The 142,613-nt window shown below is 46.0% G+C and overlaps 10 protein-coding genes and 2 pseudogenes across 15 annotated transcripts; 7 read left to right on the forward strand and 5 right to left on the reverse strand.

The window, feature by feature from the left end:
- Positions 1-4,590: 4,590 nt before the first annotated feature.
- Positions 4,591-7,922, reverse strand: LOC136485843 (uncharacterized). Its single transcript, XM_066482665.1, has 3 exons — positions 5,749-7,922; positions 5,490-5,657; positions 4,591-5,447 (listed from the first exon to the last, which is right to left on the reverse strand). The coding sequence occupies exons 1-3, from the start codon at positions 7,354-7,356 to the stop codon at positions 4,728-4,730; spliced, it is 2,496 nt and encodes an 831-aa protein (XP_066338762.1). The 5' UTR covers positions 7,357-7,922; the 3' UTR covers positions 4,591-4,727.
- Positions 7,923-8,125: 203 nt separating this feature from the next.
- On the forward strand, positions 8,126-8,890 carry LOC136489798 (protein DMP3-like). The gene has a single exon (XM_066486341.1). It carries the CDS (start codon positions 8,126-8,128, stop codon positions 8,888-8,890), a length of 765 nt encoding a protein of 254 aa, XP_066342438.1.
- Positions 8,891-17,550: 8,660 nt separating this feature from the next.
- Positions 17,551-26,604, forward strand: LOC136489799 (uncharacterized; annotated as a pseudogene).
- On the reverse strand, positions 21,005-24,884 carry LOC136487272 (uncharacterized). Its single transcript, XM_066484415.1, has 4 exons — positions 22,688-24,884; positions 22,429-22,596; positions 21,753-22,386; positions 21,005-21,459 (listed from the first exon to the last, which is right to left on the reverse strand). Exons 1-4 carry the CDS (start codon positions 24,293-24,295, stop codon positions 21,005-21,007), a joined length of 2,865 nt encoding a protein of 954 aa, XP_066340512.1. The 5' UTR covers positions 24,296-24,884.
- A 9,280-nt stretch (positions 26,605-35,884) lies between the features above and the next one.
- On the forward strand, positions 35,885-37,185 carry LOC136485844 (uncharacterized). Its single transcript, XM_066482666.1, has 2 exons — positions 35,885-36,711; positions 36,856-37,185. The coding sequence occupies exons 1-2, from the start codon at positions 35,984-35,986 to the stop codon at positions 37,094-37,096; spliced, it is 969 nt and encodes a 322-aa protein (XP_066338763.1). The 5' UTR covers positions 35,885-35,983; the 3' UTR covers positions 37,097-37,185.
- Positions 37,186-42,091: 4,906 nt separating this feature from the next.
- On the reverse strand, positions 42,092-105,079 carry LOC136485849 (protein PYRICULARIA ORYZAE RESISTANCE 21-like). Of its 5 annotated transcripts, none has more exons than XR_010766578.1 (4): positions 104,767-105,079; positions 104,161-104,239; positions 97,839-98,467; positions 42,092-42,187 (listed from the first exon to the last, which is right to left on the reverse strand). XR_010766578.1 is itself a non-coding variant. In XM_066482672.1 (4 exons), exons 2-4 carry the CDS (start codon positions 104,779-104,781, stop codon positions 98,016-98,018), a joined length of 546 nt encoding a protein of 181 aa, XP_066338769.1. In that variant the 5' UTR covers positions 104,782-104,825; positions 104,903-105,079; the 3' UTR covers positions 97,726-98,015. The 5 variants fall into 5 exon arrangements, 4 of the variants coding, with proteins under 4 accessions (XP_066338769.1, XP_066338768.1, XP_066338770.1 ...); XM_066482672.1 differs by lacking the exon at positions 42,092-42,187 and having other exon boundaries at positions 97,726-98,467; positions 104,767-104,825; positions 104,903-105,079; XM_066482671.1 differs by lacking the exon at positions 42,092-42,187 and having other exon boundaries at positions 97,726-98,467.
- Positions 52,642-53,661, forward strand: LOC136489800 (uncharacterized). Its single transcript, XM_066486342.1, has one exon. The coding sequence runs from the start codon at positions 52,642-52,644 to the stop codon at positions 53,659-53,661; it is 1,020 nt and encodes a 339-aa protein (XP_066342439.1).
- On the forward strand, positions 62,629-64,129 carry LOC136485846 (cytosolic sulfotransferase 5-like). The gene is made up of 2 exons (XM_066482667.1): positions 62,629-62,730; positions 62,820-64,129. Exons 1-2 carry the CDS (start codon positions 62,674-62,676, stop codon positions 64,041-64,043), a joined length of 1,281 nt encoding a protein of 426 aa, XP_066338764.1. The 5' UTR covers positions 62,629-62,673; the 3' UTR covers positions 64,044-64,129.
- LOC136485847 (uncharacterized) lies at positions 67,508-68,834 on the forward strand. Of its 2 annotated transcripts, none has more exons than XM_066482668.1 (4): positions 67,508-67,611; positions 67,688-68,077; positions 68,165-68,362; positions 68,557-68,834. In XM_066482668.1, the coding sequence occupies exons 1-4, from the start codon at positions 67,546-67,548 to the stop codon at positions 68,659-68,661; spliced, it is 759 nt and encodes a 252-aa protein (XP_066338765.1). In that variant the 5' UTR covers positions 67,508-67,545; the 3' UTR covers positions 68,662-68,834. The 2 variants fall into 2 exon arrangements, with proteins under 2 accessions (XP_066338765.1, XP_066338766.1); XM_066482669.1 differs by having other exon boundaries at positions 68,165-68,335.
- Positions 70,753-73,646, reverse strand: LOC136485848 (uncharacterized). Its single transcript, XM_066482670.1, has 4 exons — positions 73,351-73,646; positions 72,896-73,239; positions 72,639-72,819; positions 70,753-71,364 (listed from the first exon to the last, which is right to left on the reverse strand). Exons 1-4 carry the CDS (start codon positions 73,503-73,505, stop codon positions 70,989-70,991), a joined length of 1,056 nt encoding a protein of 351 aa, XP_066338767.1. The 5' UTR covers positions 73,506-73,646; the 3' UTR covers positions 70,753-70,988.
- A 24,170-nt stretch (positions 105,080-129,249) lies between the features above and the next one.
- LOC136485851 (protein PYRICULARIA ORYZAE RESISTANCE 21-like) lies at positions 129,250-131,058 on the reverse strand. The gene is made up of 4 exons (XM_066482675.1): positions 130,852-131,058; positions 130,707-130,765; positions 130,104-130,182; positions 129,250-129,974 (listed from the first exon to the last, which is right to left on the reverse strand). The coding sequence occupies exons 2-4, from the start codon at positions 130,719-130,721 to the stop codon at positions 129,505-129,507; spliced, it is 564 nt and encodes a 187-aa protein (XP_066338772.1). The 5' UTR covers positions 130,722-130,765; positions 130,852-131,058; the 3' UTR covers positions 129,250-129,504.
- Positions 131,059-137,008: 5,950 nt separating this feature from the next.
- LOC136489802 (uncharacterized) lies at positions 137,009-138,021 on the forward strand (annotated as a pseudogene).
- The last annotated feature ends 4,592 nt before the right edge of the window (positions 138,022-142,613 follow it).

Consider the following 142,613-nt stretch of genomic DNA (forward strand, 5'->3'; position numbering starts at 1 on the left):
TAAGATTTGATTTTGAGCACTAGTAGCATATTGTACGAAACTATACACAAAATATTAACATCTGGTTGGGACACAATGATGGGTGCAAGAGCATCCCATTATTGAACATATAAGGGGGAATATATAAGAGACACAAAGTTTCCTATGTTTTTTTGTGTGAGCAACAAACGTGTGGGCTAAAAGGGCGAGCATCTCTGTGAGTATACATTAGAATTGTATGAGTGCATGAATATTGTGTGTTTATATCTTCTCTTCTGTCCTCCTGTGTATCAGAAAAAATTGTTTTCCACTCAAGATGTTAATGACGTATATGTCTCTATTTGAATCATCACACTTTCTAGTTTCCATCGTTTTATGTGTGTGTTAGAGAGATGAAACACAGAAATTCCATTTTTCATCCCAAACAGTAGAGGCTAGAGTTGAGATGGAAATTTGCGATGATGCTCCAAGAAAATACTTTATTTCTACAAGGTCCAAATCTGACAATTCCTAGGTGCACCCACTACTGGCTATCCGTATAGACATTGTGACCTCAGGTCATGCTTGGCTGGAACACCTCCTGTGTGCAGCCTGGAGCCCGAGCTCCTCAGAGATGTGACCCAACAGCAGCTTGTGCGCCACAATCATGGCACGGGCCTCAACAGTGACGCGGGGCTTCCCAAAGCTCACGCTCGAGGAGTTTGCAGCGCTGGTGCTGCCGCCCATCACTGAGCAATCATCTGTGGATTGAAACCGGTTTCAAACCCTAGTTTTAGGCTGTGGATTGGTCTTGTTTGGATTTAAGAACAATGTACGTAGTTTGGTGTGGACTAGTTTAGGAGGGAGAATGAGTTTTTTTTTATTGAGATTGGAGGGAGAATGAGTGGGGTGGCCTGGATTGGGGATTTGAAGGTGGACGTGATTCGTTTGGATTGGTTATGGTCTGGATCACGGACCATTAGCAGGTTTACAATTGAGCCTGTGTGTTGACATTAGATAGGGATCTCAATCACACACCACCAAGGGCTAGCATGCCCTAGGTTGCAATCAACCTATCACACGCAGCAAGCAACTCAAAGAATGACTAAACTGATCTAGCGAATGGTTAGGCTGATCTAAAGCCTGTCCTTCGCCGCAAAAGCCTGGGAACACCTCCCGGTAGGACCTGTCAGGGAGTACCATGGCTAGGTTTATTCTAGGACCAGCAAGGCCGCCTAGAACGCCAATGAATCTCGCGGAGAGATGCAGCGAACAACAGGAGGGTTGGAAAAAGGTGAAAAACAGGGTAATAGATGTAAAAAGATGATTTAGTGTTGGATCCTTCAATCGACCGTGACCTGATATATATATATATATATACATATATATATATATATATATATATATATATATATATATATATATAGATATATATATATATATATATATATATATATATATATATATATATATATATATATATATATATATATATATATATATAGGGGTGGTCTTATTTCATTGGGGAACAAGTCCAAAACGTAATCCTCAAGTTTCCTATGCAAAAACGCAGAGAGAGAGAGAGAGAGAGGGGGGGTTGGGTTGGGCTGAGAGAGTGATTTGGGCCCCTACATGATCTTCATGTGGAACTTAGTATTATGTTTACATTTAACTTAATTTACTGGTAGGAGTGTGTAACACATAATATATGGAGTAATATATGGATATTGAATTATCTTTCCTAATTGCGCTTACATTGGTATTTACATGTAGATTTGAGAGTTTTTTTGTTTACTTTTTATAATGGTTCACATGGATAATATTTTATTTCATTATGATAATGGTATATATGAGAATTAGGTGTTACTATTTTGCATTATGTTTCATATGGTAGAGGTGAGTACTGTAGAGTCAGAGTTACAAAAGAAACATTTCTTCGTGAACACAAAAGAAATATTTCTTCATAGTTACTAGTACAAAAGAAACGATCAATATCCTCAGTGAGTATTAATTCCAAGCCGGCTGCTTGCAATAAGCATATAACCTTTTACTAGGACGTTGCACACGCAAATGCAGTATGCTGCTACCTGGACCACATGAAGAATACGAATTGCGTCGCTCTGAGTCGACGACGAATACGCTCTCTGCAAATGCTTGAAATTCACCTATAAACAGCAGTCATGCACGCCGAACGACGAAGCATTCATGGGTGTAGGTGCATGCATGTGGCTCTCGCTTGCTAACCTCCTGTGTTACTCACCTCACACCACGAAATCATCCAGTAACAATAAGTAGTACGTGCACAGATCGAAATATCCAATGTCGAACAACAATGTTGCACCTGGAGCCGGACAGACGGCGGTGAGTGACGAGAAACCAAAGGTGGCTGGCGGCAGGGCACTGGCATCCTCGGCGAACGTGCTGCGGCTGCTGCCGACGGCCGCGGTGCTGGGGTTCCAGACGCTGGCCACGACCTTCAGCATCCAGGATGGCAAAAGTTTAAATTTCCACGAGACCTGCAAGAACCAGCTGTATCTGTTTCCTTCGTCGCTAGTCAATCTATCATGCTTCATAGCCGGAAATTCACAGCACACGGCCACAATTGGCTGAGGGCCAAGAAGCTGTCTAGCAACCCACCATTGACTGCTACTGTCAACTGGGTCTTCCAAGTGGGTTGGAATGGTTCACCACAACTGCACGAGCGGGCACAGCGACACTACAAATAGGCACTGGATATATGTGCTAGTTGCTGCACCACGCCCACGCCGTCCATTGCAACAAAACAGCACCACATTATAGCACAAGCTTTTAGAGTGCCTCAAATATTTTAAAAGCAAAGTAGATCTGAATTAGAATACTCGTGTGGTTCCCTCAAAAAAAATCTAAACTAGAATATGCCAAATCATATGCACATCAAGTCATAGAATAACTATGTCCCATGTGTTTGTTGATCTGATTAACTTAACTTTTCTTTTTACAAAAGAAAGGTGTTTTAGCTCATCTAATGTTCGGTTTATATTAAGAAAGACAATAAACGGTAAAGAAGAAATTGTGACAAATAAAAATAAAGAAAAGTGCAATATACTGGCACAATTTTTTCTGCCCCACTAGATTCACAGACATATCCAATGTGTCTCATCAATAATCACCCTCGATCTGTTGTGAACTGGATGACAAACAAAGAGCCAAATTGGATTTAGATGAACTCTAGTCACAAGCTAAAGAATGGACCCATGGAACCACTTGTTCTATTTTTGGCAACCCATTCATGGGGTTCTGCAAAATCATGCCCATGTTTTGGTGCCTTCCAATCTCTCAATTTGTGACTTTATGTCTCAAACTATTAGAGAGGTTATTGTAGTGCTGCACTTCTTTTCACAACCTAAGATACTTTCTATCAGGCTTCGAATTAATGGAGGCGGCAAACCAAAGTTCTTTTGGGTTCTAAAAATAACATGCTTCCTACTGTAGTGTTCTTATTGTCGCACTGTCCAGCTTTCCGAACATCTATTTTGTATGATAGAATCAATTCTACATTTTTGTATCATACATATTTTGCTTCCTTATTAATTTCCATGCCTTTCATCCCTTTGGCATTTGGTATTTCCCTTCACAATTTTGTTGGAATGTATGAGCACAAGACCATTTGTATGTCGTAGATTAGGCACGTGATTTAAATCGACAACCAATTAATTCATATGGTCTGCCTTGAACCAAGCATGGGCATAAGAAGTAGAAATAGTTCGAACCAAAATGGAACAAATGGGAAATAAAAAAATTATCAAGATTTAGTTCAAATAAAAAAAAACTTGAAATCAACCATCATTTCTCCATTTCTTAAGAAGTCAAATGCACATCGATACAAAGTTGGACGTGGTAGCACACTGTTGAAGGTAGAGCCAGCAGAGAAGCAGCACAAGTAGCATAGCAGTGTTGGTCAAGGGTATGTGGGGCGTTATGTTGATGCCCACGGGGTGGGAACAGAGGATAGGTTGATAGGGATAGGGCAAAATAAAGCTTGTTGCACGACATTGGCGCGTGCCATGCAGAAAGTGGGGACTAGTTGGATTTTGGGCTAAGATGGGCCAAGAGACTAGCTAGTTCCAGCCATGCACGGCGAACGACGACGAACCATTCAACGGTACAGGTGTGCATGTGCATGCAGCTAGCTAGCTAACCTCAGAACACGAAATCATCCAGTCCAGCAGTAAAAAACAAACAAAGCACGTCCATGGAGCAAATATCCAACAATGTCGAGCAATAAGCAGGTTGCACCGGTACAGACGCCGGGGAAAGCCGAGGAACCAAAGGTGGCCGGCGGGCGGCGGCAGGGCACTGGCAACATCGGCGAACGTGCTGCGACTGCTGCTGACGGGCTCGGTGCTGGCGTTCCAGACGCTGGCCACGAGCTTCACCAAACAGGGCGACTGCATGCCTACGATCCAACTGGTGGCTCACCCTCGGGCTCGTCACGTTCCTCACCGCACCTGCATCTTCTCCTCCTTCACGTCGGACACCGTGAAGGACAAGGTCGGCGGCAAGGTCTACCACGGCGTAGCGCTGCCGGGAGGCCTCCACAAGTCCACCTCTTCAACCTGCCGAGAAAGCAGCAGGGCCGTCCCGGGAAAATTAGAGGCCCTGTACGATACTAAGAAATGAGGCCTATTAGCCTAGAAAAAAAAACTAAATATACGATATTATAAAGCATGCAGTATGTTGCAATAAAATATATATCAAGATTCAAGAATGATACCTATATTACATAATCTTTACTTGAATAACATCATTCTTTTAGTGTTCTTTGAAATGAAGTCTTCAATAATATGCTCATAATCAATCTTCTCCAACAGTTCACCTTCAAGTGCTATTATAGCCAAATCATTAAGTCTTTCTTGTGTCATTGTAGAACGCAAATAAGTCTTCAATAGCTTTAACTTAGAAAAGCTTCGCTCTGCTGATGCAACAGTCACAGGAATAGTCAACAAAACTCTATATGCAATAGTTGCATTAGGAAAACAACCATGCTCCTTTAAAAACCGCAAAATTTCAACAGGCCCCATTCTTTCTTCTGGAATGAAGTCTTGTAGAAACTTCAGCTCCATATATAGTTCTTTGGCATCAATATCAGATTTTTCATCCTTTTTAAGGACAGCCTCAAGATTATCACAAGAAGACTTCAAGCTTTGGTTATCCAACGACCGCAATGTTTCCGAAGTAAATAAGAAACCAAAATTTTTTTGGTATTCTTTGTACTGCTCAAATCTTGTTTCCAGAGAGACAATAGCTTGATCAATAAGAGTGTTAAAATACTCTATTCTAAATAACTCCTCTGGAGACATTGTGGCAATATTTGTGTCTTCTGGGTTCTCATCGTGATGCCTCTTTCTTGTAATTTTTCTTTTTTTAGTGAATGTAGTACCAATATCCATCTCAAGTGCAATTTCTTTGGCCGACTCCAAAGCTTGTAAGAAACCAGTTTCCCTATAGCCCTCGAAGAAAGAAATAAGCCCTTTCACTTTCTTGATAGCAACATCAATAAGCATATCCTTTTCTTGCATTTGTTTGCTTACCAAATTAGCAGCATACAGTACCTCATACCAAATAGCAACTGCCACTATAAAGTCATATTGTCCAAGTTCATTATTTGCCAAACCTTTAGCCTCACTACTCTTTGCTGGATCGTTATCAATATCAGATACCTAAATTAAAAGAAGGAAAACATTTTTAATATATGAGATAACCAACAAAAGTACATTATTAAATCAGTACCAATATGAAAATGTTGGATACCTGAAGTAGAGCCTCCCGAATGTCTGCACACTGAAACCTGATAGCTTTAACACTATCAATGCGACTCTCCCATCGTGTAGCTGAAACTGACTTGAGAGTCAGTCCAGTTATGTTTTCTTTTAGTATCTGCCATTTTTTTGTAGAGTTAGCAAATGCTGTGTAGATACGTTGGATGATTCCAAAAAAATCTTTAGCTCTGCCACAAGTCTTAGTAGCCATATCACAAAGTGTTAAATTAAGGCTATGACAACCACAAGCTGAATAAAAAGCTCTAGGATTTACATCCAAAAGCTTCCTTTGTACACCTTGATGTTTTCCTTTCATATTTGAACCATTATCATAGCCTTGTCCTCTCACATTATCTATGTCAAGATCAAGAATCTTTAGCTCATTCTCTAGCACATCAAAAAGTGCTTGTCCAGTCGTGTCATTTACATCTAAGAATCCTAGAAAGGATTCTTCAACATGACCTGATGTTGAGTCCACATATCTTATAATTAAAGACATTTGTTCTTGGTGACTTACATCAGGGGTACAATCAAGTATGACAGAGAAATACTTTGCACTCTTTATCTTCTTAATAATTTCAGACTTAATAGCAGAAGCAAGTAAGTGTATCAACTCATTCTGAATCCTAGGACCAAGATAATGAACGTGAGTTTCATCATTTGTAATCCGGCGGACATGCTCTTGAATAACAGGATCAAATTCAGCCAACATCTTTACTAAGCCCAAAAAATTCCCATTGCTATCATCATATAGTTTGCTGTTACTTCCACGAAATGCAAGATTATGCTTGGCAAGAAATTTTACTATGCCAACAATTCTAAATAAAACCTTCCTCCAATGGTCCTTTTCTTTCTCAAGTTGTCGTTGAGCAGCTTTGTCAATAGTTTGATCAGTTTGCAATCTGTTACGCAACTCATACCAAGCTGTCATGCTCAAAACATGATCTGCACTTGTCTCGTGCTCTTTGAGTCTCTGCCCAAGATGTATCCAGTCATTATAACCCTCATTTGCCAACTGACCTTTTCGATGACCTTTTGTAAATAATTTACAGCTGAAGCAAAAAACTCTATCAAGTTCCTTAGAATAAACAAGCCAATCCCTGTCACAGCTTTCTCCATTTGACAGAATTCTATCATAGAATAGTGAAGAAAATCTTCTAGATAACATGTCCTTAGGACCCTTCTGAATTGATAGGTCTCTTTTAGGGCCCTTTTGTGCTAAAATGTCAACTTGTCTACTATCAAGTGAATCCCAGTATCTTGGATCAAATATATCAGGCTGAAAAGAATCACTAGCATTTGAAGAAGGATTCAAGTCTTCACTGTCTATCTGAGTATTTGTGTTGTCAGCTTCCTCAACTTCAACATTATTTTCTGGAGGATCTATAGGATCATTATCAATATTATTGTCAATCGCCTGCCCCTCCTCAAGCAGGGCCCCTGCCTCAAGTGTTGGATTATCAGACGACACTTGTGACTGTTTTGTAACAAATCTATCCATAGCTCCTTGCTGAGATTGGACTAATTCCTCTATTCTTTGTTTCTTCTTACGCTTTTGAAAACCTGATTCAAATTTTCTAGAACGATTTGTAGAAGACATGGCTTCAATCTTTGAATGCTATTCCAGTAGGTGTCTAGATCAAAAGATAAAAAAAAACAAAATTTAGAGATCGATCAACTACTTATTATTGTTCGCGGCTACCAGTGAATGAATTGAAAAATAAATATGAATGATTTATATTACCTTCAGGGCCTTAGCGCCTCGCTCTCGCTGTTGCGGTTGCAGCTAGATCGTCACGGCTCACGCCCTGTCACTCGCGAAACGCTGCCGGCGGCCGGTACGGCGTCAGGCGATGGCGGCGACACGAGACGAGACGTCGAGAGGTAGTACGTGAGACCTAAGATTTGCGATCTGATTCAGTTGGGGAATTGGGATCGGCAACATTGCCAACTGAACAGCGGCCGGGCAACAAGCCATTGTTTATTGGGCTTTGGTCAATTGTTGTACACGTCGCTTTGCTAATGGGCCAAAGGCCAAAGCTACTGCTGTACGTTCTTATTTACCAAGCAATACATATATACGTATATATACTCTATATATATTTGGAGGCCCCTGAAAAGTGGAGGCCCTGTACCGTCGCACACGTTGCACGTGCCAAGGGACGGCCCTGAAAGCAGCAGATGAGGTTCGCGGCGGAGCTGAAGCAGCGCGGCCTCGATCAAGACCGTGGACTGGGTCCACGCCTTCTTCACCGCAGTTGTCTTCCTCACCATCGCCGGTGCCCGGTAGCGACGTGGGGCTCCAGAACTGCTTCTTCCTGCGAGCCACCGAGGACACCAAGCAGCTGCTCAGGAACCTGCCGCTGGGGATGGCGGTCCTGTCCAGCTTCGTCTTCATGATCTTCCCCACCAAACGAAGGGGCATCGGCTTCAACAACACAGACTACAGTAGTGCCGCTGGTTCCGATAAAGCATCGTCGTCGTCGTCGTCACAGAGCTCCGACAAGGACGATGAGAGCTCCAGCGGTCAGATCCAGCTCTCGGCGAACCTCTTGCTGCTGCTGCCGGCGGGTACAGTGCTGGCATTCCAGGCACTGGCGGCGATCTTCACCAACCAGGGTAGCTGCCACCCTTCCAACTGGTGGCTAGCCTTGGGGCTCGTCACCTTCCTCACCGCCACCTGCATCTTCTTCGCCTTAACGGACAGCATCACCGATGCCAAAGGCAACGTGTACCATGGCGTGGCCCTGCCGGGGCGCCTCTACATCTTCAACGCGACGAGGCAAGAACGGGCAGAGACGGCAGGGGGGATCAAGAAGCGACGCCTAAAGGCAGTTGACTGGGTCCACGGCCTCTTCATGGCGGTCGCGTTCGTCACCATCGCCGGCAGCGACGTGGGGCTCCAGAACTGGTTTTTCCCACGCGCCGACGAAGACACCAAACAGCTGCTCAAGAAGTTGCCGCTGGGGATGGCAATCTTGTCCAGCTTCATCTTCATGATCTTTCCCCCCTCGAGAAAAGGCATTGGCTTTGATAACAGTGACTACAATATTATTGAGGGTGGTGGGGATGGGGACGGCGAAGCCCAACGATCTAGAAGCATTCTTCCTGAAACGTGGAAGCCTTCTTCCTGAAACTCTAACGTGGATTGCCACCGTCGATTCCTTGCAGACAGAATATCTATTTGTAATCAATATGTTTGTACCATTTTGCAGTACGTTCAATTTTGTGCAACCTTTTTGTGGGTTTAATTCATCACATTTTAATTAAGTTTTTTTATATATATTTTCGTGTTGTGCCCTTCAGGCCAGCATAGACATGAAATTAATGTTGTATTTTATTGTGCTCAGATTAAATGCAGGGTGCAATAGAGACTTAGTTGATAAATGGCGGGTTGATTGTGGTTGACGGATGGACTTGTAACGGTCATGATTATGGCTGAGGTTACTAGTATCTCCTGTGGTTATGGCTGCAGTTACTGGTAAGTAACTAATGGCGCCTTCATGACGTCCAGGTTCCTCCTCTACTCTTTGCCTTCCATCTCCTCAACTCTCTCAATAAGAGGCCTATATAGACCACACAAAGTTCTTGTTACTTTCTGAGCTCACCCACATGGACAGCTCCCTGTGTCTGTGGCGAACGGCTCTAGGTTTGCAAGAAAAGGCCACTTTTCAAGGGACAGATCATCTTGATATTGTTTTGTTTAAAGGAGGTGCCCATAATAGGTTTAATTTGTGCTCTCACATGGTTTTTTTTACCTGTTTGCAAGTTTTTTATGCTTTTTTTCTTGTTCTTGTGGTCTAGACATAGATCTAAATGGTGCGAAGAGAGAGGAAAGAGTAGATGTGTGTGTGAGTGGTATTATCCTGGTTCATCCATCTAATGGCCAGCTGTGAATATACCAGAATACTCCCCGTAATATGATATGCCAATAGGTCACATAGTGCCAATGGATCATATGGTGCATAAGAGAGACTTAGCCAACTAATCACAAATTCCAGGTTGGCCCAACACATGATCCGTCGCCTTGTCACATAGTCAACCCATGGAGCATATAGTGCACCATAGAGATTTGGCTAACTCATCAGAAAGTCTAGCTGGGCCTACCGAACGATCCACCGCGTAGTCACATTGTCCACGCATGCAACTTATGGTGCACTCCAGAAACCATGCGAACAAGTCACTAAGTCAAGTTGGACTTTCACTGGATGATCTGTCTAGATCACACGGTCCTCACCAGATCATACGGTGCATGAGTCACTAATTCAATCTTGGCCCCACCGGATCATATGCTGCACACTTGGTGACTGGGGCCAAGTCACTTATGTATGGGAGAAAATATCATCAGGGGCAACTGAGGACATTGTGGCCCGTACCTCTACTCCCTATTGGAAGAGGCTCGGATCCGATCTTATTCTCACAAGCAGCGACACATATCTTCATCTCCGGGTCCCCAGGTGAGCGCTTCTTCTCTTCCCTCTAGCTCACCATCCGTCTCTCAAATCTGCGGCCCCCTAGCGAAGGCAAGGACGTGGTGGGGCATCTCCGACGGACGGCGTGCGTGGCGGAAGCGTGGCGGCGGGCAGATTGAGGCCTGGAGCAAATTGAGGCTCGAAGCAGCCCAAATCGGATGCCTAGGCAGACAACCCTTTTTTTTTTCTTCTTGATTAAGATAGGTGGGCATAAAGGACTGCCTTTGGAAACGTAATTATCATACGCGTTGAAGCGGAAGCAGGAGAGTTGCTTGCCTCTGTCTTATTAGATCGACTCGGAAAATTGGTTCTCTAGTAGTGAGTGCTTCTGGAAAGTTACACCACATGACACATATTGTTAATGTGTAATCAGAACATAAATTACATTTTTCATTTTGAATTCCCATGCATTTCTGGATGGTTAAGCAATATGTTGTTGCGCTATCTCTGCAGTTTGCCCAACGGGTTGCGTGGTGATTCGCGTCACAGTCTGCATGGAATTGTATTGGCGTGCCTCTTTTGTTCTATATTTGGCCAAATTTTAGATTTTAGGAGACCATATAAGATTCAAATAATTCTAAGCAAGGACAAAAACATAGAGCATGATTTTAGAAAAAGTATAAAACTGGTTATTTTTGTGTTATAAAAAAATTCTATGAATTTTCCAACATTAATTCAGATTTTAGTATGTTTAGATGCATATTTATTTCCCTGGAAATATTTGGATAACTTTTTGTAAATTTATTTCTACTTTTATTTGATATAGTCTAATTTCCCTAAACTATCCTGGAAGTACGATTTACCACCCATATTGTTGATGTTGCGCCATGTTGGAGAGGACTGGTGTGGCATCACGTCAACTAAAGCCACTTTCAGACCCACTTAGAGATGTAAATTGGATGGTTTTCAAAATTGGGTAAGTCTAAAACTCTGGTGTTCAGATTGCAGGAGGCAAATCAGAATCGCAATAGTAAATGTAGGTTTGATGGATTTTTAGTTTGATTGTATCTAAGTTGTAACATTCACATGGGCCGCCTAGTAATTCAAATGGGCCTTTGTTTTTGGCTCCGGACTGGGCTCATGTCGTGCCGTGCTGGAATGATGCATAATGACACACGGGTGTTGGTGACTATATGTGGGCAATCTGGTACGCAAGAACGAAGACGATCTATGAAAATATTTTCCAGAGCCCACTTTCCACACATAGTTTCATCAACAAATATATTGCTGAACTCTTCCAGCAGCAAAGCCGACTGCAGTAAAGGCACAAGTTCAGAGTCAATGGCCACAGTGGTTGCCGCCACAGGCAGGTTGCATGAAGGTGAATGTAGATGCAGCTATTTCTAAGAATCTGAGAAGGGCATCAGTGGCGGCAATAGCCCGGGCTTAGGCCGGTATTTTTCTGGGAACTTCGGGAGTGGTTCTTGATGGAATTACTGAACTAGAAATTGTCGAGGTGATGGCTTGCAGAGAAGGACTTGCTTTGGCGTGCTGCTAATCTAATGTTAACTTCAGTACAATTGGCATCGGATTGTGCCAATGCTATCAGAAGCTTGGAAGGAAGAAATATGGGTCCGCATGGCCAAATTGTGAAAGAGATTCAGATCAGGGCTCATGATTTTCTTTTGGTTGATTTTGTCCATGAGAATAGGAAATCAAATGTTGATGCTCACACTCTAGCTAGGAGTTTGATTTCTTTTGATACAGGCAGACATGTCTGGTTTTTAAACCGTCTTTTGGCATTTGTAATTCTGTTAAGTGCATCAATAAAGAGTGTGGTGATTTCTCAAAAAAAAATCTATCTACTACAAAAATGTGGATAGCAAGAGAGTCCATCAGCTATTCATCACACACGCCAAGTTTCATTTTATCAGCAAAAGTATTTGTTGGACTAGTGCATTTTGATCGAGCACGCATATATTGATAGAGGGCGCTGCCCCCATTTTCAATAAAACAGCACCAAATTATACCTCAAGCATAGAGGTAAAATATGAAGTAACATCTTGAATTCAAAGCAACCCTTAAATTCTCATTTAAAGTTTCATATGAAAGATAATTTAGAGCAACTCCTATACTTTCATTTAAATTACCAACCTGACTACCTCTTTACATTTTACAAATTGCAGAAATTGATATGCAAGGTTCTTGGAACCTATGTGACCAATAGCTCGGGTTCATCAAAGCGGAACCTATGTGACCAATAGCTCGGGTTCATCAAAGCGGTATGTGACCAATAGCTCGGGTTCATCACAGCGGAACCTATGTGACATTTAGTTTTTGACAAACAGATTTTCGTCACTAATGTTCTTTTTGACGAATATTGCTTCTACAGTGACTAAGGTTGTTTGTCATGTATGTTCACATCTCTACTAGTGACTGCACACATGGCCACCGTCCACATGATAGCATCGAAGCTCCACGAGCAGGGCTAACAGCCGAGTCTGAACTCTTGGATTTTCAAATCTGCTCACATACAGAACAGGTCAACTGCATTGCCACATGCAAAACCAGTAGGATCAGGCATTCTTCTATGAATGGTAACAAAAGGCATGTACCTTGGCTTTTTCGATGGAGGTGGTGGTCTTCACGTAGAGCTGCACTAGAGCTGAGGGGGACTGAATGGGAATTTGAGGAAGAGATGTTGGAGGGCAATGGGCATGAACGACATTGGAGAGTTGCAGTCAAGACACGGCTAGAGCTGCACACTTGCACCTCTTGTCGGGTTCGTTAGGGCAGCTACCACAAGGTGAGATAGGAAGGAGAATATTGAAAAAGTAAGCTTTCTAGAGTGGGGTTTTCACTTTTATACCATGGGAGATATCAGTGAGCTTTTTTAGACCTTATATTTAAGGCTGAAATTATTTGTGCGGTTTGGTTTTATCTGGGATTCTAACATCCCCACAAATGATACGGCAATGTGCCGAGGTACTTTTCGTGAGCTACTCCACACTATATCCGAGTTCAATCCACGCGATTAGCAAGTCAGCAGTAAGTACTCACCTTGCTGCTACCATACGCGACATGTGGTTTATACGGGGTTACTCCAACTTACTATACAAGAATTAATATACAATCAAGAGTTAAGGTTGGGATTTGCATTTGAAAAGAAAGGGAATGTTTCTTGAGCTCACTCAAAGGATGGGGATGGAGATGATGATCTTCATTTTCTTCTTGAACGGATGATTTTGGCCTTTGCTTGGACCACTTCTTCTTTTTTCTTTTCCTTCTCCTCTTTCTCTCTCTAGTTATTGCATTCTCCACCTTGAAGTGAGAGGGAGGGGGATGAGAGTGATGAGATGAAATGGAGAGTGATGTGATCTAGGTGCCTTGAAATCTCCATCTTGTACTGACATGTGGGGCCTAGGGTGGAGAGAGAAGGATAGCTCATCTAAATGGATTCTTGTCGGGCCACTACTTTAGGGTCCACTATGCATCACGTATTAGTCCCTGCATCAGTAGCTCGTATACACTGATCGAACAAGGTTTATATCAAAAACTATACTTTTATTAATAACGGGAAAAACATCGTACAAATTAAAGTTTGTATTTACATAACTTGGGCCTTTGGCCTTACTACATACATCAGAGTTCTAACACAATGGTCCTACATCATTATGTCTCCATTTCTACAGGCAACTTGTAGTGCGGAGGTAAACCTTATCCTTAGGCTCATTCCTATATCTTAATTCAGGTAGTCCTAGTGTAGCTTCCTTGTGTAGTCGTACGACTCCTTCCTCGTGTATACTCCTGTTGTCCTATCCTTGCATAGCTTCGATAGCTCCATCCTCGTATGTGCTCCTGCAGCTTCACTCCTGACAACAAAGAATGGAGTGGGTTGAGTACATAAAGTACTCAGTATGCCCTAACTTTGGGGTAAGGGTGAGATGGATGGCGGAGGCTGTGTGGAGGTGGTTTATTGTGGTTGAAGTGGTTTATGGTGGTGGAGGTGTATCTCTATCTCTACCCCTATAATACACCACTTCAAATTATCCTATAGCCACCGAACAAATCCCACCTCTATAGTCACGACCTAAACTACGTCCACCCCACAAAACACACACAGAAAAAGATGACATTAAAAATATGAGCACTAAATTAACTCTCATTCATTCTCTCTCCTTAACCACATCCGATGGCCGATATTCTTTGGATCGCCCACCCCCGATCTCCCCACTTCACCGCTCCACCCCACCAACGCGTCTGCACCCTCGCGCGTCCGCGGCAGAGATCGCGGCCGTCGGAGTGTGGAAGACGCTTGGAATGCAGTGCCGGGAAAGCCCTCGACACGGACGCCCGGTGCACGGAGCCGGGCGTATAGGGCCAGGAACGATGCCGTGGGTTTAAGAAGAGGCGCCGGTTGTACCAAGAACTTCGTCTCCCAGGCGGGGAGGATCTGCGCCCGTCGATCATGCTGCCGGTGTCCTTGGGCGCGTCCTTCACCTCCGGATAAAGCGGGGGCGGCTCCTGGTTCGTCCCCTTTCTCTTGCCTTTGGCCACGATCTCTCTATTGTATTGTATCTGTGCTATCTCAAGCGGCTGTGCACCGAGCTTGCTGCGATGGTGTCAGAGATGTTCGTTCATCCGATGCCTGGTGATAGGCAGGAGGCCATGAGGTTATGAGCCACATCTATGAAGACGACGAGCAAACAAAATTCAAATTTGTTGGTGAGATAGGTCTTCGTCGGTTAATTTCTGTTTGCACAAATGAATTGGTCTCATGATTTCGGATATGGATGCTTGGGAAATTCTAATCTAATTTTTTGTAGATGGTTTTACTGTGGATGATCTGAATATGTGTGAATGCCTCTTTCAGAATGTCTCTTCTGCCTCCAGTACGTTTTGTACCTACCATTCAGAAAATAATACCAGATTTTGGAAGTTCATACATATCTCAGCTTTAGTGATCTATTTTTTTATTGCCATTTATTTACTTATATTGATAAATGTGCCTTACATATTCTGCCTCAGTGGGTACTAGCCCTACTAAAATACGTGATTGCTTCTGTAAGTATTATTTTTGTTGATTCTTCTAAAGTAATCATGTCCTCATCCACAAGGTAGCATGTAAATTACAGTAAGCTACGAAAAGATAATGGTAGGCTCTCTAGCTACAAGTTAGACTCTTGCTTCAGTTTATATCTATATATGACATATCTGAGTTCAGTTTTAGTATTTGATTATACATTTTCCTTTTCTAAATTTCAGTTCGCTTAGCGAGCAGAGTGCTGTCTCTTTGCAAAGACAGGCTGAAAAGGTAGATGACCATCACTACCGGTCTACTGTAGATAAACATCTTATTGTCAAATCCCTTGGTATTCTTGCATTGGAGTATATATGACCAGAATGCAATAAAATCATGGCCATAATGACATAATGATCTGAAAGTGCTTGAACAGAAATTTTTTGCGAATTGGTTAGGCATGACTGAAGTTTTGTCGATGCTGCAGTCTCTGTCATGTTTAGCTAGAACCTCTCTGCAGCATGATTTGGTTGACTTAATTTACATGGCTTATGTATTTAGTAATCATTTAGTTCCCCTTTAATTTTGATCCCAAGTTTGACCACTCGTCTTATTCAAAAAATTTAATCCCAAATTATAAGACGCCTGAACCCTAAACCTCGCTGAACGGGTACGACGCGGCGGTGCACCTAACGGAGGAGACATTCTGCAGCATCGGCATCATCTCCGTCTTCGGCTGGGCGTACATTATGGCCCTCATCTTCAGCATCCAGGTACTTGCTTGCTGAGGAAACTAACACACGTGCAATGCATTGCAGTCAGCTGTCGATTCCTCTCACAAATGTCATCCCATGTCAGATTAATTGATTAAGAAAAAAAATTATTCTATAATATTTGAAACTGCATAGAGAAGGTAGCAATGCGGATGTGGTAGCTGGATAGAGATAGCAATGCAACGTCCTAATATTTGCATCTTTCAGATTCCTACTAATCTACATGAATTCTACTATGGTTAATTAAAAACAAAAAAAATGCCATGTCAAACCAGAAAGCAGATCACAGTACTTTAGATGACATAACAAACAACAACACAGGTACGAGCGCTTCATGGGCTGTGGTGGAGTTACTTTCATATTTTTATAACCTTCTTAGTTTCAGTTCAACCACCTGTGGATGAGGATGAGCGGAAGAGGGAAGAGAGGAATAGAAAACAACGAGAATACCGAGCAAGGATAAAGGCTAACGAAACTGATGAGCAGAGAAAAGAGAGGAATAAAAGGGGTCGGGAACAACGAGTGTTGAAGAGGACAAAGTCATCGACGCATACTATAGGGCCTGATCATGGTATTGCTTATTTTTTTAAATAATGCTTCCTTTGTTTTTTTCAATGTTGATCTTACTCCTTGATTGATGATAGGTCAACAAGCACCATAAGGAGTGTGTTCAGGTATTCTCCAAGCATCAGATGCTGAGGACAAGGAAAATGTGTGCCCGGAAAACAACACAGATTGGCTACATAAAAATTATAATTATGTCCGTACAAGACAACCGACCTCTCATACTTCTTGTGTGCCCAACAGCCTGACAAGCCACAATCTGTTCAATGCAACGGCAACTCCAGGTGCCATATTTGTATTTTTTCATTTTTGCAATCCATGTTGCAACTTTGACAATGACAATTTTTTCCACCCAATGGTGATCAGTTACCAGCTCAAATAGGCAAAGGGCCCTCGCAAAACGAGAGAGGTACAATAATATGAATGAACACGACAAGGAAAACATGTTGCAGAGATATAGGGACTACAAGAAAAAGATGAGGACACAGTCAGCCGGTGACTTGGCAAAGGAAACATTGCATACAATACAAAATGATATAGAATATGATGGTGCCTTGTTCGAGCCTATAAACAATCAATCTGATGAAGGTGTGTTCATTTTCTTTTTTTTCCAACAAAAAACCACATTTATTTTATTTTATTTTGATAACACACTCAGTCAATGTGTTCTATACCTAACTGTTGGACCAAACATCATGCAGAGGACCATCTGGAGGCACCTCGTGCTTTGGATATTGATGATCTTCTTGATGACCAAGAGACCATGCAGTACATTGGTGAAGGTAAATTTATTTTGTGTGGCGCTTTCGAGTAAATTAATTTTGGTGAAGGTAAAATTTATTAATGTTGTGTAATGATGGCCAATGCTTGCTTTCATAGCAGATGGTGCCTTCGAGTCCTATCGTGTCAGTGTTAATGGTGTTGATCTGAATAACAATGAAGATCCTTATGATTATGTCTACCAAAAATTGCCTGATAGGCACCATGTTCTGAGAAAGGTGCCTAACTGCTTGTACTGTGGAGCAATGAGATTTCAATATGAATCACCTGGATTTTGTTGTAGAAAAGGAAAGATAAAAGTACATGTTCCACAAGTGCTTGATGAATTAAAAAGGTTATTCACAAGTCAGGTAGATAATGATGTACAATATTTCAGGCAAAATATTCGGTACTTCAACTCTCATTTCTCTTTCACGAGCCTTGGAGTAACCTTGGATCGACGAGTTGCCACCGCGGCAGGGACTGGTATATATACATTTCGTGTGCATGGGGCCGTCTACCATTGCCTAGACCATTTGGTCCCAGGTTCTAAAGGGGCTCGCCACTTGCAACTCTACTTTTATGATACTGAGGATGATAGTTTGGCGCACAGAAAGAAGAGATCACCTGACCTAGATACCAATCTTATCAGAACTGTGCTGCGAATAATGGAAGGCAACCCATATGTACAAACCTTTAACAGAGTTGGAGTTATTCCGAATCTTGATGACTATGTAATTGAACTCAATACTAATGTCACACCAGACCAACGAAGGTACGCATGTTCAGGAATATGTTTATGTATTACAAGATATTATTATTCTACTACAAATAAATTTGATTTATTTGTACTACTAAATATATGTTCCTTTGCTAAAAACAAGGTACAATGCACCCACGGTGTCACAGGTCGCAGCTATCTGGTTAGATGGCAATGATCCCCAAAGATGTTTTGATAGGAGTGTGCTTGTGTATGCCAAAGGGGATCGCCCGCGCTATATCAAAGCATATCATGGATGTTATGATCCATTGGCATATCCGTTATTTAAACCTAAGGGAGAAACTGGCTGGAATAAATTTATGCCGTACAATGATATAGTGACTGATAAGGAAGGACACATCTCGGTTCATCCAACAGAAGCAGCAAATCCAACAGGTACCGAACATGATTTAATTTCCAATGCCTTAATAAAACGCATGAGTACATACTAATATATAATTTTTATTAAGCGTGTGTCATAGGGTTAGAAGTAGAGATTAGAGAAGGGATCATGTGCAGCTTTTGTGTGGTGATTATCAATGGCGTGGCGTGTAAAGAGGCTTTTGTAGATGATGAACAGGAAACAGGGGAACAAATGAGAGAAAGCACGTTTGACAATTGACATTGGTTGTTTTCATGTGCGGCTCCAAGATAAATCCGTTGTGTTAGCACGAGCATTATACTAGTATATATTAGAAGTAGAGTTATATATAAAATGGGAGTTTGGGTCCTAGAATAGTATTAATCCTTCTCGCCGGTTCCCGGAGTTTGTAGGTTGTAACTTACCAGATTAGCATAGTTTCATTACACACAAAATAATCTAATTATTTGAGACCTCGTCCCAGCAATTGCCCATTCCGAGGACATGGCTATTAGAATAGAATCAATACGCTATGCAAAGGTTGTACAGATTTCCCCACATGATAGACACAGTCCGACACCATCGTCATGGCTTAGACAGGCGTAATGAGTTCTCGTATCCGGATGGAATGACCTCAGGTGTCCATACAACACTACCACGGTCTACTCAGGGGTTGGAAAAAACACAAAGTCTAGATGACCACACAACATCCAATTCAAGGTCCGCATGATCACACAGCATCCAATTGAATAATATAAACAGTGCTCGCACACGTTACAACAATAATTTTACATGGAAGACCACATAACAACCATGCTGACCAGACCACGAAAGATCACCCAGCATCCGTGTCCTCTCCTAATAGTCCGTTGCCACTCCAACCTCCTAGTAGTAGTTGTACTTGTATCTAACGGGGTGTGAGACCAAGTCTGCCCATACAGACATGTGGTTGTACAAAGTTCTGGCTACGCGAGATGGCAAATGAACCGGTCCTTATATGACCGAAGCGAGTATCTCCTAACAAGAATCCTCACTAGGCGAACCTGCCAAGGTAATCCACACCACGTGAAATACCCCCTCTCGTTCCCGTCAAAAATAAGTTTTAGTTTACCAAATCAATTAACAACATGGTTCATGTCCTTAGCTCATCCATACCATAAATATCATAATATATCATAAATGTTCATAATACTCATTCACATAAAGATATTAGCATGAATAGTATAAATTGTGTTTATTACACAATTAATGGGAGTGGAAAGTGGTAGGTTTCATGGTGGAGGTGGGAATCATGGTGGTGGTGGAAAGGGGAGTGGTTTAGGGATGGTAAAATATATGGAGAGGAAGGGTAGGTGGGTGTTAGGACTTGCCTCCGCTCGCTAACGATTATATCTTTATTCCAGGGTCTTGATTCCTGTGCTTCTTACTCTTCTGTCTCTGGGTAACTGTGCTTCCGGGTTCCATCAGGTTCTCTCCACATCTTCTATCCTACGCTATCTAGCGTTGGCAAGCAAGGAAAACACCAAGCAAGGAAGGCAAAACACGCATAATCATTCAAAGAAAGAAAACGGTCCTATAGATGGTTTGGTTGTTATCTGGTTGAAGGGTTTACTTCTAAGATTATCACTGTTATGTCAATTTCAAGTAAGGTTGAATGGAAGGAGATCCATCCAACAAGGTGTGGCTTCTACGGGTTTGGTTGGGATGGTGGGGTTATCTGGCGAAAATCGAGACCACATTATTATTTCTCACTACTATGTGAACCTGAAAGAGAAAGCCTGACTAAGTCATCATAAGTGACTTGACTGACTTCTATAGATCCATAAAAGGGTATCTGGTGGAGTTGGCTAGGTGGGTTCATGTATAAAGGGTACCTTTACATGAGGATGGGGTTAGGTGGTTAGGTATGCGTATATGCTGACAGATACGGAATAGGATGTAGGCTAAGTAGAGGTGTAGGGATAGGATAGTGTGGGTGGTGGCTAAGGTTAGCGGCACATACGTGCATGCATATGTACATGCCTAGGGTTAATTAGGATGGAAAGGTGGGATGTAAAGGTTAGCCATACATAGGCGCATGTATCCATGTGTATGTGCCCATATATACACTAGGTAGGTCTGTGTATGTATGTAACACATTATTTTATGTGAGAGATGTGTGTGGGTATATTCGAGTATTCATGTACGTGTCATGGTGTATGCACACATGCGAATATACGGTGATGGATACCACTCCACGGGTTAGTGTTAATATAAATAAAAGAGAAGGAAAAACAAACAAACTAGAGATTAAATGGGCACCAAAGATTATGAAAAAGGATATGAGTGTGTAGAGCCTGATTTTAGGAGATTTTTGGTGGAAGAATCAAGGGATTTGGATTTAGGAAGGATGAGATATGAATTATCAAGGATTTGTTTAGAAAAAAGAGGCATGGAAAGGATTTGAAAAAGATTTCTGGAATTTAGGATGATGGAAATGAAGTGGGAGAAGTTTGGGTAGGTTCTAGCATGACTCTAGTAATTTTAGAAATTTTCTGGAAATTTTTCTAGGAGAGGAAAAGTCTTACTTTGATCTCATGTGTACGATTCCCGTGTACGCTTAGCAATTTCCTTCCGGTTTAAAGGCTATCGCGTGGGCCAGAACCAGTGGGCTCGGCCTGCTGTACTGAGCTACGGACCGGCTCATGCACTGTGCTGTAGACTGCGCTCCCTCCGTTGGGTTCATGTGGACCGGGTCCACGGAAAGAAAAGAGAGAGGGAGCGAGAGCAGAGCGAGGGGGAAGGAGCAGAGCAGAGAGAGAAAGAGATGCGCCGGCAGAGGGAGCGTGGCTCGGCGAGCGGTCCGCAGCGGCCCAGGGGCGGCTCGGTTCTTGCCGGGGAGGAGGCGCGTGGCGCGCGGCTGCGCTGCTAGCCAACTCTTGAGTGGCGCGGCGGCCTTGGGCGCCGGCGAAGTGGGCCCCGGTGTGGGCCGGCAGAGCGGCGGAGGGCGCAGAGAGAGGATGGTGGCGGTGACGGCCTTGGCTCCGGCGACGGCGTTGGAGGTGGCCGGGGTCACTGGCGGAACCAGGGGGCAGCAAAGCGTCATAACATTGTGCGGCCCCTCAGGGCCGTCCCGGGAAAATTAGAGGCCCTGTACGATACTAAGAAATGAGGCCTATTAGCCTAGAAAAAAAAACTAAATATACGATATTATAAAGCATGCAGTATGTTGCAATAAAATATATATCAAGATTCAAGAATGATACCTATATTACATAATCTTTACTTGAATAACATCATTCTTTTAGTGTTCTTTGAAATGAAGTCTTCAATAATATGCTCATAATCAATCTTCTCCAACAGTTCACCTTCAAGTGCTATTATAGCCAAATCATTAAGTCTTTCTTGTGTCATTGTAGAACGCAAATAAGTCTTCAATAGCTTTAACTTAGAAAAGCTTCGCTCTGTTGATGCAACAGTCACAGGAATAGTCAACAAAACTCTATATGCAATAGTTGCATTAGGAAAACAACCATGCTCCTTTAAAAACCGCAAAATTTCAACAGGCCCCATTCTTTCTTCTGGAATGAAGTCTTGTAGAAACTTCAGCTCCATATATAGTTCTTTGGCATCAATATCAGATTTTTCATCCTTTTTAAGGACAGCCTCAAGATTATCACAAGAAGACTTCAAGCTTTGGTTATCCAACGACCGCAATGTTTCCGAAGTAAATAAGAAACCAAAATTTTTTTGGTATTCTTTGTACTGCTCAAATCTTGTTTCCAGAGAGACAATAGCTTGATCAATAAGAGTGTTAAAATACTCTATTCTAAATAACTCCTCTGGAGACATTGTGGCAATATTTGTGTCTTCTGGGTTCTCATCGTGATGCCTCTTTCTTGTAATTTTTCTTTTTTTAGTGAATGTAGTACCAATATCCATCTCAAGTGCAATTTCTTTGGCCGACTCCAAAGCTTGTAAGAAACCAGTTTCCCTATAGCCCTCGAAGAAAGAAATAAGCCCTTTCACTTTCTTGATAGCAACATCAATAAGCATATCCTTTTCTTGCATTTGTTTGCTTACCAAATTAGCAGCATACAGTACCTCATACCAAATAGCAACTGCCACTATAAAGTCATATTGTCCAAGTTCATTATTTGCCAAACCTTTAGCCTCACTACTCTTTGCTGGATCGTTATCAATATCAGATACCTAAATTAAAAGAAGGAAAACATTTTTAATATATGAGATAACCAACAAAAGTACATTATTAAATCAGTACCAATATGAAAATGTTGGATACCTGAAGTAGAGCCTCCCGAATGTCTGCACACTGAAACCTGATAGCTTTAACACTATCAATGCGACTCTCCCATCGTGTAGCTGAAACTGACTTGAGAGTCAGTCCAGTTATGTTTTCTTTTAGTATCTGCCATTTTTTTGTAGAGTTAGCAAATGCTGTGTAGATACGTTGGATGATTCCAAAAAAATCTTTAGCTCTGCCACAAGTCTTAGTAGCCATATCACAAAGTGTTAAATTAAGGCTATGACAACCACAAGCTGAATAAAAAGCTCTAGGATTTACATCCAAAAGCTTCCTTTGTACACCTTGATGTTTTCCTTTCATATTTGAACCATTATCATAGCCTTGTCCTCTCACATTATCTATGTCAAGATCAAGAATCTTTAGCTCATTCTCTAGCACATCAAAAAGTGCTTGTCCAGTCGTGTCATTTACATCTAAGAATCCTAGAAAGGATTCTTCAACATGACCTGATGTTGAGTCCACATATCTTATAATTAAAGACATTTGTTCTTGGTGACTTACATCAGGGGTACAATCAAGTATGACAGAGAAATACTTTGCACTCTTTATCTTCTTAATAATTTCAGACTTAATAGCAGAAGCAAGTAAGTGTATCAACTCATTCTGAATCCTAGGACCAAGATAATGAACGTGAGTTTCATCATTTGTAATCCGGCGGACATGCTCTTGAATAACAGGATCAAATTCAGCCAACATCTCTACTAAGCCCAAAAAATTCCCATTGCTATCATCATATAGTTTGCTGTTACTTCCACGAAATGCAAGATTATGCTTGGCAAGAAATTTTACTATGCCAACAATTCTAAATAAAACCTTCCTCCAATGGTCCTTTTCTTTCTCAAGTTGTCGTTGAGCAGCTTTGTCAATAGTTTGATCAGTTTGCAATCTGTTACGCAACTCATACCAAGCTGTCATGCTCAAAACATGATCTGCACTTGTCTCGTGCTCTTTGAGTCTCTGCCCAAGATGTATCCAGTCATTATAACCCTCATTTGCCAACTGACCTTTTCGATGACCTTTTGTAAATAATTTACAGCTGAAGCAAAAAACTCTATCAAGTTCCTTAGAATAAACAAGCCAATCCCTGTCACAGCTTTCTCCATTTGACAGAATTCTATCATAGAATAGTGAAGAAAATCTTCTAGATAACATGTCCTTAGGACCCTTCTGAATTGATAGGTCTCTTTTAGGGCCCTTTTGTGCTAAAATGTCAACTTGTCTACTATCAAGTGAATCCCAGTATCTTGGATCAAATATATCAGGCTGAAAAGAATCACTAGCATTTGAAGAAGGATTCAAGTCTTCACTGTCTATCTGAGTATTTGTGTTGTCAGCTTCCTCAACTTCAACATTATTTTCTGGAGGATCTATAGGATCATTATCAATATTATTGTCAATCGCCTGCCCCTCCTCAAGCAGGGCCCCTGCCTCAAGTGTTGGATTATCAGACGACACTTGTGACTGTTTTGTAACAAATCTATCCATAGCTCCTTGCTGAGATTGGACTAATTCCTCTATTCTTTGTTTCTTCTTACGCTTTTGAAAACCTGATTCAAATTTTCTAGAACGATTTGTAGAAGACATGGCTTCAATCTTTGAATGCTATTCCAGTAGGTGTCTAGATCAAAAGATAAAAAAAACAAAATTTAGAGATCGATCAACTACTTATTATTGTTCGCGGCTACCAGTGAATGAATTGAAAAATAAATATGAATGATTTATATTACCTTCAGGGCCTTAGCGCCTCGCTCTCGCTGTTGCGGTTGCAGCTAGATCGTCACGGCTCACGCCCTGTCACTCGCGAAACGCTGCCGGCGGCCGGTACGGCGTCAGGCGATGGCGGCGACACGAGACGAGACGTCGAGAGGTAGTACGTGAGACCTAAGATTTGCGATCTGATTCAGTTGGGGAATTGGGATCGGCAACATTGCCAACTGAACAGCGGCCGGGCAACAAGCCATTGTTTATTGGGCTTTGGTCAATTGTTGTACACGTCGCTTTGCTAATGGGCCAAAGGCCAAAGCTACTGCTGTACGTTCTTATTTACCAAGCAATACATATATACGTATATATACTCTATATATATTTGGAGGCCCCTGAAAAGTGGAGGCCCTGTACCGTCGCACACGTTGCACGTGCCAAGGGACGGCCCTGGGCCCCTTAATCAAAAATTCTGGTTCCGCCGCTTCTCAGGTCGCGGGCGAGATGGGCTCGGTGTCCTCCCTTCATCCCAACAGAGAACCAGATCAAGGAGAAGAAGAGGAGGAAGCAGAAGCAGAGGGCAAGCAGAGAGGGGCGTGGAGCGGGGAGGCGCTCGGCGGTGGTGGCTGCCGAGGCGGAGCCTCGGCGGCTTCGGCGTAGGGCGGCGCCGCGGCGGCGGTCCTAGCACGAGGCAGCGCCAAATGAGGAGCGTGGAGGTCCCGGCGGCCAGCGGGACGGCGACCTTGGCGGTCCGCTTGGCTGCACGGGTTCTCGTGCTTTCCAAGCTAGGCATCCAGAGAGCTTGAGCTCGATGACGTGCTCAGCCATGGCAGCCTCACCGGCCTTTTATAGGTGATGAGGTAAGGCGATGGAGCCCAGTAAGGCGGTGGCTATGGCAAAATATCTCGGCGACCGTTGGTGATGTTTGCCGGCAGAGAGGGCGAGCTGCAGTCCACGCGTCCATGGCAGCACTCGAGCTGTTGACGGATTTTTGCGGAGAGGATAAGAACGACGCTGGAGCCGTGCGAACTGGGCCGGAATTGGCATTGGGCCTGATTTTAGGAGATTTTTTGTGGAAGAATCAAGTGATTTGGATTTAGGAAGGAGGAGATATGAATTATCAAGGATTTATTTAGAAAAAGAGGCATGGAAAGGATTTGAAAAATATTTTTGGAATTTAGGATGATGGAAATGAAGTGGGAGAAGTTTGGGTAGGTTCTAGTGTGACTCTAGTAATTTTAGAAATTTTCTGGAAATTTTTCTAGAAGAGGAAAAGGCTTACTTTAATCTCATGTGTACGATTCCCGTGTACGCCTAGCAATTTCCTTCCGGCTTAAAGGCTGTCGCGTGGGCCAGGACCGGTGGGCTCGGCCTGCTGTACTGAGCTACGGACCGGCTCCTGCATTGTGCTGTGGACTGCGCTCCCTCCTTTGGGTTCATGTGGACCGGGTGCACGGAAAGAAAAGAGAGAGGGGAATGTGGATTGCTGTGGCTGCCGTGTGGGTCCCGAAAGATGGTGTGGCCTTCTCCCATTGGTTGGAGCGACCTGGCCAGGGGCTCGGCATTGGATGCCTCGGCTGCTTCCGCTACTTTTCATTCGCACGGCGAGAGAGAAAAAAAGAGAGAGCGAGAGAGGGAGCGAGAGCAGAGCGAGGGGGAAGGAGCAGAGCAGAGAGAGAAAGAGATGCGCCGGCGGAGGGAGCGTGGCTCGGCGAGCGGTCCGCAGCGGCCCAGGGGCAGCTCGGTTCTTGCCGGGGAGGAGGCGCGCGGCGCGCGGCTGCGCTGCTAGCCAACTCTGAGTGGCGCGGCGGCCTTGGGCGGCGGCGAAGTTTGGAGGCCCCTTAATCAAAAATTCTGGTTCCGCCACTTCGGAGGTCGCGGGCGAGATGGGCTCGGTGTCCTCCCTTCATCCCAAAAGAGAACCAGATCAAGGAGAAGAAGAGAGAGAATGGAGCAGAAGCAGAGGGCAAGCAGAGAGGGGCGTGGAGCGGGGAGGCGCTCGGCGGTGGTGGCTGCCGAGGCGGAGCCTCTGCGGCTTCGGCGTAGGGCGGCGCCGCGGCGGCGGTCCTAGCACGAGGCAGCGCCAAATGAGGAGCGAGGAGGTCCCGGCGGCCAGCGGGACGGCGACCTTGGCGGTCCGCTTGGCTGCACGGGTTCTCGTGCTTTCCAAGCCAGGCATCCAGAGAACTTAGCTCGGTGACGTGCTCAGCCATGGCAGCCTCACCGGCCTTTTATAGGTGATGAGGTAAGGCGATGGAGCACAGTAAGGCGCTGGCTATGGCAAAATATCTCGGCGACCGTTGGTGATGTTTGCCGGCAGAGAGGGCGAGCTGCAGTCCACGCGTCCATGGCAGTACTCGAGCTGTTGACGGATTTTTGCGGAGAGGATAAGAACGACGCTGGAGCCGTGCGAACTGGGCCGGAATTGGCATTGGGCTGAGCCCATCCGGGACGGTGGAGGGAGCAGTAGGCTACGTGCTCGGTGAACAGGAGATGAGAAAGAATTTGAGAAGAGAAAAATTATTTCTTTGTTGAAAGAATTTGGAACAGTGGTATTTAGAGATTTTAGAAATTCAAGAGAAAAATATTTTGGTGCTGCGATTAAATTCTAAAACCACAAGAACTAAAAATGCAGATGGTGAAGTTTAAATGCAAGGTTTTGAATATAAACATTTTCTGAAACGGTTTTGCGGAAAAATAGGTTAACCAAGTTTTAATTTGTTGTAAAATTTAAAAAGTATCAATTTTTTAGTGAATTTTATCATGATGGAAAACACAGGGTGTTACAATTCTGCTGCATCAGTGTTTTGGCGGACAGTCCGTCATGACACCGGACAGCTCTAGAAAACATGAATTTTTGGAAATTTGGATTTAAGATAAAGAGATGGAATTTGGGGTTCTAGTGCATCTCACAAAGGTTGTTGGAACAACTTGAGGGTCAGAGATCACCTTGATGAAGGTAATTTTGAGGATTGACCTAGGTCGAACGATCGGGTTGACTAGAGTTTACTTGGTTTGACTGGGGGGGTGTTGTGGAGTCTATTAGCTAGACTTTGGGGTCCTTGTCCATCGAGAGTAGAGATCTAAGGGCTTTCGTTAGGTTGACGAGATCGTCCATCGCAGGAGGAGGACCAAAAGAGTTTTGTCCTTTTGCGCCAAGGTTGATGGAGACTCATTATCTGAATGTGTTGTGGTGTGTAGCATGAGTTAGGTCTTAGCCCGAGGGACATGTTGGTTACAGTTCCGAGCTTCAAGGGGTGTTTTTGAATAGCTTCGTAGGAACAACTGTTGGGTCATGACACAATAAGAAGTACCACTCTTACTAAATCTCTTTAGCTTAAGCTACTTTAGTGGGAGTTAGAGTTGAGTCAGCTTGCTTGGATTCTAGATGTAGACTTCAGGAGTCTAGTATAAATCTTGTATCTTTCCTTTTGTAAAACTTATCGAGTATTCAATATATTACTTTGTCTTTACTTAAGTACTTCGTTCAAGTATTACTTACTTTGTGTAGTAGTGTTGATCTCTATTTTAGACCATAGTACTATAATATAAGCCTTGTTTAGCATAATTGGTTATTCCATAGCATGGGTTCTTCAACCCTTAGTGGATTCTCTAGTCTGATTGTCGTGCAGGTTTAGAGTAGTATCAAACAGTGTAAGCGTGGTGCTTATACTGTCGGGTACCATTGCTACAAAAATGATAATCATGCTTGAGAAAAAACAATGTTTGGTGTAGAGCTCCAGCAATTTTATTTCCACAAGCCAATTGTTTCTCAAATGATCGGTCAAACGACGACATTACACGGAGGCAACACCATTATTAGGCCCACAACTACTGCCACTATGGGTCAGCATGAGAGGCAGAAGCATTTAGCGGGGAAGCCACGACACGTGCCACGAATAAATTGGTTGCGATCCTGGCGTCGGCAAAGACCTGAGCAAATTTCATTCCAAACGCAAACCCCATGATAGTAAGTACTCCAATGATAGCATGGTGGTAGTGGGCCATCACCGAAATTGGTTCCGTGAATAGGTGCTGTCTCTGTGAGAAGACGCACATGCATGCGAACGTTAGCCAAAGCAAGAGACAAAGATGACTGGTTCAGTAATAGCTTATGACTCCTTATGCGTGTGCACTTACCATGGCCCGTGACGACGATGAGAAGGAGGATAATGACGACCCCTACATAGAGGCTCCTCCTTGAAGTCTCCATTACTTGACTTTGTTTTGTGTATAGATGAAGAACAAGCAGATGGCGGATGAGTGAAAGAACAGGGGCTCCCATCATGGCAATATATAGCACATGTGGATGGGGAAAAATAAAGTGCTACCCCAAAATCTTACATGAACTATGGCACCGGTAACACCTCTGTTTTTGTGGAAACAGCCCCCGGTTTTATGGAAGACTAACAATTATATATAGTCAAATAGACCTTCTTTTGTGGAAGAAACTTCCTCATTTAAGGACTGCCAAGTAAGTATTGTTCACTGCTTAGAATGAAGATGTCGAATTAATGTTTTCCATTTGTTTGTTCACCTTCCAATTTAAAAGCAATTCTGTATGTTCTTCCGGTTTCCATCGTCATATGGTTTGACTGTGTGAATCATTTACACATAAGGCCTTGTTTGGATGTAATCGGATTCGCATCAATCCACATGTATTGGGATGGATTGGAGTGTAACTTGAACTAAATTCCACCCCAATCCACCCAACACATATGGATTGAGGTGAATACAATAACATCCAAACAAGGCTGAAGGTGGCAATTTGCTAGTGTGGCATCTCTGAAAGTTTCATCTTTTGCTATGTCGACAACTTGGATTTCCAATAACCTAGAGAAGAGATAGAAGGAACTTGTCTTCAGTGAGATATTGCAGCATTAAAAGTCCATACATATGGACGCGGTCTTTTTTCGAACTTACTGGAGTTGTGCTTACCTAGTAGAAGTAAATTAGGATTCCTGTGCACACTCAGTGATCTCCCGGCCCGCTAGCTAAGCCGTTTACGCTCATGCCATCCATTTATGCTTGCATATATTTGTTTCCTTCTGATTTTCCTGAATTGGAAAGCCTACGTCACTGACCTAATTCATCGTTTCTATTTAGGCGATTAGGCAAGGTAATAAGATAGAATAGTTTCAATTTTTGTTTGATTGTGTTGTCTTTTTTTTTCAGTGAACTTGTACTGGGCCATGTTGTCACTTTTGCTAGTGATTACTGTGGTCGTTTGTTCTTAAATTGTGTTGTCTTGTTTTTTTTAGCTAAACTTGTACTGGGCCATGTTGTCAGTTTTGCTGGTGATTACTCTGGTTGTTTGTTGTTAAGTGCTTGGTTACTTCTGCCTCTACTTTTTGTCGTGCACTAAACTAATGGATCGCTCGTGCAGAAAAAATAATTTCGTCTCCAAATTTATACACATGATGAATGGTGCTCGAGGAATTAATGCTGGTCAGCGAATGTACGCCATGTTCATCCATGACTCTCCATCACCATTTCACTGCTTGGGAGACGGCTCTCTGTTTCCTGGTGGTTATACTCAAGTGCCACCCGATTTGTACATTTATGGAGCTAGTGGGAAAAGTAAATGCGAGTCCCATTGGCATTGGGTCCATACGTAAAGGCATGTACAACAACGCATCTCTTCACTCCATCTTTGTGATGTATTTTTTGCAAGAAACCTCCCGCCGATGCCATGAGACGGAAGCCTATGGGGAAGGCTTGTGGCCCGAGACGGAGACGTTGGCTCTAGCAGCGTTGTACAGAATCGCCTTCCTGACTCGAAGCCTTGCGGATCCCGTGTGCGCGGGATTCTGGTTTGGACGCGCGCCGGAGGGAAGTCTCGCGCCAAAGTCATTCCCCATCTTCATAATATTTCCACGTTGTTTGCCGACGCCTGCGACACCACCTTGGACCGGTACCTCGCTATAAGAGAATAAAATACCGACAAGAATAGCTTGTCAGGAAACCAATGGGCAAATTCACTTCTCTGTCACGCTATTTGTCTCAGTATTTGCCCATTGGGAGGTCCAAGAAATCATTTCCCTGTTGGTTTTGTTTGTTGTGTTGTCCGTTTATGAGTAAATATTTGTATACCTTACAATATAGGAAAAAATCAGTCCAAATAATATTTAATTCGATACAACCTTAATAGGATATTGTTATATTAGTATCATCGATATTAATTTATGTTGTGGATGTTATGGTCACCATAAAATAAATTATAGAATTGAAATTTTATAGAATGGTATAATATAAAAGATAATAGATATGTAACGTTTTCGTCCTTGCTTCCTATTAACATTGACAATTTTTTTTCTCCTGTTGCAACGCACGGGCAATTTTGCTAGTTTTAGATAAAGGAACTCAATCTGGCATCATCCCTTGGAACTAACGGATCGAATCAAACCACTTGTTACAGAAGATTAAACTAACTCGAATCTTAATTCTAGCATTATTTGGTCATCCAAAGGAAGGAAAGAAATGCATAGCCACCATTTCTAGCTCTCGACACACTTGGCAAATATATATGTTCTTTGTTGTAATCAAACGGTTGTACTTGCGCCTAGTGTTGTTACTGTTGTGTTTCTGAACAAGACCTGCAAAAAAGTTTTATGTTGATATTTGTTAAAAACATCTTCGTTCCTCGTAGGCCATATTGACTAGCAAATGGTTACACCTCCTATCAACAACAAAGAGTTGTTTATCCCACGACCTTGTTTATAGCATCTATGAAAATGGTCAATAACATCTATGGTTGGTCTTAAGCCTAAAACAATATATACAGCACACTAAAGAAATGTAACACCCTAAAATTTACCCCTTTTTAAAATAGATGAAAAATGATTTGAATTTGCATTTTGTGCCATGAAATATAGGAAAAATAATATTTTTCATTAAATTAAAAATTTATCATAAGGTAGCAACATGTTTGAGCATTCATGCCGTTGCATTTGATTTATTGTGATGAGTGGTTTTGATCTAAAACTCAAAATGATTCAAATTGCTTTTAAAATGGTTTTGAAATAAAAGAAAAAAACTCTCCCTCTCTCTTCTGGCCCGTGGCTACTGGCAGCCCAGCAGGTCAGCCCGCACTCGCCTTCCCCCTTTCTCTCACACCGCTAGCCCGCTTCCACCTTTCTCCCACACTGAGGCCCAGCTCGAGAAGCCCAGCAAGCGGCCCAGCCGAAGCGCAACAGCGTCTCCTCCCCATGAGCGGCCATTGACAGGTGGGTCCCACCTATCAGCCATTTCTTCTACCTCTGCGCCGTCTCCTTCCTCCTGTATGCGATCGTTGACGTGCGCCCCAAGCCTCCCCGCCTCTTAAATAGCAGCGCCACACCATGCCGCCTCCCTACCAAGCTCTAGAGCAAGTCGCATCCGCCGAGTCGCCGCGCCGCCGCGAACCCTAAGCGCCGTCGTTCGCCATGCCACGCCGAGCCACGCGCCACCTCCCTTCACTCCGCGCCATTGTATGTTTCCTAGTTGGGTTCGCCATCGTCTCCTCTTGCTCTCTGTACTTTTCCTGAGCCAAACCAAGGCCCGTAGGCCCTAGTTCGATAACGCCGGTGAGGTCCTGGTTTTCCCGGCCATGACGCCGCCGCTCAGCTCGCCGCCGGCCACGCCATCCCCCCATCTGATCTGCACCGTCCAATCTCGATCCGACAGTCCAGACCTCACCGTACCCCTTCACGGGTAATTTTGCATAAGAGCCCCTCCACTTTTCTGATTTTGAACCCGCGGTCCAAAGTGCATTTTCAAAATACGTTTTCCTATTCTGAAAGCGTAGTTTCCCTCTATTAGATTCATAATACGTTTTCTCTTTCAGAAAGCATACAATTCCTCTATTAGACTCAAAATACGTTTTCTTCTTTTGAAAACATAATTGCTTCAGTTAGATCCAAAATACGTTTTCATCTATTTACAGTTTTGCCACTATTTTCTTTAGGCCATAACTTCTCCATTTTAACTATGATTTGATCCATTCAAGTTGCGTTAGATTCGTAATTGAGTAATCTACATGTTCAAACTACTGATAAATATATTTTCAACTTTTGAAATTCGAGGTTAGATTTAATCTATTATTTTATTAAAGGAAATCTTATTTAATTCATAACTTCTTCGTTATAGCTCCGATTAGAGTGCTTCTCGCGCGCTGTGTGATCGTAGTAACGTGTAGAACATCTTTAAAACCTTTTTACTTGTTGTTTATTATGTTTGGTATACTGTTCTAATTTAGTTCTATTGTTTGCTTCATGTATGATTGCATGGATGCTTGTATGGTGCTTTATGATCATGTCCAGTCTGTGAGCTTTACGTTTGTGATATAAAAGAAGTTGGTGATCCAGAAAAAGTCCTTTGAGGTTACAATTCAATAGAAGAAGGATCCGAGTTTAAGGCAAGTATAGCACGGGATCTTCCTTGTGACCTTAATATCATTTTAATCATATGCATGTGTCTACCTTGGCAACCGTAGTAATTTTTCTAGCTATTTAATATCCTGGATTCCTTGTTACCTATGGGGTATTGCATTGGGTAGTATGAGGCTAGTGCTCAACCAAAGCCATGATCTTGTAACTTGACTAATGGTATATGCAATAAATACTAAAAGATGCATTTTAGCAATATGGAACAAGGGGGCTAGAGCATTGGGCTATTTTATGGTGTTCTAGATTCCTCTCCCTAATGACTTATCTGTAAATGATCATCTGGGACTTACAGTACAACTGTGATGGTCACATGGCTCTGGCTTTAGTCAAGTATGAGGACCTTTTCTAGCTTGTTAGTGGTTACCTTTATGGCGCAAGAGGGGCTTCGACAGGTATGACCTTTGTCTGCCAGGCTGAGTGCATTTTGGTTTCTTGACCTTTTGTCAGTCACTCCTTGGAGGGGAGTTCATGCTTATTGATGGAGAAACCTAGCGGCCCTAACTTGTTAGACGAACATTTGAAAGGCTTTATAGTGAACCCTGTCGACCTTCCTTGGTAGTGGGTCAAGAAGTTGGCCACCTCGGGTGAAAGGGTAAATCATGGCTCATGGCGAAAGTGTACAACCTCTGCAGAGTGTAAAACTGGTATATCAGCCGTGGTCACGATCACGAGCGGCCTTGTAACCCTTACGGAATAGATGATGAACATTAATGATATTGATGATACAGATGCTCACTAATGATTACTGTTTATGCTATTCATTATTCATGTTTACCTGATCATGTGTTTATGTGGGATTGTGAATAAACTTGTTGCTACTCAATTGCTAAAATCATGACTCACTAAAAGCTAACCGCAGTAAACATGTGTCAACCATTTGAGCCTCATGAACCCCATGTTACATTTGTTGAGTACGACATGTACTTATGCTTGCTTTACTTTTTAAACCATTGGAAAAATTCCGGATGGGTATCAGATTGCTAGAGTTTGGAGGAATTAGACTTGTGATCAACCAGTCAGTTGTCCCTGTGGAATTGGAGTCTTCACCCGAAGATTGAAATTGTCTTTCCGCTGTTTGCTGTCTAAGGTTATATCCTTTATACTAAGTATGTTATATATTAAGCATTATCTATTGATATTACCTTTATTTGTAGCTATATGTGAGATTTGACTTCCTGGGCTCACATATGGTGTGTATCTGGTTTTGTTTTTAAAACCGGGTGCTACAAGAAATTAATTTTGCACAAGGGCAATAAAAAAACAGTTGTTGAATTGTTTTATTCTTGCAACCCAAGGCTCCAGATTTATTTCTGTTCCAAATTTTTCCTTGGTAAATTATATTTGGTTAAGGTAAACAAGCCCACTCCCCTCACATTTTAGGAACAATAGAAAAATCTTTATTTTCAGAGGTAGGTTCACATTCCAAAGCCAAATATACATAGCAACATTAATCCCTTTGTTGACAAGGTGTCATATACCTGGAATCTTCTGTGAGTGGACCATTAGGTTTCAAAAGCCAAAAGAATGTATCCCTTTCATCATATAATGTAACGTTCACAACCCTTGCTACAAGGCTATTCCACTCTAGTAGCTTATTCTCTGAACACAAAACAGGAAGAGGAACCATATACTTAGGGTATGTGCAACTGTAGCATGCTTTTGGCTAACAATATTTAAAAGATTTGGATATTCTATTTTAAAAGGATGTCTGCCAACCAAGAACCTGATTCGAACCATCACCCAACATGGACTTTCCAAAGGTTAAAAATTGGTCCTTCACTCATCCAAGATTGAGAAATCTATGACCTTCTAGTGACATGTGTTATCGTGTTTGGACCCAAGGTGGGATGGGATGGCCCCATCCCTGATTTTTGAAATGGGACGGCCCTAGTTCTGTGTGTGGTTGACATGATAGGTCCATCCTAATTTTTTGTCGTGTTAGAGCGATTTAGAAGTGTGGGATGACCTAATATTTTGACATCGTTAGTATTAATTATCAGCGGGCACCAATTGCCATATATATGTGCGCCCCACCTGTCATACTCTCTAACTATTTCTCTCTTTTTTTGTTCATGTCTTCCTCACGGCCAAGCATCGCACAAAGCACATCCGCCGCCCATATACCACACACCAGTTGCCCCAATGCGCCTTCCATGACGCCAGTCGCCTTGGTGCCTCCATCCCCTACGCATGTCAGTGAATGTGTGCGCCATGTTCATCTGTGACTCTTGATCTCCATTTCACTCCATGAGAGATGGCTCTCTGTTTCCTAGTGGTTATACTCAAACGCCACCCGATTTGTACATTTATGGAGCTAGTGGGAAAAGGAAATGCGAGTCCCGTTGTCATTGGGTCCATACGTAAGGGCATGTACAATGCGTCTCTTCACTCCGTTTGTGTGATGTATTTTTTTGCAAGAAACCCCTGCCGATGCCTTGAGATGGAAGCCTCATTGTCTCGTGAAATGATGGGGAAGGCTCATGGCCCGAGGTGGAGACGTCGGCTCTAGCAGCGTTGTATAGAATCGCCTTCCTCACTCGAAGCCGCGCGGATCCCGTGTGCGCGTGGTTCTGGTTTGGACACGCGCTGGAGGGAAGTCTCGCACCAAAGTCATTACCCGTCTTCATATTTCCCCGTTGTTCGCCGATGCCAATGACACTACCTTCGACTGGTACCTCGCCATCAGAAAATAAAATACCGACAAGAATAGTTTGTCAGGAAACTCATGGGCAAATTTATTTCTCTATGAAGCCATTTGTTACAGTATTTGCCCATAGGGAGGTCAAGAAATCATTTCCCTGTGGGTTTTGTCTGTTTTTGTTGTCCGTTTCTCGAACACATGTAAATTGAATATGCTTATGCGGTGGACCCCACGCCCAATGGATCGCTGTTGTGTTGTTCTAGTGATGATAATGCTCGATGATTTTAGCAGCTGGTGAGGACAACGAAAAGGGTGCCCACGTAGTCCGTAGATATACCAACAGCAGGTCAGGACTTGTCGAAGATGCCCTTGCGGCATCCCCTGCTACCAGACAAAGCAAAAGCATATTGCAAGAGAGAGAGAGAGAGAGAGAGACTGACAGGGTGACACGAAACACACACACACACACACAGAGGCATTGAAGCAGCCGAGATAGATCGAGGGATGGCGACGGCGACGGAGTCGAAGGGCGTAACCCACCGGACGCTGGAGCTGAACGGCATCAAGATCCACGTGGCCGAGGCCGGCGACGGCTCCGCGGGCGGCACGGTGCTGTTCCTGCACGGCTTCCTGGAGCTCTGGCACTCGTGGCAGCACCCGCTGATGTCGCTCTCGTCGCGGGGCTACCGCTGCCTGGCCCCGGACCTCCGAGGCTACGGAGACTCGTCGGCGCCGCCGTCCCCGTCCTCGTACACCATCTTCCACCTCGTGGGCGACGTGGTGGGCGTCCTCGACGCGCTCTCCCTGGCTCGGGTGTTCGTGGTCGGCCAGGGCTGGGGCGCGCTCCTGGCGTGGCACCTCGCCACGGTCCGCCCCGACCGGGTCCGCGCACTCGTCAACATGAGCGGCGCCTTCATGCCGCGCAACCCCAGCGTGCGCCCGCTGCAGGCGTTCCGGCGGCTCTTCGGCGACGGCTACTACCTGCTGCGGCTGCAGGAGCCCGGAGCCATGGAGGCGGAGTTCGCGCGGATGGACACCAGGTTCATCTTCAGGAAGCTCCTCACCACCCGCGAGACGGGCGCCATCTCACTGTCGCCGGAGTGGTGGGGGCCTCAGGACCAGGACATCCCACTGCCGCCGTGGCTCACGGAGGAGTTCGTCCACGTCCTCGCCGCCAAGTTCGACGAGACAGGGTTCGCCGGCGCCATGAACTCCTTCCGCTGCCTCGACCTGTAAGAAAGAACAAATGAATTCAGGATCCGATCAACCTTTGCTTGATCCTCTTTATCATTCATTACATCGTTTCGCTTTCGCTGATTAATAATCTCAGAGTGGAAGTACTAATCTGTGCTGTGCACTTGGCCGGTGTGGTGTAGCAACTGGGAGCTGACGGCGCCATGGACAGGGGCTAAGGTGACCGTGCCGACCAAGTACATCGCTGGGGAGGACGCCATGTCGTACAACCGGGTGAAGGAGTACATACACAAGGGCGGGCTCCAGCGCGACGTGCCGGGACTGGAGGAAGTGGCGGTGATCGCCGGCGCTGGGCACTACGTCCACCTCGAGAAGGCGGAGGAGGTGACGGAGCACATCTACGAATTCATCAAAAAGTTCTGAGACGTACTGCTGCTAGAGTGCAGTCTGCAGACATGCTAGCGTGACGGGCACAGTAATAGTATGTATGTACCATAAAAATGGAAAACCGCATGAAGTTTGCTATTTGGATTTTGGGAAATTTTGAATGTGCACGTTTTATTTTCCAATTGGATGAGCAAGCAGGCCGTTGCACACACTAGCTGTTCGTACTCGTTCTTGTAACTGGAGTGGGCTCACTTAGATTCAAGGTAAGTTGATTATCAATTTTTTTTTAAAGTTACATGTAGTAAATTTAAAACCTAAGAACTTCAAATGAATATATGTGGACCTAAACAGCTTCAATCAAAAGTTTGTAAACTACAAAAGTTACATAACGTATGCAGAACAACAACTTTGCTATAGCCCAGGTCAACACATCCAAGATTATTTCAAAATCATAAATTTTAAATTTCAAAAATCTGAGAACTCAAAGATGGGACTCTAAATAAATTTAAATAAAAAACTTATCAATAAAAAATTATATATAGATCGTGTGGATCTCTACAATTTTGATATAAAGTTAGTGTCCAACCGACTTCATATGAAAAGGTAATGATTTTTTTTGTCATGACTATTTATAGAGGAGACATCTTCAGAGTGCCGCTAGTCGAAGATTTAAAACCCTGAAGAAAAATAGACAGATTGCACTTTTGGGGAGCACGCTGCCTAAAGCTTATATTTGTAGGTTTCCATCCCCCTCCAAACCATATTTAGCAAAACTGTCATCAGCATATAGCTACGATAGGGCTTCATCTTTCCTCACTCCAAAACCATTTCCTCAACTTGTTTAAACACTTCTCATTTCCACTATATACAATAATGGCATCGTGGTACTGAGCGTAGTTTAGTTGGTTTGGTTTCTTGTGATGAAATTGTCTACCCGGGTTAAAGTCCATGACTTTGCACGGGTACTCATAAAATCATATGAATATGAATTTATTCTAGGATTTAACGTCGTTATTCTTTCAGTGGTAGGCGATGTTCCCGTCGACAGCGAGAGGCATGTCAGTGATGATTTCGTCAATCTCGAGATTTACTGGCCTAATCTTCAGAGGTGCTCATAGAAGTATGTTTGCGTAGGTGCCATCGTAGAGGGGGTGTGCATTGTGAGTGTGCGCGTAGTACTGTAAGTATTTCAAAAAGAATTACAATGGCATCATCTATTTTATTTAACATCTTTGGACAGTCCCCTCAGATGCCCTAAACTTGTAATTAAGAGCAAGTTTTTTTATACATTTTATCCCTAAGGTTGTTTCCTAATAAGTGGCTTTTTGGTGGCTTTTATGTGTAAAAATAATAGTAACACGTTCTGTAGCAGACGTGCATTATTATTATAGGGAATACATAACAAATTGGGGTCACGTCATAAGCGCTTAATTTAAGTGCATATGGTTGATTTATTTTGTTCATGTATACGTATATAGAAGTATATATATATATGTCGTGGGTGCCTAACGAAGTCACGGGCGTCGAATTTGGAGCATGCCGGTGGCCAACAAAGACATGGCCTTAGACTGGCTGTATTTCTAAGGACATACTCAGCACCCGATGCCGGCTCATCGATCTCGTCGCTTTGGGCCATGATCGGCAGGCATGCAGACGATATAATACAGGCGACATGATTTATTTTATTTTATCGATAATGCTCGGTTCAGGGCATCCGTCCGGCGACCCACCCTCGCTGCGCGCCGCGCGGGCCGCTCGCCGCGTCACGCGCCGCATGCCCCGGCCCATGCACGGATTCACCACCTCCATCACGTCGGACTCGCGCCACTCACCGCGGCCGCGCTCCATCCACCTGTCAATGCCACTGCTGAGGCCCATGCCGCCGATGAGCACCCTGTACTAGCAACCTCCGCGCTACTCCATGACATCGAGCTCCGCATCAACGAGCCTCTCTTTGCCCAAGCTGTAAATAGATGAGTACATGTTGCAACCGTATGTTTCATGCGTTTGAGATGTATGTTTCATATGTTTCGTCTGAATGTTACAGGTGTTTCGTTTGGATGTTGCAAAAGTAGATCCGATATCGCATATGTTACAATGGCTATACACATATGTTGCGAGTGTACGTTTCAAATGTTCCAGCTATTATGTACGTATGTTGCAAGTATTTTATCTGGATGTTGCATATGCTACAGTGCTATACACATATATTGCAAGCGTATATTATAAATGCTTCATCTGTTTCATACATAGCTTCATGCTGCAGGTGTTTTCATTAGATGGCGCGGAAAGTGGGCGCCAGAGGAGGCGGTCCCCGCATGTGCACGGGAAGCGATACAAGGCGTGGGCGGTCCCACGTGCATGGGCAACAGCAAGCACATGCGTTCGGCAAACCAGCCTGTTCGCTTGCTCGTAAACGATCGTAAATTTCCAGCCGGGAACAGTATTTTTCTCTCACACCAAACCAGCCAGCAGTAAATAATCCACGATACGATACGGCCTCCCGAACAGGCTGCAGATAGGGTGGGCAGGCAGGTGCAGGAACAGGCGTGGGCGGGCGGACAGGCAAAGTAGACGAGGCAGGCGCAGGCGGCCGATCAGGGCCTGTCCGGACGTGCAGGCGTTAGCCAAGCCATTATTTTATTCATGTCCGTAGGATATAACTCCTTGGGATTCCCTGGCTTTGCCACTATATAAAAACTCTGTTTTGTAATATAGCCCTTGTTTAGTTTCACCCTAACTTCCAAAAAGTTGCTACAGTACCTGTCACATCGAATGTTTGCAGCCCGTGCATGGAGCATTAAATGTAGACGAAAAGAAAAACTAATTGCACAGTTTGGTGGGAAATTGCGAGACGAACGTTTTGAGCCTAATTAGTTCATGTTTGAACACTATTTACCAAATAAAAATGAACGTGCTAAAGTAGCCCCAAAATCTAAATTCCTACCACTAAACACAGCCATAATACAGGTGGGGAACTCCACCACAGCCACCCAACCCCCACTCCCCGCGAGGTACAATTCATAAAAAATACTACTTACTATGTCGATCTCAACTGTACACGCACGCACGGAGGATAAATTTGAGCTAACAAGCAGAAGTATCGATGCTTACCTGCTCGATATTCAAAACCATTTCCACATCTTATTTATATTTCTCATTTCCTTGCTTCGTCTGTTTTTTTTTATTTAAACGGCTGTGGTGGTGATCTCCACTGAGATGCCTTTAACATGCAATTAGTCGCCAATAAGTGAACGGACAAATTTTCTTTTTGGTACTTCTTATCTTTCCTATCTTTTTTCTGACCTTTGCTATTGATCTATTTACAAATTTTTTTACTAGATCTATCAGATTTTTATATACGCTTGATTGTGTTTTAGGATTTATGTTACAACTGTCTACCGTGTAGCATTTATAAAAAATCGAACAGATTTGACCACATAAAATTTGTCGATGAATAACTAGACACTCTTTTTTCTTAGGTTTTTCCATTAGTACCTCATTCCGTAACAAACGTGTACATGTGTACTACGAAACGGAGGAATAGATAGATTCTGGTCACATCACATGGTTAATACTTAATCACGTCGATCCCTACAGGCACAAAGGACAAATTTGAGCTAGGAAGAATCTCCTAACAAGCAGAGATAAGAATATCTAGCCCGTGCATCACTATCGTGCTAGGTTCCTTCGTGCATCGATCATTACACCTGCTCTTAACGCATATTGGTAACTCTTTCACACACAAAGCATTCTAACCATGCTCTGTCTTTTGATGAGCAGGGGATGTAATGATATAAACTTCCTTTATTCTTATTGTTGTTAGCCCTACCCTATATCTTCTATAATAAAGTTATATTACTCCTCACTACCATTCTATCTTAATATGCAAGCTATCCATGCACTACGGGAGACGTGCTCTTTGCCGAGTGCTCGGCGCTTTGCCAAGTGTCGAAACACGGGCACTCGGCAAAGAGGCAGTTTGCCGAGTGCCGCACTCGGCAAAGCCGGCCCTCGGCAAAGGCCGTCTTTGCCGAGTGTCAAAAACACTCGGCAAAGAGGGACACTCGGCAAACGTCCTATTTGCCTAGTGTTAGACACTCGGCAAAGAATAACCCTCGGCAAAATACCTCAGCCGACGCTGGTGGCCCCTCCGTCATCCTTTGTCGAGTGCTGGCTGTTAGCACTCGGCAAACGTGTTGTCTTTGCCGAGTGCCGCAAGCCTGGTGTTGAGACTGGCGGTCTCAGATTGTGTGGAGGAGGTAGAGGCCTCCGCCCGCCAAGCGCTGCCCTCAGGCGGAGGCTCGAGAAACAGGCACGACAAGTGGGTGTGTAGGGAAATGGCACGTAAAACTAGGGTTTCATTAATTCATTTTTCAACCTCCCGTACTGTTACAAGTGTTCCCTATTTATAGGGCTCAACTACCACTTTTACAGAGTTTACAATAGTACCCTTCAACTGCTACAGTACATTCTCGGAATATTTCACTACTCGCCTTTCCTCTAGGGGGTAATCTTGTCATGCCGCCCTCAGGTACTGGGCCTGCGCGATCAGCCGGCCCATCAGGCCTCAGGATTCGGCGATGGGCATTTGGACCTCCGCCGTCGGTCTCCGCCCCATCAGGCCTCAGGATTCGGCGACGGGCCTTTGGACCTCCGCCGTCGATCTCCGCCCCATCGGGCCTCAGGATTCGGCGAAGGGCCTTTAGGCCTCCGCCATCGGTCTCCGCCCCTGGGACGCCGAGGCCGCAGACCCCCGACGCCCAGTATTGCCGTCCTCCTGCTTGGGTCTCTACCCCTACGAGCGGAGGCCGAACCGGCGCGCCCGCGCCGTCCACGAGCACCTTCCTCTGGTTACCTGCACACACACGTAGGTGACATTGGCACTTGATTAGGCTTGCAGCGGGGCGGCCTCCGCCCCCTCCGCCTGGAGACGCCCACGAGCTAACCGGGCGGAGGCTACGCCAGGGTCACCGGCAGCGTCCTGCAAGCAGTCTGAGAAACTGTCATCTTTCTGGGTCTGGAGGCGTGGTAGCTGGGCCTTTACTTAGGTAGTTGGTCGGAGACGTCTTTGCGAACTGCTGGCCGCATAGGTCTCCGCCACTCTCGGAGGCCGTGTTACAACACCTTGCACTCTGCAAAGAGGTTCCTTTGCCGAGTGCCAATTCCGACACTCGGCAAAGTATTTTTTTGTTTTCAAATTTTTTCTGTGGCATTTATACAGTACCTTGAAGCACATGTTCCAATTTGGAACATTTCTATGACTTTTTGGTATATTTTTTTAATTTTTTTATGTTTACTTGAATTTTTCTTGAAAAAGTAAATTTGAACTGCAGGTGCATGAAATATTAGAATTTAGCGATTCAAAAAATGGTATTCATGTTTTTGAGTGTATTTTGAGGCCGTGTGCAGGGACATTCGTGAAATTTCGAACATCTGTTTCATGAAACATGACCACCAACTTGTTAAAAAAGTGTTTTTTAATTATATAAAATGCAAACGAAGTCCGAACATCACGAAACTTGTCGAGGTGTCGTGTCATCGTATGTAGAGGCTGTGGTAAAAAATTTAGAAGTTTTCAAGCAAGTTGTGATGTACGATGCCTAAAACCCAGACTTCATAACAACATACTATAATGAGAACCTTCCTAGCATGCATAATCCACCCGCTCGGTACAACGAGGACGAAAATGAATCGACCCTTAGCCTTTTCAAAGGGCCACGCGGGAGAGCAAGTGGAGCGACCACAAAGACCTTGAGCTATGAAGAGTGGCTCAAGATCATACTCTACGTGTTGACCAACCTTGACGAAGTGGAAACGTATCTGGGGTAAGTTCTCAACGAACTTGTTACATACTCCGTAACTTTTGTACATCCAACAACATTGTTCCTTATCGGTGTAGAGAATTTTTTGATGAATCATGGCATCATTCAAGGCCACCTTCTGACCATGAACGAGAGACCCTTCTTCAACATGGTTCGCCTGATTTCATTACATGGTTCCAAAAAAAGGTACCGGCCAACTTAGCTCTTACTAAGTTTGACGTTCCAAGTTGCCTGATTTCATTTCTCTCCCGCTTGAACTTGCAGTGCCAAAGGGATGTGTCTATAAGTGCTGAATTACAACAGGTGGCCAATGGCTTTGACTATAAGGTCTTGTCATTTAACGCTTATGACATGAATGGATATCGCTTCCACACAACAAGGTACGAGCAGAGTCATCCCAATCCAAGGACCATGAATACCGGAGTATTTACGCCGGGCACTGATCAGGAGGAGTATTATGGGACAGTTGAAGAAATATATGAGCTCGACTACCATGGTTCCAAAGCACTTAATCCTGTCATATTCAAATGCCAGTGGTTTGATCCTGCAGTATCGAGAAAGTCCCATCAACTTGGGATAGTCGAAACTCGACAAGATTTCTTCTATCCAGGAGAAGATGTCTATATTGTGGCTCAACAAGCCACACAAGTTTATTATTGTCCATATGCTTGCAAAACCGACCCACGTCTTCAGGGTTGGTATATTGTGCACAAGGTATCACCACACGGTAGATTACCTCGCCCAAACCCTGATGATTACAACTTGAACCCAAACACGCCTGACGGAGAGTTCTATCAACAAGAAGAGGGGCTACCAGGGATGCTTGAGATAGACTTAACCGGAGAGATCAAAATGGAAGCAGACAATGAATGGGTTTTTGACGAGGACGCTGCAAATGAGGTGCATGATTCGAAGGACTTGGAAATGCTTGATGGACTACGACTAGGCAATGACAACGATGAGGATGAGGCTATTGAGGATTTGGACAATCTTGATAGTGATGACGATACCTATCGTCCAGATAATCCCGATCATGAAGAATATTAGAAATACATGTAATACTATGTTATTTTATAATTACATTTTCTTAATTTTGCATCTCTTTCTAAGTACGTCTCATTTATCTGTACTTACTAGTTTACTCTTTTTAATTGCAGGTGATGGGACCCACTAGGAGGAGCTGCCCCTCGGTTTACGCCAACCGGAGAGACATGGCGGCGGCTGAGGAGGTGGAGGTGTCAGAGAGGCCGAGGAGGCCGAGAGGCAGGCCCAGGCGAGAGCCGTTGACTGACCATGGGCGCAGCTCCTCACGCGACCCTGTGCACGAAGACGACCTTCAGCACACGCTGGACGGGGACGGGGGTCCACGAACGGAGGACGAGGAGGCGGTTCTAGCGATGGAGGATGAGGAGGCGGCGATTGTAGGGGGTTCCACTTCCTCTGGTACGTCGAAGCCCTACCAACGAGGTCCCGCAAAGCTCCCGAAGCGACCGATACCTGTTGAGAGGCGTCCACTGATTGCACCCGAGGGCGATAAGTAAGTAACTTCATATGTTCTTCATTTGATATGTTGAAAAATCATAATAACAAGTAATACCTATTGTGGACCACTTGTGCAGGAATTGGGTGCTTGTGGACCAGGCGGCCCCAGCATGCAATGTGAATGGCATCCTGGGACTTCTGTGAAAGGAACACTTCCCTAGCCTAGTTAGGAAAGGAGATCAGGATTGGGAGCCGGCCTGGACGTTCGACCACTATGCCCTCGTGCAGGATGCTCTAGATCATAATGGCATCCGCTGTAGAAACAAGGCAGATCGGGTGATTAGGGAGTTGTGGGTAAGTCTTTCTTGCACTACATTCCTCAATTCCTCGCATTCATTGGACATTCTTAAAATAAAATAATGGATATGTCGTGTCTTTATGTAGGACTTCTTCAGAATCTAGGAGGGACAGGAGGAAAGTGCGTATCATGTGGCTTACACTTCCTGTAAAAGGCGTGTCACAGACTTGCACTATGAGTCCCGCATCCAGGCCCACATAGACTACAATGCCAAGTTCCTACTCAGGCGTGTCAACAAAGAGGAGGCAAGACGGATGACGCTGACAAGGGAGCAGTACATACAGGTAAATACAAAACATGAATATTCATTTCTTTTGAGATTAAGTATGCCTAATTTGATCTTCTGATATGTCGTCTACTTGATGTCCTGTAGGCGATTCCAAGCTGGTGCGCCACCCACCCTGATTGCTAGGAATATATTGTGGACACCTGGTTGGACGGGGACTGGCAGAAGAAGCATGAGGAGGCCCACGACAGGCGTTTATAGATGCCAGCTGTACCTCACCATCAGGGTAGCCGCAGCCTCAGCAAATATGCAAAGGCATATGTAAGTCTCCGCCATTGCTCTAATCTAGCCGCGCTCAATTCTGCATCATTTCTAACCACATGTTGTTGTCTTTCTCGTAGTCAGATGCACATGGTGGCCAGCCAGTTGGTCAACTCAAGGCATATGCTCTGGCTCACATGGGCAAGGCGACGGCCGACATCGAGTACGACCCAGATGCCCCGGTTGAGGCATACACCAACTCCAGCGTCCACACCCGCCTCTCTTCGTACATGGAGGTGGCAAGGTCAGTCCATTGCCCGGGCTACGATCCGAGAACCGAAGAGCACCTTGATCCTCAGCTCGTGATGAGGGTGGGGCAAGGCAAGAAGCATGGGCGGTTCTGGATTGGCGATGATGTCCTCGACACGACCTCCACTCCTCTCCACCAGCTCCGAGCATCGAGCACGAGCTCAAGCATGCCCATACACCAACGGCCGACCACGGTGTCGGCACTCTAGGTAAGCATTCCTGTTTCATTCGCCGTTCTTTGACTTTTACAGACCTTACCTATGCATTATTGAAACATTGGGTTCAAAAGCTGCAGGCCCAGGTGCAGGAACTACAGGCCGAGCAGGAGGTCGAGCGGCAAAGGCTACAGGCTTTGGAGGCCCAGTGGGAGCAAGATCAGCGACAGATGGCCGAGATGATCAAGTTCATGCAGCAAATTGGCTAGCAACAAGGTTGGGCGATCCCACAGACGCTGCTTGCTCCAGATCCACCTCCACAACATCCTGATTCTACCCCGGTGAGTATAAGTATGATGTTTTACTTTCTATGCTGAAACTTAGAGAAACCTAGTGAAACCTAGTGGTGGTGGTGTGGTGGTCATGGTGGTGTGGTGGTCATGGTGGTGGTCATAGTGTTGTGGTGTTCATGGTGGTGGTGGTGGTGTGGTGGTGGTGGTGGTCATGATGGTGATGTGGTGGTGGTGGTGGTGAAGTGTTGGTGGTGAAGTGTTGGTGATGGCGGTGATGTGGTGGTGGTGGTGGTAGTGGTCGTGGCGGATATTTGTCTTGCATATTTATCTCTTCTCTTGTCGCTCACGTGCAATCTCTTCTATTTTATGCAGCATCAATCGGGGGCGGCGTCGAACCACCTCGGAGGGTCGCCGGGATCACACTTTGGGCCATCCCAACCCGGACCGTCACCGTGAGCTTCAAATGGCAGCCGTTGTGATATAATGCACTTGTGAACTTTGTGAACTATGCTTGTGTGTTTGGAGTTTGGATTTGGGAGTCGAGATTGTGATACTTGTATGCTATGTTTGTGTTTGTGGTGGATTGTGATATACATTTGTATTCTATATATATTTGTGTGATATATAGTTGTGTTATATATATATATATATATATATGATGTATATCTTGTTTGCAATGATGGAAGACTAAAAACCAAAAAAATTTGAATTTTTTCACTTCTTTGCCGAGTGTCATGACCATGACACTCGGCAAAGCTAGGAATCTGGGACACTAAGCTTCCCAGCTTTGCCGAGTGCCATGGTCAAGGCACTCGGCAAAGAAAATTAAAAAAAACTGCTTTGCCGAGTGCCAACCTACAGCACTCGGCAAAGAAAATCCAAAAAAAAAAACAAGCTTTGCCGAGTGCCAGATGCAGGCACTCAGCAAAGCATTTTTTAAAAAAAATAAAAAACACATTTCTTTGCCGAGTGCCGACGCGTGGCACTCGGCAAAGGGGCCGTCACCGTGACCTGGCCATCACGGCGGCTTTTCTTTGCCGAGTGCCGTCGTGGCACTCGGGAAATCCTTTGCCGAGTGCCCGACATGCGGCACTCGGCAAAGAAGCCGTTGCCGTGAGGGGATATGCCGACAGCTTTTGCCGAGTGCAAAGCCTTCTTTGCCGAGTGCAATTGCACTCGGCAAAGCACACGTCTCCCGTAGTGCATGGCCCTAATTAGAAACCAAGAAAAATACAAACACTTGAATGTGACCATATAAAAGAACAAACTGCAAATTGGAGCCAAAATATTAAAACAACCAATAACAACATAGAAATAGAAGTTCTCGGAATATATATAAACAAGAAAACAAAAAGAAACAAAAAAATCAAGCTGCAAACTGGAGGCCAAAATATAAAAACAACCACCAACAATGTCAATAAAAAAGAACATGCTACCAACTAGGAGGCAAATTATAGACATGCTCCTGGACAAGAAGAACGAAAAAACAAGTTGCCAATTGGGGTCCAAATTATATAAACAAACATTAACAGCATCAACAAAAAAATGCTACCAGCTGTGGGCGTCAATAAAAAATCTGCCTACTGCAGACACCAAACTAGAAATATTATCCCAAACAACAACAATAAAAAAGCTACCAGCTAGGAGCCAAATCATAAAAACAACTAATAACAACATAGAAAAATAAGCTGCCAGCTGGCGCCAAATTATGTACACAAGCAAAACCAAAAGAAACAAAAAAAAAAGCTGCCAACGGGGGCCAAAATATAAAAACAACCACAAACAATATCAAAAAAAAGAAAAAGAAGCTACTAACTAGGGGCAAAATATAGAAACAACCCTTAAAAAGAAGAACAAAAAAAACCAAGCTGCCGACTAGAGCCCAAACTAAAAAACAACCCCAAAAAACATGAAAAAAACAAGTTAACTCGGGTCCAAATTATATAAAAAGCCATTAACAACATCAACAAAAAAAAAGCTAGCAACCGGGGGCATCCACAAAAAACCCTAGCAACTGCGGACGCCAAATAAGAAAAAGAACACTAACAACAACAAAAAAATCTGCCAACTAGGAGCCAAATCATAAAAACAAGCAATAACAACATAGAAAAAGAAGCTGCCAACTAGATACCAAATTATATAATCAAGCAAAACCAAAAGAAACAAAAGAAAACAAGCTGGCAACTGGGGGCCAAAATATAAAAACAACCACTAACAATATCAACCAAAAAAAGCTACCAACCAGGGGCAAATTATAGAAACAACCTCTAGCAAGAAGAACAAAAAAAACAAGCTGCCAACTGGGGGTCAAATTATAAAAACAATCCCTAACAACATGAATAAAAAACCAAGCTGCTAAGTGGGGCCCAAATTATATAAACAACCACTAATAACATCAACAAAAAAAGCTAGCAACCGGGGACATCAATAAAAAATACTGGTAAGTGTTGACGAACCTGTAACAACAACAATAAAAAATTTGCAAACAAGGGGGCAAAGTCATAAAAACAACCCCGTACAACAACAATAAAAAAGTACAAACAACAAACTAGGGGCAAAACTATAAAAACAACCACTAACAACAAGAACAAAAAAGCTACCAAATTGTGGGCCAAATCATCCAAAGAAACAAGAACAAAAAAAAGAACAACCTGCCAACTTAGGGGCCAAAATATAAAAACAACACCAAACGACCTAAAAAAAAGCTGCCAACTAGAGGCCAAACTATAAAAATAAGCATCAACCCATGTATAATTTGTTACTTTTGCTGAATTTATACATTTTATCTAAAATGTGTGATATATCTATATCTATATTAATAATATAATTGTAAGAACTATATTTATATGGTAATGTAAGATTACTACACATGTAATTTTTTATATGACAATTCAAACATCTTGAGAAGCGGAGGAGACTAGTGCAGACCAAAGGTGGCTCTATTTTGGTTGTCTTTCAATTTGTTGGAGTAAATAGTGATTATAATCCTTTAATATTAATATATCTTAAAGTTAGCATTGCTACCCTGTCCTAGACATCACCTCAAGCTCTACTCCAACCTGTATTACTTCCATTCTTCAGAATTATGTGCAAACTTAAACTGGACAAGGAACAACAGCACATGTAGTGGTGGATTTTGTTATTTAGCCTTTTCCGGTTGTTCTAGGCAATGGAAAAAAAATACAGTTACATAGTAATCACCTCCATATTCTGATGAGTTGATCGGTACATGAAAGGCCAAAGCAGAGTCCTCAAAGCATGGAGCTAACCATAACCCTCAGATAAATAAAACTGAATGACAAAGCACGCCATCGAAACGACGCAACAATGAGTGGCATACCAGGACTGCAACAAATACATATTGATCGAAATCCACAGGCCTTCTTACTTAATCAGACAACGAAATGAAGGTGAGAGCCCATATACAGTACATACGAATACAAGCCAAACTATTTAAAGCCCTGCTCTGCTAGCACCACGGAGACAGAGCCACAGCTACCAACCCTGCTAGTTTATTCAAATTACATCATACAACGCTGTACCAGGGATGTAAAATCACAAGGTAGTTCAGTAACCATCTCAAATAATTTTCTGATGAACGTAACCAATCATATGGCAAGTGGAACCTTGGGGTAGTCCAGCACGTAATTTCCACCTTTCTGTAGACGTCCTTTCCCTACGATCTTGGCATCCCGAGCACTCCTAATGCAGCACTCACCGCGGCCGAACCCGATGCTGTGATCTAGCTCAGCAAGCTGGCTAACTGACACCAGGTTTTCTGTGAGCCCTGGCACAAACCACACATCGGGAAATACCATCGCATCTGTGATCACAGCGCCATGGGCAACAACCTTCCTGGGCACCCCATCGACCGCATGAACAAATTGATCATCATGCTCAATAACGGATCCAGAAAGAAGGTCAAGGTTCCCTGTTGCATGGTGAGGAGCAGCAGTTGCGGCGATCCAATCAGCTTCTGTGTTTGCCTTCACTTCCTTGATACCATGTTCAGCTCCAGACATATCAGTATCACTGGCCATTGACCATAGTGGTGGTAAAAATGTCACTACTGCTAGTACATAATAAAAAGAAACAGTAACGAAGGAAGGTATTGGCTAGGAATTAAGTGAGATGGAAATGTGATAAGTGTATCAGCACAGCCAAATCAACAAGATGCTAGTATTAACTTTGTAAACACTGGAACTAGTACGATAGGGAAAAATTGATTGCAGATATTTAAAGAAATATGGAATACCTGAGATCTGATCCATTTTCAGTAAGCTCGTTCCTCTTGGTAGTACTTTTCCTGGTACTGAAGTCAGAGACTCTTCCTAACTTAGTTGACTCTGACATTGAACTTGCAGAATTCCAATCTGCTTTACACCCGTTGGACAAAACAGAGGAACATAATCTCTTAGCCATGTCAAGATTCTCTTCGGCACCATGGATTTTATACAGGCAAATTGCTCAGCAAACTTGTTGCGAGCAAGCAACAAGATTTTTACAAGGCGGTGTTGTATACTGGTAAGTACAATGAAATGATAAAGTGTAAAATGAAAATGGAACTTTTAGCAAGAAAGCATGAATGGCATGGATCAGAACATGACAGGAAAAATACCTGAAATATTTTGGCACACGCGTCAAATATTTTCGTACAGGGGTATGATCACCACCATGCTAGAGGCTCTCTTTCAGAAAATCAGAAACCTTGGCATCCTCATCAGAATCCAGTAGGATGTTCGCTGGCTTTATATCCAAATGAATAATATGCGTGCTCGATTCCTCGTGCATAAAGGCAACAGCTAAGTCAATTCCTTGGGGTAGTATTTCTAAGCAGCCAGCCCGCGACAACATGCCAGGGAGGTCATTGTTGGCGTAAAACCTAAGGGAGGAGCAGTTAAGCACACCATGAAGGTCAGCATGTGTTGTATGGGCACACTGAGGAGTTCAGTCGGTCAAGCAAAGAAAAAACACAAACATTAGCCAGTAATTAATTCCTGCCAGCATTGCAGAGGCAAGCCTGAATTACAGTTCTTACGTTAACAAACACAAACAGCCTTGCTTCCCTGTCGTTGCGTAGGTTGTATCTAATAAAGAACAGGGGCCCAGCTGTGATAGAATCAATAGACAGTGAAATGGAATGTAACCGCAGGCACTGAAGAAAAAGTAACAAAACCTGGACGGTGCTCTATAGGAAGTTACATATTGAATTCGGAGACTTTCAGGCCCTCGGGAATCGGTGGAAAACACGGATAGTGTAATTGCGAGCATTGCATTGCATATGGGAAAAACAGGTACTAGTTATGATTATGAACAACAATAAGCACCTAAACTATAGGCTGTAGCGCTAGCAAGGTTTGTCAGTGAAACCGACTTTGGACGGAAATCAAAGTAAACGATTGGTAAAGAGAAGAGCAGATGTGGGGGTTGTCAGTTGTCACACGCACACCTAAGAGATGGGGGGCACAGGAGTGGCTGAAGCCTATCGCGGCGATGTTCTTCTGCTTCCAGATTGCCAGGTCGAGCTCGAACCCGGATCGCTACTCATGCCGGTCCTTGTTGGTGTACTGAAATCCAAGAATACAGAGTCCAAGAATCCAGAAGAACGACAGGACGATCAGCATGGTTAAATGGATGTTCTCTCTGTGCCATGCGGTGCTGGCACCAACATTAAGAAGTAGTTCCTCCTTGCACGAAAAGGATGCAGACGGGAAGAATTCGGATTCCCAAATGTTCTCTCTGTGCCATGCGGTGCTGGCACCAACAATAACAATTAGTTCCTCTTTGCACGAAGAGAATGCAGACGGGAAGAGAACTCAAGTGTCCTCTCCGTACGATGCGGTGCTAGCACCAACGATACGAACTAGTTCCTCCTTTCACGAAGATGATGCAGACGGGAAGAATTCAGATTCCCAAATGTCCTCTCCGTACGATTCGGGGCTGGCACCAACAATAATACCAAATAGTCTCTCCTTGGACTGTTAGTAATCCTCGCGCATAGTTCAGTTAGCTTTGCATGTTTTCAGTTTCAGTTTGCATGCGCACGAGCACCGGTTTGTGGTTGCCGTGCGCTTAGGAAGGGCATGCCGAGAATAGCTCAGCACGACCCTGGAGAGACCGGTTTGGGCGCCACATCGTGGACGTGGGGATGGACGCGTTCGAGCGCGGTGTGCGGCTGTCCACCCGGGAACTTCTTGAATTGTATTCACAGAATAAAGGTGAAGAAGAGAAACAGAAAAGCTGCTTGATTGTTCGCAGCACCAAAACTCTGTGTCCAAGTGATTACATTGAGTTTCTGTGTTGTGCTCGCTTTCACGTTCGTGATTGCAGCCTCGCTGGGGGTCAAGAACACCGGCTGAGGTCTAACAATTGGTACCAGAGCCTGTAAGAGAGAGGACCTAGTTCGCCGCCATGACGTCGCCGAGGCGTACTGGTCGCTCGCCGCCGCCAGCGGCCACCAAGGAGAAGGGAAGCGGGTCCGGCAGCAAGACTCCGCCGCGCAAGTCGTCGCCAAGCCGGTCGCCACCGCGCCGTTCCCGCACTCGCGGCGGGCGTCGCTCGCGGACGCGGCACCCTCGGGACGCCGTCGTCGAGCGGGTGATCCGAGAGACGAGCGGGTCCGGCAACTAGCCCCAACTCACGAAGACGAACTATGACTCGTGGGCCCTGCAGATGAAACTGAAGATGCAGGCCCGGTACCTTTGGGATGCGGTGGAGGACGAGGACGTCGACATCCACGATGATCGTAGCACCTTGGAGGCGATCTGCTCTGGTGTGCCCCAGGAGATGGTGCCCACCCTGGCGACCAAGCCGTCGGCCAAACAGGCGTGGGAGGCGATCCGATCCATGCGCATCGGAGATGATCGGGTGCGCAAGTCGACCGCTCAAAGTCTCCGCGCCGAATATGAACAGATCGCGTTCCGGGATGGTGAGTCCGTTGAGGATTTTGCACTGCGCCTCACTAACATCGTGCAGCGTCTCGCCCTCCTCGGAGACCCAGAGCCGCAGCCCAAAGTGGTTGCCAAGTACCTTCATGTCGCTCGACCGAGGTACCGGCAGCTGGTCGTCTCCATTGAGACTCTGCTTGACGTCGACACTCTGTCCATCGAGGAGGTGACCGGCAGGCTCAAGGCGGCAACCGATGATGAGACTTCCCTCGCTCAGAACGTCTCCGGCAAACTTCTCCTCATGAAGGAGCAGTGGCTGGAACGTTACAAGAAGAAGGAGAAGGAGTCTGGCCGCGGCGGTTCGTCCTCAGGCAGCCGCAGCAAGGGTCGCGGCAGGGGGCGCGGCCGTGGTTCCGGCGGCGAAGGAGACTCGCGAGCCGCTGGAGGTGAACGCCGACCCAACGAACCCTGCGGAAACTGCGGCAAGAAGGGCCATTTGGCCAAAGACTGTCGTGGTAAGAAGAAGGTGGACCAGGCCCATGTGGCCCAAGACGATGAGCCCACTCTACTCCTGGCTGTGGGGTGCGAGCAAGAGGACGGGATTCATCCCCAAATCGAGCAGCTGCCACCGCCGCAGGAGTCGAAGCCGGCGACGCCGCGGGCGAATTCGCCACCAATCCACGCCAACGGTCAACTCCACTTCATCGAGAACAAAGTCTTCGCCGCCTTTGACGAATCCGGGGACCGGGACCCAAAGCGATGGGTCCTGGACACCAGCACCTCGAACCACATGTCCGGGGCATGAGCGGCCTTCTCCAGCATCGACACCGGCGTCGCCGGCTCCGTTAGGTTCGGCAATGGCTCCGTGGCGCGCATCGAAGGGATCGGCACCGTGCTCTTCTCCTGCAAGAATGGGGAGCATCGTGCCATCGACAACGTCTATTACCTTCCCCGTCTCACCGCGAACATTATCTCCGTCGGGCAGCTAGACGAGTCTGGCTACTAGGTCCTGGTGGAGAGCGGAGTCATGCGGGTGCGAGACGAGGAGCGCCGGCTGCTGGCCAAGATCCACCGTAGCCCAGGACGCCTGTATGTGCTCGACGTCAACATTGCACAACCGGTGTGTCTGGCTGCACGCGGAGAAGAAGAAGCCTGGTGTGGCACGCCAGGTACAGGCATCTCCACTTCGCCGCGCTGAGGAAGATGGCGCGAGACGGACTCGTCCGGGGCATGCCCCTACTGTCCCAGGGGGAGCAGGTGTGCGACGCCTACCTTGCTGGCAAGCACCGGTGAGCGCCGTTCCCTCAGCATGCCGTCGGGCGGTCCATCGAGCCACTCCAGCTGCTACACGACGACATCTACGGGCCCATCTCGCCTCCAACTCCAAGCGGAAACCGGTATTTCCTGCTGCTCGTTGACGATTATTCACGCTACATGTGGCTCTGTCTGCTACCGTCCAAGGATACTGTTGCTTCGGCCATCAAGCGCGTCCAGGCGGCGGCCGAGCGCAAGAGCGGGAAGAAGCTCATCTCCCTACGTACCGATCGCGGGGGAGAATTCGCAGCAGCCGACTTCATGGAGTACTGCGCCGAGAACGGAGTTCAACGCCAGCTCATGGCGCCATACACGCCACAGCAAAATGGCGTCGTGGAACGGCGGAACCAGACCGCCGTCGGGACCGCGCGCAGCATGATGAAGGCCAAGTGCCTCCCGGGCGTGTTCTGGGGTGAGGCCATGACGACGGCGGCATACCTCCTGAACCAATCTACATCAAAGAGCACCGGCGGCAAGACTCCGTATGAGTTGTGGACCGGGTGCCAGCCAAGCGTCCAACACCTCCGCACCTTCGGCTGTGTCGCCCACGTCAAGGTGACCTCGCCGAACTTGAAGAAGCTGGACGACCGCAGGCGCCGGATGATCTTCGTCGGCTATGAGCCCGGGTCCAAGGCATACCGAGCCTACAATCCAGTGACGTGGCGCATCCACATCATCAGGGACATTGTCTTCGACGAAGCCGTGCGCTGGAACTGGTCGGGGTGAACACGACGGTGAGCTTCTGGACTTCACTGTGGAGGAACAATCCTGGTCCTCCCCAGGGGTCATCTCCAAAGACGACCACAAGTACTGCCGCATCGACATCGGGGAGCTCCACACCAGCGTCCGACCACTCACCAGCGCCTGCAACCCCGACGCTCGCCTCGCCCGTGCACGGCACCGTGAGCGCGACGTCTGGCGCGACATCACCCATCTTCGTCTCACCACCAGGCGCTGGGGTGTCGGAGCAGCTGGACGCTGACCACGACATCGATGCTCCATTGCGCTATCATGCAGTGGACAATGTCCTAGGGCCTGCCATCGCCCCTAGAATGGCTGCACGGGAGTTGGAGGAGCAGCTACTTCTTGCAAGCGAGGCGGAGCAGGCATCGTTGAAGGAAGCCATGGAGCAGGAGAACTGGCGTGACGCCATGCTTGATGAGTTTACCTCAATTGAAGCCAACGACACCTGGGAGCTCGTCGACCCTGTACCTGGCGCACGTCCAATAGGCCTCAAGTGGGTCTACAAGACAAAGAGGGATGAAGCCAGGCTCGTCACCAAATTCAAAGCCCGGCTCGTCGCCAAAGGCTACATCCAGCGCCAGGGAATCGACTTCGATGAGGTATTAGCTCCCGTGGCCCGGCTAGAGTCCGTGAGACTGCTGCTGGCCCTCGCTGCAAGTGAGGGGTGGACTGTCCATCACATGGACGTGAAGTCCGCCTTTCTTAATGGAGAGCTCCTGGAAGACGTGTATGTCGAGCAGCCGCCGGGATTTGTTCTAAAGGGCCAAGAAGGGAAGGTGCTCCACTTGATCAAGGCTCTCTATGGACTTCGTCAGGCACCTCGTGCATGGTACTCAAAGCTGGATGATTCTCTGATTAAGCTTGGGTTCCAGCGAAGCACTTCGGAACATGCAGTCTACCTCCGCGGAATTGGTGCACGTCGCCTTATCGTGGGGGTTTATGTGGATGATCTGGTGATTACTGGAGGAAACCCACAAGACATTAGCGCTTTCAAGGAGGAGATGAAGGCAACATTCAAGATGAGTGATCTTGGACTCCTGCGCTATTACCTGGGGCTGGAAGTGACACAGATGGAGGATGGCATTACAGTCAGTCAGAGTGCCTATGCTGCAAAAATACTTCAGAGTGCTGGGCTAACTGGATGTAACCCGAGTCACACTCCCATGGAACCCCGTCTCAAACTCAGTAAGTCCAGTGATGCTCCTGCTGTGGACTGCACAATGTACAGGAGCATTGTTGGTTCTCTTCGGTACCTGGTGAACTCCAGGCCAGATTTGGCTTATTCTGTGGGATATCTTAGTCGTTTCATGGAGAGCCCGACTACTGAGCATATGGTGGCCGTGAAAAGGGTGTTGAGATACATTGCTGGAACTCTTCACTTCGGCTACTTCTACCAGAGGAAGAAGGAGGCTCAACTCATCGGCTATAGTGACAGTGACTTAGCCGGTGACATTGATACAAGGAAAAGCACAACATGCGTTCTCTTCTTCCTCGGTCCCAGCATCATCACTTGACAGTCACAAAAGCAGAAGGTAGTGGCATTGTCGTCCTGTGAGGCAGAGTACATAGCTGCTACTACTGCTGCTTGCTAGGGTGTTTGGTTAGCCCGGCTCCTTGCTGAACTCAGAGGAGAGCAGACCAGGGCCATCACATTGAAGATTGATAGCGAATCTGCACTTCAGCTGAGTAAGAACCCAGTTTTCCATGACCGTAGTAAGCATATCGATGTCAGATACCACTACATACGGGAGTGTGTTGAAGAGAACAGGGTGAAGCTCGAGTCTGTCAGGACGGCTGATGAACTTGCAGACATTCTGACGAAGGCTTTGGGATGGGATCAGTTCTGTGAACTGCGTTCCAGGATCGGCGTCATTGATGTACAGATTGTGCGCAAGGCTTAGGAGGAGATTTGTTAGTAATCCTCGCGCATAGTTCAGTTAGCTTTGCATGTTTTCAGTTTCAGTTTGCATGCGCACGAGCACCGGTCTGTGGTTGTCGTGCGCTTAGGAAGGGCATGCCGAGAATAGCTCAGCACGACCCTGGAGAGACCGGTTTGGGCGCCACATCGTGGACGTGGGGATGGACGCGTTCGAGCGCGGTGTGCGGCTGTCCACCCGGGAACTTCTTGCATTGTATTCACAGAATAAAGGTGAAGAAGAGAAACAGAAAAGCTGCTTGGTTGTTCGCAGCACCAAAACTCTGTGTCCAAGTGATTACATTGAGTTTCTGTGTTGTGCTCGCTTTCACGTTCGTGATTGCAGCCTTGCCGGGAGTCAAGAACACCGGCTGAGGTCTAACATGGACGACGTGGATGCAGACGGGAAGAATTCAGACTCCCGAAATATTCGAAGAACAGGAAGGAGTTCGTCATTGCACGAAGAGGAGTTGTTGGTGGTGGGGGCGAACCTACACAAGGAGAAACTCCGGGGTAGTGGTTTTTGCTATGGATGAAAGTACTAGGACCATCTGAATCCAGCGAGGGATGCCAGATGTGATGGTGAGGAAACGTACAACACCAACACGCCGAAGACAACACAGGTTCCGATCCATGGCGATGAGCGATTCACGCGGAAGGGAGGATCCCCGGAAGAACCATGGAGGCTTCAACTTGGAAAGGCAAGGAACTCTTGATCGATTGGGGTGGGGAATTGGGGGGCAGCCGCAGATCTCTCTTTGGTTTCCTCTAGTCTCCACTCCCACTTGTCGACTCCGCCGTGCCGGCCAGGCTATTCGTTGTTTAACTTTTATGATGAGTTTTCTCCACAACGGACAAAGTGCAAAGGCCAAGAGGGTATTACATGGTGATTTCTGCAGCGTTTTGTCACTGAAACCGAAGCCAAAGCCAAGCCGGCTGCCGGCATAAAGGTCTACGTCTTCGTCCTCTTCCATTCCACCCCAGCGGCCCTGCGGAGAAGCCCATGCGCCCCTTCCCCTCCTGGTCCTGACGATTGTGTTCCGAGTTGAGGTGTCTCCTCCAGTTTTTATTCGGTTTCTACCGGATACCTGGAATTCAGCAAGCAGCAGCACCGTGTATGTTTTCTCACTTCTACTCGATCGCGGAATTCTTCACTACGAGCTTACGACTGTCGGAAACTTACGTTATTGTTGACGCTGTCCCCAGCTCACCGTCATTACCCCAGCAGCTGTGCCAGTTTGAGTTGAGCAGCTTCTCTGGTGCAGCGGTGCCTTGTGTTTGTGTTGCACAACATTTAATTTGTTTGCTAGGCTATTATCCTACCTTGCGTCCCGCTCCAGCATCAGCAGCCTTTGTAGGGCTTTGTAGTAACAAATAAGCGGTCGCCGGCCTTTCTAGGGCTTCAGGAGGTCCTTTTTATGCTTGTTTCCATCTTATATTATCAGCTATCAGTTTTCAGTAACAGGCCTAGCAAAAATGTGGAGATTCCATAAAGATTAGTTTCGCTCAAACGTACGTGCACGACCACAGGTAATGCCTTCCGATCCATATCATCCAGTCTCTTTTTTTTTAGGGAACTCATCCAGTCTTTTTTGCTAGCATTGTTTCTCTTCCACTCTCTTTTTTTGTAGAGTCTATGTTTCTGCGTTTGATTACGTTAACTGAAGCCTTATTCTTACTATGAGAGCAAACGTATCAGACCACCAAATGAAGTTGTCAACTCGAAATAAATTTGACTGTTTCCTACTGATGCTAGCTGTCTAATAAAGGGAAATCATTTGAGGAAGGACGTCTTTGTTAGAGAATTTAGGGTCTTAAACCCCACGATCTCTAATGCGCTTGACGTGAACACAGACTGATCTCAGGTGGATTAGTGACTAACCATAATCGTAAGATAGCCATGGCGGTGCCCTCCTCCTCTTCCTCTCGACACTAGGGAAGAAGGTGCCGATAACTCTTCCTGATTGTCGGTGAGGAAGCAGGAACGGCGGCGTGAAGGCAGTGGCCTTCCCTTCACTCAAGCAATTTGATGATCAGATCTTAGGAGGAAGTACGTTAGGCCGGGCTATTCCTCGGAACGTTGTTTCCTTTTGGCACTGTGTAATGAGGGGCCACGACCCTCGGTCGGTTTGGGTGCCTCTGATTGCACATACGGGAGTCACAAACTCCCCTTGACTCAGCAAGAGGAACTGGTGTGGGCATTGCTCCATCCCAAAACATGGGACTAAGATCACATTTTTCAACATTCTCCCGGTTGATCAGAAGGCTAACATCTTAAGTCCACACTGAGTAGAAATAGCACATGGAAGCAATGTGATATAGTGGTCAATAAAAATGCCACTGCATGCAATGACAATACCTACGGTATTACCTATCCACCTCGATAGGATATACATATTTGTAATGGGACTTGGTTGTCTTATGGTCCTCATACCTAGAATCAAGGCTTTTCACTAAATCCATATGCACAACATAATCATGGAAGATATTGGATGGTAAGGCTTAGAGCATCCCCGATATTAACGTAATACTCATATCCATAATACTAATTGTCTGCTCCCGGGCTCTATCTTTCACAACTTGACTTGTTACTCACATAGGAAAACTGCATCTCGATGAATGCATCATAGTGGTATATGGCTATGTTGTTCACCACTTTAAACTGGTAATCTTGTTCTTGTGCCATATGGCTTCACCTACAACTTTAGCATGCTACTGTCAATATTCATCATAATTAAGACTTCAAAGTAAACGACTCTAGTTGCAATTTTTATGATATAAAACTTAATGTCAACATATTAGTATCAACACATCCTACAAAATTAGTATCTAAATCATTAATAACTCCAGTTTTAAGAAGTCTTGTGTGCGAGCATTCAATGCTTAGTCTCTTACAGTGCGCTGATCTCAGGGGTCCAATCCCAGGCTTATTTCTGCTAAATATCCAGGTTCATAAGGTAAGACAGGACGAGTACAAACATAATGCCTCGAAAAGCGCTGAAGCGCAAGCACATAGCTTTAATTGATCAGTTTTTATTTAATTTATGGGACCTTGGAGTGACCCAAATTTATCGACCTCAATATAAGTGATAGCTATAGGATAACAGTTAACATACGTCATATCTCTCAAGTACTTCATCATTTATGACCTTAGAGATAGACTTAAACATAATTGGACCTAACCAGGTGTACTAATGCCCAAACATAACAGGCTTCACCTGGAACTTTATGTAAAAATTAAATGAGAGGGATCATTCAGGAGGATGCAGCATATACCTACTGCTACTTGCTAGTAAAGTTACCATCCATGTAAAGTAATAGGATAAGTAACTCCCCTTGATCTTAGCATATACAGTTATGAACCATAGGTTCACAAAAACCACATCATTAATCTTAAAGTACCACTGTCAAGATGCTTACTCATGTTCGCAAACGGATCTCTTTAGTTAACACTCTATGTCACTTGCTTTCCATAACTCAACATCATAGTTGAGCCATGTGTATGTTCTTACACATGTTACTATCAGGGACTATTTATATCCATATAACGCAACTCTAAATTGTAATAGTCGCAAATAACCATTATGACAATTTTAAACAATGTTTCTCAAATAAGGGAGAGAGAATTCATAGGAAACCTTCACTATTAGCCTTGCCTTGAACTTTTCCACCTTCGTTTTGGAATCACTTATAATTTTGCAGACCCATCTATAGTCTATTGTGCTGACCCCGTTAGAAATTTCTACTGAGCTCATAGATTTTAGCCCACCCTTCATTCACTTAAACTATTTAGGTGAGTATGATTATTGTGGCTCCTTAAATAGCACGGGAACATCTACCTTTTCATGTCATAAACGTCTAACTTAAGTAAATTGCATGATCATCATTAGTGGTAGATTTTCTATACCATTGTATTCTTTGCAAGACATTAGTCAACACATGTGTTTATTCAGGTCATGAAGGTTAATTGTGATAATTGCCTCACCATTAGGCACTGTAACAAAGATCCAGTACTCTTGATTGAATGCTCAGCTTTAGAACATTTATTAGCAGCTATAGCTAGCTCCATATTTCTCAGATGGAGAGTAGGGTTCTTTTGGATTTGCGGTAATAATTCATAAACCCCAGATTTCCTTTAGATCCATATCTCAACTTTTGAGCTCCCATTTATGAAAGTTAATGCAAGCTTATGGCACATACTTATTGGCTTAGTGCTTATTGTGGATTGAATGACTTAGTGTTGGCTAGGCAACCCGTATGCATGTGTAATGCTGCTGACTATAATATCACAACTTCCACAAACTCATTGGCAATATGAAATAATTGAACACATGCACCATATACATAAGGATCCAGCGGCAGTAGGCGTCATCAGTTCAAATGATTGACAAAGCGCTGAGCGTATGTATATATAATTATAAGAGCTTTGTTACCGTGCTTACGTCATTTTTTATTAGAAAAAGTACATAATAACTCTTGAGGCAGCCCAACATCCTCTCCGCACGTCTTGGCTCACCCCACTGTGAACTCGACGCGAGCGGCGAGCTTCGAACACGAGAGATCCGACGCGCGACCGCACCGTCAACACCCGCATCAAGCATCTCCTGCGCCTGCCCTCATGGCCTCGCCCTCGTCCCACTCTAGCTTCGAACTCTTCTACTAATCCTCACTGGGAGCCTGCCGCTGATGGACGAGGTCATCAGCCCCGACACGTACGAACTTAGGCGCGCAGGCGGCGCTGCCACTGTCCCCGACGACCTGGACATCGAACGCTCTCACCACGGTCACCGCGACCACCATAATCTCATTGACGGCGAGATTCTTGCCGAGGCACACGCCGAGGCCCACATGGAACACCGGGTACCAGTACAGGCTCTTCGGGATGAAGGAGCAACCGGCGCCGGTGAGCCACTGGTCCGGGCGGAACGCATCGTGGTCGGCGCCCCAGATGTGTGGCATCCGGCCTATATATGGCGTAGGGGTGGTACATCACGCGCGTGCTGCCTGACACGTACGTGCCATCGGGGAGCACATCGGGCCTGGCGCAGAACTTGGAATCGAATTGCACCGGCAGGAACAGGCGCATGGTCTCGTACAGCACCGCGTGGGAGTAGTGTAGGCGAACTTGTGTGGCGATGCTCCGACGTGCTGCTACGCCGCCTTGCTTGCGAGGTCGCCCAGCCCTCTCCATCGACGAGCCGTGCGGAGCTCCTTTGCCGGCCGCATGATTCGTGGGCGCGTCGCTCGCTTTCGGTCCTTCTCACCATGCCCGCACTGCCTGTCATTCCTTCTCGACTGCCCATGCCGCGCCGCCGCCTTGCTAACGCTAGCGCTGCGCCGCACCGCCCGCCCACCAACGCGTCTGGCCCATGACGCTTGACTGCCCGTGCCACACCACCGCCTGCTCGCGCCAAGGCCACGCTCGACCGCCTGGGCACCACGCTCACCTCTGCCCCGCAAACGCGCCTTGCTGCTTGCCCGTCATCAACATGCCGATGCCCACCACCGCGCCGGCTCCCGGTAGCGTGTCAGCCCCCGGCAGGGAAGAAAGTACTATTCTACCCTTTAAATTTATTTTGGAAATAATACCTGACCCAAATATTTTTTGTTTCAGACCCACGTATTTCTAGTTCTGACCCACAATATAAGTTCCTCTATATTGGTTCTTCTTATTTTATAGACACCTGATCTATCCAAATGGATGGCTCTGCTTTTTTCCAAGCACCATAAAATTTTACTAATTATAAAGGGTTAATCAAGATATATAATTGTCATTTAACTTGTTCAACACTGGCTTCGTTGGAGTTATAATGCTCATACGTGTATATAAACCAGTCATTGTGCATGACCGTACAGGAGAGACGAGGAAGGAACTCGTGGAGCGAGGTCAACGACATTCTGGTGAGTTTTGGCATGCAATTCCTTGTTGCCTTCCTCTGTTATTCATTGAAGGATTCATAGTTTTGATGCATGCATGTAAACGCTTATAGGCATATACGAAACACACCACCATGAGTACTACTACTTGCTACGACTCGGCGACAGCCGTCCCCGCCGGCGGTGAAGTGGTTACTGCAGTGGCATCGGAAGAAGAAGCAGCAGCAGTTCACCAGTCGAGGAAGAACCTGAGCATGTACGCCAACCTACCTGCAGCTGAGATCATCGACTCGCTGACCCTGGAGACGCGGTTCCCGGTGCCCCATCGCCAGTATGGGGGCTTCTGGAAAGCCGAGTTCTTGCTCAAGGGCATGGCTGCCGCTGCAACTCGCGGCACGTGCTTCGAGCCAAACCCATCTGACATCTTCCTCTCCAGCTTGCCCAAGTCCGGCACCACCTGGCTCAAGGCCCTCGCGTTCGCGACGCTCAACCGCGGCACGCACCCACCGTCCAACGCCGACGGCCAGCACCCGCTTAGCCACCGCAACCCTCACGACTGTGTCAGGTTCCTCGAGCTCATGATGATCCAGGGCGTCGACGCCGCCGCCGCCGCCGGGGCAAGCGGAGAAGAAAGAGGTTCTCCACCTCCACGGCTTATCGCGACGCACTTGCCCTGCTCATGGCTTCCCCCTGCCATCGTCACGGGCTCCGGGTGCCGGATCGTGTACGTGTGCCGGGAACCCAAGGACGTGCTGGTCTCCTACTGGACCTTCAGCGTCAAGGCGGCAGCAAAGTTTGCGGCCGCTGCCGCCGCCGGTGGCGATGGCGATGGCGACGGCGGCGGTGGCCGGGAGTCTGCCGCAGCATCAGCAGGAGTCCTGACGAGTTTTGAGGAGGCTTTCGAGCTCTTCTGCGAGGGGCGGTTCCCCGGAGGCCCCCACTGGCTGCACGCCCTGGAGTACTGGCGTGAGAGCCAGAGGCGGCCCGACGAGGTGCTGTTCCTCAGGTACGAGGACATGCTGCGAGATCCGGTAGGGAACCTCAAGAAGCTCGCCGCGTTCATGGGGTGCCCGTTCTCGGCGGAGGAGGAGAAGGCCGGTGGGGTGGTGGATCAGATCGTGGAGCTCTGCAGCTTGGACAACCTCAGGAGCATGGAGGTGAACAAGAACGGGAGTACGACAGTGCTCGGGGTCACGAATGATGCCTTCTTCAGGAAGGGCCAGGTCGGTGACTGGAGAAACTACATGACGCCGGACATGGCGGCGAGGCTGGATAAGGCTGTTGAGGAGGCCACTCGAGGTTCTGGGCTCACCTTTGCCGACTCCATCGAAGTGTAATTAATAAGCTTAATTTCACACCATGTTATTAATGGAGGTGACCTTTGTATTGAGGTTCACCTTTGTATTCGAGGTTCTGGGCTCACCTTTGCCGACTCCATCGAGGTTCTGTGCTCAACTTTGTATGGATCAATTTGGCGCTTTGCATGCATGCCTCACGCATACGGCCAGGAGGCTTCTTTCAATGGAGATGACATTTCCATAGACAGCGAGGCACATAGTCTACTCCTGTATGATAAGTGGTGTGTGTAAGTGTTTGTGGTTGTACAAGAAAAGAGGCATCGCCCTACTTCTTTTACAATAAAATTATGTTCCTTATTATTCCAGAAAAAAAAAGTGGTTTGCACAAAATTTGTTAAATAATCATTGGGACAAGTGACTACAAACTGCAGTTATACGGAGTTTAATGTTATGTACGGGGTTTAATGAGAGGAAACACACATATATCAATGTCTAGTGTTTAATTAGAGTAAATTCAAGATGCAGATCAAAATGGAGGCGAAGACCAAGAGCCATCCAAGTGAAGCTGCTGGCGGCTTTTTGTGTTCTCTGTGATGATAATCTGTAATGAAGTGTGGTTTCTCTATGGTTGGCGCGTGGTAGTAGTCTGGTTTAGCTTGTTACTCTTGTTTCGGTCTTGCTTCTTCTAGCGCTCCTTTGCTCCTTTTGCTATCTGAACAACCTAAACTCTGTATTTCTGTTATTTCGATAATGGAAATGGGGATGTCCTTGGTTCGAAAAAAATAGAGAAAACACACATATATCACAGTCTAGTGTTATCGGTCATTCAAATGTTTAATGTCCTCCAACAACCGCGTGTTCAGAGCCCATGAAACAACTGACGCTAGGCATAACATGAATCGAGTGTTTTGACAGCATCCAGCACACACTACTGGAAACAGCAACATTGCCGAGGGCAAAAGACTTTGCCGAGGGCCTGATTTCGGGCACTCGGCAAATCGTTTCTTTGCCGAGGGCCGCCCTCGGCGAATCTTAGCCCTCGGCAACGGCTCGTTCGCCGAGGGCCCGACCCTCGGCAATCAACGACCCACGGCAAAGGCCCACCTTTGCCGAGGGTCGGGCCCTCGGCACAGTACCGCCTCTCGGCGACCTCGGCCGAGCGTGACGGCGGCACCGGCCGTCAGCCTTTGCCGAGGGCTCGGCGTTAGGCCCTCGGCAAAGAATTTGGAAATAAAAAAATAAAACTCTTTGCCGAGGGCCCGTTGTACAGGCCCTCGGCAAATATTTTGAACGGGATGGCGCCGGCGGAAATAAAAAAGAAAACATCTTTGCCGAGGGCCTTGGATGTTGGCCCTCGGCAAAGAAATTAAATAAAAAAATAAAAAAAATCTTTGCCGAGGGCTCTGGATCTAGGCCCTCGGCAAAGAGGGCCCCCATATAAAAAAGGGAACGGCCGGGCGGGCGGCCTTATCCCAAGCCGCGCCCGCCCGAGCCGCCACTGCCGCTGGTCAGCCGCCGCCGCCGCCGCGCACGCCACCGCGCGCTCGGCCGCCGCGAGGACGCCGCCGCCGCGCGCTTGCCCGCCGCCGCCGCGCAGGCCGCCGCCGCGCACGCCACACCGCGAGGAGCCAACGGGAGGAGGGGGACCCAAACGATCGGGACGCCGGAGGAGGAGCAGCGCCGTTCCGCTTCGCCGGAGCAACAACCGCGGGCGCGGAGAGGCCCGCCCGCCAGCAAGCGCAGGCGCAGGTAACCGCAACCCCTCTCCTCCTCCCCTCCCCTCCCCTCCCCTCCGCGGCGCCGGCGGTGACACGCACGCGGGGCTCGCCTTACGCACCGCGCGCGGCAGGCAGTACGGCGCCCGGCGGCTGCCTGCTCGCCTCGCCGCCCAGACGCAGCGCGTGTGTGCGTGGTTGTCGCGAGTCGTTTCCTTCTGGGGGGGGGGGTCTCAGTCAGATCCCGTGGCCTCTGCTCTGCGATGCCTCAGTAGGAGGTAAGTGCCCGTTTCAATCTTAGACGAGTGCGGATTCGGCCAGCGCAGTCCAAATTGGTCGTTTTACTCCGCCCCTCCTAGATTTTGGTCCTGGATCCTGCACTTGGATGGAGGGGGCGTGGGAAATCCATCCCTGTAGTTGGAGATATAAATGAAAATGTTGATATTTTTTATTATATAAAAATATCAAATGTTATAGTAGACATTGACGATGTGATTGTTGTTGTGTTTGTCCGTCGGTCCATCTAACGCTGAGCCTCCAATGGTGTTTGGCCTCGAGCCCTCCACCTAGTGTTGGATGGTCCAGTTCCCATAGAAGCCAAATACAAAGATGGCGCTTTCATTGGGACAAGAACATGACCCTCGCCGCCTAGCCTAGGTAGCCCCCTACTGCACAGGGGCACAAACACGTGTGCCTCCTTGCGGCCAACCTGCCGGTCACCTTGACGTCTTCTTGGTTCTTGCACTCTGTTCATTATGATGTACTGCCTTTCATTATGATTAATCTAGCTAACCGTTACAAGTAGGTGTTTGATTATTGGCATGATAATTAACGAAATGAAAGTACGCTGATGAACACATTGTTCAGTAGAGCGTGTAAATTTAGGATTTACTGGTTCAGTACTTTTCTGCAGTTGCACTTGTTTTATTCACTGTCTAAGCGGGTCATGTTTTGAAGCAATTACTTGGGCATGCAATGCAGGTGGTTCTGGATAACGGCCTCGTCTGGACGACCTTGCCGTCACCTTCACTTCCCCGTCCCTCGGTCGAGTAGAAGGTAAAACCATGGGTTGTCGGCCATCGCGCCGTTTTTTGATGTGGATGGCCTTCGTGCCTCCCATTGTTGATGTGTCGGCCTTTGTGCCGTGAATGTGGGTGTTGGCCATCGAGCCGATTTTTTTTGCAGGTTTTGGAAACCTCCCCGTACAGGGGAGGTTCTGCCGAAATTTTTAACTTATACCCTTTTTTTTTGCAGAGCAAAGGACGTCAAAGGAGCTTCAGAGTAGTCGATTGTCCTCGTCGGCGCTGCGACTCTCCACTGCCCCGACTCGCCACTGCCCCGCTACCCTGTCTCCACCGCCACCTTAGGTATAAACAACCTCTACTCCTGTATCTTTGTCGTAGACTGCGTAAACCAGTTAGGCGTCTCCCGTCCGAAAGAGATACGGTTGGAGGCATGCAGAGGCACTTTGGGCAACTCTCATGAATACAGAGAAATCTAAGGACAATGTTAAGGCTAGAGTGGACCTGGCGACGTTGTGCGATAGGAAAAAACAAGAGATGCAACCTCCTAGTGGTCGAAACAAGAAGTGGAAAAAGCCTAAGGTGGATTTCGTCTTGAAAATAGATGCCAGGAGGGAAGTACTTCAATGGATCAAGAACTTGATGTTCCCAGATGGCTATGCCGCTAATCTGAGCAGGGGAGTGAACTTAGGCACTTTGCGAGTCAACGGGATGAAGAGTCATGCCGATGCCTGGACAATGATCGTGGCTAGGTGGTTTACGCCGGCCTACATAGAGAAGCACGAGTCTCAGCGGGCACTGCGTATGCTCAGGCCAGCTGCCACTCACCATCAAGGCAGCAGGAGTCTCCCCGGATTCAAATCGGCATATGTAAGTGATTTTTCTTCTATTTAGTTTCACGCTTAACGTATGCCTGATTGCTCACCACCTGCCGCCTTTCTCGCAGGAGGCTGCGCACCCGGACGAGGATGTCTCGATGTTCACGGCGTGGGCTATGTCCCACCAGACCAGGGTGGCCGGCGACGTCACCTGGGACCCGGCTGCCCCTCGCGAGGCATACTCCGACCCTAACGTGTACACTAAAGTCCAGGAGTACACGTCGGCGGTACAGCAGCGGCACGGGCCAGAGTACGACGTCCGCACCGAGCCCATTGATGCCGAGGCCATCATGAGGCTCGGTGGCGGCAGGAAGCACGGCCGGACGTGGATTGCGAACGCCGCCATCGACCCCACCACTGTTCCCACTCTGAGCCAGCTCCGAGCACAGAGCACGAGTTCCAGCCAGCCCATACGCTCACGGCCTACTCCGACACTGCAGCGGGTCGATGCGCTCGAGGTAATTATTGTTTTACTCGTCGTAAATTAATATTCTCACACTTGAGTTAGTTTTGCATTACTGAAATATTGGAGTGCAATATTGCAGGCCCAGAACAACGAGAAGACGGCGCAGATCACGGCCCTCACTGCTCGGCTGGAGGCTGAGCAGGCCGCTCGGCAGGCCCAGGAGGTCAGGATTGCAGAAATGATGCAAATCATGCAAGCTCTTGGGCAGAAGACGGGTGTGCCTGTGCAGATGTCAGCTCCTCCGCCTCAGGTGCCGCACGCGTTTGCAGCTACTCCTGTAAGCGTTAAAGTTCACTTCTCGCTTGTGTGACATAGAAACCCAGAGAACACTAGCTACTGATTTGCTTGTATGACATAGAAACCCAGACAACACTAGCTATAAAAATTTTGATAGGTTTCTGTCTAAATACTAAAACTGTAGTCCTAGAATAATTACTGCAATCTCACATAAGCATATAATTGTTTGTGCAGCCTCAGTCGGCGGGTTCCAATAACCCCCCTCGTGCGTCACCTGATTCTGGAGGCTTCGTTACACCACCCTCGACGCAGAGGCCAGACGGTTGGGAAGGTTGGTGACGCAGAGGCCAGACGGTTGGAGAGGTTGGCCAGCCTCAGTCGGATTTGAACTTGTGGACTTGACACTTGAGTTAGATTGTGGACTTATGGAATTGTTGAATTTGGACTTGTGATGATACATGTGATATCTGTGAGATATATGTGATATTTGTGAGATATATGTGATGATTGTGATATTTGTGGGATATTTCTGCTGTTGAATATATATATATATATATTTTGCATGGAAAGCAAGAAACAGGTGGGATGCTGAAAATTTTCACTGGTCTTTGCCGAGGGCCTTGACCATAGCCCTCGGCAAAGAAAATCCCAGGAAAAATTAAAAACAGGTCTTTGCCGAGGGCCTTAACCATAGCCCTCGGCAAAGAAATTCCCAGAAAAAATTAAAAAGTAGGTCTTTGCCGAGGGTTTTGAACACAGCCCTCGGTAAAGAAATTCCGAGACAAAAATAAAAACGTAGCTCTTTGCCGAGGGCCTTAGATATAGCTCTCGGCAAAGAAATTCCGAGAAAAAAAAAAGAAAATAGGTCTTTGCCGAGGGCCTGTATGTCAGCCCTCGGCAAAGAAGCCGTGGAAAATAACCGCGTACCTAACGGCTACTTTACTTTGCCGAGGGTCGCCGTTAGCCCTCGGCAAATACTTTGCCGAGTGCCCGATAAAAGGCCCTCGGCAAAGAGTCCTTCGCCGACGTTTTTTTTCCCGAGGGTTCTTCACCGAGGGCTGCCCTCGGCAAATCCTTCGCCGACGGTTGAAGAGCCTTTGCCGAGGGCTTCAGGCCCTCGGCAAAGACCCTGCGTCCAGTAGTGACACAAATTTTGAACCATCGGATTTTAATCTGATGTGTTCTTGAATTTTGCTGTTTTGTTGTCTATGTGGGCCGGTTGCCTAGGTATAAAACATTGCATTCGTAGTCTTTATCAGGCCGAGGTGTTCATGTCTAAATATGTACTGTGTTGTTTCCTATTTTTGTTGTGCGTACTACGAGCACGTATAAATATCATTTTTCAGTTCCTGGTCTATAGGTTCATTGTTTATACATGGCAACTGTCAATAGGGCCGATGTTGTTACTTGATGTTTTACTGCATTTTCGACTATGCTCCAGACGTATGATGCACGTGCCAGGCTTCTTTAGTGAATCTGAGTAGCAAAAAGAAACATATTCCTTATGTGAAAAATGCAGTTGCAGAAATAACAAATTAAAAGGAAACATGTTTGAAAAATAAGGACAAATTATATTTGAAAAGGTCATAAAAATCATGACCACTAATTATTATGACTGCCACGGCCCTAATTGGAAAGCAAGAAAAATACGAACTCCTGCATTGTGACCATATATAAGAACAAACTAGAAACTGGGGCCAAAATATAAAAATAACCAATAACAACATAGAAAAAAGAAGTGGCCAACTGGAGGCCAAATTATATAAACAAAGAAAACCAAAAGAAACAAAAGAAAACAAGCTGCAAACTGGGGACTAAAATATAAAAACAACCACCAACAATGTCAATAAGAAAGAACAAGCTGTCAACTGGAGTGCAAATTATAGAAACACCCCCTATCAGCAGAACAGAAAAACCAAGCTAACAACTGGGGTCCAAAATAAAAAACAAACGCTAACTACATGAACAAAAAAACTAAGCTACCAACTGAGGTCCAATTTATAAAAACCAAGTTGGCAACTACGGTCCTTTTAAATGGTCATTTGGCCCATTTAAGTAGCCATTTAGCCCATGGGTCCTTTTTGGGCCCAGCCCTATCGTATAGGAGCCCAGACTATGCGCCAACTCTCAATCCATTTTAGAGCACATTGTCCACGCCTCAGTTCGCCACGTGCCTCGCCGAGGGGTGGAACAAACCGTGCTGGCGCCACTGAACTTATTCGGTTGGCAAGGCCTAGCTTTGTATATAGAAAAGTGTGAGGCTTTTTCTATAGTTGTTTTTTCACAGCCCACAGCTTACAACAGCTTTTCTAAAATCCACAGCCCAACCAAACAGAGCCTCAGTTGATCTAGTCATAGTATGTCTGTCAGTAGAAGCATAGTACGTAGCACACCAGTAATATGATACATATCAATATTCAATTCATCAAACATGGTTTCACATCAGCTTAACAGAACTGACGATAATCAAGTTCGGGAGCCTCCGCTTCCCTTCCCACTACGCTCCCCACTCGAAGACGAGGAGACCACACCAAAGTGCGTTTATTCCATATATATATGTCTCACCGACACGTACGCTTTAGTCACTTTAAAGAGTACTTCAAAGAAATGTAGTAAAGCATCACATGCGAAGCTCAACTTTGAGGAAGTCGACTTCAAACAGGCCTTCATCGCCCATGCGAGCGGTGCCGACGAGCCCCATCATCGGGGCTCCTGATGTAGCACTCGGCACGGCTGAAGCCGACTCCGTAGTCTAGCTCCGCAAGCTGGCTGACTGAAATAAGGTTAGCCGTGAGGACAGGAATGTACCACACGTCGGGGAGTACCACGGCGTCGGTGACCACGTTGCCGCAGCCGAGGACCTGCATGGGCGTCCCGTCGGCCGCGTGGACGAAGAGCTCGGCAGAATGCTGGAGCGTGGTGAAGCTAGAGAGCAGGTCATGATTCCCCGTCGCGTGGTGTGGAGCAGCAGTGGCGACGATCCATGTAGCTGACGCATTCGCCTCCTCTGTTTTGACGATGACAGGCTCAGCGACGAGATCACTGTACACAGTTGCAGCAAACATCATCCTATTACTAGTTATTGCAACCAAATGATAATCAAAGTTTAAGGAGAGGGGGTATTGTCGTATATAAATTATAAACATGTTACTAAGTAATGTAAGCATTTCCAAAATTTCCACATTGTTTAGGACAACTTAAATTCTAAGATGTTTTGGCTTTTCTACATATATAGTTTTTCTATGCATTTAGATAGGGGCAATACTACTATACTCCCTTTAGTTACTAGGAGGTAATACCTCAAACAAATCTAAGTCATTGATTTTTTGAATTAATCATTTAATTAATCTAGAAAAAGAAAAAGGAAATATTTGTCAAACCCGATGGCCCCTTCTTTCCATGCACAACCTTCCATTTTTTTCCTTTCCATGTTTCCTTCCTTTCTTTTCTGATTGTATCCTTTTCCTTTTATAAATTTTTATTTATTTTTACAAATACATAAATACTATATACACTGAAATATTTATGTATAGTTTTATTTATGTTTGATATATTAATAAACCACTAAAATATTTATTAATAATTATGTTAACTTTTGAGTTTCTTAAACCAAATCTCTACGTGCATAAGTATGCTCCTAGTAAAATATATAGTCGATAAAGCATATATCACAATGAGAATTCATATATTGTATAAAACATAAAATTTCATATGCGTTGGACACGTACATATATTAATTGGACATGTATGTACGTTAATCGGGCACGTGTGGCACGTATTATGTGCATAAAAACAAGGTACTAGTTTATGTTAACTAAATTAAGTCATATCTAAAGTTGTATACAAATAAAAAGACTTTACCACTTTCAACAGATCATACACGCATCAATTAGATCTAAAAGAAAGATTTTTATATCTAAAACTTTTCTTATTTATCATATTTTATAAAATTAAAAATTAAATAGATACATAGTTCGGCTATTACCTCCTAAGAAGTAATAGATGATTTTAGCCATCTGATCTAATTAAATGAACGGCTCATAGTTATTTTGAGTACCACAGCAAGCCCCATATCTTCACATTATATACTGATGTACACTATGTGTGTGTGTGTCTCTCTCTCTATATATATAGTAAGAGCAATGTATCTAGAAAAGCCGAAACGTCGTCTTATACATTGGAATTGAGGGAGTATAGGATAAGTTTAAGGGTAAGTAATTTGCCATGGCTGACTATAGCTAAGCCTTTCTGTGTACTCTGATAATAAGATGTGATGGGAAAATGTCAACAAAGGCATTATAGTGATAAGGAACCACCTGTGGTATTCCAGTTCACTCTGTCCAAGCTCATGTACCATCTGAACATCAGTTGTCTCTGCAGAGGGAGTAATTAATGGAGCGGCACTGGATTGAGAATTCTCCCAGTGTTTTTCATCTCCTGGGTTATCCAGAAAGGGTTGTCCGTGCATAGTAATAGTGGAATCTTTCTGACGGTCCCCTGATGATGCAATAGTTGGTAAACCCTTCATTCCTCGTAGAAGTAATACAAAAAATTTTAGAATAGTATGCCTCACCATTTGTGTTGGACCTTTCACATGCTCCAGAGTCCAGGACGAAGCCATCGTCATCAGATCGTTGTGCTTCAGAAGCAGAGTCTCTGAGGACCGGCAGAGATGGTTCGTTGCTCCCGCCACAAATTTCTGCCCGACCAAATTCAGATCCTGTCCCTCCATTATTATGTGGCTGCAACTCGGGCTTGGCTGCAACCCAACCTGCTTCATACACCTTCTGTGAAGCAGAGGAATGTGATTTCTCAAACATGTGAACAATGCGTTGTGGCGCCAGTCTCTTCGGATAGTAGAACTTATCACCATACTGATCAGCAAGTAGCACCATTTGGCATACTGGGTGCTGTACACTAGTAGTACCAAAGAAAATTATTTCAGTTAAGGCATACAGAAGTAATAAACCAGAAAAGGCCCTTAAAAAAACCCAGTAAAAGATGGTTTGCCAGGCCTTGGAGCGGTACCTGAAATATTTTGGCACACGAATGATAGCAGACCCGATCTCAGTGTCAATCCCTCCCTCTAATGACGGTGTCACTGTAAATTTGATTTCGGGAGAGGTAACATCTAGGTGGCCAGTATCAATCGTCGGGAAGGATAATAGAGGGCTGTACAACATATGAAGAATATATGTTAGGTCAAATGGAGAAACGCCATGATCCCAGATATATGGTCATGAACAGAGGAATTGTTAGCAACAGGCTCAGATAGAGGGGAATCGGAGGAAGCAACAGCAAGTGAGCGAGGAACGGAGGAGGAGTTCTTCATAGAGTTCACCGATTTGTTTACAGTATTGGTCGATGGCTTACACAGCGCTCAGCGCTCGCCTTTTAGCCGCACGCAGGCGGAGGTGGAAGAGAGGCACTCGGTTACGCCTCCTGGAGGACCTGGACCCACGATGGGCCGGACGTCTTCGGGTTGGGCTTCTTGGCCCGACGGGGTCTTCCCTTGGACGGCCCATCGTCGCTGGCTTCGTTGTCATGATCTCCCAAGTCCACGGGTTCAGCAGCTGTAACATCCTCCCCCCCTTGAAGTCCTGGTTGTCCCCAAACAGGTGCCCGAGGAAAAGCATGCTGCAAAGGAATGAGGTCTTCCCAAGTTGCTAAAGAATCAGGCATGTAAGACCAACGAATCAACCCTTGCACTTTGGAGGAAGCACCAGCAGAAACCGTGCGGCGCTGGAGAATGGTCACTGGAATGCTCCACTGAATATCAGGATCAGGTGGTGTAGTAGTAACAGACTGATGCTGACCAACCGATTTCTTCAATTGGGAAACATGAAAAACGGGATGGATAGCAGATGAAGCTGGGAGAGCCAATTTGTAGACTACAAAGCCCACTTTAGCCAGCACCTTGTAGGGTCTGAAGAATTTGAAGGAGAGTTTGTGGTTGGCACGTGCTGCAACGGATGATTGCACATATGGTTGCAATTTGAGAAACACCCAGTCACCAATGTCGAACTGCCGCTCAGAACGCTTCAAATTAGCTGTTTTAACCATGCGTGCTTTAGCACGGAGGAGATGTTGCCGGATCAAATTAGTCATCAGTTGTCGTTCTTCCAACCAGGGTTTACAATTTCGGCGAAATGTCGCCGAAATTTCCGAAATATCGCCTTTTTCGCTGAGGTCCGAAATTTTTTTGTATCGGTCAAAATTTTTCGGTTAAATTCATCTTTCACTCTAAAATTACACCAAACCACACTAAAATGACCCTCCATATCATCTAGTCTTATCAAAGCCCTAAATTTCTTTAAATTTATTTAATTTTCTCACTCACACATTGGACGGCACTAGTATATGCAGCTCGCCCACCGTCAGCACACTGTATTACCGCGGCTCTACTTCTGTGATATATTATGTTATTTCGTCGATGTTATATAAATTTATGATGGATGATGGATCATAGAGTTTTCTAGTGAAATGATGCCAAATTTGTTTAAAACTCAATTTAAATTTATTTAAATTCGAAATTTCCGAAATTTCGTATTTATCGCTGGGGACCGAAATTTTTTTCTTACCGGTATTGTAAACCCTGCTTCCAACCAGGTAGCCAGATCATGGGGAACAGAAACATCAGCAGCTAAAACACCAAAATGGGAAGAGGCATACCCGTATAGTGCTTCAAACGGTGAGCGTCCCACAGCCGAATAAAAACTGCAATTGTACCAATATTCAGCCAGATGGATCCATTCACTCCACTTGGAAGGGCAAGCATGAACATAACATCTCAAAAAGGTTTCGAGACATTGGTTGACCCGCTCTGTTTGACCATCCGATTGCGGATGATAGGCTGTACTCATCCTCAACTCAACCTGAGCCAGCCGAAATAATTCGGACCAAAGCTTGCTTGTGAAAACTCTGTCCCGGTCAGAAACGATGGCCGACGGCATACCATGGTGACGATAGATGTTTTGCATAAAAGTAGAAGCCACTGCTGCTGCTGTGAATGGATGCCGGAGGCCCACAAAATGTGCAAACTTGGAAAATAGATCCACAACGACAAGGATGGCATTGAAACGTCCAGAAACAGGTAAGCCTTCGATGAAGTACATACTGATGACTTGCCACGAACGATCAGGGACAGGCAGCGGCTGTAGGAGTCCAGGAAGTCGAGAACGATCTGGCTTGGCCTGTTGACAAATGCGACAAAAAGAGACAAATTCGCGAACTGCAGTGTTCATACCGCGCCAGGCAAAGAGTCGTTTGGCACGCCGCAAGGTAACTGGAATGCCGGAGTGTCCGTCAACAGGACTGGTGTGGAGAGCGGCTAACAGCTGTTGATGTAGAACTGGATCCCGACCCACCCACAGGCGTCCTTTGTAGCGTAACAGGCCATCACGTAGACTAAAGGGTGGGACTGTAGCTGGATCAACAGTAAGCTTGCTGAGAAGCTCTTGAGCATACTGATCACCTTGGTAGGAATCGGCCACAGCTTGAGTCCAGGCTGGAGTAGCTACTGAAATAGAGTCACAAGTAACACCGGCCTCTGGGAAACGAGACAAAGCATCGGCCACTCGGTTTTCAGGGCCCTTCCGATAGCGAATAGTGTACTGCAACCCGAGCAATTTGGTAAAGACCTTCTGTTGCCAAGGCGTGTGAAGGCGTTGCTCAGACAGCTGAACTAGGCTGCGTTGATCTGTGATAATATGGAACTCAGCTAGCTGTAGATAACTGCGCCAATGATTGACTGCCATTATGATCACCATATATTCCTTTTCATACGCCGACAGTCCTTGAGATCGCGGCCCCAAAGCCTTGCTGAGGAAAGCCAAGGGGTGGTCCTGACTGCATAAGAACCGCACCAATACCCACACCACTTGCTTCGGTCTCAATGACAAATGGTTAATGAAAATTGGGCAGAGCAAGCACAGGTGCTGAAGTGAGTGCAGTTTCGAGGGCGTCAAAAGCTTGCTGATGTTCCACAGTCCAAATGAACATGGTTCCTTTTTTGAGCAGATCTGTCAGAGGCTTAGAAATGATGCCAAAATGTCGCACAAAACGCCTGTAGTATCCCACTAGGACGAGGAAACTCCGCAGTTCTTTCACGGAGCTAGGAGATGGCCACTTAAGTACAGCGGAAACTTTAGCCGGATCGGTGGCCACACCGGACTCAGAGATGATATGACCAAGGTAACGTAGCTGCCTCTGACCAAAGTCACACTTGGAGCGCTTCACCAGCCAATGATCTCGACGAAGTAGTTCAAAGACTGCACGCAGATGTTCCAAGTGCTCCTCAAATGATCGACTGTAAATCAAGATATCATCAAAGAAGACCAGAGCACAGCATCGCAGTAATAGAGCTAGTGTAGTATTCATGGCTTTCAGGAATGTTCCAGGCGCACCAGAAAGGCCAAACGCCATGACACGGAACTCATTTTGCCCGGTATGAGTCTGAAAAGCAGTCTTAGGTTCTTCTCCTGGCTTGAGAAGGATTTGGTGATACCCAGCAGTCAAATCCAGGCTGGAAAACCAACTAGCACCTTCTAGCTCATCAAGGAGTTCTTCAATTATTGGGACTGGATACTTGGACTTGGCGGTGATAGCGTTCAGATGACGGAAGTCCACACAGAAACAAAAAGATCCATCCTTCTTTTTCACCAATAAAACCGGAGAAGAGAATGGACTGTCACTGGGTTGAATGACTCCAGAATCAAGCATAGTCTGTACTTGCCCCTCAATTTCATTTTTGATGGTAGGAGGGTAGCGATAAGGTCGAATAGACACCGGAGCTGTGCCAGGTAATAGCGGAATGGCATGATCACAATGGCGCCGGGGCGGTAAAGTTGTGGGTACTTGAAAAATGTCTTCAGATTCAACCAGCAGATCAGGCAAAGCAGATGGCATAGGAGCAGTCTGATCAGGGACAGCATCCTGCACAACAGATAGCTGAACCAAAGAGCCCACTGGTAAGGCTGATCCGTGCCCATGTATCACAGCCCAATCAGTAGCATAAGGAAACTGAATCCACTTTTCCAACCAATGAATCTTCATGGGACTATACTGTTCAAGCGAGTCCATCCCCAGAATCATGTCAAAGGCAGTGAGAGGGAAAATCTTCAAATTAGAAGTGAATTGTAAGCCTTGAACTGACCAAGCAGCATCAGACAACTGAGCATCACAACGAATCTTGGCACCATCAGCGACCTTAACCCAAACCACTGAGCTGGACTGGACCCCAGACAGAGAAGCTGCTAGTGACGAACTGACAAAGGAATGAGAACTGCCCGAGTCTAGCAGAATCAATACAGGCTGGCCCTGGAGCTCCCCCTGGAACTGAATTGTTTGAGGAGCTTGAACACCCTGCGTAGCAGCAACGGAAATGGTAACACAACATTGTGCGTCAGAGCCCGTGTCAGCAGCGATATCCTCATACATATAATCTTCATTGTGACAGATGTCCCAAGTCTCCTGCAGAACATGGAGCGCGATGTGTTCCGGGCAGCGGTGGTCGCGAGACCATTTTTCCCCGCACCGGAAGCAGAGGCCACGTGCTCGCCTGTAATTGCATAGCGTGGAGAGCTTGTCTTCCACGCCGTGCCCGCGGTGTTCATCCGCCGCCGTAGTCGTAGCAGGAACGCCGTTCTTGTCAGGCCGGAGTGGAAGGGGCAGTGGGTGCGGTCCGCGAGGTACTTGCTTGACCCCCACGAACGGTTCCTGCCGACAGTAATCCCGGCCCAGGCCCAAGTCGAGCATCTCCTCCTGCAACAAGGCGAGAGAGCAGGCAGAATCCAGAGTTGATCAACTAATTTAGTGTACTCTGTGATATATTTAGCTACAGTTCCTGACTGACGGATGTGAAACAACTGACGAATGAGCAACTCATGTTGATCTTTGCCAAAGCGTTCAAGGATCATGGGACAAAAAGTTTGCCAGGAAGCAGAACGCACACTAGTCTCGACTGACTGCAGCCAAAGCTCTGCTGCCCCAGTCATTTGGCTACTAGCAACACGAATCCACATTGGCCGCTCTACGGAATACATATCAAAGTGATCCTCACAACGCGAGAGCCAGAGTTTGGGATTGGACCTGGTAAATTTGGGAAAATCCATCTTGGGCAGACGCCCCAAGGGGTTGGTGTGGTGTGATGCCCGGTCGCAACGAGGTTCGAACAGACGAGTTGGCCGTATAGGCAATTGAGGCTGAGGTGCATGTGTCCCTTTCCCATGAGGATCAAATTGGTGCGAATTCAGGGTGGTTAACGATGGATGCGACGCTGGACACGGAAGGGGTTGAGCAGAAGGGCATGGTGGCGTACCCTTGACCAGGAGTGTGGGCTTTGAATCCCAGACTCCCGGTGGTGATGTTCGACGCGGTGCCCATCAAGGCCGACGACCGGGTTACCGGTAGGAGAAGACACCGTAGTCGCCCCAACACGGTTGATGACGCCCGCCGATGTGGCGGGGTCGCCATCGAGCACTACTCGATGAAAGGTCTTGCGCATCGCCCCCGTCTCCTTGCGGATGTCGTCGATGGTGGCGTGGATATGCGGTTTCCAGTCGTAGAACACCTTGGCGGCGTTCTCCATGTCGACGAAGTGATCCGCCAGCTTCTGCTCCACCGCCGTGATGCGATCGGGCTGTAACACCCTAGGTGTTTGGCTCCCACAAAATTGCATTTCATTTCATAAACATGTGCATCATCTATCTCATCATGCCATTGTTACTGAAACATGTATATACAACATTCTCAATTATGTTTGTTTCATACTTGATTGCTTGTGAATGGTAGTTAGTGCAACATCTGAATGCAACGTGAGTTTCTCATACCTTGAAACATGGCAACATGGTAGTGTAATATGACAAGTTTAAAATTGCAATAAAGTCATGAAACATGTGAAACATGGATTTGCAACATTAGGGTAATTTGAGTGTTTTGTTGTTTTATCACATGTGATACTTAGAACTTGGTGTAGCACTTGTGTAGAGTGGTTAATTATGGTCTAATACACCTTAACTAAACTTAGGGTAATTGATGGGACATTGTTCATGTGGACCAAAATGACTAAATTGCCCTCTAGGTGGAGGTTTGACTTTAGGATGACCTATAGAGTGACTCTGTTTGACTGATTAAAAAGTCCAACCTAGAGACATTGCATGGATGTGCACCCTTTACCAAAGTTGTAGCCAATTTATCAAGGAACAAAAGTCTCAATATGACCATCTTATGAAAATGGCTAGAACATGCTCAAACAGGGCCCATAGGTTAGGTTTCCCTGCTGATTTCAGACTTAGAAAAAATTTTCAGTCAAGTCCTGACTTACAGTTTCATGAGCCCTTCTTTGCGACCTTGTATCTCCCAATCCAGACTGAATTAGTCCAAGCCCCAATTGACAATGTTGTAGTACTACTGTAGATCTACAAATTTGATGTTACTACCTACCGCTAACTCGGGCTAGATTACGAGCTATGAGGCGATAAAATGGCGCTGTCAGTCGTGCCACCGGACCCCGATTCAGTCGTTTCAGAAAACGTTCGGTGAACGTCATGGCCGACCAGTTCAGAGGCTGGCCACCGCGTGGCGTGCATGCCCAGCTAGCACCTCCACGTCGCGCGCCCATGCTCCCAAGTGAAAGCCAAGCCAACGCCTCGCGCACTCCCTCTTCCTCTCGCCATTTCCCTCTCTGCTGTCCTCTTCCACGCGAGCACGGTGACCGGGAAGACCGTGGCCGCCGCCGAGCCAAATCACCCTCACCGAGCGCCATTGTCCGATTCCCCTGAACCACAGCACCACCGTGAGCCCCTCCACGTCCTCGACCTCACCGAAACCTCGTCCTCACCTCAGGTAGGGCTCACCGTGAAGGCGGCTCCACCGGGTCGCCATGTCCGCCGCCGGCCGAGCTCGCACGTGGCTGTGCCGCTCAAGCCTCTTACCGCCCCCTCTTTCCCTTGCTTGAGGTCCAGTTAGTGATGCTGATGCTCGTAGGGTAGACCATTAGGGCCGTGATGCCGTCGGCTCGCCGGAGTTGGCCAACTCGCGGCCGTGCGCCGCCATGGTCGTCGCCATTCCCCCTAGCCACCGCAATTGCTGCAATTAATGGTACCCCTAGGTGCGCACAGGTGAGGTGAACACACTGGTACCCGTGGCCTCACCGGAGCTACCACCAGCGGCGAGCTACCGCCGTCGCTCTTCTTCCCTCCCCTGTTTTCTCTCTGACTAGCGGGGCCCGCTTGTCAGCAGCCGCGCGCGAACGGGAGCCGACCACGGGCCGCACGCGTGAGTGGGCCGCGCCATGTTTCTGGGCTGCGCTGGTGTGTGCGGGCGCGTGCGTCGCGGGCTGCAGTGGTTTTCCGGGCCGGCCCAGTAGTTGGTTAGGGTTTCCAATTTGTTTTGTTTTATTCTTTTTCACAGATTTGGGTACAGATTCAAAAATGTATATCTCTTGGTTGGTAGATCCAAATGATGTGGTTCCAATTTTGTTGAGTTCCTGGTAATGTCTAGTTTATATTAAAAATATAATTTATGCCATGTTCTGTTATGAAAAATGGAGTTGCTAATTATCTCTTTTAATCATGTGGGAAATAGGGGTAATTATATCTTTTTCTATGTAGCTCCAAATGGCATGAAATTTTTATGGTGTACTGCTCATATCATGAATAGCTTGTAGTTAAATTTACATACACTTTGGACACTGTATGTAGGAGTTAGGTAATTCTCTTGTTTGCGTGGATGGATCTTGTGTGAATTTTCATAATTTTTTTATAGATCCAGTAAAGGTAAAATTTGGTGAGTGCTATTCTTATGCTAGAATGATACTAGAAAAAATGTGAAATCTGTTGCTTGACACTTTTTAATAGGGTTTCCTAATTATGCTAGAAATAGACCTGCCATCTGTTATTTTTGATACAGCAAGTTCTGCTCATCCAATTGCTTTCAAATTTTTATGGTAGTCTATGTGAATCATGAGGTAGCTACTCTAATTTTTGTAGATTTTTCTGTATAGTTTTACTATATGTTGCTTTAATCACCTAATTAACTAAATAAATTAGAAAAGGACATTAAATAATTTATTTAGATGTTGGCACTATACTTTCTGATGTTCCTCTGGTATGCACAACAAGTTGGTAAACTTGGTTTGGTCCAATTATACTTTGCATCATCACTAAATATTTAATTTAGTAAACCTGTCATTTCTGGACAGATTCTATGTTTACTTTAATTCGATTTGGTTAACATAAGAATCATGCTTTGATGTTTATAAATGATTTGTAGAGAATTTCATAAGCTTTCCAGAATGTCCTCTTGCAAGTCATTTGAATTTGTAGAACTCTTGTTGTGATTGAATTAAGGAACTGCTCATTTACATATGAGACCTTAACTGTTGATTTAAGTATGCCTTTACTATTCCTAAGCTTGTGGTAATGTTCCTAGGTGTTAGGCCTTTAACTGAAGATGATCATCTTTATCTTAGGTTATGCAAGTTAGGTAAGTTGATCTTGTTCTTCGAGTAAGTTAGATACATGTTTTAAAGTGATTTGAATAGAGCTATTCTTAATCGGTAAACGAGTGTCACTACTACAGAAAACGCTTCCGCGGCAGGCGTTTTTAGTTTACTGCGGCGGGCAAAGCCATCTGCCACCATGCAAAGGTCACGGTAAATCGTGGCCTTCCCACGGCGGGCAGCTGCCCGCCGCGGTTAATGATTTAAAAAAAAACAAAAAAAGAAAAGAAAACCCTGGACAGGCCCGATGAACCCATCCACGGGCCCACCAAGCCCATCTAGGGCTGCAGCGCCGCCACCACCGGATCTGGATCGCGCCGCCATGGTGGAGGCCGCCGCCACCGCCGCCGCCAGATCCACGGATCCAGCCTCGCCGCGGATAGATCCAGCCTCCACGAGCTCGCCGCCAACGGATCCAGTGCATCCACGCGCGCCACCACTCGATCCGCTGCCTCCAGGGATGCCTCGATCCGTTGCATCCACGCGCAGGCGGCCTCCGGGGATGCCTCGATCCGCTACTTCCACGCGCGCCGCCACTCGATCATCCATGCGCCGCCGTCGATGGCGCCTGGTGTAGCACCGCCGTGACGGGCGCCGCCGGGTGGAGCACCGTCGGGCCTCCGCGCCTCCGGGCCATGCGCCTCCGGGCCACGCCATGCCTACGAGGCTGCGCCTCCTCTCTGGAACGCCGCGCCTCCGGCCGACGAGGCTGAGCCGCCGCACCTTCGCGCCGAGAGGCCACCACGACGTGCTCCACCACCCTGCCAAGAGGAGTGAGGGAGGGAAGAGAGAGTGAGAGATGAGGAGGAGGGGAGACGGGAGTGGAAGGAGAGGGGTGCGGTGAGATGGGAGGGAGAGGAGTGAGGGGTGCGGTGGCTGAAGCTGGGTGAAACCCTAACACCTCCCTTTTATATGAAGCCCAGTAGATCGGCTGATTTGGGCTCAAAATTGGGCCAGCATTTTACGTGACGGGCCTTATAGGATGCCCACCACGGTAAATCGATTTACCGTGGCGAGCATCTTAAGACGTCCGCCACGGTAAATGCCCTATTTACCGTAGCGGGCATCTTAAGACGCTCGCCATGGTAAATCAATTTACCGTGGCGGGCTAAAGTGCCCGCCACGGTAAATAAAAAATGCCCGCCGCGGTAAATCGTGGCATCTACCGCAGCGGGCAAAAAAGATGACGCCACGAAGTGCAAAAATGCAACACTGCGCATAATCGTTTGTGTAGTAGTGTGTCCAGTGATGTTTCGTTAAATACTTACTGTTATCCATTCATCATGAGCATCATGTCATTCCTTATGCATCCATGATATTATCTTGTGCATCTGCATGCAATAGGTGTACCGGAAGGAGTGACATTGCTGGAATTCGAGGAACCGAGCGGGGAGCAGTAGCAGCAGCCAACACCGGAGGTTCAGGAGGTGCAGCCCTCGGGAGAAGTGCCAGACGAAGTCACCGTTGAGTGCCGGGATCACCATCCGTGCAACTTTATGAAAGGCAAGCCCCGGAGCATATTAAGCCTCTTAACTTCTGAAATGCAATTAAAGTATTATTGTTACATATATATTATTGCATTAAGTTTAGGTGTTGGATGCAAACACTTGCTGCATTGGTTATCCAATCCTTGTCCAGATATTGATACCCTGAATTCTATGTAGCTCAGGCTCGTGTAGTGCTTAGCCCTGCTTAAATGCGGTAGAAGTCAGGTGATTTCCTGTCACCTGCGAGCTATAGGGATATACATATGGCACGGTTGGCTATATTTGCTATCATGGAAAAGAACATGTCTTAATTTGAATTGAAGACCGGGCGGAGGCTTGCCGGTTTGTAGTGACTCCATCTGTGTCGCTTAAGGACCGAATCTTGGAGCCTTTTCCTGTTCATGTTGAACGCATGCCTCTCTCTTAGTTGGCCGGGTCTGGAGACTAACCACGAAGCCGAGTAGCTCAACTCAGGCCGGGAGTCGATAAGTATAAAGTACGCCTCGGAAGGGAGCCGTAGGCGTGAGTCCAAGGGCAAGTGATTTAAAAGTCCTGATCGTCCTGGCAGAAGGGTAATCCCTGAGAGTGCTGGCGCTGATCGAACCCGCGAATTTGGTTCCTGAGTTGTACCAAAGGTGACCCACGGCTACCCTTGCAAAGTATGCCAGGGCGAGAGTTAGGAATACCCCCTCAGCTGAGTTGTAATTCGATTCGAGTCGCCGTCTCTCACCGGTTAGTGAGAACTTGACGGGATTATCTCCAAAGTAGATACACTAAATAACATAATGGTTCAGGAATGATGGTATGATGATGACAGCCTTATTATACCCGCTATGATTAATATTGTTTGCTCCTAATAAGTGAGTGCTCTAGTACAGGTGCTAATCTAGTGGACAGATAAATAATGATAAACTTGATGCTAAGTTTAAATTGGTCACTATATTCATAAGCTCTTTTATGCAACTGTGTCAAGCTAGCCCACCTCATAAGCCTTGCATGACCCATGGTGTCATTTATTTCTGGTTTTGACGGGTAAATCTAGGTGAGTACCTTCTCGTACTCAGGGTTTATCTCCCACCTATTGCAGATGACCAGTTCTACTTTGGTTGTTGCAAGTATTGCCTTCTTCCGGCTGGGGATGAAGATTAGACCGTTGGGCGCGGTCTCTCCTGGTTCTCGTACCTGAAGATGCTTTTGGTGGGACATGACTAAGATCTGACAATGTATTTGAAACTATGAAGTTATGTACTAAACTATGTTGCTTCCGCAAATTTAAACTTGGTTTGTAATATGTTATTTGAACTCTGATGGATGTAATCCGGATGCCACTTGTGAAATGTTGTAACGAATAATGTATTGTGTTGAATCACTACGGTCTTGGTTTGTATGTCGGGAGTTGTTTGAAGTCCTTCGTGATTTCCGGACTACCGGGATTATGGGAGCTTAAGTACAAAAATTTAATCACTTCGATGATTGTTTTTGTATTTATATTCTTATAATTTGGTCGATTCTGTTACACAGAGAGCGAGATCTGCAGCCCCGACACATCACTATGAACGCGCTTGATCTGGTCGTTCACGTCGAAGCGGAGGGACTACAGCTCATCCAGAACGAGTTTGAAATTGGGTTCCAACTCTCCTAACTCACGGCGAAATCGAGTGAAATGGTCGTGGTGCATCAGGTGGCGTTCCAGATTGGTGGGTGGAGATTACTTGTACCGACCAAATCAACCTCGGATCGGACTTATGAGACCTCACGAACAACAACCGAAGTTGGAGACAGAGATCAATCAGCCGACGGGGATTACGATTCCAGATCGAGGCAGCACTGTAGCAGCAATCGAAGGTGGAGGAGGCCAAGGAACGGTAGTCTCTGATACCAATTTGTTAGCAACAGGCTCAGATAGAGGGGAATCGGAGGAAGCAACAGCAAGGGGAGCGAGGAACGGAGGAGGAGTTCTTCGTAGAGTTCACCGATTTGTTTACAATATTGGTCGATGGCTTACACAGCGCTCAGCGCTCGCCTTTTAGCCGCACGCAGGCGGAGGTGGAAGAGAGGCACTCGGTTACGCCTCCTGGAGGACCTAGACCCACGATGGGCCGGACGTCTTCGGGTTGGGCTTCTTGGCCCGACGGGGTCTTCCCTTGGACGGCCCATCGTCGCTGGCTTCGTTGTCATGATCTCCCAAGTCCACGGGTTCAGCAGCTGTATAGGTTACGAGATGTTCCCAGTATCCACGCAATAAACAGGATGCCTGGGTTATCAATATAGAACACTAGCTTCGCTAATTCAACTCGTACATGCCATGCAATCAATAGTTTTAGTGGTCAATAGAGAATTGGTTGAACTGTAGTGATGAAAAGAATGATGCACTGCTATCCAAACTGAATGAAGCGGAGAAATACATGTCTGAAACAGTTTAGATCGGAGTTCAGGGATTCAATCGAATCCCAAGAAAGGTCGCACACTGCTATGCTCAAACCCAAGAATGAAGCTTCATGGGACGAATATGATAATAAGGACATAAGAATATATATAGCCAGATGAAGCTCTAAACTGAAGGAAGCAACAGAGGAGATATCATACCTACATAGGGTATTCTCTCCAATCCCGCCGGTGCAATATCCTATTAGGCTAACGGTTCTATTCCAGCTGATCAATTCTTCCCGTGAACTTGCTAAATCAGGGAGGAGGTTGAGGAACAGGGACTCAAGGTATTCGGCTGCCATGGTGCGATGGGAACTAAACGCAAAAGGCATGGAAACTAATAACGCCAATCCCGAAGTTCGCTCTTAATCAGTCGACGTGCGTGTTCTTCCTGAGCGGAGAGACATAAGTGGTGCGAACATAGACAAAGAAGGTGGGGAAGGAAGCTAGCACGCAACATCGTTGACTATACATGGCGCCGCCCACTAAGTCCCTCGGCACTTAAACAAATCGAGGTTCTTTACGATATTGCCCATCATCTTTCAGTTCAATGAATGTCGTAAAGGTCAACGGGTGCTATGCTGCTGCCCCTATAGATGTCATACGCGGAAAAACAAGTACCCTAGACATAGACAGCTTACCAGCCTGTCATCTCCGGCTTCTTCTCCAGGAAGAGTTGTTAGCTTTTAGGGCGCGTTTAGTTGCCGAAATGTTTTGATTTTGGCTACTGTAGCACTTTCGTTTGTATTTGGCAATTAGTGTTTAATTATGGACTAATTAGGTTCGAAAGTTTCGTCTCGCGATTTCTCACCAAACTGTGCAATTAATTTTGTTTTTCGTCTACATTTAGTAGTCCATGCATGTGCCGCAAGATTCGATGTGACACTTTAGAGTGAAAATTTCTGAGAACTAAACAGGGCCTTAGTCAACTCCGGCCAAAAGCTTTGTTTCTCTCCCTCCTGCTCATCTTCGTAAACGAAAAGAATGTGCCTCTCTCACTATTATATGAATGCTTTGTAGGGGCGGCTCGAGATGCTTTGTAGGGGTGGCCGTCTCTACCATATCGTCTCTATAAATTATGTATTTGTAGGAGCGGTTCCCAGACCGTCCTTACAAATAATTTTGTAGAGGCAGCTGGTGTTATTAGCTGCCCCTAAAAATCAGTTTGTAGAGGCGCCAGCCGCCTCTACAAAATCGATTCGTAGGGGTGGCTGTAATACCAGCCGTCCCTATAATATCTATTGTAGGGGCGGTTCCTACAGTACGTTTTTCCGCTAAAAAAATTCAAATTTATAATTCAAATCTGACCAGAACATATATGCATATATAATTCAAATCTGACCAGAACATATATGCATCCACAAGCACAAGAGCATTATATAAACTAACATTACAAGTCCAATTCACAAGAATATATACAATCCATCATTACATAGACATAATTCACGAGAGAAGAAAACACAAGCTTGGTGATAGGAAAGCCAAATCTAGGTATACGAGTCCATGGTGAAAGGAGGCAGGGAACAGAGTTGAGAGAAAACATGTGGTGGGGATAAAGGAGCTGAGAAACAAAAATATGGAAGCTGCTGCTTGGTGACTTGTGAGAAGCTGGTCCACGGACGCCAAATTCCAGTGATATGCTAGAATGGATAGAGAATCCGGTCCGTTAGTTACATCGGAGGTCAACGTTGTTATAAAACACATTGCCAACGGTTAGGACCTTTCCCTCTCCGTTTCCCATGATAAATATAGTAGATAAAAGTAGAACACAAAGACACAAAAAATAGGGAGATTATTCTTTATTTATTTGAATATTGGTAATTATAATAGCCCTGCTAAGACTAAGAGTTTGATAAGAGCCCACATACGAATGGATTAGAATTAGGATTCCTCCTTCTGCTCCTTTCCTTCTAGGATAGAATCCGTATGTTTTATAACACTCCCCTTGGGCGATTACCACGATATGCGCATGCCTCATTAAAAACTACATCCAAAAACCCAATGAAAAATGGTTCTTCGAGAAAAGAGTACATATCATTCGTTAATTGCATTGCACATGTTGTCTCTTTAAAAACCTTGTGTGAAAAAACTTCAAGTAAAAACTCACATAAGAAAAAAGAGTACAACATTTAACCTTCTTGATAATATATTCTTCTGGATATTCTACTCTTCATAAATAGATATTGATCTTTGTGATTATGCATGAACTTCAGTGTCTTAGCAAATACATTCTACTTGATATTTGTAATTTTAGTGGTTTACCTTCAAGGTAGATTAAATCAAATATGCTCCCCCTCATAAAGCCATACTTTTAACTTCATTGTTCAAATCACACTTTCATAATTATGTGCTTAATTAATGGTATGCAGTACTACAATATTATATCTTTTCAAAAGTTGGCTCATAATTCTTCTATGAATTATAATATGGGTATAAACAAGAGCAATATGCTTCATGGACCACTTATTAGTTGTGCAAAATAAACAAATTTTATCCTTCAGGATAATAAATTCTTTCATAGGATTATTGGGGTAAATAAGTTAAATATTCAATATCTTTTAGATGGTATATCAAACTTGTACTAGAGTTTGAATACTTATTATTTTTCCTTAGTGGATTTTTAAATTATATCTTCTACAAATCTTTGGGATTTTAATTGTACCACTAAATAATAATCCAGTCTTGCATTTAACATTTAGGGGATAATTAAATTGCCAACGTCATCATTATTCTTATACCTTCTATGGTATTAAGAGGATATCAATACTTCATTGCCAGCTTTACATATATACACTTTCTGAGTGTTTGTATGACACCTTCATAATGTTTATGATTCGTCATTTGCTTTCTCTCGGGGCTATATTCACTTTAGGGATTAATGGTGTTTATTCAGAAATTGCATGGTAAATCCTTCATGGATTAACTCCTTCAAGGATGTTCTCATTTTTTGTGAATAACATTTCTCTTCTATGAGAGATATTCTCTACCACATGAGAGATTATTATGTGATATACATAATGAGATAGTGTTATTCACTACAAAGTCATTTGATGACTCTTCCTTCTAGGACATGCTCTTCTTGAGACTTAAATATTCATTCATGAATATATTCTACCTTAGACTTCATAGTACTAGTATGAGATTTAATTTTCATATGTTGTGATTTATATTCTTCAGGAATTATATGGATTTTCATAATCCACTTATTAACTGCATATTCCATATTTATTCAATTCATTTACCAGAGATATAGCAGAACATTTAATTCTTCTTAGTAGGAGATTCAACCTCAATTGCTTTCTTCATTGACCCGATATAATTGCTATAGGCGACGTTGTATCAAAAAGCAAGAGCACATGTTAGGAAGTCGAAGCATGTGATCATCTAAAAAGCTGAATCAAAATGAGGAACCATAGGCACTACTGGATTCGGGTTCTTTGCCGAGTGCCGGCCAAATTGTACTCAACAAAGCCTTTGCCGAGTGCGGCACTTGGCAAAGAACACACGGCAAAAAATTGATCGGCAAAGCCCTCTTTGCCAAGTGTCTTTTATCGGGCACTCGGCAAAGGCTTTGCCGAGTGCCCCGGGGACACTCGGCAAAGAAAAGCGACCGTCACGGCACCGGCCCCGTTGATGGTCACTTTGCCGAGTGCCAACCCGACAAGCACTCGGCAAAGATTTTTTATTTTTTTTTAAAAAAAATTCTTTGCCAAGTGCCAACCCTGCAGGCACTCGGCAAAGATTTTTTATTTTTTTTTACAAAATTTCTTTGCCGAGTGCTAACCCTTCAGGCACTCGGCAAAGATTTTTTATTTTTTTTAAAAAAATATTTGCCGAGTGCCCCCTGTCCGGCGCTCGGCAAAGTTTGAATTTTCTTTTTAAAAAAAAATTCTTTGCCAGGTTCCCTCTAGCAGGCACTTGGCAAAGTTTAAATTTAAAAAAAAAAATCATTGCCGAGTGCCATGGTCACAGCACTCGGCAAAGCTAGAAAAATGGTTTTCTGGGCGCCCATTTTTCCAGCTTTGTCGAGTGCTGTGACCATGGCACTCGGCAAAGGGGTCCTTTGCCGATGCAACACTCGGCAAAGTGACCCAAAACGGCAATTTTTATTTTTATTTTACATTCCATCATGACAAATAAATTCATACAAACATATATCACATATATATCTCATCCATCACATATACATCTCATTCATCACATATATATCTCATCCATCACATATATATCTCATCCATCCACACATCCATCCGCAAATATCACATCCATCACAATATATATTACATATATATAATAATAAGTGCTCAAGTCCATCCAATTACAGGAACTACCTAATAAGTTAATCAAAGCAGCTTCAGGCCCCCCAAAAACATGAGCTTAGACGATGGTCCAAAACCCACCAGGACGAACTGGAGCCTGCTCCTCGACCGAAATGGACATTGTCCATGAAAAAGCCTATTGAGTCTTCACTGCTGAGCACTCTGATCTTCCAAGTTACACCTAGCCCTGCCCGTCCAAAGGTCAGAGTAACCAGGCCTACTTTGGGAAAACCAGGGTCAGTGTTGTTTTTACAAAGTGAAGGACTTCCATCTTATCAACAAAACTGGCTCATGAGGTGTGCCTTTGATGAAGAGCATACTTGACAACCTCGTAGAAGGAAATGACAATACCAACTGATGGACCAGCACGTGCAACCCGTGGGCCGACGCTTGTGAACAGCCCTTTCATGCCTCCAGACCTGCCAGAGAACAATATAAGCAAGCAGCAAATCACAATTATGAGTATTCTTATCAAACCACTTACTAAACTAGAACTAAGAAAAAAATATATGGAAGTAAGGAGCTCCACGTCACCCATTTTGTCGTTCACATTTGAACAATTCTAATCTAATGGACACAAATGTAGCAAGGCAAAACTAACTAGATCAAAGATCTGCAACCTGCTACAATTTCTTGGGAATATCAAAACTAAACATGCAAGTGGCTAAAACGTTCTTCCTTAATACTATTCCAAAAATGAATAATAATATAGATCTATAATAAACTACATGAACGATGGCAGATTATTTTTCTGCAGCAATGTGCAGGTTCAACATACTAGTTCTTTCAGAAATCTTGCTGAAAGTTCAAAGGAAAAAACTGCAGTCTCAACATCAGCGAATTTGAACCAGCACAATTTATACACAAGGGGAAAATGAGTGCAGCATGTAGGCAATACATGGTTTTGTACCGATGGAATGAATAAGTCATGAATCAAACAAGCAAATGCACAAACATATTGGGCGGGCTGCAAATGGTTCAGCAACTGTGCCTAAAAGACCATGGGCCTCATTTATGGCACCTATCCAATCCGCCTACAATTTTCCAGCCTGTGAAGCTGCAGCATTGATTCGTGTCGGTGCTCAGTTTGGCACCAATGTGGTAGATCACTATTCTCACATAAAAATGACAAACAAATTGTTCAAACCGCGAAAACTAAATCCACTAATCTAAAAATATGGAAATTGTTTCTGGAATTTTATGTCAAGTGAAGTTCACCCACTAGATTTCCACTTATGAACCAGCTCCTAAACCTTTAGGGGTGTGACAGAAGGGCAGCCCTGACACTACAAATGTTTAATAAACAGTTTCACCTTTCATGTGCAAGGTTGTCATCTCACTGGTTTCCAATATGTACATAAAAGGAATTTGTATCAGCATGTTTCCCTACCCACCTATTGGTGTATGTTTTGCGAACATACTATGACCCCCACCCCCCCACTACCACCACCACAGAAAAAAAACCATGGACCCAACCGCAGAACCAAAGTATTGGTTTCTGGATTATTATGGAAATGACCACCCAAGGAAAATCAAATTTTCTCTAACAAAAATATGCCCTGCCATTTTCATCGTTTTTGCTAATTCAATCTTCTAAAGCCGTCCAACTCTGATCAACTTCCTTATTGCTCATAGTCATAAGAAACAAAAAATCTAATATTTTGTATCATATATCCTAGTAGCTTTAGTTTGCTAGGTTTCACACATAAATGTTCAGAAGATGCAACTTTCAAGAGCAAATTCAAGCAATACCTACAGAGATGTCAATCAGTAAGTAAACTCATTGATCATATTGATCCTATTAGTTTAATTGAAGAAAATTATTATATGTGTATTATGCATAATAATTGCTACTATGTGTATTATGCATAATAATTGCTACAGCAATGAACTTAAGTTTAACAAATACAATCTGAATGACCAAGGGATTGACTTAGCTAGATCTAGTTTTCTAAGGTCTTGCTCTCACTAGCTTTTGAGGCATATTCCTGGTATCCTATGTCAGCCTATAAATTGAAACTAACACACATAAATAACAATTAAAAGCAAATAATCTAAAACCTGACAGCAAGTCCTTATTTTCGATGTATTTAGGATAGTAATCAACTGGAATTTAAATTAAGGATAACCTCCAAAATGTAATCACTCAATACAATAATTGTCACACCCAATTTTAAGGATAAAATTGAATGCATAAAACTCGTGTGTGCCTAGGGATCAATCACACAAAGCTGACAAATTACATAAAGTATCATCACGGTGTCTCTTACATCACGATTAATAATATCACATAGTCTTACACAACACAGCGGAAGATTAAATGTAAACTCTCTCGTGGAACTCCATCACAGGGAAGGTCAACTGGTTGACCACAAGCCTAATAATCCTAAGGAAACTCCTCATACCCGTTGTCATCTGTTACCCATCCGGGATTTTTATCCAAATATAGAAAGTAAACAAGCATAAGTACTTCCCGTACTTAACAAGATAACATGGGGTTATAAAGCTAAAAAAAGATGACACTGGTTTACTGTAGTTAGCACTTTTAGTAAGTCAAGATTTTATTATCAAGTATTATCAAGTTATGCTTAAGCTCCCATTTATACCCACATAATCAGATATCAAAATCATTTGCATCATATTATCATCGTATACCATCATAAATGAACCACAATGAGTAACCAATTATTCTGTGAGTTTTCCAGGCCGCTCGTGACCGTGAGCACGGCTGTTATAACAGTTTGTAACCCTCTGCAGAGGTGGTGCACATTCACCGCGAGTCGTGATTCCCATATGCCCGGGTTAATTACTCCCATATCACTGCCAAGGTGAGCGGGCAGGGTACACTATGAAGCCATTTCATAGGTTTCTCTAACAAGTTAGGGCCGCTAGGTTTCCTCGGCAGGCAGATGTAGGAACCCCCCTTTCCTATGGCACATATCCATCGCGGCTATACACATAGGAATAGAGGCAGCCCTATACCTAACGTGGCAAGCCCCTTTTGCGCCATAAAGGTAACCTCTAACAAGCTAGAAAAGGTCCTATTACTGAGCTAAAGTCAGAGCCATATGACTCTCACGGTTGCACTGTCAGTCCCAGCTTTTGCCGACAGATAAGTCCTTATAGAGGGCCGAGAGCATCATGATCAAAAGTCATTCGCTCCCTCACCCTATATTTCAATTGCTTAAAAGCAAGTTTTACTTTTTCGTTCCATAAAACCATTAGTCATCATGTAGATCATGTATAGTTAACCTTGAGCGCTAACAAACTACCCATATGCATATATCCCATAGGAGACAAGGAACAGGATAATCAATCACTAGGATGTCCTTACGGGTATCAAAATTAGACACATGCAAATGAGTAATTAATAAATGTGAATAGGCATCAAGGTAAATCCCATGCTATACTTGCCTTGGTTAGCAAACTCCTGTTGATCCTGCTGGTTGTCAAAGTACTCCTGGTCACCAATGTTCTCCTCACCGTCTGAACACGATAAACACGGCAACATACAACATTCCAGGAACATTCATGAAAAGCAAAGAATCCTATGGTTAGAACAGTACACCAACAGTAAAGAAAACAAGATAAAATGTTTATGAAAAGAATCTACATCTCGCTACGATCACGTCAACGCGAAGTTCACGAAAAATGGAGCTAAAACGCGAAAGTTATGATTTAAACGGGATTTTCTATAGCAATATATTTAATTAAATCTAACCATGAAATTTAAAAGTAGCAAACTTGATTAACAGTGGTACTAACACGTAGATTATGAAATTACGAAGCGAACGCAATTTGAATGGGTCAAATTGGAGCTAAAACAAAGTTTTTATGAGCAAAACAAATTAAGTGGCATTTCTGTAAATACTGAAAACGTATTTTGGACTAAAACAATATACTTTATGTTTTCAAAACAAGAAAGCATACTCTGGAAATTGCGCTAGGGACGGCGGGTTCAAAAAGGTGAAACCAGGGGGGCTCTTTAGCAAATCTACCCGTGAAGGGGTATCGGCCTCTGAGAGCCGTTGAATCAAGATCGGGCGGCACGGATTAGATCTGGGGAGGGAGAAGGTGATGGCGGCGCCAGAACAGTAGCAGCCACGGCGGGGCTCCATGGCCGGCGGCAAGGAGATCACCGACGCACACGGTTCAGTGACTACGGGCCACGGTTCAAAGAACCGAGGACACCGGGGAGAGAGGGGAAGGAGGGGATCTCGGCCAAGCCGATATGGTGGCTGGAGAACGCTGCTGACGCGGGGGTCACCATGGCCGGCGGCGAGAGCACACGGCCGCACGTGAAACGGGCACTAGAAGCCATGAAACGAGAAATAAACTGCACGGGGAGAGAGAGGGGAGAACGGCGAAGCTCACAGCGGGGAAAAAACGGGGTCGACGGCGGCTCAGAGACGGCAGACCACGCAGAGGCGGACGGCAGATCCCGGCGCGCGCTGCGGCGGTTGCTGTGGCTTCCTTGGCCTGGCGAATGCGAAGAAGAGAGCGGGGAGGCAGCAGGGGTGCGCGCGGGGTTCGGCACCCTTTAAATGAGCTTGGACTCGCGCGGCAGTTGCGGGAGGAGGGAGACGGCGCTGACGCGCGGGCCCAGTTCGTCAGTGGCTGCGGATAGGGAAGGGCGCACGGCAACGGTTGTCGCCCGAGTGGGCCGGCCCAGGAAGGGAAGAGGGGGAGGGCGAGCGGGCCGCGGGAATGAAAAAGGCCAATTGGGCCGGAAGTGAGGAAGGGAAAGGGAGGGAAAATATTTCCTTTATCTTTTTCCAAATAAATTTTCCAAATGATTTTCAAATTGAATTTGAATTCAATTCAAACTTTAGTCAATGCTAATCATTACAAAAACAAATGTGCAGCAGCATGAATGCATAAAAAGGTTACTAACCTTATATTTGATTTTAATGTCCGAAAAAATCTTAATTTCCTATATTTGAATGCTCACATAATAACATAATTAAATCAAATTTTCTTATTTCAAAAGATTGAAATTTTTGGGTGTTACAATAATTTAACTAATCATACGTCTGATAGTACAGTAGAGGCCATTGTAAAGTCTAGCCCTGTTTCATCGTCACATGAGGCCATTGTACTTATCCAATAGCTCATAGTACAGTAGAGGCGTCTCTCAGAGACAAGCACAGATGAATTTGAGCTCTAACGATCCTTACAAAAAAAACAGTGCAAATCTAAAAGGCTAACACATTACAAGCTTCCATGAATCATTGCAGCCATGCAGTTGCTATTCCATGGTACCAAAATCATGCACTGCACTTGGGAAGTATAAGGAATCCTTATACTTATCGGGTATGATGCTGTACATGTTGAAACAGAGTAGTGACAAATATAATAGACTACTTATCGGGGATGATCCTGTATGGTGAGGAGGCCTATGCTATTGGGCAGAAATGTAGTGATTAATTATAAAATATACAAAGTGCATTTGTTTGCTAACTGCTATCAATTGACAGTAATGTAGAATCCTTTCTAAAGGAACCAACCTCAGTAGGAAGCATTTAACCATCCAGACACATATGAGTAGTTTTAGAAAATTCATCATACATTTCTCAGTAGCAGCAGTTTATTTACATTAATGTATCCAATCCAATGATAAAAAAAACATAATGTCACATACCTAAATTGCTATAGGAAATCCCATTTAAATCATAACTTTCGCGTTTTAGCTCCGTTTTTCGTGAACTTTGCGTTGCCGTGATCGTAGCGAGACGTAGATTCTTTTCATAAACATTTTAATTGTTTTCTATCCTATTGGTGTACTGTTCTAACTATAGTATTATGTACTTTGCATGCATGTTCCTGGAATGTTGTATGTTGCTGTGTTGGTCGTGTTCAGACGGTGAGGAGAACGTTGGTGACCAAGAGTACTTTGACGGCCAGTAGGATCAGCAGGAGTTTGCTAACCAAGGCAAGTATAGCATGTGATCTACCTTGATGCCTATTCACCTTTATTAATTACTCATTTGCATGTGTCTAATTTTGATACCCGTAAGGACATCCTAGTGATTGATTATCATATTCCTTGTCTCCTATGGGTTATATGCATATGGGTAGTTGCTAGTGCTCAATGTAAATATACATAATCTACATAATGAATAATGGTTCTATGGAACGAAGAGGTAAAATTGACTTTTACACAATGGAATTATAGGGCGAAGGAGCGAATGACTTTCGATCATGATGCTCTCGGCCCTCCATAAGGACTTATCTGTCGGTAAAAGCTGGGACTGACAGTGCAACCGTGAGGGTCATATGGCTCTGACTTTAGCTCAGTAATAGGACTTTTTCTAGCTTGTTAGAGGTTACCTTTATGGCGCAAAAGGGGCTTGCCACATTGGGTATAGGACTGCCTCTGTTCCTATGTGTATAGCCGCGATGGATATGTGCCATAGGAAAGGGGGGTTCCTACATCTGCCTGCCGAGGAAACCTAGCGGCCCTAACTTGCTAGAGAAACCTATGAAATGACTTCATAGTGTACCCTGCCCGGTCACCTTGGCAGTGATATGGGAGTAATTAACCCGGGCATATGGGAATCACGACTCGCGGTGAATGTGCACCACCTCTGCAGAGGGTTACAAACTGTTATAACAGCCGTGCTCACGGTCACGAGCAGCCCGGAAAACTCACAGAATAATTGGTTACTTATTGTTGTTCATTTATGATGGTATACGATGATAATATGATGCAAATGATTCTGATATCTGGTTATGTGGGTTTAAATGGGAGCTTAAGCATAACTTGATAATACTTGATAATAAAATCTTGACTTACTAAAAGTGCTAACTGCAGTAAACCTGTGTTATCCTTTTTGAGCTTCATAACCCCATGTTATCTTATTAAGTACGAGAAGTACTTACGCTTGTTTACTTTCTATATTTGGATAAAAATCTCGGATGGGTAACAGATGATAACGTGTATGAGGAGTTTGCTGAGGATGATTAGGCTTGTGGTCAACCAGTTGACCGTCCCTATAATGGAGTTCCACGAGAGAGTTATCTTTTTATCTTCCGCTGTGTCATGTAAGACTATGCGATGTTATTAATTGTGATATAAGATACACCGTGATGATACTTTTTATAATTTGTCAACTTGTGTGTGTGACTGATCTATGGGCACACATGAGTTTGGTGCATTCAATTTTATCCTTAAAATTGGGTGTGACAAGCTTGTTGCTTATAGGAGCTACTGCATTGTGCTGGTCGCTTTGGCTTACAAGAAATGAATTGGTATTTGACAAATGCAATCCAAAACTATTTTGCAGGTCGTGTTCAGAGCTACGCACTGGCTGCGGCCGTGGGGGCTGTTACAAAGAAGTGAAGACTTAAAGAAGTTTATTGTCCAAGGATGCCAGAAGCTAGAGACTGTGGCTCTGCAGTGCTCTGCTTTCTTCATATGGCATTATGCTCTTAGACTTAGTGTTTGGTTTTTGGTTAAAAACTAGTTTTGTGCTGCCGTCGATGTTTTGGTTAGCTGGTACGTTGAGGGTTTTCTGTATTGAACTCGTGGCCTGATTCCTTCTTGAAGGAAGAAGCCGTATGTTTAATCTACCATTATCTAAAACAGCATCTTTCAGACACATATCTACCGGCATGGCCAGGAGCAGGAGATTACAGGCGGTCTTGATCAGAAGAAGGAATCAACGGATAAAATAAAATAAAATATGAGGTCATCAAGAGCTAATAACTGGCTTGCACTGTGGGATAAGGCACAAGCAAATTAAAAACCGCAGACATGCATAAACAACCACACGCGACAACACATAATTAAATAAGAGTTTCTGATCCCTCTTTTTTTTTTCTTTCTTTCCATTCAGCATTGGCCATGGTAGTGTCACTGTCCATGGCCCATGGCCATCGCCGTCGGGGGTCCTCCTCGCAGCACCGCTGGTGCTGGTGGTGGTGGTAGTGCGGCAGCCGCCCGTCGCCGCCTCATTATTACCACCCCTCGATGCTGTACACCGGCACGCCGTAGTACGAGGACGGCGTCTCGTAGCCATGGCCGGAGACGCAGCTGGCCGGCACCGGCCCAACGAACGGCACGGCCACGACGACCTGCGCTGTTGGCGGCTGCGTGGTCTGCTTGTCGCAGCTGCAGCCGCAGCAGCAGGTGCAGGGGGCCGGCTGGGTCCTGGCCTTGGGGCGCTCCAACATCTTCTCCAGCAGCGGGCGGAGGTTGACCGCGGGCGCCGCAGCCGTCTTTCTTCCGTCCTCCTCCTTTTCCATGCGTCCGTCCTTCTTCTCCTCGGGCGCTTTGACGTCCATACCCTTGATGATCCGGCCAGCCTCGCAGCAGAGCTTCCGACGGACCTTCTCGGCGTCGAACGGGCCAGAGATGGTCACGAGATTCCTCTTTTCATCAAACGAGATAGTATTGATGTTCATCTTGTCTGCGCAACCCAGTCAATCACAATCAACAATGATCATCAGCATAGATGGAACTGCTAAACAGTTGTAAAAGCGACTGACAGGTAATTAAGCCCAACAAGTGGGGAGGTGATTGGTGCTCATGCAGCCATGTGATGGCAGATTGGCATTATCACACTGCAGATAGAGGCGTTTGCATTGGTGAATGACTGAATATATTGTTAGCTAATCCACTGCTTTTCTTGTGTGAACACAGCAAGAGAAGGCGGCGCCGCACTGGCCCCCTGCCGTGACACTGTAGCGCTGCAGGTGCAGGTGCTGCACCGCTCACCTGCAGCACTGTAGGAACAGGCAGTGGCCGGCGCAGAGTCAGCCCTGTCATGTTATCTAGTTACTGTGGCGGCATGTGCGCTGCACTAGGACTAGATAAGATAGAGTTGTATAAATAGACATACACGGTAACTCAGTAAAGAGAGTTCAGATTTGCCATCTCACAGACAGGGCTTCTGGTGTCTTGTATTGTGCGTGCTTGCTCTGTTCTCCCTTCTTCTAGCTCTAGCCATAGCGTGTGGGTATGGACATCCTGCTCGTGGTCGGCACGGCTAGTGGGTGCTCGACAAGACCGGCAGAGTGGTTCACTCGCCTGAGCCGGTGATCCAGTGGGCTAACAAGTGGTATCAGAGCTCTTGAGTGTCGTTGCCAGTCTAACCGATGGCGACGACAGGCGGCTCTGAGTTGGGCGACAGCAGTGGCACTGTTGTGGCTGCCCAGCCATAACAGGAGGTGGTTGTTCGCACGGTGCGGGAGGTCAGCGGGACCAGTTGGCCGACGCTGACTCGCACCAACTATGGAGAGTGGTCGGTGACCATGAAGGTCAAGCTCAGAGCCCGACGGCTCTGGAATGCTGTTGACAAGGGCACCGACAATGAGGAGGATGACATGTCAGCGTTGGAGGCTATCCTCGCTGCTCTACCAGCGGAGTACAGGGAGCCGTTGGGGACGAAGAGCTCGGCTAAGGAGGCATGGGAGGCTATTGCGGCGATGCGCGTCGGTTCCGACCGCGCAAAGAAGGCGACGGCCTAGCTTCTGAAGCAGGAGTACGCCCTCCTCGAGTTCAAGGATGGTGAAACGGTGGAGGACTTCTCTCTCCGCTTGCAAACGCTCATCAGCAAGCTGAAGAGCCACGGCGTCACCATCGACGAAGAAGAGGCGATCTCCAAGTACCTACACTTCGTTCCGACGAAGTACATCCAGATCGCTCTCTCCATAGAGACAATGCTGGACTTGTCTACCCTCACGATTGAGGATGTGACATGCCGTCTGCGGGCGGTGGACGAACGTCTGGAGCAGGCGACAGCAACGAAGGACAGCGGGAAACTCCTGCTGATGGAAGAGGAGTGGGCTGCTTAGAGGAACTCCGGGAAGGCAGCCTCCTCCAGTCGCGGTGGCAAGGGCAAGCACCGTGACAGGGCTTCTTCGGAGAAGAAGCAAGTCGACCCCAACGCCTGTCGGTGTTGCGGGAAGATGGGTCATTGGGCACGAGAGTGCCCAAATCGCAAGAAGGAGAAAAAGGCTCAGGCTCATCTGGCGAAAGCCGATGATGAGGATGAGGCCACTATCCTGATGGCGACGTTCTGTGCACGGCACGACATCGAGGCCGAGGAGAGGGAAGAGGTGACGATGGTGGAAGGACCTGGGAAGGCCCTGAAGACCGTAAACCTTGATGAACCACGCGCCCAAGTTCACCTCGGGCATGTGGACGCCGACCAGGAGCAGCGGTGGTATCTGGACTCCGGTGCCAGCAACCACATGACGGGCTCCAGGGCATCCTTCTCCGAGCTCGACGGCGATGTTACCGGTACGGTGAAGTTTGGTGACGGTTCGAGGGTGGCAATCCAAGGATGCGGCACCATCATCTTCAGATGCCAGAACGAGGAGCACCGCGCGCTAACGGATGTATACTACATCCCGCAGCTGCGTTCCAGCATCATCAGCATTCGTCAGCTGGATGAGCGCGGTAGCGAAGTTCTGATCACGAACGGCATTCTGAGGATCAGAGACCGGGAGCAGCGACTTCTTGCCAAGGTGAAGAGGTCCCTGAACTGGTTGTACTTGCTCGACCTGAAGGTAGAGCAGCCGGTGTGCCTAGCGGCAAGGCACTCCGAGGAACCGTGGATGTGGCATGCCCGGTTCGAACATCTCAGCTTTGACGCGCTTGGTCGGTTGGGGCAGATGGTCCAAGGGCTACCCCACATCAAGCATGGAGGCGAGCTGTGTGACAGCTGCCTGGTCGGGAAGCAGAGGAGGCTACCTTTCCCAAAGGCGGCCAAGTATCGCACGAAGGAAGCTCTCAAGCTCGTTCACGGTGACCTCTGCGGGCCGATCATGCCTGCTATATGCGGTGGTCAGCGGTACTTCTCCTGCTCGTGGGCGATTGCAGTCGCTACATGTGGCTGCAACTCCTGACGAGCAAGGACGAAGCGGCGGGGTGATCAAGAAGTTCAAGATGCACGCGGAGGCCGAGAGCGGCAAGAAGCTCCGCGTGCTGAGGACAGATCGCGGTGGTGAATTCACTTCAGTGGAGTTCGCTGCGTACTGCGCGGATCAGGGTGTGGGGCAATACTACACCGCGCCGTACTTGCCACAACAGAATGGCGTGGTGGAGCGACGGAACCAGACGGTGGTCGGCATGGCCCGATCCATGATGAAGGCCAAAGGGATGCCGGCAAAGTTCTGGGGAGAGGCGGTGACCACGGTGGTGTTCAATCTCAACCGCACTCCGACCAAGGCCCTGACGGGCAAGACGCCGTTCGAAGCTTGGTACGGGTGCAAGCCGAATGTGTCATTCCTCCGGACATTCGGTTGCATCGGCCACATCAGGAGGACGAAGCCGAACATCACCATGCTGGAGGACAGGAGCACACCGATGGTGTTCCTAGGCTACGCGGAGGGTACCAAGGCGTACTGTCTCTACGACCCACGTGGAGACAAAGTGCTTGTCTCGCGCGACATCGTGTTCGATGAGAAGGCGGCTTGGGACTGGAGCAGTCCGAGCACGGGGGAAGCTAGCGGCTTCACCAGCACCTTTGTCGTCGAGCACTTGGTCATCCACGGCGGTGGAGACGCTGCGGAACAGGTGCCAAGCACTCCGGCGGTAGAGTCGAGCACTTTTGGGGCAGTGCTGAGCACTTCGGGAGGGATGCCGAGCACTCTAGGAGGAGTGTCGTGCACTTCTAGAGGGATGCCGAGCACGCCAGGAGTGGAACCAGGAGGTTCTGCAGTGGTGGCGACCACTTCAGAACGGGTGCCGAGCACTCCTGTGGCGGAGCCAAGACATCTTGTAGTGGTGCCGACCACTCCAAGACTGAGGCTGGACACTCCTTCAGTGTGGCCGAACACTGTAGGAGTAATGACGAGCTGTCCAGAAGCGGTGCCGAGCACTTCAGGTGCTATGCAGGGCACTCCGGCGGAACAGGGAACTCCATCGACGCCGATTGAGTTCGCCTCACCTCCAAGTGATATCACTGAGTTCGTGGACGCCTACCACGAAGGTGAGGAGGTGCGGTTCCACAGGCTGGACGACATCATCGGCGGCACAGGTCCCTCGGGTCTGGCGGGTAGGCTGCTCAACGACGTAGAGCTGCTACTCGTCAGTGCAGAGGAACCACCCACATTCGCGCTAGCCGAGCGCGATGGAAACTGGTGACGGGCGATGCTGGAGGAGATGAAGGCGATCGAGGAAAACAAGACTTGGTAGCTCGTCGATCCACCTCCAGGATGCCGTCCGATCAGCCTGAAGTGGGTGTACAAGGTCAAAAGGGGCGATCTCGGTGCCATTGTCAAGCACAAGGCGCGCCTCGTCGCCTGAGGCTTTGTACAGCGCGAAGGCATCGACTTTGAGGAGGTCTTTGCACTAGTAGCGCGCATGGAGTCGGTCCGTTTGCTACTTGCCTTGGCAGCAGCAAAGGACTGGCGCGTCCATCACTTGGATGTTAAATCGGCCTTCCTCAACGGCGAGCTAGTGGAAACGGTCTTCATTAGGAAACCTCCAGGGTTCGCCGTCATGGGAGAGGAGCACAGGGTGCTCCGACTGCGCAAGGCGCTCTACGGGCTACGGCAAGCCCCTCGAGCATGGAACGCCAAGCTTGACGCCAGGCTGGGCGAGCTTGGGTTTCAACGGTGCGCAACCGAGCACACGCTCTACACACGACGATGGAGGAAGGAGGAGCTCGTGGTCGGCTTGTATGTGGATGACTTAATCGTCACCGGCGCGCGCACGGAGGACATCAACAGCTTCAAGCGCGAGATGGCTGCTCGTTTTCGAATGAACGATCTCGGCGCACTCTCCTACTACCTCGGCATCGAGGTGAGACAGGGGAAGGAGGAACTCACGCTCGGTCAGAGCGCGTATGCCTCCAAGCTGTTGGAAAGGAGAGGCATGGTGGAGTGCAAGCCATGCGTGACTCCGATGGAGGAGCGACTGAAGCTGACGAAGGCCAGTACTGTGGCGAAGGTGGATGCAACACTCTACCAGAGCATCGTCGGCGGTCTGTGCTACCTAGTCCACACGAGGCCAGACATTGCATTCGCCGTGGGCTACGTCAGTCGCTTCATGGAGGATCCCAGAGAGGATCACTGGGCTGCGGTGAAGCGGCTACTATGCTATGTAAAGGGGACGGTGAATCATGGGATCATCTTCCCAAAGACCGGCGGGAGTAGGCTGCAGCTCACGGTGTTCAGCAATGCAGACATGGCGGGGGACATCGACGGACGACGGAGCACCTCTGGCGTGCTCGTCTTCCTCGGGTCGGCCCCAATTTCATGGCTGTCGCTGAAACAGAAGGTGGTGGCGCTATCTACGTGCGAGGCATAGTGTAGCAGCGGCCACAACGGCATGCCAAGTTGTGTGGCTACGCTGGCTGCTGGGCGAGCTGACCGACGTGGAAGCTCACCCATCAGCATTGATGGTGGACAACCAGCCCGCCATCGCCCTCGCGAAGAATCTAGTTCTGCACGACCGGAGTAAACACATCGACGTGAAGTTCCACTTCCTCAGGGACTGTGTCAATGGAGGGCAGATCGTCATCGAGTTCGTCGAAACTGGTCGGCAGCTCGCGGACATCCTCACCAAGCTGCTCGGACGACTTCGACTCACGGAGCTGAAGGAGATGATCGGCATGGAGGGGTTACAAGGTTTAGCAATAGGATTAGGGGAAGATTATTAGCTAATCTACTGCTTTCCTTGTGTGAACACAGCAAGGGAAGGCGGCGCCGCACTAGCCCCCTGCTGTGACACTATAGCGCTGCAGGTGCAGGCGCCGCACCGCTCACCTGCAGCACTGTAGGAACAGGCCGTGGCCGGCGCAGAGTCAGCCCTGTCAGGTTATCTAGTTACTGTGGCGGCATGTGCACTGCACTAGGACTAGATAAGATAGAGTTGTATAAATAGACATACACGGCAACTCAGTAAAGAGGGTTTAGATTTGCCATCTCGTAGACAGGGCTTCTGGTGTCTTGTATTGTGCGTGCTTGCTCTGTTCTCCCTTCTTCTTCTAGCTCTAGCCATAGCGTGTGGGTACGGACAACATCCTGCTCGTGGTCGGCACGGCTAGTGGGTGCTCGGCAACACTAGCGGATGCTCGGCAAGACCGGCGGAGTGGTTCACTCGTCTAAGACCAACATATACGGTGGAGAGGGTTATACTACAATACTGTACCTTTGATCTTGTGGAGGACCCTTCTGATCTTCTTGTTGCATCTCTCGCATTCAAGGTCAACCTTGACGACCATGGTGATCTGCGATGCGATACAAGGATTAAATAGATGGTTGTAAACGCAGTGCTATTGGGAGTAAGCTAGGCCATGGGGGAAGTGATGTTTTACGATAGTTCTTGTTAAGGTCGATACAACACATAGACCTTAAATCTAGCAGTTAGTTCCAACCATTGGAGACGGACGGTCTAATACATGTTCTAAAGGGGCATGTATTCTCAAATCAGGAGACGAAGACCAGTTTTGTTGGCCTGTCAACTTTGTTTTGAACTATTGGCCGTGGTAAAAGCCGACTCTGCTGCTCCCAACAAGAGAAAGGAAGTGATAACAAAAGAAGAAGAAGAAGAAGAAATCCCTAGGGCAGCAGGTGTTCCTTATCTTACGGCGGTGGTAGTAACAAGACCGAACGTTTCTTTTCTTCCGAGCAGAGAGAAATCAACAAGACCCATCACGCAAGCAAATTAAAACTGCAAGATTAACAGCAAGGACAGGACACAAAACGAGCAAGCGTCAGGATTCGTATCATTGGGTGCTGGGTGCTCTCCTCTTACCTCCTTGTCCGCCATGCGGATCGGATACGCCCGAAGCTCCGTCACCTCGCCTGTGGTGGCTGCCGAGAGAGAGGAGAATTTATGTGACCGAGGAGGAGGAGAAGGAGGAGGAGGAGGTGCGGCGGCGTCTTCAAACCAAGCCGAGGTCGCGCACGCAGAGGCGATTCGTCTTGGGGCACCACCAATCGACGACGCGTGGGCCACCCCAGGCCTTGTCGGCCCCTTTGTCCTTACTTTTGGCCTGCACTGCACATTTCAGATTTCTCCGATCCCGACAAAATGCTGAAGAGAAATGATATGCATAGAACTGACAGGGTAGAAAAAGAAAGCAGACAAAGTCTCGAGCACAAGTATGATTCGTTGGCTTCTCGATCGAGTTTTGTGCGTGACAGCTTGCTTGATTGATTGTAATCAGCAAACAACAAGCAGAACCAGTAGTGCTCTTTGTATTCTGTGGCATTGAGATTGATAGGCCTTACACCACGGATTAGGCCAACAACCAGCGAGTAAATAGATAAACAATCCTGTAGCCTTTTGCCATTTGCCAATGCGGTACCGCCTTTTGTTTTCAATCATTGGCCTAGCAATCTGGAACGACGCAGGGACAAAAGCGCATCATCTATTTCCTTCCAAACTGCAAGTGCTGCTGCACAACTCATTCGCCATTTGGTCGTCGCGTACTGATCCTGGCCCAAAATAAAATGCTGCAACAGAACCATGCCATGGCGTGTAGCTTGCGTTGCCCTGGCATGAAAGAATCTTAGGCCTGTGTGGATCCAACTAAAGTTTAGCCGCAGGCTATATATCCAACTAAACATTAGCTGCCCACTTTTTAACCATGTGGTGTTGTACCCAGTGACTGAAAATTAGTCAAGCAAGATGAAAAATACCACCCTAAATGCATATATAAATACCCATATGTGTCATTATAAAAAAAAACCCAATTTGTACCAAAATTACCACCCGGTCACTATGAAAAAAACTACAACTTACTTCTATATCTTACTATTACTGATTGGAGGCCCCAACGGAGCCTCCACGTTAATCTCACCAGACGCGCTAGGAAAAAAGATAAATGCTATAAATTCTCATATTAATCAGAAACATCTAGCCATTAAATCTATAGGCTCTCACAATCTGTAATCTTTATATATATTTTATTTTCAAGAAAATTACCAACCTCTACCATTATTATAAATAAAAAAGAAAAAAATAAATCCATTTGTATTACTACGGAAACGTCAAATTTGTCGAGCGTTTTTATGTTTGCCGAGTGTATTTTCTCGGGCACTCGGCAAACAAGTTATTTGCCGAGTGCTACGCTAAAAACACTCGGTAAAGAGAAGGTTTGCCGAGTGTCAAAAAAAAAACACTCGGCAAAGATGGGGTTTGCCGAGTGTTTTTTTTGACACTCGGCAAAGAAGTAAAATCTTTGTTCTGGGAAAGAAGGAGAAGAAAAAAATGAAAAAAAATTTGCCGAGTGCCCAGATCTAGGACACTCGGTAAAGGAAAAAAATAGTTTTTTCTGGAAAAAAGAAGGAGAAGAAAAAATAAAAAAAAACTTTGCCGAGTGCCTAGATCTAGGACACTCGGCAAAGGAAAAAAATATTTTTTTTGGCAAAAAGGAGAAGAAAAAAAATGAAAAAAAAACATTATCGAGTGTCTAGATCTAGGACACTCGGCAAAGGAAAAAATCTTTTTTTAACCGGCCCTACCCTTCTCCCCGCGCGACCCCCTCTCCTTCTCCCCGCGCCGCGTCCGCACGCGCCCTCCCCTTCTCTGCGCACGCGCACGCGCCGCCCCCTCCTCCCTCTCGGCGCCGGCCCGGCCCCACCCTCCCCTCCTCCCTCGCCCACGCGGCCTGCCCTCCCTCTCCCAGATCAGGATGCGCCGCCCCCCGGCGCCCCCTCTCCAGATTTGGCGGCGCCGCCCCCTCCCAGCCCTCCCTCTCCAGATACGGCGGCCCCGCCCTCCCCTCCTCCCTCTCCGGCATCGGCGCGGCCCGCCCTCCCCTCCTCCCTCACCGACACGGCCCGCCCTCCCTCTCTAGGATCCGGCTACGCCGCCCCCCTACCGGCCCTCCCTCTCCAGATCCGGCGGCGCCGCCCCCCTCTCGACCCTCCCTCTCCAGATCCGCGCGGCCCCACCCTCCCTCTCCGGTGCCGGCACAGCCCGCCCTCCCCTCCTCCCTCGCTAGCGCGACTCGTCCTCCCCTCCTCCCTCTCCGGGGCCGGCGCGACCCGCCCTCCCCTCCTCCCTCGCCGGCGCGGCCCGCCCACCCTCTCCTGGATCCGGCTGCGCCGCCCCCCTCCCGGCCCTCCCTCTCCAGATCCGGCGGTGACGGACGTGGTGGTGGTGGCGGAGGGAGGAGCGGCGGATTCGGTGGCGTACTCGTCGGCGTTCGCAGCTCCACGAGGAAGGAACGGGCGACGCGCGACGCTGGCGAGGACGGGCTTGGGTGAGGCTCGTCGAGGTGGATGGCATGTCGGTGGAGGCTCGACACCGTGGCCTCCTGGTGACGGCGAGCAGAGGTGGCCGCAGTGAGGGCGTCGCAGCTCAGCGGCGTGGCGGAGTAGGAGCCCGCGATGGTCGCGGATGACGACGTCGCTGTGGTGAGCGGCTCGAGGAGGCGGCTTTGCTGGGTGGCGCGGTGGTGGTGCGGCGTGGTGGGGCCCTCCCTTCTTCCCCGGCGTGGTGGCCGCGGCGTGGATGGTGGTGGTGCGGCGTGGTGGGCCCCCCTCCCTTTTCCCCCGGAGTGCTTTTTTTATTTTTTTTGAAAAAAAAGTTTGCCGAGTGTTTTTTGGGCACTTGGCAACTTCTTTGCCGAGTGCCCAACAGAAAACACTCAGCAAACTAGCGTTTGTCGAGTGTCGTTTGCAGAGTATAACACTCGGCAAACCCTTTGCCGAGTGTTTTTGGGACTTCGCCGAGTGCCCCTGGCACTCGGCAAATATCCTGTATTCGGTAATTGGGCCTCCACGTTAACTCTCACCTGACGCTCTAGGAAAAAATGATAAATGCTATAAATTCTCACATTAATCACAAACATCTAAACATTAAATCTATAGGCTCTCACGATATGTAGCCATTAGATCTATTTTATTTTTAAGAAAATTACCCACCTATGCCATTATTAGAGATAAAAAAGGAAAAAAGATAAATCCATTATTTTAAATAAAATCTACATAATTCTGGTGTTTGACGTTTGTTTTCTGAGAACCCATCTAATCTAACCTAGGGCATCGCTTTCAGCAAGGTTCTCCTGTTCCTCTCCTGGCGTTCCAATTCTCCTACCAACGTCCAACCGCGCACGACATGCATACCATTCAAAGATGGCTTCGTGAATATATGTTGCGGATGGTGAAGCTGTTCTGGTAGCTAGGACGACAAGATGGACGTTGTTGGTGCGGGCAAAATTGTCGATCGGTGGCTCTGTGCATCATAATCTCGCGAGTGCATTAGTCCTGCCAGAGTTTGAGGATCGATGTGGAAAGACAAGCAGGATCGGATGGGGGCACCAAACTCTAACCTGCGCGAGAAGCAGCCGATTGATACCGGCGAGTTGGCGATGCCTGTGGCCGCCATGGTATATCATCTATATCTGTGTGCAGTAAGGCCTGTGGAGCGGCATCGTCATCCGCAACTCCGCATGAGGCCGGCCATTGCAATTAACAGGAGCAAAGATATGATCTGTCCTGTGTACCTGCGCTGGGAGGCCACACACAGCCATGCACTCTCATCATAGTGTGCCCGAAGAAATCTATCTCATGGGTGGTGGCAAGGTCCCCAACTGCATGGTGCAGGAGAAAGTAGATCCTAATGGGGTACATGTGTGTACATCTCCGCATGGTGGCATGCGGTGGCTACTGGATGAATCATTTTCCATTCATTGTCTCCTCGTGGTTGATCGTTACTGCAGAAACTAAGATGCTTGATATGAAGATTGCATCCCTGGCTATGTATTGACCCGATGACCTCCAAGATCAGCAAGATGCACCAATGGCAAACTGCGACCAAGGCTAGACCGAGAAATGAGTGTACAACTACAAGGCGCCTGTCATCAAGGTACGGAATTCATCCATGTATCTCTACGTAAACAATGTAAGTATTCAATTTCCTCCTTATTTAGTTTTGGGGAAAAGAAAAAGGCCGTACCTATAAGTTATCCATAAGTTAATATATAATCACTTAGAATTAGACAACCTAGGAAGAAAGTGCTTTCTGATTCGCGGGTCCAAGCCAATCCTAGAACCATGAGAGAAGGTAGGGCATCTCCAAGAGTTTCCTATACAACCTAAAGTCAAAATTAAGGTCTATGTCATAAAAAAAACACCCTGATCTCCAACCGTTCCTCTATCTAACATCCTATATTTAGTGGTAAACTAATGCTCCCCCTCCCCTAAATTTAGGGTGACATTGTCCATATACGTAATCTCCAAAAAGTAGGTCTCCCATAGATTATAGGATTATTGTAATATGGTGTTTTGATTAAAATAATCCATCCATAAACTAGCTATTTGGGTCATAATGAATTCTTTTAGCCAATTATTATTATCACAATGGGTCCAAACAGACCTTATCCTATTTATTAATGTCTTCAAATTATAACAACACGAATGAACTAAATCACGTTATGAAATTCCACAAAGTATATATTCTCTCCGTTCCAAATTTTAAGTCATTCTGACTTTTTTTAGATACATAGTTTGTACAATGTATCTAGACATAATGTATATCTAGGTGCGTAGCAAAAGCTATGTACGAATAAGAAAAGCAAAAAATGACATACATTTTCGCTGTCTAGAACTGTAGTTATGATTTTTCTAAGCAATTGTACTACTGCTGCCTTAAAAATTAAGATACTTTGACAGCAAAATGGTTGTATCTATAGCATTTCTTAATTTTTAGTTCTACTTTTGCTTAATTAGATTGACAGCACTCCTTCCATAGTTTTGATTAATTCTTCTTTTGCTTAATTACAATCAGGTTCTATCTGAATCTCTTTACATTTTGTGCATGACATAGTAAACCTAATATTTTTTCTAATATCCCAATCTTATTCTTTTAGTCAGTAGGTGGACAAGGTTTAAGTGGGAGGCTGATAATCAAACGAGGACATTGCCAAGGTGATCACATGTTGCTGCTAGGAAAACCTCGAGGTGCTGCATAGATGTTAGGAACTCTTGTACTGCTGCAAGTTTTAAAAATTGTGAAATAATGAGTGAACTGTACACTCGTTTATGATTTTAGCTACTATTTCAATGCTTTGTCAACTTATTGAATGATTGGTTATAAGTAATATATGTGAGTGCAATTGCTTTTATTATGGTTTATTATTTTTTGCAATGATGATTTATTAAACCACAATTCAAATGCTACTAGCATTGTAATACAAACTATGCCAACGAGCTGCTATGCGTAGCAATATGATATATGGCAATGAACTCACTTGCGTGGCAATGTGATCTATGGCAACGAATAAAATTATGTGGCAAATGATACTATTACCATGGCAGAACGACCGTGGCAATAACGTATGATCTCTCACAACAAATGAAATTGCGTGGCAAATGGTGTACTTGCCACGGCATAATGGTCATGGCAATAACGCCTGAGGCAACAAAATTCTAGCGTGGCAATATAGACTGTTGCAACAACATTGTTCGTGGCAAATTGTCTCTATTGCTATGCTATCGATCGTTGCATGTACCACCTCTGGCTACGAAGACAGGCGTGGCATGTGCTTATATTGCCACGACCGTGAACGTTGCGTCAATGTCCTATTGCCATGCTTGGCAACGGACACCTATGGTTGCAAGAAACCCCAACACTTGAAACACCAAACTAGCAACACTTGCAATACCTTATTGCAATGTGACTTTTTCAACCATTGGCAACGAACGCGATTTGGTTGCAGCATCTACCTTTTGCAACCAAATTGGGCCTGTTGCAATGTCATCATTTAAAGACAGAGTTTGAAATAAAAGATTTGGGTCAAACCAAATTCTTCTTGGGTTTACAACTTGAGCATTTTTGTTCTGGTATATTTATATACCAAGTTGCCTATGTCGAGAAAGTATTGGAGAAATTTAATATGGACAAGTCATATCCAACAAAACCCCCAATGGTAGTGAGATCCTTAGATGTTGAAAAGGATCCTTTTAGACCACGGGAAGAAGGATAAGAGATATTGGGGGCCACATGTCCCATATCTTAGTGCCATTGGAGCACTAATGTATCTTGCTAATAGCACCCTGCTGGATATTGCATTCGCAGTAAACTTGCTAGCAAGACACAATGTTGCTCCTACCAATCATCATTGCGTAGGAGTTAAAACTATTTTGAGATATCTCAATGGCACAAGAGATCTTGGATTATTCTATAGTAGAAATCAAGATCCAATTTTGTTAGGGTATAAAGATGCTGGTTATTTATTAGATCCCACAATGGCAGATCACAAATAGGCATTGTATTCTGGCAAGATGGAACAACAATATCTTCGAAGTCTTTAAAGCAGACTTTAGTGTCTACTTCCACCAATCATTCTGAAATAATTGCTTTATACGATGCATCACGTGAGTGTGTATGGCTTCGCAGAATGACAAACCACATAATGCAATCATGTGGTATTGGTGCACTTGAGACACCAACCATTATCTTTGAAGATAATGTGGCATGTGTTGTGCAGATGGAATCAAGTTATATTAAGAGTAATATGACGAAACATATTATTCCTAAATTGTTCTATCCCCATGAACTACAAAAGAATGGAGAAATTGAAATCTTGCAAACTAAGTCTTGTGATAATCTTGCGGATTTGTTCACAAAGTTTCTACCATACTCCACATTCCATAAATGTGTTGAAGGAATTGGTTTGAGAAGGCTTAGGGACTTGCAAGAATCAAGGGGAGAATCTCTCTAAATCATAACTTGTATTCAGACATCACATTTCACTCTTTTCTTTATGTGAGTTTTACTCTTCTGGAGATTTCTCGTATAAAGTTTTTAATGAGGTGATGTCAACACATAGTAAATGGCATCTATGCGGACACCACTGTTTTGGTTGGTGCTCCTTTTATCTTGGGCTACTGTGTAAAATGTATTCCCATTTATCTCGTACCCTTTGTATGTGAGGATATGCCACAATGGCTGCCTAGCCAACAAATAAAGTTGATCATCAATAATCTAATCACCCTTACATTCTTTTCGCAACCAGTCGCTGAAAGTTTCCATGTGCTGACGCGTAATCCAAGCTTCAGACTTCCCTTGAAACTCGGATCGGAGCAACTCTTTATGTGTCTCGATATACGGATCCACCAAAGAGGAGTTTTGCAGAACTGCGTAGTGTGCTTTATTAAAATAATTGTCCTGCATACCAATATATGGTTTCTTCCCTAGTGTCCCCTTTCCACTTAGTCTCCCCTCGTGTCGCGATTCAGGAACACCAATCGGGTCAAGGTTGGGAATAAAGTCAACACAAAACTCAATGACCTCCTCTGTTCCATAGCCCTTGGCGATGCTTCCTTTTGGCCAAGCACGGTTGTGAACATATTTCTTTAGGACTCCCATGAACCTCTCAAAGGGGAACATGTTGTGCAGGAACACAGGACCGAGAATGCTAATCTCCTTGACCAGGTGAACTAGGAGGTGTGTCATGATATTAAAGAAGGAAGCAGGGAACACCAACTCAAAGCTGACAAGACATTGAACCACATCATTCTGTAGTTTAGCTAGATCCATTGGATCGATTGCCTTATGAGAAATTGCATTGAGGAATGCACATAGCTTCACGGTGGCTAGACGTACATTTGGAGGTAGAATTCCTCTTAATGCAACGAGAAGCAATTGTGTCATGAGCACTTGGCAGTCATGGGACTTTAAGTTTAGGAATTTCTTCTCTGGCACATTTATTATACCCTTTATATTCGAGGAGAATCTAGATGGTACCTTGATGCTTGCTAGGCATTCAAACATGCTTTCCTTCTCTTCTTTGTTAAGAGTGTAGCTGGCAGGACTTAAGTAATGGCGTCCATCATCTATCTTCTCTGGATGCAGGTTGTCTCGTTCTTTCAAACACCGCAGGTCCTGTCGTGCTTCAAGTGCGTCCTTAGGCTTCCCATACACACCCATGAAGCCTAGCAGATTCACACAAAGACTCTTCGTCAGGTGCATCACATCGATCGCGCTACGGACCTCTAGGACTTGCCAATAGGGTAGCTCCCAAAATATGGACTTGTTCTTCCACATGGGTGCATGACCGTCGGCGTCGTTCGGAACAGATTCGCTGCCATGTGCCTTTTCAAATACTACTTTCACATCCTTGACCATATTGAGTACATCCTCACCAGTTCGGTTGCCCGGCTTGGTCTGGTGGTCTGCCTTACCTTTAAAATGCTTGCCTTTCTTTCTTAGGGGGTGATTCACAGGAAGAAATCGACGATGGCCAAGGTATACGACCTTTCAACATTTTTTCAAGAATATACCTTTAATGTCATCGAAACAGTGCGTGCATGCATTATATCCCTTGTTTGATTGTCCTGAAAGATTACTTAGAGCAGGCCAATCATTGATTGTTACAAACAACAATGCTCGCAGGTTAAAGTGCTCCTATTTGTGCTCATCCCACACACGTACACCTGGTCTGTTCCACAAAAGTAGAAGTTCTTCAACTAGTGGCCTTAGGTACACATCGATGTCGTTGCCAGGTTGTCTTGGGCCTTGGATGAGCACTGGCATCATAATAAACTTACGCTTCATGCATAACCAGGGAGGAAGGTTATAGATACATAGAGTAACAGGCCAAGTGCTATGACTACTACTCTGCTCCCCGAAAGGATTCATACCATTCGTACTTAAAGCAAACCTTAAGTTTCTTGCGTCATTTGCAAACTCCGGGAATTCTCTATCAATTGCTCTCCACTGGGAACCATCAGCAGGGTGTCTCAACATATTGTCTACCTTACGGTCTTCTTTATGCCATCGCAACAACTTTGCATGGTCTTTGTTTCTGAACAAACGTTTCAAGCATGGTATTATAGGAGCATACCACATAATCTTGGCAGGGATTTTCTTCGTGGGACGTTCGCCCTCAACATTACCAGGGTCATCTCGCCTGATCTTATACCGCGATGCATGACATATCAGGCATGCATCTAACTTCTCGTACTCCTCGCCATGGTAGAGGGTGCAGTCATTAGGACATGCATGTATCTTCTGGATTTCTAATCCCAAAGGGCAGACTACCTGTTTTGCTTCGTACGTAGTGGCGGACAATTTGTTATCCTTCGGAAGCATCTTCTTTTGGATTTTCAGTAACTCCCCAAATCCCTTGTCAGATACACCATTCTTTGCCTTCCATTGCAGCAATTCCAGTGTGGTACCCAACTTTTTCTGTCCCGCATCACAAGTTGGGTATAGCAATTTCTTGTGATCCTCTAGCATGCGCTCAAACTTGATCTTCTCCTTTTCACTTTCGTATTCTCTTTGTGCGTCACGAATGGCCTGACCAAGATCATCAGCGGGCTCATCTTCTGCCCCTACCTCTTCTTCAGCTTCCCCCATTGCAGTATCATTGAAGGCCCCATATTCTGCAATAATGTCATCATCGTCCCATTGTTCTTCTTCACCTTCTTCCATTACAACCCCGGTTTCTCCATGCTTCGTCCAACAAATATAGTTTGGCATGAAACCCGACTTCAACAAGTGTGAATGAAGACTCCTTGAGCTAGCATATTCCTTCAAATTCTTACATATGGCACATGGGCAGCACTTGAAACCATCGCGTTTGTTTGCCTCGGCCACACGTAAGAAAGAATGCACGCCCTCAATGAACTCTTGGGAGCAGCGATCAGCATTGTACATCCAATGCCATCTCATCTGCATTACATGACATACATACCATATTAAAACCTAGAACATAATTAGTTAATTTATACGACATGCATGCCACCACACAAGGTATTAATTTATGAAAGTCTTGCTACAATGTAGACAATCCCAACTACCACTAAAAAAACTAAAGCTAAAATGCACTTCAGCAGCATAAGGATTTCGCGACCAATCCCAACTAAAACAGACAGATCATGCGTTTGTTCAATATCTATGGGCTTCTTCCGTAGGATCACTGCCTCCTCAGCCGCCGTAACCGCCTGTGCAAGAGAGTTTTGCACGTGTTCAACATACTCTTTCTCTTAGTACCAGCCTGAACATCCAGTGCCATCCCACTGAAATTAAAACAAAAAATTAGAACTTTAATCACAATCATCATGAAAATAAGTATAAATTAACCATAATCATCAAATGCGACAAAATAACTCACATTGCGATCCGGACACTTGTCGAAGATACGGTCCTTGTTGGGACACTCCTTTCTCACCCGATACTCCATCACAATCTTCTCCTCACACTTGCCGCACGCAATGAGAGGGAGGTCCGGCCTCAGTCGCTTTGTAACCCGATGAGAGGCCGAGGACCCGGAAGCAGTTGTCATCTACTCTCTATACTCATTTTTAATATAATATAAATTTCTCAATTTATAAACAAATAAAATTTAAAAAAAACTCTAAAATTCTCTATATCTCTAAAGCATAAAGTGTGCTATGCATGCTAGAAATGAAAGCTCAATACTAGTTTTGAATAACTACTTTAACCTTCCTTCATCCAAATATGCAAACTTTAAAGTGATTTTGAGCTTAAATGGCTTACAAATAAAAAAAATCTACCATAAAAAAACCACATATATCTAGTCCATAAAATGAAATAAGCTACTGATGAAACATGAGAGTATAAAGTTGGTAACCTTTAGAACCGAAGAATCGATGGAGAAATGGAAGAAATCTTGTGATCACCAGTGATGAGGAAGAAGAGAGGCCGACGATGAAGCAAGAACACTGAGCTCGAAGTGGCTCGGGCTCAGGGAGGAACAAGGGGTATATAGGAGGGGACCTTTAGTCTCGGTTGTAGATAGAAACCGGGACTAAAGGCCCCTTTCTAGTCCCGGACAGAGCCTCCAGCCGGGAGTAGACTTTTACTCCCGGTTGGAGGGACCAACCGGGAGTAAAAGTGAACCTTTAGTCCCGGTTGGTAGCTCCAACCAGGACTAAATGTCCCTTCCAGCAAAAGCCTGGCGCAGTAGCCGTTGGGCAGGGACCACTAGTAGAGAACATACCTTTGATCCTCGGCCAAAATGGGCTCTAGTCCCAGAATTTTTTGCGCCCGGGACTAGAGATACCTTTAGTCCCGGTTGGTGGCTCCAACCGGGACTAAAGGTCCCTGCCCAACGGCTACTGCGCCAGACAGAGGTGGCAGGGACCTTTAGTCCCGGTTGGAGCCACCAACCGGGACTAAAGATAGACTTTTACTCCCGGTTGATGGCTCCAACCAGGACCAAAGGTCTTTGCCACCTCTGTCTGGCGCAGTAGCCATTGGGAGGGACCTTTAGTCCCGGTTGGAGCCACCAACCGAGACTAAAGGTCCCCCCTTTATATCCCGGCCGTCTCCTTCTTCCTCCCCGAGCCCGAGCTCAGCACATTTTGAAGCTCACTGCACTAGTGTTCTTGCTTCCTCCCTCCATTGTTCCTCCATCCATTCTTCGATTCCTCCATCGATTTCTTCGATTCCTCCATCGATTCTTCAGTTGTAAAGGTTACCAATCTCATACTCTCATTTTTCACCATTGTCTTATCTCATTTTGTTCACTATATATATATATATATGGTTCTTTATTGTGGTTTTTTTTCATTTGTAAGCAATTTGAGCTCTAAATCGCTTCAAGCTTGCATATTTACATGAAGGAAGGTTAAAGTAGCTATTAAAAACTAGTATTCACCGTTCATTTGTAGCATGCATAGCACACTTCATTGTTTAGAGATATAGAGAATTTTAGAGTTTTTTAATTTTATTTGTTTATAAAATGAGAAATTTATAGTGTATTAAAAAATGAGTATAGGGACTAGTGCCTCCGACTGGTATGACAGATGCAATGCAAGGCTGTGCAATAGGAAGCAAATCCGTTCTCTTTTGACGATACGCCCGAACAGCTGGGCCTGACAGATTTGGTGGTTGAACGAGTCCATCGGCCATCGCCGTGCGACTGTACGACAAAGAACGGCATCGATCGACCATAGTATTTTCTTGTCCGGAGTCCGGTCCAGGGTGCAATGCAATGCAATGACAATTGACAATGCGTTGCCAGGTCAAAATATGGTCATTTCTATGGACTCCGTGACTAAACATTTTATTTTAACTTTTTATGAAATGAAAAACTTAGAAAATAGTTAGAAAATTATAGAAAATCCGTACTAGTTGAACTTGCGGACCATGTTCAGCTCGGCGAGCATGTTCTCTGCCGAGCGGTAACGGACATCAAGGAGGAGCTTTGATTCTACGAGGGAGAGCAGCAACGGTCGTGGAAGACCGTGTTCCCTTCCTCGTAGAATCGGAGCTCTTCCTTGACCAAGTACGGTGCCGTCCGGTGGAGAAATGCTCGTCGAGATGATCACGTAAGCAAGGTCAACTAGTACGGATGATTATTTATTAAAACATGTTTTTGAGCTATAAATCCTGCTGGCCGTCTTCTTCCTCCCCGAGCCCGCTCGAGAGCTTAAGTTCACTATATATATATATGGTTCTTTATTGTGGTTTTTTTCATTTGTAAGCAATTTGAGCTCAAAATCACTTCAAGCTTGCATATTTACATGAAGGAAGGTTAAAGTAGCTAGTTGAACTAGCGGACCGTGTTCATTTCGACGAGCATGTTCTCTGCCGAGCGGTAACGGACGTCAAGGAGGAGCTTTGATTCTACGAGGGAGAGCAGCAACGGTCGTGGAAGACCGTGTTCCCTTCCTCGTAGAATCGGAGCTCTTCCGTGGCCAAGTACGGTGCCGTCCGGTGGAGAAATGCTCGCCGAGATGATCACGTAAGCAAGGTCAACTAGTACGGATGGTTATTTATTCACACGTCCCGATATCGTCGTAGTAGTCTGTCAATCACCGTACCCAAACGTAGTATATATATAAATATAAACGATAATCGATTGTTATGTGTGTACACTCCCATTCTTCTGTTAATTTGTAGAAATATCATGTGAATTACTTACCTGCCGCAGTAAAAGACGAGAACACAATGACCATTAAAAATATCATTGTTTAGAGATATAGATAATTTTATAGTTTCTTAATTTTATTTGTTTATAAAATGAGAAATTTATAGTGTATTAAAAAATGAGTATAGAGAGTAGATGGCAACTGCTTCCGGGTCCTCGGCCTCTCATGTGTTTCCAAAGCGACTTAGGCCGGGCCTCCCTCTCATTCCATGCGGCAAATGTCGTGATGAGATGAAGATTGTGATGGAGTACCGAGTGAAGAAGGAGAGTCCCAACAAGGATCGTATCTTCTACAAGTGTCCGGATCGCAATGTGAGTTATTTTATCGTATTTAATGATTATGGTTAGTTTATACCTATTTTCATGATGGTTGTGATTAAAGTTCTAATTTTTTGTTTTAATTTCAGTAGGATGGCAGTGGACGATGTTCAGGCTTCTACTGGGAGGAAGAGTATGTTGAACTCGTGCAAAAATATCTTGCACAACAGGCAGATACGACGGCTAATGAGGCAGTGATCCAGCCGAAGAAGTCCAAAGATGTTGCACAATCGGGGGATCTATCTGTTTTAGTTGAGATTGGTCGCGAAATCCTTGTGCTCCTGAAATGTATTTTAGCTTTAGTTCTTTTAGTGGTAGTTGGGATTGTCTACATTGTAGCGATGCTTTCATAAATTTGTACCTTTTGTGGTGGCACGCATGTTGTATAAATAATTAATTATGATCTAAGTTTTAATATGGTATTTATGTCATGTAATGCAGATGAGCCGGCATTGGATGTACAATGCTAATCACCGCTCCCAATAGTTCATTGAAGGCGTGCATTCTTTGTTACGTGTGGCCGAGGCAAACAAACGCGATGGTTTCATGTGCTGCCCATGTGCCATATGTAAGAATACGGTGGAATATCCTTGCTCAAGGACTCTTCATTCACACTTATTCAAGTCGGGTTTCATGCCAAACTATATTTGTTGGACGAAGCACGGAGAAACCGGTGTTGTAATGGAAGAAGGTGAAGAAGAACAATGGGACGACAGTGATATTATTCCCGATGGTGCGTGCTTCAATGATACTGCAATGGGAGAAGCTGAAGAAGTGGTAGCCGCAGAAGATGAGCCGGCTGATGATCTTTGTCAGGTCATTCGTGACGCACAAAGAGAATGTGAAAGTGAAAAGGAGAAGATCAAGTTCGAGCGGATGCTAGAAGATCACAAGAAATTGTTGTACCCAACTTGTGATGCAAGGCAGAAAAAGTTGGGAACCACACTAGAATTGCTGCAATGGAAGGCAAAGAATGGTATATCTGACAAGGGATTTGGAGAGTTACTAAAAATCTAAAAGAAGATGCTTCCAAAGGACAATGAATTGCCCGCCACTACCTACGAAGCAAAACAAGTTGTCTGTCCTATGGGGCTAGAAATCAAGAAGATACATGCATGTCCTAATGACTGCATCATGTACCGTGGCAAAGAGTACGAGAAATTGGATGCATGCCCGGTATGCCATGCATCGCGGTATAAGATCAGGCGAGATGACCCTGGTGATGTTGAGGGCGAACGTCCATGGAAGAAAATCCCTGCCAAGGTTATGTGGTATGCTCCTATAATACCATGCTTGAAACGCCTGTTCAGAAACAAAGAACATGCAAAATTGTTGCGATGGCACAAAGAAGACCGTAAGGTAGACAATATGTTGAGACACCCTGCTGATGGGTCCTAGTGGAGAGCAATCGACAGAGAATTCCCGGAGTTTGCAAATGACGCAAGAAACTTAAGGTTTACTTTAAGTACAGATGGTATCAATCCTTTTGGAGAGCAGAACAGTAGTCATAGCACTTGGCCTATTACTCTAAGTATCTACAACCTTCCTCCTTGGTTATGCATGAAGCGGAAGTTCATTATGATGCCTGTGCTCATCCAAGGCCTGAAGCAACCTGGCAATGACATCGATGTGTACCTGAGACCACTTATTGACAAACTTCTCATTTTGTGGAATAAAGAAGGTATACGTGTGTGGGATGAGTACAAAAAGGAACACTTTGATCTACGAGCATTATTGTTTGTAACAATCAATGATTGGGCTGCTCTAAGTAATCTTTCAGGACAGTCAAACAAGGGATATAATGCATGCACACACTGCTTCGGTGATATTAGAGGTGTATTCTTGAAAAAATGTCGAAAGGTCATGTACCTTGGCCATCGTCGATTTCTTCCTGCAAATCACCCTGTAAGAAAGAAAGGCAAGCATTTTAAAGGGAAGGCAGAGCAGACCACCTGACCAAGCCTCGCAACTGAACCGGTGAGGATGTACTCGATATGGCCAATGATGTGAAAGTCGTCTTTGGAAAAGGACATGGCAGCCAACCTGTTCCAAACGATGCTAACGGTCACGCACCCATATGGAAGAAGAAGTCCATATTTTGGGACCTACCCTATTGGCAAGTCCTAGAGGTCCGCAGCTCGATCGACGTGATGCACCTGACGAAGAATCTTTGTGTGAACCTACTAGGCTTCATGGGTGTGTATGAAAAGCCTAAGGACACATTTGAAGCACGACAGGACCTGCGTTGTTTGAGAGAAAGAGACAACCTGCATTCAGAGAAGACAGATGATGGACACCATTACTTACATCATGCCAGCTACACTCTAAGCAAAGAGGAGAAGGAAATCATGTTTGAATGCTTAAACAACATCAATGTACCATCTGGATTCTCCTCGAATATAAAGGGTATTATAAATATGCCAGAGATGAAATTCTGTAACTTAAAGTCCCATGACTGTCACGTTCTCATGACGCAATTACTTCCAGTTGCATTAAGAGGAATTCTACCTCCAAATGTACGTCTAGCCACCGTGAAGCTCTGTGCATTCCTCAATGCAATTTCTCATAAGGCAATTGATCCAACTGATCTAGCTAAACTACAGAATGATGTGGTTCAATGTCTCGTCAGCTTTGAGTTGGTGTTCCCTCCTTCCTTCTTTGATATGATGACACACCTCCTAGTTCACCTAGTCAAGGAGATTTTCATTCTCGGTCCTGTGTTCCTACACAACATGTTCCCCTTAGAGAGATTCATGGGAGTCCTGAAGAAATATGTTCACAACCGTGCTCGCCCAGAAGGAAGCATCGCCAAGGGCTATGGAATAGAAGAGGTCACTGAGTTCTGTGTTGACTTTATTCCCGACCTTGACTCGATTGGTGTTCCTGAATCAAGACATGAGGGGAGACTAAGCGGAAAGAGAACACTAGGGAGGAAAACATATATTGGTACGGATGATGATTATTTCAATAAAGCGCACTACACAGTTCTACAGAACTCCTCTTTGGTAGATCCGTATATTGAGACACACAAGGATCTCTTACGATCCAAGTTTCTAGGGAAGACTGAAGCTTGGATTACGCGTAAGCACATGGAAACTTTCGGCGGTTGGTTGTGAAAAAAATATCAAGGTGATGAGAGCATCCATGAGCAACTGTATTTATTGGCTATGCAACCATTATGGCATATCATCACATACAAAGGATATGAGATAAATGGGAACATATTCTATACAGTAGCCCAAGATAAAAGGAGTACCAACCAAAACAGTGGTGTCCGCATAGATGCCACAGACCCGAATGGGAATAAGCAGACATATTATGGACGCATAGATGAAATATGGGAACTAGAATATGCACCTACTTTGAAGATCCCATTGTTCAAGTGCCAATGGGTCAAGGTGACCGGAGGCGGGGTAACAGTAGACAACGAGTATGGAATGACAACAGTAGACCTTAGTAATATTGGGTACAAAGACGAACCATTCGTCCTTGCCAAGGATGTGAATCAGGTGTTCTGTGTCAATGATATGTCTACCAAACCAAAAAGAGGGAAAAACGATAATGACTCAACCAAAGAGCCAAAGCGCCACATAGTTCTTTCAGGGAAAAGAGTCATCGTGGGAATTGAGGACAAGTCGGACATGTCAGAAGATTATGAAAAGGATGACCGAATTCCGCCCTTCAAAGTGAACAAAGACCCTAGCATCTTGGTAAATGATGAGGACACTCCATGGTTACGACGTGATCATAACCAAGGGACATACGTAAAGAAGAAGTTCACTATTGTGCCCACTTGATGATATAGTGATTTAATATAGTGTGTGTTTGAGATATTATGTAATAATTGTAAATTTAGATGTTTATTATGTCGTGTTTCAAATTAAATCAATGTTTGATTTGGTGGGATTTCTCTCTCGAAAAGTTAAATTAGGATATTGAGTGATGAAAAATTAAAATATTAATGTTAAAATGATGTGAAAACAAATTTTCTGTCCAAAACCAATAGTTTTAATAATTTTAATTAAACACTACATTTTTGCATTAACGAAATAATAAATATTAGTTACATTATGTTTTATAATTATAACAAAAAATAAAAAAAGTTAGGTTATAGATTTTTCCTATGTGCAATAAAGAAAAAGAAAATCCATATTTTTAACAAAATAATTTTATGCCTTTTATTTAATTTACTATGTATTTAACAAGACTATTGCATTTCTATTAAAAAATTTTGCTTAAAACAGGCGAGAAACGAAACTGCAGCCCACCTTTACTCCCGGGTGGGAAGCCCACCCGGGAGTAAAGGTGGGCTGCTATTTCGTGGCCCGCCTGTTTTACCTTTACTCCCGGTGACATCCCCCCATCGGGAGTAAAGGTAAACCTTTGCTCCCGGTGCATGTTACCAACCGGGAGTAAAGGGGATGGCACCGGGAGTAAAGCGGCGTGGCATATATATACCAGTGCCATCTTCTTCCTTGCGTTCTTCGCCAATTCCTCTCCCCCTGCGCCCACGCCACCCGGCCCGCCACACCGAGGACGCCGCCGCCACCCTGCCCGACGTCGGTCGTCGCCACCGCCTCGCACGTGTCCGCGGTCCCCACGCCACCCCACGCGCCGACGACCTCACGGCACCAGCTGCTGCCCGGCCACCCCGGCCAGACGCGCGGGCCACACTCCAGCGTTTTGACACGGCGCGACGACAAGGCCGCCAACGCGCGCGGCTTCCTCTCCTCCATTCCCGAGGTACGCTGCTTGCTCCATTCCATCTCCAGGCTACACGTGACCGCAGCAGATCGATGATGAGGAGCACGCTGCTTGCTCCATTCCATCTCCATGCATGAAACACATGTTTTAGGCAAGTTCACTCATGGTAACCGTACTGTTGTTCAGGTTTTAGGCAAGTTCACAAATGAAAGAATAATTAGGCCAAACTATAAGCTTGTATGTTGAGTCGAATCAGAATTTTAAATCCAAATAGTCATGTTCTATTATATGGAACCTTATCAATCAATGACCAACGTTCTTAGCTTGCAATACTAATACCAGTGGCAGCGCCAGCACAGTTGAACGAGGAGCCTTTGCGAGTACAGTACGTACCTCCTTTAGTTCATTAATTATTATGTACCAAATTAATAATTGTGGTAATAAACAAAACTTTCATCAATCAACGGGTGGTCCTCAAATTCGCATACGTACGTATGTCAACAAATGTGTGTATCGATCACAAACCCAAACGTACTGATCACTTCACTGGATATACTTAACTAATTTTCATGGCACGTCGCACACGGCGTTCAGACGGGCATTATTCTCTGTCGCGCAAACTATTATAAGAAAGAAAGCGCCAAAGGAATAGAAAAAAATTCTAGTGTATACGCGCCATCTATAAGCGCCATGCGTTTCTATGTATAAGCGCCATGTGTTTCTATGTATATGGCGGAGCACTGCCGCCCTCGTCCGCCCTAGGGTTTATACGGTGGAGCACCGCCGCCCTCGTTCGCCCTAGGATTTAGGGTTTATACGGCGGAGCACTGCCGCCCTCGTTCACCCATGTGTACAAACATATATACGGCGGAGTGGAGCACCGCCACTCTCGTCACACCGCCCTCTCTCGTGGCCTAGTCGATCAACATTCGTATTATCGTTATCGTTAACGCTAAACAATCACACTAGGGCGAATTGCGTTGGTGACTAGAGCGAATCGCGTTGTTGATGTCACCGACGTGGTTCGCCCTAGTCACCGACTCAATTCGCCCTCGGCCGTTTATGTATAGCCCTAATTCGCCCTAGTACCGACGTAGTTCGCCCTAGTGTGGCGAATTGCGTCCGTGACCGAGGGGCAAGATTTAATAATGCATATTGTTCATAGATTTTATGCATGTAAGCAAAGATTTGACGTACTATATATTGGTTTTGTTTTTTAAAGCTAGATGGCCGACCCGAGAAACATGGATGAGGAGGAGTTGATGATGAATTTGATCAACACTGGCACTCAAGTTGCCGGCGATGATGGTGCTAAAAATAACGTGCAAGAGGATGCAGATGACGGGAGTCAGTACTTAGCTCTTGAACAAAATGAGCAACAACATATTGGCCAAGTATATATTTTTTATTATTAGCTATATATATTATCATATGTCTTATGTGTGCTCATGACATTAATGTTTATGTTTTGTAGCCCTCTGGATCGACATCAACAACTACAACGAAGAGTAAAAATGTTTGAGGTCCCAAAAAGCCATTGGAAGGCCGCTTCATCATCTCGGAGTTCAATGTGGATACAAGCGAACCGGGGGGGCCAAATAAAATGAAATTCATGCACCACTGTGGTTACCTTGTAAGGGACCGGCTCCCGATCGGTACCCGTGAATGGAAGAAGAAGACCAATGCTCCTCATATCAGTTTTGTCTCCTATCGTGACAAGACGTTAATTTGGAATGATGTCTTGGAACATTTCATGCTCCAAACATATGGTTATGATGATATAATAGATGGTGATGAATTGAAGGAGCGAGTTAGGGATTGGGCAATGAAGAAGATGACCACCCAGTTTCAGACTTGGAAGAAACATCTATACACGACGTATGTCAAGAAGAACATAGCACCAGATTTCACTGTCCCAGGCCCGATCTCAAAGCAGAGGCCCAATTGGGATGAGTTTGTACAGTACAAGACGTTGGAAGAGGGTATGAGTCGGGTGATAAAGAACCAACGTAATGCCCAACAGAAGACATACCACCATAACTTGGGATCAGGTGGCTACCCGACTGCCATTAAGAAGTGGAACAAAATGGAAGCAGACCTTCTTGCCAAGGGTATCACACCAGAATCACTCGAGTGGGGAGAGCGTGCAAAGAATTGGTTTTTCGCTCATAGGGGAACACTGGACTAGGAGACAGGGAAGTGCGTTTATGGCGCAAGACTGCAAGAAGCAGCAGAAAGATTGTTTTATGCTCAGAGAGCTACTGCTAGTGGTGTGTTTAGGCCCAACAGAGAGAAGGATGAACTGACATACGCCATCGGGACTATTGAACATGGTGGCCGAACTAGAGGCAAAGGAAGTGTCTCGTGGGAGCATGGATTCCCTCAGGACAGACCTTCCTACAGAAGCCGCCAGAGAAAGAAGGAAGAAGAGGCACAACGGCTCCAGAGGTTGGAGGAAGCGGTGCGTGAAGCATAGGAGCGGGAAAAAAACCTTGAAGCAAGAATGCAGGAGGAAATCAGAAGGCAAGTGCAAATAGCAGTGAGTGCAAGCAAGCAGGCATTAGAGCCAGGAATCAACATTAGCCAATCTGTTCAGTTGAAAAGCAGTTGCGCTTCCACAGAGATACCAAATCAAGGGGACACAGGACTACGCTTCCCTGTGGATGATGTCACTGAACCTTGTACATCGTGTGAGCTACACATTCTGAAGGGGAGTTCCACAATCAAGGTGGCTATCGGTCTTGTTAATCCTATCGACCGAACCAAGACACCAAGGATTCATGGGAATATAATCCAAGAAGGATATGCTACCATCTCGGTAGATAAAGCTGAAAAAGGTTTTTGTGATTTGCCTCTTGACATTCCTGTAGGTGATGGCGAGAAGACTATAGGAGAAGCAGAGAAGACATTCATTCTATGGCGCAAGCGCTACATCATCATTCCCAGGATGTCGCCTCCACCTCCTCCTGAACTACCTCACCATAGGTGCGGATGAAAACACTACATCATTAATTTATATTGGCTTAAATAATTAACAATCTGCTCATAATAATATGTCATTCCTTTTTTTGTAGCAGATCCTCCCCCAACCTAAATCCAATTGTTCAATCGCCAGATCAACATAGTGCTCTGTACGATGACAATGTGTTGGAAGGCGAGGCCACATCCACACCATCTCCAAGGAGGTCTCCAACGCCGTAGCCGCCACCTCCAAGGAGGTCTCCAATGCCGCTGCCACCACCTCCAAGGAGGTCTCCAATGCCTCCCCCGCCCCTACCTACCAAGAAGCCAAGTACTAGCAAGAGGCTAGCCCCGCAAACAAAGAATCAGTCCCCGCCGGTAAAGAAAGCCACCGTGAAACCAAGGGCTATTCCCAAAATAATATCTGAAGAGAAGGAAGAAGTAACTGATGCATATAAAAAATATATGTCTAGATTCTATGACAAAATTAAAAAGGATCAAGAAGCAAGGAGAAACCCGAAGAAACCGTACTTCTTCGTAGCTCCAGATATTCTAAGAAAAAAGGTGGCTTCTTACCAGCAACAACAGCGGGAATCTCGTAAGCCGTCCAAATCAACGTTAACGGACTATGACCGCACTCTCACCAAGTCAATTGAGGCGGCACAGAAAAAGAAGCGGGCAGGGAAAGGAGTTGCACAACTCGGACAACAATCGCACCAATCAGTCCCCCCGCTAGTTGTTGGTAATGAATATGGTTCGAATTTAGGATTAATGCATCAGGCAAACATACCTCCGGATGTCGATTTGGATCACCTTGGTGAATTTATTGAAGAGACTAATCTCGACCTTTACCATATGTTTGGTGATGGAAACATTGAGAGTGCGGCGGAGGTTGATATTTGGAAGAAAAAATTTATACTAGGCCAGAGTCTATACAACACTCAAGCCTTATGTGATCTGGGGACGCAAATGTACCTGCTAAACAAGTGGTACATGCAGGCGTCTACCGGTGGAGACTTCTGTGTTGGTGTCAGAATTAGAGACGAACATTGGTTCCATGGCGATGATGTTATGTATGTTGACTTTGCAGAATTTCATCAACTATACCACCTAACCTCTCTGGACAAAGTTATCATTAGCTGCTATTGCCTGTAAGTAATAATTTTTTCGATCTATTAGTAAACTCATCATATGTGTGTATATGCATATAAATTATCCTAACAAATACTATATATATGCAGATTTACAATGACAGAGCTCAGAAAGGAAGGCTGCAATAAAATTGGTTTTGTTGATCCCCATATAGTATTCAAAGACCCAGTTACTCCAAAGCCTAATTGGAAGTCTGAGTCAGAGAGTAACCTCATGAACTTCTTAGTGAACCAACGCCACAAGAAGGATATACTCTTTCCCTACAACTTCAAGTGAGTGTTAATAATGTCAATCATCCTTAATAGCTCATATGTTGATTCTAGTTAATTAATGAGTGTTATGCGTTATATCCTATAAACACATGCAGCAATCACTGGATATTGATGGACATCGATCTGGTGAAAAGTCACTTGATAATCTATGATTCGATGAGAAAACCACAACAAGACTACCAAGATATGATAGATATTATCCAGAGGTAATTTCGGTATCTCTAGCAACTATATATACACACAAATATGATGATTAACTATATCTGATGACGTGGCAAATTTTTTATTGGGCAGTGTTTGGAAAACCTTTATTGAGAAGCAACACATGGGAAAATGCAAAGCGCCACTGAATGTAATCCCTTTGAAAGTAAGTCCCCTAAATCGTATCATCTTTATTAATTACACATATAGCTTTCACTGGATCACCAGATTGGATGACAAATCTTTTTCTCGTAAAGTGGTGTCTGAGGCAGGAACAGTGGAACAACTATTGTGGTTACTATGTTTGCGAGTTTATCAAGGTGGTCTCCCAAATAACTCCTACAGAGAGACTCAAAGTACGTTAAAAATACACTATATATTCATTTAATTATTATTATTGATTGTGTTACTATGTCTTTATATATATATATATGTACATATATTAATTTATTTTCCTTTAATTCAAACCTGTAGGCTCGATGGTTGGAGGAAAAGGTCATACGACAAGACCAAATCAAAGCAATTCAAGAGTCTATAGCCGATTTTTGAATGACCAGGTCATCGATTCCAAGGGCGAGTTCTACTTCGACCCAACACTGTCATGGAAGCCAAGCTAGAGGATGAGAGGAAACTTGTTATATTACAACAACTGTAATGCAATCTTTTGTAATATATGCACATGAAATAATATAATGTAAAATACACATATGCATGCATGCATGTAAATATATATATGATGCATGCATGCATATATATATATATATATATATATATATATATATATATATATATATATATATATATATATATATATATATATATATATATATATTTCTATGCTTGAATTGTGTGATTTAATACGTTCATTGTGCTTGAACCGAAACATACTATACGTGCGTATAAATGTATAATTAGCAGCGTACAATACGACTTCGAAAACCTATTTTGAAAAGAAAACAAAAAATGAAAAGAAAAAAAACCTTTAGTCCCGGTTCGTATTACCAACCGGGACTAAAGGGTGCCGGCCATCGTGGCATGTCAGGAGACACCTTTAGTCCCGGTTGGTGTTACCCACCAGGACTAAAGGTCCCCTTTTAGTCCCGGTTCCTGACCCGGGACTAAAGGACCCTCCTTTAGTCCCGGATGCTTGCTTCCGGGTGGGGAATCGGGACTAGAGGGGGTTCCCCACCGGGAGTAAAGCTCTGTTCTCTACCAGTGGACCTTTAGTCCTGGTTGGAGCTATCAACCGGGCCTAAAGGTTTCTCTAGTCTCGGGCGCGAAAAATATCAGGACTACAGCCAAATTTTGAAGTGGATGAAAGATCGTTTCTCTACTAGTACATTTCTCTTTGTATCTTAATTGAAATGCAGAACTCATGCCATTTATGTTTAAAAAATGTTCGGATCAAGTCCCGTCCAAAATTGGAAAGACAGGGATAAGGATTTACTCGACTGTCCATACATTTACGGATTTTCTATATTTTATTTAAGATTGTAAGCCCGTGCTGATGAGCTAGTTGGCTATAAATTCAAATCTCGTATGCAGCATACCAGCTAGTTTGCAGATTCCATGGCCAACAGACGAATATATAGTACTGTCACAATCAACACATGGGCTCGATCCAGAATCAGAAGATTAAGATGGACCCATCATTTTACTGCAGCAACACAGCATCTTTCAGACACATATGCACCGGCATGGCCAGGAGCTAGCAGGAGATTACAGGCGGTCTTGATCAGAAGAAGGCGTCAACGGAGAAAATAAAATAAAATATGAGGTCATCAAGAGCTAATAACTGGCTTGCACTGTAGGATAAGGCACAAGCAAATTAAAAACCGCAGACATGCATAAACAACCACACGCGACAACACATAATTAAATAAGAGTTTCTGATCCCTCTTTTTTTTTCTTTCTTTCGATTCAGCACTGGCCGTCACTGTCCATGGCCCATGGCCATCGCCGTCGGGGGTCCTCCTCGCAGCACCGCTGCTGGTGGTGGAAGTGCGGCAGCCGCTCGTCGCCGCCTCATTAATACCACCCCTCGATGCTGTACACCGGCACGCCGTAGTACGAGGACGGCGTCTCGTAGCCATGGCCGGAGACGGAGCTGGCCGACGCGGGCCAGACGGACGGCACGGCCACGACGACCTGCGCTGTTGGCGGCTGCGTGGTCTGCTTGTCGCAGCTGCAGCCGCAGCAGCAGGTGCAGGGGGCCGGCTGGGTCCTGGCCTTGGGGCGCTCCAACATCTTCTCCAGCAGCGGGCGTAGGTTGACCGCGGGCGCCGCAGCAGTCTTTCTTCCGTCCTCCTCCTTTTCCGTGCGTCCGTCCTTCTTCTCCTCGGTCTTCTTCTCCTCGGGCGCTTTGACGTCCATGCCCTTGATAATCCGGCCAGCCTCGCAGCAGAGCTTCCGACGGACCTTCTCGGCGTCGAACGGGCCAGAGATGGTCACGAGATTCCTCTTTTCATCAAACGAGATAGTATTGATGTTCATCTTGTCTGCGCAACCCAGTCAATCACAATCAACAGTGATCATGCAGCCAAGTGATGGCAGATTGGCATTATCTGACTGCAGATAGAGGCGTTTGCATTGGTGAATGACTGAGTATATGGTGACGTGGGTTATACCTTTGATCTTGTGGAGGACCCTTCTGATCTTCTTGTTGCATCTCTCGCATTCAAGGTCAACCTTGACGACCATGGTGATCTGCGATGCGATACAAGGATTAAATAGATGGTTATAAACGCAGTGCTATTGGAAGTAAGCTAGGCCATGGGGGAAGTGATGTTTTACGATAGTTCTTGTTAAGGTCGATACAACACATAGACCTTAAATCTAGCAGTTAGTTCCAACCATTGGAGACGGACGGTCTAATACATGTTCTAAAGGGGCATGTATTCTCAAATCAGGAGACGAAGACCAGTTTTGTTGGCCTCTCAACTCTGTTTTGAACTATTGGCCGTGGTAAAAGCCGACTCTGCTGCTCCCAACAAGAGAAAGGAAGTGATAACAAAAGAAGAAGAAGAAGAAATCCCAAGGGCAGCAGGTGTTCCTTATCTTACGGCGGTGGTAGTAACAAGACCGAACATTTCTTTTCTTCCGAGCAGAGAGAAATCAACAAGACCCATCACGCAAGCAAATTAAAACTGCAAGATTAACAGCAAGGACAGGACACAAAACGAGCAAGCGTCAGGATTCGTATCATTGGGTGCTGGGTGCTCTCCTCTTACCTCCTTGTCCGCCATGCGGATCGGATACGCCCGAAGCTCCGTCACCTCGCCTGTGGTGGCTGCCGAGAGAGAGGAGAATTTCTGTGACGGAGGAGGAGGAGGAGAAGAAGGAGGAGGAGGAGGAGGTGCGGCGGCGTCTTCAAACCAAGCCGAGGTCGCGCACGCAGAGGCGATTCGTCTTGGGGCACCACCAATCGACGACGCGTGGGCCACCCCAGGCCTTGTCGGCCCCTTTGTCCTTACTTTTTGCCTGCACAGCACATTTCAGATTTCTCCGATCCCGACAAAATGCTGAAGAGAAATGATATGCATAGAACTGACAGGGTAGAAAAGGAAAGCAGACAAAGTCTCGAGCACAAGTATGCTTCGTTGGCTTCTCGATCGAGTTTTGTGCGTGACAGCTTGCTTGCTTGATTGTCACCAGCAAACAACAAGCAGAACCAGTAGTGCTCTTTGTCTTCTGTGGCATTGAGATTGATAGGCCTTACACCACGGATTAGGCCAACAACCAGCGAGTAAATAGATAAACAATCCTGTAGCCTTTTGCCATTTGCCAATGCGGTACCGCCTTTTGTTTTCAATCATTGGCCTAGCAATCTGGAACGACGCAGGGACAAAGCGCATCATCTATTTCCTTCCAAACTGCAAGTGCTGCTGCACAACTCATTCGCCATTTGATCGTCGCGTACTGATCCTGGCCCAAAATAAAATGCTGCAACACACTACGGGAGAGCCTGGCTTTGCCGAGTGTCGCCGGCTTTGCCGAGTGCCAGGCACTCGGCGAAGACCGGCGCTCGGCAAAGAGCCTCTTTGCCGAGTGCCGGGAACTCAGCAAAGGATGGCCCTCGGCAAAGAGCTGACGGGGTACTTGCCGTCAGCCTTCGCCGAGTACCCCCCGTTAGGCACTCGGCAAAGAGTCTTTGTCGAGTGCCTGAGTTGGGCACTCGGCAAAGTTTTTTTTTTGTTTTTTTCCTCCAAACTTTTTCTTCAACCCTTACACATTAAGTTGAAGTACATCCTCAAATTTGGCACATTTCTCGATCTTTTTGCTATATATCCTTAATTTATTTCATTTAATTGCATTTTTCCGGGAAATGTAAGTTTGAACTCCAGGTGCATCGAATCATGGAATTCGATGAGTGAAAAAATGATATTCGCGTTACTTATTGTATTTTGAGGCCGTTTCCAGTACCACGCCCGAAGTTTCAAACATCTCACGCACGAAACATGGCGACAAAATTGCGGGTGAAGTGTTTTTTAATTATATAAAATGCAAACAAAGTTCGAAAATCATGAAACTTGGTGACGCATCTTTACATCACATGTGGAGGCTATGGTAAAAATTTGAGAACATTTCGCGCATGTTGTCACGTAGGATGGTTACAAACCTAGACATCTCACGTGAGATGTCTAGGTTTCTAACCATCCTACGTGACAATGTGCGCGAAATATTCTCCAATTTTTACCATAGCCTCCACATGTGATGTAAAGACGCGTCACCAAGTTTCATGATTTTTGAACTTCGTTTGCATTTTATATAATTAAAAAACACTTCACCCGTAATTTTGTCGCCATGTTTCGTGCGTGAGATGTTTGAAACTTCGGGCGTGCTCCTGGAAACAGCCTCAAAATACAATAAGTAATGCGAATATCATTTTTCCACTCGTCGAATTCCATGATTCGATGCACCTGCAGTTCAAACTTACATTTCCCAGAAAAATGCAATTAAATGAAATAAATTAAGGATATATAGCAAAAAGATCGAGAAATGTGCCAAATTTGAGGATGTACTTCAACTTAATGTATAAGGGCCGAAGAAAAAATTTAGAGGCAAAAACAAAAAAAAATTATGCTTTGCCGAGTGCCCAACTCTGGCACTCGGCAAAGACTCTTTGCCGAGTACCTAAGGGGGGGCACTCGGCGAAGGTGAAAGTTCTTAAAAAAACACGGATGATTTCGGATTTTTTTTAATCTGAGCTTTGCCGAGTGCCAGATCTGCGGCACTCGGCAAAGAGGTAAGTTTTTTTTCTTTTAAGTACGGTTGTTTCTTTTTTTTTAAAAAAGAAAACTCTTTGCCGAGCGCCATATCTACGGCACTCGGCAAAGATATTTGAAAAAAAAATAAAAATCCTTTGCCGAGTGCCAGTTCGTGGGCATTCGGCAAAGGAAAGGAAATGTCCTACAGCCGGCCCACCCCGAAGCCCCATCGGCCACACACACACCAACACGCCCCCGCACCCGTCTCTGTGACCCGCCGCCGCCGCCCGGCCGCCACCCCCCCCCCCCCGCCGGTGAGCCCCGCCCCCGCCGGCGAGCCCCGCGCCCCCATCCCCATCCCCGCGCCGCGTCCCCGCCCTACGCCCCCAGCACCGCCGCCCGCGCCCGCCCCCAGCCCCGCCGCCCCGCCGCCCGCTGCTGCGGGCCCGCGCTGCGCTGGCGGCCACCGACCCTGCCGCTCTGGCCTACCCGCCCCCACCCGCGCGCCCGCCTCTCCTCCCCTCCCCTCCCCTCCGCGCCCCACCCGCGCCCCCGCCGACGCCACTAAACGCCGGCGGCCCGCTGCCGCCGGAGAAGGAGAGGGAGGGCCGCCTTCACCTCCCCTCCCTGTGGGGGCCACGCCTAGCCCGCCCCCCCTCGCCGTTGGTTCTTGGAGGGGAGGAGGCAGAGGTGAAGTAGGAGGAAGGAGAAGAGGAGAAGGAGGAAGGGGAAGAGAAGGAGAAGAAGAGGAAAAGAAGAGAAGAAGGGGAAGAAGGAGAGGAGGAAGGAGGAAGGGGAAGAGAAGGAGAAGGAGGAGGAAGAAGGAGGAGTTCTCAACGTCTTCTTCTGCGCGTGCATGTCCCGCCACCGCCCAAGGTATATGCATCGTCCCTTTGTGAATGTCGGCCTTCGTGCCATTGTGAATGTCGTGAATGTCGGCCTTCGTGCCGTTATTTTTTGCAGGTTTTGGAAACCTCCCTGTACAGGGGAGGTTCTACCGAAATTTTCAACTTATAGTGTTGTGTTTCTTGTTTTGCAGAGCAGGACCTGTCGGAGGGGACCCGTAGTACCTAGGCGACCCCGATCGTCTTCGTCGGTGCTGCGGTCCTGCCTGCACAGCCTCGCCTCGCCACTGCACCGACTCGCCATTGCCCCGCTAGCCTGACTCTACCGCCACCCTAGGTATAAATAACCTCTCTTCCTTATGGTTGTCGTAGATCGGTGTAACCCAGTTAGGCGTCTCCCGTCCGAAAGAGATACGGTTGGAAGTATGCAGATCTTTGCATATGTATAACCGTATCTGTTTTGGATTGTCCACGTTTTTTGGACAGCCCGCGGATGCATAGACGAGGTTAGTTTCCATGGTCTGCTCCAATCCGAGACAGAGTTTTGGCATCACCTCCATGTTGTTCTCCGGATACACACTCTCCCTGCCAGGACGTGTATCTGGAGAACAGCGGGGAGGTGCTGCCGAAATTCTGTCTCGGCTCGGAGTAGACCATGGAAACTAACCTCGTCTATGCATCCGCGGGTGGGATTAGGACCTATCCTCACCTATTAGATAGTAGGAACACCACGTAGAGGCAGTTGATGGTTACGTTACTCGTTGATATCTATTTTAGAGGATGGATGACTGTGAGTGGATGTACACGGGATACAGAAGTCAGAGTGATTTTAGCACTGAATGGGGGCAGAAGACCGAGGCTTTCTTGGACCGTGCATTCGGTAGGGGTGCGAATAGAGTGCATCTAATGAAGTGTCCTTGCAGCATGTGTGCAAACAGAAAATGGCAAAAGAAGGACAACATGGGTAAACATCTTCAGAAGCATGGCTTTATGCCGAAGTATACCCGGTGGATCCACCACGGTGAAGCCCATCGGATGAGAGAGGAAGTGGTGAGACCACGCCTCGAGCATGTTGATGATGATGGCGGGCTTGCAGACATGTTAGATGACTATCAACAAGCATAGATCCCTGATGGACGTGCGGAGGAGACGGAGGCATCTGCAAAGGCGTTCTATGACATGATGTCTTCGGCACAGAAACCCCTTCATGATCGGACAACGGTTTGTCAACTTGATGCCATTGGACGCGTGATGGGGTTCAAGGCCAAGATCAACATGGGTCGACAACACTTCGATGGTATGTTGGCCTTGATTGCTAGCATGCTTCCGGAGGGCCACGTTCTGCCAAAGAGCCTGTACGAATGCCAGAAACTCCTTGATGGACTCAAGATGCCTTACGAGCAGATACATGTTTGTTCGAATGGGTGTGTCCTCTTTAGGAAAGAACATGAGCATGAAAAGTACTGTCCAAAGTGCAAATCCTCCAGGTACCTGGAGGTAAACTCTGGGGATGGCCACAAGAAGCAGCTTACCGTCCCGATGAAAATCTTACGGTACCTCCCATTCGTGCCGAGGTTCCAATGGCTATACATGAGCGAGGAATCCGCTAAGCAGATGACGTGGCACAAATAGGGCACACGATACAATCCTGACAAGATGGTACATCCGTCCGATGGTGAAGCATGGAACCACTTTGATGGCATTCATCATGAGAAAGCATCAGAGCCTCGTAACGTACGTGTTGCGCTGGCAACAGATGGGTTCAATCCTTATGGTTTGATGGCTGCCCCCTACACATGTTGGCCCGTGTTCGTCATCCCCCTCAATCTCCCCCCGGTGTCGCCTTTGAACGTCAGAACGTATTCTTGTCATTGATAATTCCTGGACACCCGGGGAAGAAGATGGGTGTCTTCATGGAGCCTCTAATTGATGAATTGGTCAGTGCTTGGGAGGATGGGGTATGGACATACGACAGAGCTACAAAGACACCCTTCAAAATGCACGTTTGGTACCAGTACTCCATGCATGACTTCCTAGCGTATGGGATATTCTCCGGTTGGTGTGTCCACGGGAAGTTCCCATGTCCATTATGCAAGGATCGTCTGATGTTCATCTGGCTCAAGAAGGGTGGCAAGTATTCGTCGTTCGACAAACATCGTCAATTCCTCCCTCCCGAGCATCCATTCAGGCAAGACACCAAGAACTTTACGAAAGGTGTCGTAGTGACAGAACCTGCACCACAGATGATGACTGGTGCTGAGATTCATGCTTAGATAGATGCTCTCGTGGAGAATCAAGAAGGTGATGGCTTCGTGGGATACAGCGAGGAACACATGTGGACTCATAAGTCGGGCTTGACGAGGCTCCCCTATTTTGATGACCTTCTTATGCCACATTACATTGATGTCATGCACACAGAAAAGAATGTCGCCGAGGCACTCTGGGGAACAATCATGGAAACTAAAAAGTCAAAGGACAACCCTAAGGCTAGAGTGGACCTGGCAGAGTTGTGTGATAGACCACATCAAGAGATGCGTGCTCCTGGAGGCGGCAAGACATGGAAAAGGCCTAAGGCAGATTTCGTCTTGACCCCCAGACAAAGGAGGGAAGTACTCCAATGGATCCAGACGTTAATGTTCCCTGATGGGTATGCAGCGAATCTGATTAGGGGAGTGAACTTAACTACTCTCCAAGTGAACGGGATGAACAGTCACAACTACCACATATGGATTGAGCGGCTTCTTCCGATAATGGTTCGAGGCTTTGTCCCTGAGCACATATGGACAGTGCTGGCAGAGTTGAGCTACTTCTTCCGCCAGCTCTGTGCCAAGGAGTTATCTCGGACCGTGATTGCTGACTTGGAAAAAGTGGCACCTGTTTTGCTTTGCAAGTTGGAGAAGATCTTTCCACCCGGCTTCTTCAATCCGATGCAGCATCTGATATTGCACCTCCCGTATGAGGCATGAATGGGGGGCCCATGCAGGCCCGTTGGTGCTATCCAATCGAGAGATGCCTAAAGACACTTCGGAAAAAGTGTAAAAACAAAGGCAAAATTGAGGCTTCCATTGCAAGTGCATTCACTATGGAGGAGGTGTCAAACTTCACAACATTGTATTATTCTGACAACCTTCCAAGTGTGCATAATCCACCTCCTTGTTACAATGCTAACGAAAATGCCTCGAGCCTCAGCCTTTTCCAAGGGCAACTTGGAAGAGCAGGTGCATCGACCAATAAGCCCCTGACAAATGTGGAGTGGCACAAAATCATGTTATATGTGCTGACCAACCTTGAAGAGGTGGACCCATATATTGCGTAAGTTCTCAATGGACTTGTTTTCTAATATGTCAACTACTTGATGACGTGTAGGTGATTCCTTGGTGGTGCAACGGGTGCCCTGTGGCTTGGGCGAAGATGGTGGACAGGTGGTTAAGCGCGGAGTGGGCCGCTCAGCACGCGGCTGCCCGGCAACGGTGTTTGTTCATGCCAGGTGTATCACACCATCAAGGCAACCGCAACCTCTCCGGATACGCCCGAGCATGGGTATGTGGTCATGTTTCTATTCTTCTTGCTTTCGTTGAACTCGGCAAAGAATTCTAATCATCTTGTTTTCGTTCTTGCAGTCGGCGGCACATCAAGGCCAAGAGTGCTCCAACTTCGCCGCATTTGCCATGGCACACAAGGGCAAGGCGTCGTCCGACGTCTCCTTCAACCCAGACGACCCGGCCGAGGCGTACACAAACTCGAGCGCCTACGAGAAAATCACGGAGTACACGGCGGCGGCAAGGTCGACCCATGGGCCGGAGTACGATCCACGGACCGACAACATTGATGCAAACATCGTCATGAGGATTGGACAAGGCAAGAAGCATGGCCGCTACTGGATTGGCGACAGCGTGATCGACACGGCCTCTACTCCCACTCTCTCCCAGATCCGAGCATAGAGCACGATCGCCTCCTCACTCCCGGCGATACGCTCATGGCCGGGCACTGCACAGCACTGGGTCGACACACTCCAGGTTATTCATGTTTTACTCGTCGTACATTGATCTTTACACAACTCTATTTCCTTTGCATTATTGTAACATTAGCTTTGCAACAATTTGTAGGCCCAGGTGGAAGAAGCAAACATGAGGGCCCAGGAGCTGGAGCTAGGGTTGGCGGCCGAGCGGGCCGCGCGGGAGGCCGACAAACTCGCCCAGGAGAAAAGGTTGGCGGACATTATTGCCTGGATGCAAACTATGACGGGTGCTGCTATGCCTCCTGGGTTAATGGGTCCACCTCAGCCTCCTCACTCCGCTACTACAGTGAGTAATGTCACACATGCAAGGAATTGCTACAATCGCTATTCAACTAATCTTGTCTCATGCAATCTCTTCTCCTGTGTGCAGCCTCAGTCGGCGGGTTCGAACAACCCAGCTCAGGGCACTCCGAACGAGCAGATGTTTCCTTCCCCGTCGTCAGCAGGATGGCCACATCAAGGGCCGCTTCAGTGAGTAGCACTTGTAGTTTCATGTCTTGTTCTCTTCGCAATGGATTTCTGTCCGAGACAATGTTGTTGTCATGCATGTGTTATTGTGACATGTGGTGATGGATTTGAACTACTTGTTGAATGATGTGGAATCCTGTCGAATAATGGATGTAATTACTATGACATGTGGTGAACGGATGTGATTCATGTGGTATGTGTGATGGATTGTGACATATAAGATGCTGGATGTGGTATATATATGATGGATGTGATATATATGTCATATGTTGTGTTTGCAGTGATCGAAAGCAAAAAACAAAAAAAAAACAAAAAAATTTGGTCACTTTGCCGAGTGTAACACTCGGCAAAGAGCCTTTGTCGAGTGCCTTTTGCCCTGGCACTCAGCAAAGCTGCCAAAAAATGCACTACTAGGTCTCTTTGCCAAGTGCCAGTACCCTGGCACTCGGCAAAGCTGTGTACACTACCATGTGTTTCACAGCTTTGCCGAGTGCCAGGGCTCTGGCACTCGGCAAAGAATTTTCCAAAAAAAAATATTTTTCCTTTGCTGAGTGTCGTCTTAGCTAGGCACTCGGCAAAGATTTTTTTTTAAAAAACATTTTTTTTCTTTGCCGAGTACCAGGTCAGGAAGGCACTCGACAAAGGATTTTTCAAAAAAAATATTTTTTTCTTTGCCGAGTACCGGGTCAGGAAGGCACTCGGCAAAGGATTTTTCAAAAAAAAATATTTTTTTCTTTGCCGAGTGCCGGGTCAGGAAGGCACTCGGCAAAGGATTTTTTCAAAAAAAAAAAGGAAAAGCTTTGCTGAGTGCCTTCCTGACCCGGCACTCGGCAAAGACGCCGTCAATGGCTGACGGCCAATTTTCTTTGCCGAGTGCCCGACAAACGGCACTGGACAAAGAACCCTTCGCCGGATGCGGCTTTGCTGTTTGCTCTTTGCCGAGTGTGGCACTCGGCAAAGCCTTTGCCGAGTGCAATAGGGCCTTTGCCGAGTGCCCCATGCACTCGGCAAAGAGCGCGTCTCCAGTAGTGACAAAACCATGCCAAGGCGTGTAGCTTGCGTTGCCCTGGCATGAAAGAATCTTAGGCCTGTGTGGATCCAACTAAAGTTCAGCCCCAGGCTATATATCCAACTAAACATTAGCTTCCCACTTTTTAACCATGTGGTGTTTTACCCCGTGACTGAAAATTAGTCAAGCAAGATGAAAAATACCACCCTAAATGCATATGTGTCATTATAAAAAAAACCCCAATTTGTACCTAAATTACCACCCGGTCACTTTAAAAAAAGCTACAACTTACTTCTATATCTTACTATTACTAATTGGAGGCCCCAACGGAACCTCCACGTTAATTTTCACCAGACGCGCTAGGAAAAAAGATAAATACTATAAATTCTCATATTAATCAGAAACATCTAGCCATTAAATCTACAGGCTCTCACAATCTATAATCATTAGATCTATTTTATTTTCAATAAAATTACCCACCTCTGCCATTATTATATATAGATAAAAAAGGGAAAAAAATCCATTTGTATTACTAATTGAAGGCCCCAACGGGGCCTCCACGTTAACTCTCATCAGATGCTTTTGAAAAAAAGGATAAATGCTATAAATTCTCACATTAATCACAAACATCTAACCATTAAATCTATAGGGTCTCACGATCTGTAGCCATTAGATCTATTTTATTTTTAAGAAAATTACCCACCTATGCCATTATTAGAGATAAAAAAGGAAAAAAGATAAATCCATTATTTTAAATAAAATCTACATAATTCTGGTGTTTGACGTTTGTTTTATGAGAACCCATCTAATCTAACCTAGGTCATCGCTTTCAGCAAGGTTCTCCTGTTCCTCTCCCTGGCGTTCCAATTCTCCTACCAGCGTCCTACCGCGCACGACATGCATACCATTCAAAGATGGCTTCGTGAATATATGATGCGGATGGTGAAGCTGTTCTGGTAGCTAGGACGACAAGATGGACGTTGTTGGTGCGGGCAAAATTGTCGATCGGTGGCTCTGTGCATCATAATCTCGCGAGTGCATTAGTCCTGCCAGAGTTTGAGGATCGATGTGGAAAGACAAGCAGGATCGGATGGGGGCACCAAACTCTAACCTGCGCGAGAAGCAGCTGATTGATACCGGCGAGTCGGCGATGCCTGTGGCCGCCATGGTATATCATCTATATCTGTGTGCAGTGAGGCCTGTGAAGCGGCATCGTCATCCGCAACTCCGCATGAGGCCGGCCATTGCAATTAACAGGCTCAAAGATATGATCTGTCCTGTGTGCCTGTGTTGCTGAAATTTAGAACTTGCAGTGTTTTTACATCAAGTATATTATTTGTGAATTGGTCATATCTTATTTCATGCTTTTTTTTTTGCACTACTGCTTGCTGGTATGCAGTAGTTACTGGAAGCTTTTTACACATGTTGCCATGTTGGGAGGGAACTAGCAGCATCACTAAGGGAGGCAGGGGAGAGGGAACTGGGATGGAAGTGGCTCAGTGAGACGACACAAGAAATTGTAGCTTCAGCTGGAGAACAAGGTTAACGAGTTACAGACCACACATATGTTCTGATTCACAAGTTATATATACGCTCAAACCCAAGACAGATTCATTTTTCCCATTTTAATTATGTCTATCGGTTTGCAATGTGCATAGTCCTGTTGAACTAAACTATTTAGTCTTCAGTTTTCATTTCCTAACTTGCAATATTTATTGCCTCATCTGACCAATGTACATTTTAACTCACTTAGGAACAATATGACACTTAAAGTTAGCAGAGATGCTATGCAACCATGCATGATGAAGGCAACAGCTAAATATGTAGTGTGCAATGGTAATTATTTTCATGAAATAGCATCAATATTCATTAACTGCTGCTGAGCCGTGCACACGATGGCTTGTTTTAACTTGGTAAGACAAGTTTGTCTCAGATCTACCATTATACTTTATAGCGCTAGGATTTTTATGTCAATGAGGGAAAAAACAGATAATTCATGATGTTTTGTAGAATTTACACTAAATTGTGAACATATATATATGCCTTGTTCTTTTTATATTCCACGTGTTGTTTAAAATCCGGTGGCAACGCACGGGCACCAACTAGTGAGAAGAAAAGAGCTGAAGAGGTGCGCGAGCTAATGCTTATCTGCTACCTTGTATTACATACTCCATACGATGCGACTAGGGTTACGTACATGGTCGTTCTCTGTCGGAGAACAGCTGTAGGCCTCATGGTGAAAAAGATTGACCCAAATTATTCTTAGCATGCTAGGTATTCGATTGCTCCACACGGGTGCCAAGCCGATCATGAGGCAAGCAAGCAACTACGACTGAAATTTCTCATGTAATTGAATTAATTAGACAGGATCTATCGTTCAGTATTTCCCTGTCCAGCTATAGTTTAGCTGGATTTGTTTTTTGGTCACATAGTTTAGCTGGATTGGTCATGAAACACAAGAGTAACTTGCCTCATTGATTATTCGAAATAAAGGAGCCTCAAGTTGTCGTCAGATTGATGCCAGCAACGAATGCAAATTAATCAGTAGGTATAATTAGATCTCCAGCACAGTAACCGACACTACTACACATGCGCACTTCGCACGCGCACCGCCGGTTTTATTGGGGCCGGCGGTGAAGGGTCATCACCGCCGGCCCTATGGTTGGTGGGCGCGGAAGGCATTGGCCGGTGGTGAAAGGGGGCATCACCGCGGGTCCGGGGCTAGGGCCAGCGGTGATGCCCCGGCCACCCTGAAGGGGGGTCTTCACCGCCGGCTCGTGTATAGGGCCGGCGGTGAGGGGGGCGGGGCTATATTTTAAATTTTGTACACATATATGACTAAGAGGTTTAAATGACCCAAAATAGTTAATGAGCTCGAAAATGTTTGATTTTTACTATGATTTGGAGGATCCATATTTTGGGACATGGCTAAGCCAAAATATGGATCCTCCGAATCAATATATTTTAACTAATTTATTCTACATACTACATATTTTTAAAGTTTCCGCTAATTTAAAAAGTCTAAAAAAACTGTGGATCCCCCTTCACCACTGGCTCCAATACCCGGCCGGCGGTGAAGCCCTCGCGCGCGTGGGAACAATATAAGTAGTGGCAATTTATTGGCCGCTCCTGCCCTCAGCTCATGCCGCGCCCGCTCTCAGCTCACGCTGCGTCCGCCCTCGGCTCCTGCCGCCCTCGCAGCCGACTTCCGCCCGCCGCGCGCTCTCGGTCCCACCTCGGCCGCCACCTCCCGCCGATCATCGCCCCTCCTGGCCACCGCCCGCGGCCCCATGGCCACAGCCCCCGCGCGGCCGCCTCCTCGGCCCCACGCGCGCTATGCCTGTCCGGCCGCCTGCCCGCCGTGCGGCCTCGCCCACGGCCCCGCACGGCCCACGAACAGGAGGAGCTATGACGCCGCCGCCCGCTCCCTGCGCCGTCTCTCGGTCGGGGCCTCCACGCCGTTCCTCTCCTAAACGCCAGTCTCCACGCTGTCCCCGTGTAGATTCCTGGCCCCGAGGACCAGCGCCGCGACTGTCGGTGCGCCCGGCCGCCTTGACCACCACCGCCACAGAGGCCGCCGCCTGTGCGAC

This window comes from Miscanthus floridulus, chromosome 10 (genome assembly GCF_019320115.1).
Source record: "Miscanthus floridulus cultivar M001 chromosome 10, ASM1932011v1, whole genome shotgun sequence".
Lineage (NCBI taxonomy): Eukaryota > Viridiplantae > Streptophyta > Magnoliopsida > Poales > Poaceae > Miscanthus > Miscanthus floridulus.

What these genes read in the sequence shown, in the direction of transcription:
- LOC136485843 (XM_066482665.1), bottom strand. Translation starts at nt 7,356, where the DNA reads ATGTCTTCTACAAATCGTTCTAGAAAATTTGAATCAGGTTTTCAAAAG. An exon ending in TTCGGGAGGCTCTACTTCAG is followed by an intron (nt 5,658 to 5,748) that starts GTATCCAACATT and finishes CTTTTAATTTAG; the next exon opens with GTATCTGATATTGATAACGA. An exon ending in AAAAGGATATGCTTATTGAT is followed by an intron (nt 5,448 to 5,489) that starts GTTGCTATCAAG and finishes TCTTTCTTCGAG; the next exon opens with GGCTATAGGGAAACTGGTTT.
- LOC136489798 (XM_066486341.1), top strand. Translation starts at nt 8,126, where the DNA reads ATGGCGGTCCTGTCCAGCTTCGTCTTCATGATCTTCCCCACCAAACGA.
- LOC136487272 (XM_066484415.1), bottom strand. Translation starts at nt 24,295, where the DNA reads ATGTCTTCTACAAATCGTTCTAGAAAATTTGAATCAGGTTTTCAAAAG. An exon ending in TTCGGGAGGCTCTACTTCAG is followed by an intron (nt 22,597 to 22,687) that starts GTATCCAACATT and finishes CTTTTAATTTAG; the next exon opens with GTATCTGATATTGATAACGA. An exon ending in AAAAGGATATGCTTATTGAT is followed by an intron (nt 22,387 to 22,428) that starts GTTGCTATCAAG and finishes TCTTTCTTCGAG; the next exon opens with GGCTATAGGGAAACTGGTTT.
- LOC136485844 (XM_066482666.1), top strand. Translation starts at nt 35,984, where the DNA reads ATGGCGACGGCGACGGAGTCGAAGGGCGTAACCCACCGGACGCTGGAG. An exon ending in TCCTTCCGCTGCCTCGACCT is followed by an intron (nt 36,712 to 36,855) that starts GTAAGAAAGAAC and finishes GGTGTGGTGTAG; the next exon opens with CAACTGGGAGCTGACGGCGC.
- LOC136489800 (XM_066486342.1), top strand. Translation starts at nt 52,642, where the DNA reads ATGAAACTGAAGATGCAGGCCCGGTACCTTTGGGATGCGGTGGAGGAC.
- LOC136485846 (XM_066482667.1), top strand. Translation starts at nt 62,674, where the DNA reads ATGACCGTACAGGAGAGACGAGGAAGGAACTCGTGGAGCGAGGTCAAC. An exon ending in GCGAGGTCAACGACATTCTG is followed by an intron (nt 62,731 to 62,819) that starts GTGAGTTTTGGC and finishes AAACGCTTATAG; the next exon opens with GCATATACGAAACACACCAC.
- LOC136485847 (XM_066482668.1), top strand. Translation starts at nt 67,546, where the DNA reads ATGCTCAGGCCAGCTGCCACTCACCATCAAGGCAGCAGGAGTCTCCCC. An exon ending in AGCGGGTCGATGCGCTCGAG is followed by an intron (nt 68,078 to 68,164) that starts GTAATTATTGTT and finishes GCAATATTGCAG; the next exon opens with GCCCAGAACAACGAGAAGAC. An exon ending in ACGCGTTTGCAGCTACTCCT is followed by an intron (nt 68,363 to 68,556) that starts GTAAGCGTTAAA and finishes TTGTTTGTGCAG; the next exon opens with CCTCAGTCGGCGGGTTCCAA.
- LOC136485848 (XM_066482670.1), bottom strand. Translation starts at nt 73,505, where the DNA reads ATGTTGTACAGCCCTCTATTATCCTTCCCGACGATTGATACTGGCCAC. An exon ending in TGAAAGGTCCAACACAAATG is followed by an intron (nt 72,820 to 72,895) that starts GTGAGGCATACT and finishes TTGCATCATCAG; the next exon opens with GGGACCGTCAGAAAGATTCC. An exon ending in AGTGAACTGGAATACCACAG is followed by an intron (nt 71,365 to 72,638) that starts GTGGTTCCTTAT and finishes AACTGTGTACAG; the next exon opens with TGATCTCGTCGCTGAGCCTG.
- LOC136485849 (XM_066482672.1), bottom strand. An exon ending in GGTCCTCCACAAGATCAAAG is followed by an intron (nt 98,468 to 104,160) that starts GTACAGTATTGT and finishes TGGGTTGCGCAG; the next exon opens with ACAAGATGAACATCAATACT.
- LOC136485851 (XM_066482675.1), bottom strand. An exon ending in GGTCCTCCACAAGATCAAAG is followed by an intron (nt 129,975 to 130,103) that starts GTATAACCCACG and finishes TGGGTTGCGCAG; the next exon opens with ACAAGATGAACATCAATACT.